Source organism: Grampus griseus, assembly GCF_964374135.1.
Source record: "Grampus griseus genome assembly, chromosome: 4".
NCBI classification, from domain to species: Eukaryota; Metazoa; Chordata; class Mammalia; order Artiodactyla; family Delphinidae; genus Grampus; species Grampus griseus.
In genome coordinates this window covers 56456783-56600961 of record NC_138997.1, presented here as the reverse complement: position 1 = coordinate 56600961, position 144179 = coordinate 56456783, and positions in this window count along the sequence as shown.

The following is a 144179-nucleotide window of genomic DNA, read 5'->3' as shown; positions in this document are numbered from 1 at the left end:
ATGGGTCTCAACTCTCCAGGTTTAAGGGATTCTTCCTTCAGCTAAAACATGCAGGTGGAACCCAGAGTATGATCCACCGTGTGATCGGGAAACGTGTTCAAAGGTGTCTCAGTTTTCGTCCCCTGGTACTCGGGTGCAACATTCCAGACGCTTTACTAACACTCTCTCCACTTGCAGAGTCAGTGCCTTTAACCCCCTGTTTGCCCCAGTTTGCAATTTCTGCGGAAAATGAACAGGAATAGGGAGAAACAATGAGAGACTAGCTGGAGGTGTCTGGACGGGCAAATTTAACTCTCATTTCCCACCAGGAAGAGGAATTAACCAAAGGCTCAGCGTGCCATGCCGGAACCACAGTAGGGCCTGAAGCAATCCTGTGGTGTTGCGGCCAGCTCACAAGAAAACGAGTTGAAGAAAGGAGCTCAGGGGCACTGTCATTCACAAACGTGCAGAGTTATAAATGACAGCTATCATCCAAAATTATACTGAAGTAAGGCTGCGAAGAGGACTTGAATGCGGGGCACAATTGCTGGAAACCCATTTCAGAAGGTACACGGGAGTCGCTCTTAAAGCATAGGAAAAGAGACAGAACTTGGAAAATAATGCACTTGGCAAAGAAGGGCATATGTGTTTTATCCAGAGCTCTCATAACCGAGGGGAGGAGATTCCCAGCAGGCTCCAACTGCCACCTGAGGCCTCACGTTGCCAAGGCAACGTGAGCAAGCCAGGCAGGAGTTACCTCACAGCAGAGGTCCCACCTCACAGAAGGGTGAGAAACCCAGCCAATATCAGACTCTCACCAGAGGGCCCACATCACCAAGAGGATGGGAACCAGGCAGGAGTGTCTTCACACCAGTGGGGCCACATCATCGAAAGGTGAGCTACTCAGCACATGTGTCCTCAAACCAGAGGACCCACATCACCAAGGGCCTCGGAGTGAGGCAGGCAGGAGTAGCCTCACAACACAGTGTCCATAGAATATAAAAGTTGAGGAATCCAGCAGTTGGAACCTCCCAGCAAGCGGCCCAGAGCACCGAGGCTATGGGATCTAGGCCGCAGTGAACTCACAGCAGAGGGCCCACATCATGAACCTGTGAGCAGCCCAGCCGTTGGGACCTCAGAACAGAAGGCCCACATCCCCATTGGGATGGGAACCTGGCAGGAGTGGCTTCGCACCACTTAGCACATATCAGAAAATGTTAGGAACCCAGGAGTTAGGGCCTGACGCCAGGGGGCCCTCATAACTGAGGGGAGGAAACTCCCAGCAGGTTCCAACTGCCAACAGAGGGCCCACGTCTACAAGGTGGCATGCGCCAGCCAGGCAGTAGCGACCTCACAGCAGAGGGCCTATCTCACAGAAGGGTGAGGAACCGAGGTAGGATGAGACTCTTGCCAGAGGGCCCACAACACCAAGGGGATGGGAACCAGTCAGGACTGTCCTCCCACCAGTGGGGCCACATCATCGAAAGGTGAGGAACCCAGCACATGCGGCCTCATATCAGAGGACATACATCACAAAGGGGATGGGAGTGAGGCAGGTAGGAGTAGCCTAAAAACAGAGGGCCCAAAGAATATAAAAGGTGAGGAATCCAGCATTTGGAACCTCCCAGCAGGCGGCCGAGAGCACAGAAGCTATGGGATGCAGGCAGGAGTGAACTAACAGCAGAGAGCCCACATCATGAAACTGTGAGCAACCCAGGCGTTGGGACCTCAGAGCAGAAAGCCCACATCCCCATGGGGATGGGAACCTGACAGGAGTGTCCTGGCATCACTGGGCTCACATCAGAAAACGTGGGGAGCCCAGCAGTTAGGGCCTGATGCTAGAGGGCCATCATCACCGAGGGCAGGAGGCTCCCAGCAGGTTCCATGTGCCAACAGAGGGCCCACGTCGCCAAGGTGATGTGTGCAAGTCAGGCAGGATTGACCTCACAGCAGAGGGCCTACCTCACAGAAGAGTGAGGAACCCAGCCAGGATAAGACTGTCACCAGAAGGCCCACATCACCAAGGGGATGGGAACCAGGCAGGAGTGTCCTCACACCAGTGGGGCCACATCATTGAAAGTTGCGGAACCCAGCACATGTGGCCTCAAACCAGAGGACCCACATCACGAAGGGGTTGCGAGTGAGGCAGGCAGGAGGAGCATCGCAACACAGGACCCATAGAATACAAAAGTTGAGGAATCGTGCAGTTGGAACCTTACAGCAGGAGGCCCAGAGCACAGAGGCTATGGCATCCAGGCCAGAGTGAACTAACAGCAGAGAGCCCACATCATGAAACTGTGAACAACCCAGCCGTTGGGACCTCAGAGCAGAAGGCCCACATCCCAATGGGGATGTGAACCTGGATGGAGTGTCTTCGAACCACTGGGCGCATATCACAAAATGTGGGGAGCCCAGCCGTTAGGGCCTGATGCCAGAGGGCCCTCATCACCGAGGGGAGGAGGCTCCCAGCAGGCTCCAAGTGCCACCAGAGGGCTCATGTCCACAAGGCGAGGTGAGCAAGCCAGGCAGGAGTGACCTCACAGCAGACGGCCCACCTCACAGAAGAGTGAGGAACCCAGCCAGGATCAGACTCTCAACAGAGGGCCCACATCACCAAGGGGATGTGAACCAGGCAGGAGTCTCCTAAGACCATTGGTCCCACATCATCGAAAGGTGAGGAACCCAGCACATGTGGCCTCAAACCAGAGGACACACACCACGAAGGGGCTGGGAGTGAGGCAGGCAGGAGGATCCTCACAACAGAGGGCCTAAAAAATTAAAAAAGTGAGGAATCCAGCCGTTGGAACCTCCCAGCAGGCGGCCAAGAGCACAGAGGCTATGGGATCCAGGCCACAGTGAACTAACACCAGTGAGCCCACATCATGAAACTGTGATCAACCCAGCCGTTGGAACCTCAGAGCAGAAGGCCCACATCCCCATGGAGATGGGAACCTAAGAGGAGTGCCTGAGCGTCACTGGGCTCACTAAGAAAAGTTGGGGAGCCCAGCAGTTAGGGCCTGACGTCAGAGGGCCCGCATCACAGAGGTGAGGAGGCTCCCAGCAGGGTCCAAGTGCCACCAGAGGGCTCATGTCAACAAGGCGAGGTGAGCAAGCCAGGCAAGAGTGACCTGGTAATAGAGGGCCCACCTCACAGATGGGTGAGGAACCCAGCCAGGATCAGACTCTCACCAGAGGGCCCACATCACAAAGGGGATGGGAACCAGTCAGGATTATCCTCACACCAGTGGGGCCTCATCATCTTAAGGTGAGGAAGCCAGCACATGTGTCCTCAAACCAGAGGACCCACATCACCAAGGGCCTTGGAGTGAGGCAGGCAGGAGTAGCCTCACAACACAGGGCACATAATATAAAAAACGTGAGGATTCCAGCATTTAGACCTTCCAGCAGGTGGCTCAGAACACCGAGGCTATGGGATCCAGGCCACAGTGAACTCACAGCAGAGGGCCCACATCATAAAACTGTGAGCAACACAGGCGTTGGGACCTCAGCGCAGAAGGCCCACATCCCCATGGGAATGGGAACCTGGCTGGAGTGTCCTCGCACCACTGGGCGCACATCAGAAAATGTGGGGAGCCCACCATTTAGGGCCTGACGCCAGAGGGCCGTCATCACCGAGAGGAGGAGGCACCCTGCATACTCCAACTGCCACCAGAGGGCTCACGTCTCCAAGGTGACGTGTGCCAGCCAGGCAGGAGTGACCTCACAGAAGAGGGCCTACCTCACAGAACGTTGAGGAACCCAGCCAGGATTAGACTCTTGCCAGAGGGCCCACCTCACCAAGGGGATGGGAACCAGGCAGGAGTGTCCTCACACGAGAGGGGCCACATCATCGAAAGGTGAGGAACGCAGCACATGTGGCCTCAAGCCATAGGACAGTCATCACCAAGGGGCTGGCAGTGAGGCAGGCAGGAGGAGCCTCACAACAGAGGGCACATAGAATAAAAAAGTTGAGGAATCCAGCAGTTGGAACCTCCCAGCAGGCGGCTCAGAGCACCGATGATAAGGGATCCTTGCCGGAGTGAACTCACAGCAGTGGGCCCACATCATGGTACTGTGAGCAAGCCAGCCGTTTTGACCTCAGAGCAGAAGGCCCATATCCCCATGGGGATGGGAACCTGGCAAGAGTGTCCTCACTCACTTGGCGCACATCAGAAAATGTGGGGAGCCCAGCAGTTATGGCCTAAGGCAAGAGGGCCCTCATCACTGAGGGGAGGAGGATCCCAGCACACTCCAACTGCCACCAGAGGGCCCACATCGCCAAGGTGACGTGTGCCAGACAGGCATGATTGACCTCACAGCAGAGGGCCCACCTCACAGAAGGGTGAGGAACCCAGCCAGGATCAGACTCTCACCTGAGGGCCCACATCAGCAAGGGGATGGGAACCAGTCCGGACTGTCTTCCCTCCAGTGGGGCCACATCATCGAAAGGTGCAGAACCCAGCACATGTGGCCTCAAACCAGAGGACACACATCACGAAGGGGCTGGGAGTGAGGCAGGCAGGAAGATACTCACAACAGAGGGCCCAAAAAATTAAAAAAGTGAGGAATCCAGCCGTTGGAACCTCCCAGCAGGCGGCCAAGAGCACAGAGGCTATGGGATCCAGGCCTCTGTGAACTAACACCAGAGAGCCCACATCATGAAAATGTGAACAACCCAGCCGTTGGGACCTCAGAGCAGAAGGCCCACATCCCCATGGAGATGGGATCCTAAGAGGAGTGCCCAAGCATCATTGGGCTCACTAAGAAAAGTTGGTGAGCCCAGCAGTTAGGGCCTGACGCAAGAGGGCCCTCATCACCGGGGGGAGGAGATTCCCAGCACGCTCCAACTGCCACCACACAGCTGACTTCACCAAGGCAATGTGTGCCAGCCATGCAGGAGTGACCTATCAGCAGAGGGTCTCCCTCACAGAAGGGTGAGGAGCACAGCCAGGAACAGACTCTCACCAGGGGGTCCACATAACCACGTGGATGAGAACCAGGCAGGAGTGTCCTCACACTAGTGGGGCCACATCATCGAAAGGTGAGGAACCCAGCAAAGGTGGCCACAAACCAGAGGACCCATATCACCAAGGGGTTGAGAGTGAGGTAGGTGTCTGGACGGGCATATTTAACACTCATTTCCCACCAGGAAGAGGAATTAACCAAAGGCTCAGCGTGCCCTGCCAGAAGCAGATTAGGGCCTGAAGCAGTCTTGCGGGTTTGCGGCCAGCTCACAAGAAAGTGAGTTGAAGAAAGGAGCTCAGGGGCCCTGTAATTCACAAACCTGCAGAGTTATAAATGACAGATAACGTCCAAAAATATATTGAAGTAAGGCTGCGAAGAGGACTTGAAAGCGGGGCAGAATTTCAGGAAACCGATTTCAGGAGGTAGACTGGATTTACATTTAAAGCATAGGAAAAGAGGCAGAACATCGACAATGATGCACGTGACATAAAAGGGCATATGAGTTTGTTCCTGAATATATTCAGGAAAAAACACATACGCCCTTTTTGGCAAACCAAGCAAGCTTGCAGTGGAAATCTGAACTACTATGAAGTGTCACTTCCCCCTGGTCTAAAGGGCCATCTGAAAAATGTGTAAAATCCAGAAAGGCAAGACAGGCCATGGGGAAAAAGGAGCCTTGTTATGCTGATGGGCGGGATGTAAATTACCAACAGCCACTCTGGAGAAGTGTATGGTGTTTCCTGATACATCTGAAAAACAAAGCAACAGAGTCTAGGGCATTTCCACTTATGGTCCTATAGCTTAGGGAAATTAAAATCAAAAAGACACAGCCACCCCAAAATTTGGGATGGCTCTGTTTACAGGAACCTCTTCTACGGTACAAGTTAAATATCCCAGAGAACAAATAATTGATAAAGAAGTTGCGGTACTTACGTACAACAGAATACCACTCAGCAATGAAACCTGTGTCACCAGGCCTGTACCAGCATAATGAGTGGATTGAGGCACGATGATTCTAAGTGAAATAAGTCACACAGAAAAAGAAACATCATAAGGTATCACTAATGCACGGAATGTAAACTTGGCTACACAGGAACTGAATTACAAAACAGAACAGGGTCTCAAGTTTAGAAAACCAACTTATGCTTGCTTACGGGGAAAGGTGAGTTGGGGTTCTGCATAAAACCAGAGTTTGAAATTAGCACAGATACCGTTCCATAAGCCAAATATGTAATAGACAAGACCTACCCCTTGCTCAATGAAATGGACTCAACTATGAGGTGTCACCTCACACCTGTTAGAATGGGCATCATCTGAAAATCTACAAACAACAAATGCTGGAAAGGGTGTGGAGAAAAGGAAGCCTCTTCCACTATTGTTGGGAATATAAATTGATACAGTCACTATGGAGAACAATATGGAGTTTCTTAAGAAACTAATAATAGAATTACCATATGATACAGCAATCCCAGTACTGGACATATACCCAGACAAAACCATAAATCAAAAAGAGACATTCACCTCAATGTTCATTGCATCACTATTTACAATATCGAGGTAATGGAAGCAACCTAAATGCCCACAGACAGACGAATGCATAAAGATGTGGTACATATATAAAATGGAATATTACTAAGCCATGAAAGGAATGAAATTGGGTCATTTGTAGAGACGTCGATGGATCTAGAGACTGTCATACAGAGTGAAGTAAGTCAGAAAGAGAAAAACAAATCTTGTATATTCATGCATATATGTGGAACCTAGAAAAACTGTACAGATTAACTGTTTTGCAAGGCATAAATAGAGCAACAGATGTAGACAACAATCGTATGGACAACAAGGGGGGAAAGCTCTTGGGGGGGTGGTGGTGGGAGGAGTTGAGAGATTGGGATTGGCATGTAAACATTTATATGTATAAAATAGATAACCAAGAAGAACCTGTTGTATAAAAATATAAAATAAAATTCAAAATTAAAAAGAAATAAAATTTAAAAAACAAAACAGAAAAAACAATTATTCCCTTCACATACATGTATTTATATGAATAAATTATTTCCATGCTTATATCTGTAAATACAAAAAAGAGGAATAAATTCTACCTTGAACCAAAAACGAAAAAGAGAAAAAAAAAAAAAACAGAACCCACCAGTTACTCAGAGGAAAACCGTATCAGGGCACTTGCTCCAGTTGTAAACAATTCTGAAGTTGGTCAGTGGTGGGGAATCGTCTCCCATTCAGCCAGCAGCCCCCACACAACAAGCGTCCTCATTGCAAAGCTGGGGCACCGTGCCGAGGCATCTGTGAGTGAACGTGAGCTGAGCCCCAGGCCAGTTGCTGCTGAACTGTTCCCACCCTTCCCAGGTAAAACACCTGAATATATACAAGGACTTGAAAGCCTAGAGGAAGGGCCATGGAGCCACATGAGTGACAGCATGCCAGCTGACTTGGTGCCTGCAGGCCAGCCAGGATGGCCCTGGCCCTGGGTGCTCTTCTGGAAGATTTCCATTTCCCTGCCTGAGATACCCGTCCTGTCCCTGCCCCCACTGCTTTTTTCCTTCCTCACCTCTGCCCAGGGAGAAATTCCAGCAGCAGGTATGGGTGACACATCCTCTTCTTTAGCAGGTGGCAGCCTGGCAACTGCTGCAGAAAGTCCAGCAGAGCCCCACTCACACTGGGCCACCCACAAAGCCGTGGCCTCTCACTCCCTCCCACCAGCCCAGCCCCGAGACTGCTGACAGGGCAGAGAAAATGGCGTCAGGCACAGCTGCAGGGGCTCTTGCTGCCTGGAGTGGTATTTATATTGATCTCAACCCAGGCACACCTGGCGAGGGCTGGCCGGCACGGTAAGGCTGCCCAGGTCAGCCAATCATCACCCCTCAGGGGCTCACAGTTGCAGAAAATGGAACTTGCTGAACCGGCCAGGTCCAAGGAACAGGTGTGGGCTCCTGAGAGTCAGGATAGACAAGGGGCTGCAGCTTTGGCTTGTTTTCTAATCATTTTATCTGGCCCATGAGTGGGAGACAACTTCAAGAAAAGCCTCTCCTAATGAGAGGAACCCAGGAGTCAGGGAGAGGAGGGGTGGGTGGTGGTTGGAGACAGAGGCCTGGTGCCCCAGGTGCAGTGGAAGTCTCTGGAAGACCAGGTGGAGGGAGGCCACACAGAGTGATGCCCAGGGTCACAGACCTGTCGGAGCTGCTGTTTGTTAGTTCAAGTCCTGCTCTGAGGTGCTCTGTGTCAGCTCTGAGCGACAGGTGAGATGGGGGTGCTCTTCAGTGAGAGCTATGTGCACGGTTCCTGTGTGCCCAGCCCTGCCACGGTACCTGCAAGGGTAGCTCTGTATCCTGGGAGAGGCCTGACCACGAGAGCCCCGTGGGCTGGGTTGGGGGTGGGGTACCTGCCCAGGAGAGCTCCATATCCTGGGATTGGCCTGACCACGAGAGCCCCATGGGCTGCTGGGGACCTGGTAAAGGATGTCAGGACAGTCAGTGAAGCCACCGAGGATATACCTCCAGTTGCTCCTAATTCCTACACCCTGCTGGTCATTCTACCAACCACCAGGACATGGTATTCTGTATTAGTCTCAATGATGCCTTCTTTTGTATTCCATTAGTCCCAGAGTCACAAGAAATTTTGGCTTGTGAGTGGCAGGACTCAACATACAACTAAAACAATACTTCCGGGCCGTCTTGCCCCAAGGGTTCAAAAATTCCCACACCATCTTTGGGGAAAGCTTAGCTAAAGACCGAAAAGTTCTACCTCTGGAAAAGGAAACCCTCCTTCAATATGCAGACGACATTCTGATCGCCAGCCCTACTAAGGAGGCCTCTGAACTACCAAGCCAATAAAGGATAGAAGTTGTCCAAGAAAAGCTCAAATATCACAGACTGCGGTGACCTGCCTGGGCTTCATTCTCACAGAAGGTCGGAGAAGTCCATCCCAGGAAAGGGAAGAAACCATTTGCAGCCTTACCCCTTTCTAAAACTAGAAGACAGCTTAGGGGTTCCTGGGGAGGCCAGGGTTTGCTGCTTCTGGATCCCTAACTACAGTCTACTAGCTGGGCCTCTATATGAAACACTGAAAGGAAAAGATGATGATCCTTTTGAACAGAATCCAGAAGTGGCCTTTCAAGAATGGAAAGAGCAGTCAATTCAGACCCTTGCCCTGGAACTCCCTAATTGAGCTAAACCCTTTGACCTTGCCATTCCCGGTGAAAGGTGAGTCGCCATTGGAGAATTAGTGCAAAAACTGGGACCACTTGAAATGGAACAACACAAGAATGCCATCCAGGTAGGATAAACTACAGTCACCAAGGGGCTTGGCCCACTGCCACATCTGGCCAAGATACTGGCGGTATCTAAAAACCTGGAAATCAGCAGCCCAAAAGGCCACCTCCCTCCTAAGGGAAAAGGACCCCACGTGGTGATCCTAATCACCAACCATGCCCTGAAGTTGCAGGGTTCGCTCCGTGGGCACACCGACCTCAAATGAGGAGGCCCTCCAACTCCAACATCCAGAGAGATAACCGGGGGCAACAGGGCACCATGACGACTCGTGTGAACATCACTTGACCTGGAGTTTCTCTCATAAAACAACAATAGTGTGTCCCGAAGGAGTAGACTACTGCTTGCAGGACTTACTGCACCTGGAGGGGAGCTAATAATCTTGGCGGGGGAAACGTATATCACACTGTCACCATAGAAAAGCCTACAGACACCGTGATGATGGTGGCCAATAAGACCGGCTGGACTCCTGTTTACTTCAAAAGGCTGTTGACTCAGTGGCCATCATGGTCCTTGATCACCATTGACCCTGGACTGTCTGGGGGTTGAGCAGGCAGGGCTCTGACACCTGGTGCTGTTTTTACGTTAATTCAGGGGCCTAATTGAAGAAAGAGCAGACTACTGGTCAGAGCATCTAGGCTGGCAGAAACGGTCAGCCTAAGGTGGCCGAACAAATGTGGGGCAGGGTGAAACCGGCCCCCACAGCGTCTCTGCACATCTCTTTCCTGGACCCTTAAAGGTCATTAGAATCTATAACACTTCCAATGCTGGTGCTCAGGCAGACGAGCAGGGAGGCAGGGGTCCTGGGGCCAATCAACGTCACCTGGAGGCTGCTGGGGAGAAGTTCTGACCCTCGTCCCCTGGTATGAGGGCTCCCAACTCAGCACTCAGCAGTTACAGAAGAAGGGTCTGCACCCCCAGCACTCCAAGAATGAGGAACGGGACAAAAGGCAGAGGAGGGGTTTGTCCCCAGCAAAGCCCATTAAAAATCCCTGGGAGATAAAAATAGAATCTGGGCAATAAAGTCAAGTCTGACCTTTTTTATCCTTTGTGCTTTGTCTAATTTCACGTGCTCCTAGGGTCCCGCATGCAGAGGTTCCACACCCGGCACTTCAGACCAGATTTCCTAGTGCAGAATGGCTGGGTCGACACCTCAGCTCCTGGGGCCCAGTGCAGACTCCGAGATATAGAGCCTGAGCTGCAGCCAACCCGGCCCTCGAGTGCTCCGCCCCCTCCCTCCCACTGACTCTGACAGGATCTCTACACAGCAGCCCAGCCCACAGCCCACGGGGTAGTGCATGCTCTCACCTCTCCATTCTCTGTTTAAAATATAAAGTTTCCTTTGCTTGTGAACCAAACTCAGTCTCGATCTGTTGGCCCCAATGACACTGGGCAGGGGGACACTTGTTGGGGTCCACTCTGGAGGATCAGTAACAGAAATTGAGACTATTGTAACTTCAATGAACAGATGTGTGAGCCAAACTGTAGTTAACATAAAACAGTTTATAAGGCTCGGGTAAAATAAGATGTTTCTAACACTTCCATTTGATATTTCCATCACTTTATTATAAGCAAGTTCAGTGAAAAGGTTTGTCTTATTTGTCAGGTCAATATTAGAGAAATGAAGTGATTTCTTTCCAAGGATGTACATCTAATAATCTTGGTTAAAGCTTCAATCTTGTTTTAAATGCTTTTCCATTGAAAATGATACCTCTCTTTCAGCTCCCCCATTTCTGAGAAGTATAAAATCTTATAATTTATTATTACCAAAGGGGAAAGGTGGGAGGAGGGATAAATTAACAGTTTGGAATTAACACATACACACTGCTATGTATAAAATAGATCATCAACAAGGAACTACTGTATAGCAGAGGGAACTACACTCAATATTTTGCAATAACCTATAAGGGGAAATAATCGGAAAAAGAATAGATATTTTTATTGACATCATCTATCAATGACAGTTAAAGTGTAACCTAAGGGAAGCCGGTGGTGAGTGCTTCTGACCCTGAAGACTTCAATCATCTAAAGTTTGGACTCTGCCTACTTCCCAAGGCCCTTAATGAACATATGTGTAGCCGTAGCTTAAAAAATTCCCCAGTTTGGGTTTCGGGGAGACACTGATTTTGAAAAAGCCCTGGTGTTCTCCTTACATGAATGGGACTCTTCCTACTGCTAAAACATGTCTGTCACACACAGAGGATGGTATACCGTCTGATTGGGAAGAGTTTGGAAAAGGCATCTCATCTCCTCATCTCCTGGTGCTCGGGTTCACCCCTCCAGCGTCTTTACTAACAGTCTCCCCACTTGGAGATGTCAGCACTGTCAACATCCTGTTGCGTACAGTTTGGAATTTGTCCAGAGGATGAAGCGGAAGGATGAGGAACAATGAGAGACAAGTCCTAGGTGTTCAGACAGGCACATGTCACTCTAATTTCCAATCAGGAAGACGAATTGACCAAAGGCTAGGGTTGCCCATGGAAACAGTATAGGGCTTGAGGAAATCCCACTGCTTTGTGGCCAGTTCCCATAAACACAAGTTGAACAATGGAACTCAGGGACAGTAAAATTCACGAAACTGCAGAGTTGAAAATATCTATCACTGAAAAATGTCTTGAGGAAAGTCAGAGAAAAGGATTGGTAAGCAAGGGAGAATGGCAGGAAAGGGATTTGAGGAGGTAGAAAGGACTCGCCATTAAGCACAAGAAAAGGGGCTGAACATTGCCAACATTGCAGTTGGCCAAAAAGGCTGTATGCGTTTTTTTCTGTATGTATTCAAGAAAAGGGCATACACTTTTTTAGCCAACCAAACAGGTGGGCACTGGAAATCAATACTACAAAAGATATCACTTCGCATCAGTCAGAAGAGCCATCCTCATAAAGTGTAAACACCAGAAATGCAGGACAGGGCAAGGAGAAGAGGGAGCCCTGTGAGGCTTATAGTGGAAATGTATATTGCCAACGGCCATTCTGGAGAAGTGTATTGTGTTTACTAAAGCATCTAAGAAATGAGCTACAGAGCATAGGGCACTTGCACTCATGGGCGTATGTCTTGGGAAAAACAAAAATCGAGAGGACACAGGCACCCCAATGTTTACTGCCTCTCTGTTTAAAAGATCCTCGACTAGGATATAACTTAAATGTCTCTGGAGGGAAAAAATGGATAGAGATGTGGTACTTATGTAGAGTGGAATATTACTCAGCCTGGAAATCAATGAAATATGGCCAGTTGTAACAACTCCGGAGGAGTTACGTATGATCATTCTAAGTGACATAATTCAAAAAGAAAAAGACACATATCATAAGATATCACTTAAAGGTGGAATCCAAAATGGCTACACATGAAATTAATTACAAAACGAAAACATAGTCAAATATGTAGAAAACACGCGTAAGGCTGCTAAACGGGAAAGGTGGGGAGGGGTGAGGCATCATCCAGGAGGTTGAAATTAGCAAAGATACCATTCCAAATACCAAACTGATAATCAACAAGGCCTACACGGTAGCTAAAAGAACTGCACTCAGCACACTCAAGTCACCGGAAAAGAATATCTATGACTGGTAAGAATCTGAAAAAGAATTTATTGATGTCTCTCTGTATGTGAATCAAGTGGATGTACAGCAGCAAGAAACAGAGCTTTGAAAATCAGCTGTAACCAATATAGTAATAAATTGAAAAAAATAAACGACAGAGAGAAAGAGAAAACCTCTTACAACTTTTCCTCAGGGACGGTGATGCAACATGGATTGAACACATCTAGACCCACAGCAGGATGAGACATAAGGCTGGAAACTGTTCGTGCTAAGAGAAATGTGAGGTTGGGTGAGGAAATGCACACCCTTTAAAGTAATACTACCTGGTACCCATTCAATGGGTCCCAAATCTGCAGGTTCAAGGGATCTTCCTACAGCTAAAACATGCATGGAAAACACAGAGGACTGTACACCATGTGATCGGGAGATGTGTCTAAAATGCACCTCATTTATCCTCTCCTGGTGCTCCTGTTCATCATTCCAGCCACGTTACTTAGAATCTCCCCACTTAGAGAATCAGCACATTTAAACTTCTGTTTCACACATTTTGCAAATTGTGAGGAGGATGAACGGGAAGAGGGGGAACCAATGAGAGAATAGTTGTAGGGGTTTGGACGGGCACATGTCACTCTAATTTCCCATTAAGAATAAGAATTAAAAGAAGGCTCAGCCCGCCTCGCCGGAGCCAAAATAGGGCCTGAAGCAATCCTGCGGCTTTGAGTCCAGCTCACAAAAGAGCAACTTAAAAAATGGAGCTCAGGGGCTTCCCTGGTGGCGCAGTGGTTGTGAGTTCACCTGGCGATGCAGGGGACGCAGGTTCGTGCCCCGGTCCGGGAAGATCCCACATGCCGCGGAACGGCTGGGCCCGTAAGCCATGGCTGCTGAGCCTGCGCGTCCGGAGCCTGTGTTCCGCAACAGGAGAAGCCACAACAGAGAAGCCCGCGTACCACAAAAAACAAAACAAACAAACAAAAAAAATGGAGCTCAGGGTCACTGCAATTCACAAACCTGCAGAGTTATAAATGAAAACTAACGTCCAAAAATATGTTGAGGTAAGGCAAAGAAGAGGATCTGAATGCAAGACAGAATTGCAAGAAACAGATTTCAAGAGATAGATTGGACTCGTCTTTAAAGCACATGAAAAGCGGCAGAATTTCGACAATGATGCAGTTGGCCCAAAAGGGAGTATGCATTTTTTCCTGAATATATCCAGGAAAAAACGCATACACACTTTATGGGCAACCAAGCAAGTAAGCAATGCAAATGTGCACAACAAAGAAGTCTCATTTCCCACCGGTCAAAAGGGCCATCCGAAAAAATTGTAAAAACCAGAAATGCAGGACAGGCCATGGAGAACAGGGAGCCTTTATACGCTGATGGACAGTGTGTGAACTGCCGAGAGCCACTCTGGAGAAGTGTATGGTGGTTCCTAAATCATCTAAAAAACAGAGCTACAGAGCATAGGGCACTTCCAATCATAGAAGTATATCTAGGGAAGTCTAAAAATCAACAAGACACAAGCACACCACAGTTTAGGGCTACTCTGTTTACAAGAACCTCAACTTCAGTACACCTTAAATATCCCAGGAAAGAGAACAATGGATAAAGAAAATGTGGTACTTATGTACAATGGAATATCTCTTCACCATGAAATCAATGTAATAAGGCTAGTAGAAGGATAAAGAGTGGATTTAGGTCCGATAATACTACTTGAAATAAGTCAAACAGAAAAAGAAACATATCATAAGATATCACTTATAGAGGGAGGATAAATATGGCTGCACAAAAAATGAATTACAAAACAGAACAGTGTCTCACATTTAGAAAACACACTTATGTCAGCTTAAGGGGAAAGGAGAGGTGGGGTGATGCATAAAACCAGAGTTTGAAATTAGCACAGATACCGTTCAATAAACCAAATAGGTATTAGACAAGATCTACACCTTGCTCAATGAACTGGCCTCAACACACCCTATACACCGCAGAGAAATATATCTGAGTAATAAGAATCTTAAAACCCATGTATTGATATATCTCCATAAGGGAATCAAGTGTGTGCAGAGCGGCCAAACACAGCAGTGAAAATGAGCTAAACCCCATTATAGAAATAAATTTTAAAACCAAAACGCAGAAACAATGAAAGAGAGAAAAATTCTTACAAAATTCGCTCAGGGGCTGTGATGCAACCTGGAATGACCACATATAAACCCACAGCTGGATAAGACATAAGGCTGGACACTTGGGGCTGAGAGGATTGGTGAGCTTTGGTGAGCAACTGCCGAAAGTTTAATGCAATACTTCATGCTACTCATTCCAAGGGTCCCAACACTCCAGGTTGAAGGGAATCTTCCTACAGCTAAACCATGCATGGGAAATCCAGCGGATGGTATACCATATGATCGGGAAAGGTTTCTAAAACGCACCTCATTTTGCTCTCCTGGGGCTCCGGATCAACATTCCAGCCACTTTACTAACAACATCCCCACATGGAGAGTCAATGCCTTTAAGTTCCGGTATCGCACAGTCTGCAGTTAGTGCGGAGGATGAATGGGAATAGGGGGAACCAGTGAGAAAATAGCTGTAGCGGTTGCAATGGGCACATGTCACTCTAATTTCACATCAGGAAGAAGAATTAACCAAAGGCAGAGCAAGGCGCCCCAGAAGAAGAATAGGGCATGAAAAAATCCTGTGGATATGAGGCAAGATCACAAAAATAAGAGCTGAAAAATGGAGCTAAGGGCCACTGCAATTCAAAAACCTGCAGAGTTATAAAGGCCAACTATTTTCCAAAAGTATATTGAGGTAAGGCTATGAAGAGGCACTGACAGTAAGCCAGAATTGCAGGAAACCGATTTCAGGAGGTAGACTGGAATTGCATGTAAAGCATAGGAAAAGAGGCAGAACGTCCACAATGATGCACTTGGCCAAAAAGGGCGTATGCGTTTTTTCCTGAATATATTCAGGAAAAAACGCATACGCCCTTTTTGGCCAACCAAGCAAGCTTGCAAAGGAAATCTGCACTACAATGAAGTCTCACTGCCCCCCGGTCAAAAGGGCCATTTGAAAAAAGTGTAAAATCCAGAAAGGCAGGACAGGCCATGGAGAACTGGGAGCCTTGTTATGCTGATGGGCGGGATGTAAATTGCCAACAGCCACTCTGGAGAAGTGTATGGTGTTTCCTGAAACATCTAAAAAACAAAGCAACAGAGCCTAGGGCACTTCCACTTATGGTCCTATAGCTTAGGGAAATTAAAATCAAAAAGACACAGCCACCCCAAAGTTTGGGACGGCTCTGTTTACAAGAACTTCCTTTACGGTACAAGTTTAATATCACAGAAAGGGAAAAATGGATAAAGAAGTTGTGGTACTTATGTACAATGCAATATCACTCAGCAATGAAATCTATGTCATCAGGCCCGTAGCAGCATAACGAGTGGATTCAGGTACGATGATTCTAAGTGAAATAAGTCACAGAGAAAAAGAAACATCATAATATATCACTACTACACGGAATGTAAACTTGGCTACACAGGAACTGAATTACAAAACAGAACAGGGTCTCAAATGGAGAAAACCAACTTATGCTTGCTTAAGGGGAAAGGTGAGTTGGGGTGCTGCATAAAACCAGAGATTGAAATTAGCACAGATACCGTTCCATAAGCCAAATATGTAATAGACATGAGCTACTCCTTGCTCAACGAAGTGGACTCAACGCCCCATATTAAACGCCTATGAATATACCTGACAAGTAAGAATCTTAAAACCTATGGATTTATATGTCTCCGAAAGAGAATCAAGCGTGTGTACAGTGGCATAAACGCAGCAGTGATAGGATTGGTGAGGATCGGTGAGCAAATGCAGACTCTTTGAAGTCATATTGCATGGTACCCATTCCATGGGTCTCAACTCTCCAGGTTTAAGGGATTCTTCCTTCAGCTAAAACATGCATGTGGAACCCAGAGTATGATCCACCGTGTGATCGGGAAACGTGTTCAAATGTGTCAGTTTTCGTCCCCTGGTACTCGGGTGCAACATTCCAGACGCTTTACTAACTCTCTCCCCACTTGGAGAGTCAGTGCCTTTAACCTCCTGTTTGGCCCAGTTTTCAATTTCTGCGGAAAATGAACAGGAATAGGGAGAACCAATGAGAGACTAGCTGGAGGTGTCTGGACGGGCAAATTTAACTCTCATTTCCCACCAGGAAGAGGAATTAACCAAAGGCTCAGCGTGCCGTGTCGGAATGACACTAGGGCCTGACGCAATCCTGCGGTGTTGTGGCCAGCTCACAAAAAAGCGAGTTGAAGAAAGGAGCTCAGGGGCACTGTCATTCACAGACCTGCAGAGTTATAAATGACAGCTATCGTCCAAAAATATATTGAAGTAAGGCTGCCAAGAGGACTTGAAAGCGGGGCAGAATTGCAGGAACCCGATTTCAGGAGGTAGACTGGAATTGCATGTAAAGCATAGGAAAAGAGGCAGAACGTCCAAAATGATGCACTTGGCAAAAAGGGCGTATGCGTTTTTTCCTGAATATATTCAGGAAAAAACGCATACGCCCTTTTTGGCCAACCAAGCAAGCTTGCAAAGGAAATCTGCCCTACAATGAAGTCTCACTGCCCCCCGGTCAAAAGGGCCATCTGAAAAAAGTGTAAAATCCAGAAAGGCAGGACAGGCCATGGAGAACTGGGAGCCTTGTTATGCTGATGGGTGGGATGTAAATTGCCAACAGCCACTCTGGAGAAGTGTATGGTGTTTCCTGAAACATCTAAAAAACAAAGCAACAGAGCCTAGGGCACTTCCACTTATGGTCCTATAGCTTAGGGAAATTAAATTCAAAAAGACACAGCCACCCCAAAGTTTGGGACGGCTCTGTTTACAAGAACCTAGTTTACGGTACAAATTCAATATCACAGAAACTGAAAAATGGATAAAGAAGTTGTGGTACTTACATACAATGCAATATCACTCAGCAATGAAATCTATGTCATCAGGCCCGTAGCAGCATAATGAGTGGATTCAGGTACGGTGATTCTAAGTGAAATAAGTCACACAGAAAAAGAAGCATCATAAGATATCAGTACTACACGGAATGCAAACTTGGCTACACAGGAACTGAATTACAAAACAGAACAGGGTCTCAAATGTAGAAAACCAACTTATGCTTGCTTAAGGGGAAAGTTGAGTTGGGGTGCTGCATAAAACAAGAGATTGAAATTAGCACAGATACCGTTCCATAAGCCAAATATGTAATAGACAAGAGCTACTCCTTGCGCAACCAAGTGGACTCTACACCCCATATTAAACGCCTAAAAATATAGCTGACTAGGAAGTATCTTAAAACCTATGGATTTATATGTCTCCGAAAGAGAATCAAGCGTGTGTACAGCGGAATAAACGCAGCAGTGATAGGATTTGTGAGGTTCGGTGAGCAAATGCAGACCCTTTGAAGTCACATTGCATGGTACCCATTCCATGGGTCTCAACTCTCCAGGTTTAAGGGATTCTTCCTTCAGCTAAAACATGCATGTGGAACCCAGAGTATGATCCACCGTGTGATCGGGAAACGTGTTCAAATGTGTCTCAGGTTTCGTCCCCTGGTACTCGGGTGCAACATTCCAGACGCTTTACTAACACTCTCCCCACTTGGAGAGTCAGTGCCTTTAACCTCCTGTTTGGCCCAGTTTTCAAATTCTGCGGAAAATGAACAGGAATAGGTAGAACCAATGAGAGACTAGCTGGAGGTGTCTGGAGGGGCAAATTTAACTCTCATTTCCCACCAGGAAGAGGAATTAACCAAAGGCTCAGCGTGCCATGCCGGAACCACACTAGGGCCTGAAGCAAGGCTGCGGTGTTACGGCCAGCTCACAAGAAAGCGAGTTGAAGAAAGGAGCTCAGGGGCACTGTAATTCACAAACCTGCAGAGTTATAAATGACAGCTATCGTCCAAAAATATATAGAAGTAAGGCTGCCAAGAGGACTTGAAAGCGGGGCAGAATTGCAGGAAACCGATTTCAGGAGGTAGACTGGAATTGCATGTAAAGCATAGGAAAAGAGGCAGAACGTCCACAATGATGCACTTGGCCAAAAAGGGCGTATGCGTTTTTTCCTCAGGAAAAAACGCATACGCCCTTTTTGGCCAACCAAGCAAGCTTGCAAAGGAAATCTGCACTACAATGAAGTCTCACTGCCCCCCGGTCAAAAGGGCCATCTGAAAAAAGTGTAAAATCCAGAAAGGCAGGACAGGCCATGGAAAACTGGAAGCCTTGTTATGCTGATGGGCGGGATGTAAATTGCCAACAGCCACTCTGGAGAAGTGTATGGTGTTTCCTGAAACATCTAAAAATCAAAGCAACACAGCCTAGGGCACTTCCACTTATGGTCCTATAGCTTAGGGAAATTAAAATCAAAATGACACAGCCACCCCAAAGTTTGGGACGGCTCTGTTTACAAGAACCTCGTTTACAGTACGAATTCAATATCGCAGAATGTGAAAAATGAATAAAGAAGTTGTGGTACGTACATACAATGCAATATCACTCAGCAATGAAATCTATGTCATCAGGCCCATAGCAGCATAATGAGTGGATTCAGGTACGATGATTCTAAGTGAAATAAGTCACACAGAAAAGGAAACATCATAATATATCACTACTACACGGAATGTAAACTTGGCTACACAGGAACTGAATTACAAAACAGAACAGGATCTCAAATGTAGAAAACCAACTTATGCTTGCTTAAGTGGAAAGGTGAGTTGGGGTGCTGCATAAAACCAGAGATTGAAATTAACACAGATACCGTTCCATAAGCCAAATATGTAATAGACAAGAGCTACTCCTTGCTCAACCAAGTGGACTCTACACCCCATATTAAACGCCTAAGAATATAGCTGACTAGTAATTATCTTAAAACCTATGGATTTATATGTCTCCGAAAGAGAATCAAGCATGTGTACAGCGGCATAAACGCAGCAGTGATAGGATTGGTGAGGTTCGGTGAGCAAATGCAGACCCTTTGAAGTCATATTGCATGGTACCCATTCCATGGGTCTCAACTCTCCAGGTTTAAAGGATTCTTCCTTCAGCTAAAACATGCATGTGGAACCCAGAGTATGATCCACCGTGTGATCGGGAAACGTATTCAAATGTGTCTCAGGTTTCGTCCCCTGGTACTCGGGTGCAACATTCCAGAGGCTTTACTAACACTCTCCCCACTTGGAGAGTCAGTGCCTTTAACCTCCTGTTTGGCCCAGTTTGCAGTTTCTGCGGAAGATGAACAGGAATAGGGAGAACCAATGAGAGACTAGCTGGAGGTATCTGGATGGGCAAATTTAACTCTCATTTCCCACCAGGAAGAGGAATTAACCAACGGCTCAGCGTGCCATGCCGGAACCACACTAGGGCCTGAAGCAATCATGCGGTGTTGCGGCCAGCTCACAAGAAAGCGAGTTGAAGAAAGGAGCTCAGGGGCACTGTCATTCACAAACCTGCAGAGTTATAAATGACAGCTATCATCCAAAAATATATTGAAGTAAGGCTGCCAAGAGGACTTGAAAGCGGGGCAGAATTGCAGGAAACCGATTTCAGGAGGAAGACAGGAATTGCATGTAAAGCATAGGAAAAGAGGCAGAACGTCCACAATGATGCACTTGGCCAAAAAGGGCGTATGCGTTTTTTCCTGAATATATTCAGGAAAAAACGCATACGCCCTTTTTGGCCAACCAAGCAAGCTTGCAAAGGAAATCTGCACTACAATGAAGTCTCACTGCCCCCAGGTCAAAAGGGCCATCTGAAAAAAGTGTAAAATCCAGAAAGGCAGGACAGGCCATGGAGAACTGGGAGCCTTGTTATGCTGATGGGCGGGATGTAAATTGCCAACAGCCACTCTGGAGAAGTGTATGGTGTTTCCTGAAACATCTAAAAAACAAAGCAAGAGAGCCTAGGGCACTTCCACTTATGGTCCTATAGCTTAGGGAAATTAAAATCAAAAAGACACAGTCACCCAAAAGTTTGGGACAGCTCTGTTTACAAGAACCTCATTTACAATACAAATTCAATATCACAGAAACTGAAAAATGGATAAAGAAGTTGTGGTACTTATGTACAATGCAATATCACTCAGCAATGAAATCTATGTCATCAGGCCCATAGCAGCATAATGAGTGGATTCAGGTACGATGATTCTAAGTGAAATAAGTCACACAGAAAAAGAAACATCATAAGATATCACTACTACACTGAATGTAAACTTGGCTACACAGGAACTGAATTACAAAACAGAACAGGGTCTCAAATGTAGAAAACCAACTTATGCTTGCTTAAGGGGAAAGGTGAGCTGGGGTGCTGCATAAAACCAGAGATTGAAATTAGCACAGATACCGTTCCATAAGCCAAATATGTAATAGACATGAGCTACTCCTTGCTCAACCAAGTGGACTCTACACCCCATATTAAACGCCTAAGAATATACCTGATAAGTAAGAATCTTAAAACCTATGGATTTATATGTCTCCGAAAGAGAATCAAGCGTGTGTACAGCGGCATAAACGCAGCAGTGATAGGATTGGTGAGGTTCGGTGAGCAAATGCAGACCCTTTGAAGTCATATTGCATGGTACCCATTCCATGGGTCTCAACTCTCCAGGTTTAAGGGATTCTTCCTTCAGCTAAAACATGCATGTGGAACCCAGAGTATGATCCACCGTGTGATCGGGAAACGTATTCAAATGTGTCTCAGGTTTGGTCCCGTGGTACTCGGGTGCAACATTCCAGAGGCTTTACTAACACTCTCCCCACTTGGAGAGTCTGTGCCTTTAAACTCCTGTTTGGCCCAGTTTGCAATTTCTGCGGAAGATGAACAGGAATAGGGAGAACCAATGAGTGACTAGCTGGAGGTGTCTGGACTGGCAAATTTAACTCTCATTTCCCACCAGGAAGAGGAATTAACCAAAGGCTCAGCGTGCCATGCCGGAACCACACTAGGGCCTGAAGCAAGGCTGCGGTGTTGCGGCCAGCTCACAAGAAAGCGAGTTGAAGAAAGGAGCTCAGGGACACTGTAATTCACAAACCTGCAGAGTTATAAATGACAGCTATCGTCCAAAAATATATTGAAGTAAGGCTGCCAAGAGGACTTGAAAGCGGGGCAGAATTGCAGGAAACCGATTTCAGGAGGTAGACTGGAATTCCATGGAAAGCATAGGAAAAGAGGCAGAACGTCCACAATGATGCACTTGGCCAAAAAGGGCGTATGCGTTTTTTCCTGAATATATTCATGAAAAAACGCATACGCCCTTTTTGGCCAAACAAGCAAGCTTGCAAAGGAAATCTGCACTACAAAGAAGTCTCACTGCCCCCCGGTCAAAAGGGCCATCTGAAAAAAGTGTAAAATCCAGAAAGGCAGGACAGGCCATGGAGAACTGGGAGGCTTGTTATGCTGATGGGCGGGATGTAAATTGCCAACAGCCACTCTGGAGAAGTGTATGGTGTTTCCTGAAACATCTAAAAAACAAAGCAACAGAGCCTAGGGCACTTCCACTTATGGTCCTATAGCTTAGGGAAATTAAAATCAAAAAGACACAGCCACCCCAATGTTTGGAACGGCTCTGTTTACAAGAACTTCGTTTACGGTACAAGTTCAATATCACAGAAAGTGAAAAATGGATAAAGAAGTTGTGGTACTTACGTACAATGCAATATCACTCAGCAATTAAATCTATGTCATCAGGCCCATAGCAGCATAATGAGTGGATTCAGGTACGATGATTCTAAGTGAAATAAGTCACACAGAAAAAGAAACATCATAAGATATCACTACTACACGGAATGTAAACTTGTCTACACAGGAACTGAATTACAAAACAGAACAGGGTCTCAAATGGAGAAAACCAACTTATGCTTGCTTAAGGGGAAAGGTGAGTTGGGGTTCTGCATAAAACCAGAGATTGAAATTAGCACAGATACCGTTCCATAAGCCAAATATGTAATAGACATGAGTACTCCTTGCTCAACAAAGTGGACTCAACGCCCCATATTAAACGCCTTATAATATACCTGACAAGTAAGAATCTTAAAACCTATGGATTTATATGTCTCTGAAAGAGAATCAAGCGTGTGTACAGCGGCATAAACGCAGCAGTGATAGGATTGGTGAGGTTCGGTGAGCAAATGCAGACCCTTTGAAGTCATATTGCATGGTACCCATTCCATGGGTCTCAACTCTCCAGGTTTAAGGGATTCTTCCTTCAGCTAAAACATGCATGTGGAACCCAGAGTATGATCCACCGTGTGATCGGGAAACGTGTTCAAATGTGTCTCAGGTTTCGTCCCCTGGTACTCGGGTGCAACATTCCAGACGCTTTACTAACACTCTCCCCACTTGGAGAGTCAGTGCCTTTAACCTCCTGTTGATCCAGTTTGCAATTTCTGTGAAAAATGAACAGGAATAGGGAGAACCTATGAGAGACTAGCTGGAGGTGTCTGGACGTGCAAATTTAACTCTCATTTCCCACCAGGAAGAGGAATTAACCAAAGGCTCAGTGTGCCGTGCCAGAACCACACTAGGGCCTGAAGCAATCCTGCGGTGTTGCGGCCAGCTCACAAGAAAGCGAGTTGAAGAAAGGAGCTCAGGGACACTGTAATTCAAAAACCTGCAGAGTTATAAATGACAGCGATCGTCCAAAAATATATTGAAGTAAGGCTGCCAAGAGGACTTGAAAGCGGGGCAGAATTGCAGGAAACCGATTTCAGGAGGTAGACTGGAATTGCATGTAAAGCATAGGAAAAGAGGCAGAACGTCCACAATGATGCACTTGGCCAAAAAGGCATATGCGTTTCTTCCTCAGAAAAAAAAGCATACTCCCTTTTTGGCCAACCAAGCAAGCTTGCAAAGGAAATCTGCACTACAATGAAGTCTCACTGCCCCCAGGTCAAAAGGGCTATCTGAAAAAAGTGTAAAATCCAGAAAGGCAGGACAGGCCATGGAGAACTGGGAGTCTTGTTATGCTGATGGGAGGGATGTAAATTGCCAACAGCCACTCTGGAGAAGTGTATGGTGTTTCCTGAAACATCTAAAAAAAAAAGCAACAGAGCCTAGGGCACTTCCACTTATGGTCCTATAGCTAAGGGAAATTAAAATCAAAAAGACACAGCCACCCCAAAGTTTGGGACGGCTGTGTTTACAAGAACCTCGTTTACGGTACAAATTCAATATCAGAGAAAGTGAAAAATGGATAAAGAAGTTTTGGTACTTACATACAATGCAATATCACTCAGCAATGAAATCTATGTCATCAGGCCCGTAACAGCATAATGAGTGGATTCAGGTACGATGATTCTAAGTGAAATAAGTCACACAAAAAAGAAACATCATAAGATATCACTACTACACGGAATGTAAACTTGGCCACTCAGGAACAGAATTACAAAACAGAACAGGGTCTCAAATGTAGAAAACCAACTTATGCTTGCTTAAGGGGAAAGGTGAGTTGGGGTGCTGCATAAAACCAGAGATTGAAATTAGCACAGATACCGTTCCATAAGCCAAATATGTAAGAGACAAGAGCTACTCCTTGCTCAACGAAGTGGACTCAACGCCCCATATTAAACACCTAAGAATATACCTGACTAGTAAGAATCTTAAAACCTATGGACTTATATGTCTCCGAAAGAGAATCAAATGTGTGTACAGCGGCATAAACGCAGCAGTGATAGGATTGATGAGGTTCGGTGAGCAAATGCAGACCCTTTGAAGTCATATTGCATGGTACCCATTCCATGGGTCTCAACTCTCCAGGTTTAAGGGATTCTTCCTTCAGCTAAAACATGCATGTGGAACCCAGAGTATGATCCACCGTGTGATCGGGAAACGTGTTCAAATGTGTCAGTTTTCGTCCCCTGGTATTCGGGTGCAACATTCCAGACGCTTTACTAACTCTCTCCCCACTTGGAGAGTCAGTGCCTTTAACCTCCTGTTTGGCCCAGTTTGCAATTTCTGTGGAAAATGAACAGGAATAGGGAGAACCAATGAGAGACTAGCTGGAGGTGTCTGGACGTGCAAATTTAACTCTCATTTCCCACCAGGAAGAGGAATTAACCAAAGGCTCAGTGTGCCGTGCCGGAACCACACTATGGCCTGAAGCAAGGCTGCGGTGTTGCGGCCAGCTCACAAGAAAGCGAGTTGAAGAAAGGAGCTCAGGGACACTGTAATTCAAAAACCTGCAGAGTTATAAATGACAGCGATCGTCCAAAAATATATTGAAGTAAGGCTGCCAAGAGGACTTGAAAGCGGGGCAGAATTGCAGGAAACCGATTTCAGGAGGTAGACTGGAATTGCATGTAAAGCATAGGAAAAGAGGCAGAACGTCCACAATGATGCACTTGGCCAAAAGGCATATGCGTTTCTTCCTCAGAAAAAAAAGCATACTCCCTTTTTGGCCAACCAAGCAAGCTTGCAAAGGAAATCTGCACTACAATGAAGTCTCACTGCCCCCAGGTCAAAAGGGCTATCTGAAAAAAGTGTAAAATCCAGAAAGGCAGGACAGGCCATGGAGAACTGGGAGTCTTGTTATGCTGATGGGAGGGATGTAAATTGCCAACAGCCACTCTGGAGAAGTGTATGGTGTTTCCTGAAACATCTAAAAAAAAAAGCAACAGAGCCTAGGGCACTTCCACTTATGGTCCTATAGCTAAGGGAAATTAAAATCAAAAAGACACAGCCACCCCAAAGTTTGGGACGGCTGTGTTTACAAGAACCTCGTTTACGGTACAAATTCAATATCAGAGAAAGTGAAAAATGGATAAAGAAGTTTTGGTACTTACATACAATGCAATATCACTCAGCAATGAAATCTATGTCATCAGGCCCGTAACAGCATAATGAGTGGATTCAGGTACGATGATTCTAAGTGAAATAAGTCACACAAAAAAGAAACATCATAAGATATCACTACTACACGGAATGTAAACTTGGCCACTCAGGAACAGAATTACAAAACAGAACAGGGTCTCAAATGTAGAAAACCAACTTATGCTTGCTTAAGGGGAAAGGTGAGTTGGGGTGCTGCATAAAACCAGAGATTGAAATTAGCACAGATACCGTTCCATAAGCCAAATATGTAATAGACAAGAGCTACTCCTTGCTCAACGAAGTGGACTCAACGCCCCATATTAAACACCTAAGAATATACCTGACTAGTAAGAATCTTAAAACCTATGGACTTATATGTCTCCGAAAGAGAATCAAATGTGTGAACAGCGGCATAAACGCAGCAGTGATAGGATTGGTGAGGTTCGGTGAGCAAATGCAGACCCTTTGAAGTCATATTGCATGGTACCCATTCCATGGGTCTCAACTCTCCAGGTTTAAGGGATTCTTCCTTCAGCTAAAACATGCATGTGGAACCCAGAGTATGATCCACCGTGTGATCGGGAAACGTGTTCAAATGTGTCAGTTTTCGTCCCCTGGTATTCGGGTGCAACATTCCAGACGCTTTACTAACTCTCTCCCCACTTGGAGAGTCAGTGCCTTTAACCTCCTGTTTGGCCCAGTTTGCAATTTCTGTGGAAAATGAACAGGAATAGGGAGAACCAATGAGAGACTAGCTGGAGGTGTCTGGACGGGCAAATTTAACTCTCATTTCCCACCAGGAAGAGGAATTAACCAAAGGCTCAGCGTGCCGTGCCGGAACGACACTAAGGCCTGAAGCAATCCTGCGGTGTTGCGGCCAGCTCACAAGAAAGCGAGTTGAAGAAAGGAGTTCAGGGGCACTGTCATTCACAGACCTGCAGAGTTATAAATGACAGCTATCGTCCAAAAATATATTGAAGTAAGGCTGCCAAGAGGACTTGAAAGCGGGGCAGAATTGCAGGAAACCGATTTCAGGAGGTAGACTGGAATTGCATGTAAAGCATAGGAAAAGAGGCAGAACGTCCACAATGATGCACTTGGCCAAAAAGGGCGTATGCGTTTTTTCCTGAATATATTCAGGAAAAAACGCATACGCCCTTTTTCGCCAACCAAGCAAACTTGCAAAGGAAATCTGCACTACAATGAAGTCTCACTGCCCCCCGGTCAAAAGGGCCATTTGAAAAAACTGTAAAATCCAGAAAGGCAGTACAGGCCATGGAGAACTGGGAGCCTTGTTATGCTCATGGGCGGAATGTAAATTCCCAACAGCCACTCTGCAGAAGAGTATGGTGTTTCCTGAAACATCTGAAAAACAAAGCAACAGAGCCTAGGGCACTTCCACTTATGGTCCTATAGCTTAGGGAAATTAAAATCAAAAAGACACAGCCACCCCAAATTTTGGGACGGCTCTGTTTACAAGAACCTAGTTTACGGTCCAAATTCAATATCACAGAAACTGAAAAATGGATAAAGAAGTTGTGGTACTTACATACAATGCAATATCACTCAGCAATGAAATCTATGTCATCAGGCCCGTAGCAGCATAATGAGTGGATTCAGGTACGATGATTCTAAGTGAAATAAGTCACACAGAAAAAGAAACATCATAAGATATCACTACTATACGGAATGTAAACTTGTCTACACAGGAACTGAATTACAAAACAGAACAGGGCCTCAAATGGAGAAAACCAACTTATGCTTGCTTAAGGGGAAAGGTGAGTTGGGGTGCTGCATAAAACCAGAGATTGAAATTAGCACAGATACCGTTCCATAAGCCAAATATGTAATAGACAAGAGCTACTCCTTGCTCAACCAAGTGGACTCTACACCCCATATTAAACGCCTAAGAATATAGCTGACTAGTAAGTATCTTAAAACCTATGGATTTATATGTCGCCGAAAGAGAATCAAGCGTGTGTACAGAGGCATAAACGCAGCAGTGATAGGATTGGTGAGGTTCGGTGAGCAAATGCAGACCCTTTGAAGTCATATTGCATGGTACCCATTCCATGGGTCTCAACTCTCCATGTTTAAGGGATTCTTCCTTCAGCTAAAACATGCATGTGGAACCCAGAGTATGATCCACCGTGTGATCGGGAAACGTGTTCAAATGTGTGTCAGGTTTCGTCCCCTGGTACTCGGGTGCAACATTCCAGACGCTTTACTAACACTCTCCCCACTTGGAGAGTCAGTGTCTTTAACCTCCTGTTTGGCCCAGTTTGCAATTTCTGCTGAAAATGAACAGGAATAGGGAGAACCCATGAGAGACTAGCTGGAGGTGTCTGGACGGGCAAATTTAACTCTCATTTCCCACCAGGAAGAGGAATTAACCAAAGGCTCAGCGTGCCGTGCCGGAATGACACAAGGGCCTGAAGGAATCGTGCGGTGTTGCGGCCAGCTCAGAAGGAAGTGAGTTGAAGAAAGGAGCTCAGGGGCACTGTCATTCACAGACCTGCAGAGTTATAAATGACAGCTATCGTCCAAAAATATATTGAAGTAAGGCTGCCAAGAGGACTTGAAAGCGGGGCAGAATTGCAGGAAACCGATTTCAGGAGGTAGACTGGAATTGCATGTAAAGCATAGGAAAATAGGCAGAACGTCCACAATGATGCACTTGGCCAAAAAGGGTGTATGCGTTTTTTCCTGAATATATTCAGGAAAAAACGCATACGCACTTTTTGGCCAACCAAGCAAGCTTGCAAAGGAAATCTGCACTACAATGAAGTCTCACTGCCCCCCGGTCAAAAGGGCCATCTGAAAAAAGTGTAAAATCCAGAAATGCAAGACAGGCCATGGAGAACACGGAGCCTTGTTATGCTGATGGGCGGGATGTAAATTGCCAACAGCCACTCTGGAGAAGTGTATGGTGTTTCCTGAAACATCTAAAAAACAAAGCAACAGAGCCTAGGGCAGTTCCACTTATGGTCCTATAGCTTAGGGAAATTAAAATCAAAAAGACACAGCCACCCCAAAGGTTGGGACGGCTCTGTTTACAAGAACCTCGTTTACGGTACAAGTTCAATATCACAGAAAGCGAAAAATGGATAAAAAAGTTGTGGTACTTACGTACAATGCAATATCACTGAGCAATGAAATCTATGTCATCAGGCCCGTAGCAGCATAACGACTGGATTCAGGTACGATGATTCTAAGTGAAATAAGTCACAGAGAAAAAGAAACATCATAAGATATCACTACTACACAGAATGTAAACTTAGCTACACAGGAACTGAATTACAAAACAGAACAGGGTCTCAAATGTAGAAAACCAACTTATGCTTCCTTAAGGGGAAAGGTGAGTTGGGATGCTGCATAAAACCAGAGATTGAAATTAGCACAGATACCGTTCCATAAGCCAAATATATAATAGAAAAGAGCTACTCCTTGCTCAACGAAGTGGACTAAACACCCCATATTAAAGGCCTAAGAATATACCTGACTAGTAAGAATCTTAAAACCTATGGATTTATATGTCTCCGAAAGAGAATCAAGCGTGTGTACAGCAGCATAAACGCTGCAGTGATAGGATTGGTGAGGTTCGGTGAGCAAATGCAGACCCTTTGAAGTCATATTGCATGGTACCCATTCCATGGGTCTCAACTCTCCAGGTTTAAGGGATTCTTCCTTCAGCTAAAACATGCATGTGGAACCCAGAGTATGATCCACCGTGTGATCGGGAAACGTGTTCAAATGTGTGTCACGTTTCGTCCCCTGGTACTCGGGTGCAACATTCCAGAAGCTTTACTAACACTCTCCCAACTTGGAGAGTCAGTGCCTTTAACCTCCTGTTTGGCCCAGTTTGCAATTTCTGCTGAAAATGAACAGGAATAGGGAGAACCAATGAGAGAGTAGCTGGAGGTGTCTGGACGGGCAAATTTAACTCTCATTTCCCACCAGGAAGAGGAATTAACCAAAGGCTCAGCGTGCCGTGCCGGAACGACTCAAGGGCCTGAAGGAATCGTGCGGTGTTGCGGCCAGCTCACAAGGAAGTGAGTTGAAGAAAGGAGCTCAGGGGCACTGTCATTCACAGACCTGCAGAGTTATAAATGACAGCTATCGTCCAAAAATATATTGAAGTAAGGCTGCCAAGAGGACTTGAAAGCGGGGCAGAATTGCAGGAAACCGATTTCAGGAGGTAGACTGGAATTGCATGTAAAGCATAGGAAAATAGGCAGAACGTCCACAATGATGCACTTGGCCAAAAAGGGCGTATGCGTTTTTTCCTGAATATATTCAGGAAAAAACGCATACGCCCTTTTTGGCCATCCAAGCAAGCTTGCAAAGGAAATCTGCACTACAATGAAGTCTCACTGCCCCCCGGTCAAAAGGGCCATCTGAAAAAAGTGTAAAATCCAGAAATGCAAGACAGGCCATGGAAAACAGGGAGCCTTGTTATGCTGATGGGCGGGATGTAAATTGCCAACAGCCACTCTGGAGAAGTGTATGGTGTTTCCTGAAACATCTAAAAAACAAAGCAACAGAGCCTAGGGCACTTCCACTTATGGTCCTATAGCTTAGGGAAATTAAAATCAAAAAGACACAGCCACCCCAAAGTTTGGGACGGCTCTGTTTACAAGAACCTCGTTTACGGTACAAGTTCAATATCACAGAAAGCGAAAAATGGATAAAAAAGTTGTGGTACTTACGTACAATGCAATATCACTGAGCAATGAAATCTATGTCATCAGGCCCGTAGCAGCATAACGACTGGATTCAGGTACGATGATTCTAAGTGAAATAAGTCACAGAGAAAAAGAAACATCATAAGATATCACTACTACACAGAATGTAAACTTAGCTACACAGGAACTGAATTACAAAACAGAACAGGGCCCCAAATGGAGAAAACCAACTTATGCTTGCTTAAGGGGAAAGGTGAGTTGGGGTGCTGCATAAAACCAGAGATTGAAATTAGCACAGATACAGTTCCATAAGCAAAATATGTAATAGACAAGAGCTACTCCTTGCTCAACCAAGTGGACTCAACGCCCCATATTAAACGCCTAAGAATATACCTGACGAGTAAGAATCTTAAAACCTATGGATTTATATGTCTCCGAAGGAGAATCAAACATGTGTACAGCGGCATAAACGCAGCAGTGTTAGAATTGGTGAGGATCAGTGAGCAAATGCAGACCCTTTGAATTCATATTGCATGGTACCCATTCCATGGGTCTCAACTCTCCAGGTTTAAGGGATTCTTCCTTCAGCTAAAACATGCATGTGGAACCCAGAGTATGATCCACCGTGTGATCGGGAAACGTGTTCAAATGTGTCAGTTTTCGTCCCCTGGTATTCGGGTGCAACATTCCAGACGCTTTACTAACTCTCTCCCCACTTGGAGAGTCAGTGCCTTTAACCTCCTGTTTGGCCCAGTTTGCAATTTCTGCTGAAAATGAACAGGAATAGGGAGAACCAGTGAGAGACTAGCTGGAGGTGTCTGGACGGGCAAATTTAACTCTCATTTCCCACCAGGAAGAGGAATTAACCAAAGGCTCAGCGTGCCATGCCGGAACGACACTAGGGCCTGAAGCAATGCTGTGGTGTTGTGGCCAGCTCACAAGAAAGCGAGTTGAAGAAAGGAGTTCAGGGACACTGTCATTCACAGACCTGCAGAGTTATAAATGACAGCTATCGTCCAAAAATATATTGAAGTAAGGCTGCCAAGAGGACTTGAAAGCGGGGCAGAATTGCAGGAAACCGATTTCAGGAGGTAGACTGGAATTGCATGTAAAGCATAGGAAAAGAGGCAGAACGTCCACAATGATGCACTTGGCCAAAAAGGGCGTATGCGTTTTTTCCTGAATATATTCAGGAAAAAACGCATACGCCCTTTTTGGCCAACCAAGCAAGCTTGCAAAGGAAATCTGCACTACAATGAAGTCTCACTGCCCCCAGGTCAAAAGGGCCATGTGAAAAAAGTGTAAAATCCAGAAAGGCAGGACAGGCCACAGAGAACTGGGAGCCTTGTTATGCTGATGGACGGGATCTAAATTGCCAAGAGCCACTCTGGAGAAGTGTATGGTGTTTCCTGAAACATCTAAAAAACAAAGCAACAGAGCCTAGGGCACTTCCACTTATGGTCCTATACCTTAGGGAAAATAAAATCAAATAGACACAGCCACCCCAAAGTGTGGGACGGCTCTGTTTACAAGAACCTCGTTTACAGTACAAATTCAATATCACTGAAAGTGAAAAATGGATAAAGAAGTTGTGGTACTTACATACAATGCAATATCACTCAGCAATGAAATCTAAGTCATCAGGCCCATAGCAGGATAATGAGTGGATTCAGGTACGATGTTTCTAAGTGAAATAAGTCACACAGAAAAAGAAACATCATAAGATATCACTATTACACGGAATGTAAACTTGTCTACATAGGAACTGAATTACAAAACAGAACAGGGTCTCAAATGGAGAAAACCAACTTATGCTTGCTTAAGGGGAAAGGTGAGTTGGGGTGCTGCATAAAACCAGAGATTGAAATTAGCACAGATACAGTTCCATAAGCCAAATATGTAATAGACAAGAGCTACTCCTTGCTCAACCAAGTGGACTCTACACCCCATATTAAACGCCTAAGAATATAGCTGACTAGTAAGTATCTTAAAACCTATGGATTTATATGTCTCCGAAAGAGAATCAAGCGTGTGTACAGCGGCATAAACGCAGCAGTGATAGGATTGGTGAGGTTCGGTGAGCAAATGCAGACCCTTTGAAGTCATATTGCATGGTACCCATTCCATGGGTCTCAACTCTCCATGTTTAAGGGATTCTTCCTTCAGCTAAAACATGCATGTGGAACCCAGAGTATGATCCACCATGTGATCGGGAAACGTGTTCAAATGTGTCTCAGGTTTCGTCCCCTGGTACTCGGGTGCAACATTCCAGACGCTTTACTAACAGTCTCCCCACTTGGAGAGTCAGTGCCTTTAACCTCCTGTTTGGCCCAGTTTGCAATTTCTGTGGAAAATGAACTGGAATAGGGAGAACCAATGAGAGACTAGCCGGAGGTGTCTGGACGGGCAAATTTAACTCTCATTTCCCACCAGGAAGAGGAATTACCAAAGGCTCAGCGTGCCGTGCCGGAACGACACTAGGGCCTGAAGCAATCCTGCGGTGTTGCGGCCAGCTCACAAGAAAGTGAGTTGAAGAAAGGAGCTCAGGGGCACTGTCATTCACAGACCTGCAGAGTTATAAATGACAGCTATCGTCCAAAAATATATTGAAGTAAGGCTGCCAAGAGGACTTGAAAGCGGGGCAGAATTGCAGGAAACCGATTTCAGGAGGTAGACTGGAATTGCAGGGAAAGCATAGGAAAAGAGGCAGAACGTCCACAATGATGCACTTCGCCAAAAAGGGCGTATGTGTTTTTTCCTGAATATATTCAGGAAAAAACGTATACGCCCTTTTTGGCCTACCAAGCAAGCTTGCAAAGGAAATCTGCACTACATTGAAGTCTCACTGCCCCCCGGGCAAAAGGGCCATCTGAAAAAAGAGTAAAATCCAGTAATGCAGTTCAGGCCATAGAGAACTTGGAGCCTTGTTATGCTCATGGGCAGGATGTAAATTTCCAACAGCCACTCTGGAGAAGTGTATGGTGTTTCCTGAAACATCTAAAAAACAAAGCAACAGAGCCTAGGTCACTTCCACTTATGGTCATATAGCTTAGGGAAATTAAAATAAAAAAGACACAGCCACCCCAAAGTTTGGGACGGCTCTGTTTACAAGAACCTCGTTTACAGTACAAATTCAATGTCACAGAAAGTGAAAAATAGATAAAGAAGTTGTGGTACTTACATACAATGCAATATCACTCAGCAATGAAATCTATGTCATCAGGCCCGTAGCAGCATAATGAGTGGATTCAGGTACGATGATTCTAAGTGAAATAAGTCACACAGAAAAAGAAACATCATAAGATATCACTATTATACGGAATGTAAACTTGTCTACACAGGAACTGAATTACAAAACAGAACAGGGCCCCAAATGGAGAAAACCAACTTATGCTTGCTTAAGGGGAAAGGTGAGTTGGGGTGCTGCATAAAACCAGAGATTGAAATTAGCACAGATACAGTTCCATAAGCAAAATATGTAATAGACAAGAGCTACTCCTTGCTCAACCAAGTGGACTCAACGCCCCATATTAAACGCCTAAGAATATACCTGACGAGTAAGAATCTTAAAACCTATGGATTTATATGTCTCCGAAGGAGAATCAAACATGTGTACAGCGGCATAAACGCAGCAGTGTTAGAATTGGTGAGGATCGGTGAGCAAATGCAGACCCTTTGAATTCATATTGCATGGTACCCATTCCATGGGTCTCAACTCTCCAGGTTTAAGGGATTCTTCCTTCAGCTAAAACATGCATGTGGAACCCAGAGTATGATCCACCGTGTGATCGGGAAACGTGTTCAAATGTGTCAGTTTTCGTCCCCTGGTATACGGGTGCAACATTCCAGACGCTTTACTAACTCTCTCCCCACTTGGAGAGTCAGTGCCTTTAACCTCCTGTTTGGCCCAGTTTGCAATTTCTGCTGAAAATGAACAGGAATAGGGAGAACCAGTGAGAGACTAGCTGGAGGTGTCTGGACGGGCAAATTTAACTCTCATTTCCCACCAGGAAGAGGAATTAACCAAAGGCTCAGCGTGCCATGCCGGAACGACACTAGGGCCTGAAGCAATGCTGTGGTGTTGTGGCCAGCTCACAAGAAAGCGAGTTGAAGAAAGGAGTTCAGGGACACTGTCATTCACAGACCTGCAGAGTTATAAATGACAGCTATCGTCCAAAAATATATTGAAGTAAGGCTGCCAAGAGGACTTGAAAGCGGGGCAGAATTGCAGGAAACCGATTTCAGGAGGTAGACTGGAATTGCATGTAAAGCATAGGAAAAGAGGCAGAACGTCCACAATGATGCACTTGGCCAAAAAGGGCGTATGCGTTTTTTCCTGAATATATTCAGGAAAAAACGCATACGCCCTTTTTGGCCAACCAAGCAAGCTTGCAAAGGAAATCTGCACTACAATGAAGTCTCACTGCCCCCAGGTCAAAAGGGCCATGTGAAAAAAGTGTAAAATCCAGAAAGGCAGGACAGGCCACAGAGAACTGGGAGCCTTGTTATGCTGATGGACGGGATCTAAATTGCCAAGAGCCACTCTGGAGAAGTGTATGGTGTTTCCTGAAACATCTAAAAAACAAAGCAACAGAGCCTAGGGCACTTCCACTTATGGTCCTATACCTTAGGGAAAATAAAATCAAATAGACACAGCCACCCCAAAGTGTGGGACGGCTCTGTTTACAAGAACCTCGTTTACAGTACAAATTCAATATCACTGAAAGTGAAAAATGGATAAAGAAGTTGTGGTACTTACATACAATGCAATATCACTCAGCAATGAAATCTAAGTCATCAGGCCCATAGCAGGATAATGAGTGGATTCAGGTACGATGTTTCTAAGTGAAATAAGTCACACAGAAAAAGAAACATCATAAGATATCACTATTACACGGAATGTAAACTTGTCTACATAGGAACTGAATTACAAAACAGAACAGGGTCTCAAATGGAGAAAACCAACTTATGCTTGCTTAAGGGGAAAGGTGAGTTGGGGTGCTGCATAAAACCAGAGATTGAAATTAGCACAGATACAGTTCCATAAGCCAAATATGTAATAGACAAGAGCTACTCCTTGCTCAACCAAGTGGACTCTACACCCCATATTAAACGCCTAAGAATATAGCTGACTAGTAAGTATCTTAAAACCTATGGATTTATATGTCTCCGAAAGAGAATCAAGCGTGTGTACAGCGGCATAAACGCAGCAGTGATAGGATTGGTGAGGTTCGGTGAGCAAATGCAGACCCTTTGAAGTCATATTGCATGGTACCCATTCCATGGGTCTCAACTCTCCATGTTTAAGGGATTCTTCCTTCAGCTAAAACATGCATGTGGAACCCAGAGTATGATCCACCATGTGATCGGGAAACGTGTTCAAATGTGTCTCAGGTTTCGTCCCCTGGTACTCGGGTGCAACATTCCAGACGCTTTACTAACAGTCTCCCCACTTGGAGAGTCAGTGCCTTTAACCTCCTGTTTGGCCCAGTTTGCAATTTCTGTGGAAAATGAACTGGAATAGGGAGAACCAATGAGAGACTAGCCGGAGGTGTCTGGACGGGCAAATTTAACTCTCATTTCCCACCAGGAAGAGGAATTACCAAAGGCTCAGCGTGCCGTGCCGGAACGACACTAGGGCCTGAAGCAATCCTGCGGTGTTGCGGCCAGCTCACAAGAAAGTGAGTTGAAGAAAGGAGCTCAGGGGCACTGTCATTCACAGACCTGCAGAGTTATAAATGACAGCTATCGTCCAAAAATATATTGAAGTAAGGCTGCCAAGAAGACTTGAAAGCGGGGCAGAATTGCAGGAAACCGATTTCAGGAGGTAGACTGGAATTGCAGGGAAAGCATAGGAAAAGAGGCAGAACGTCCACAATGATGCACTTCGCCAAAAAGGGCGTATGTGTTTTTTCCTGAATATATTCAGGAAAAAACGTATACGCCCTTTTTGGCCTACCAAGCAAGCTTGCAAAGGAAATCTGCACTACATTGAAGTCTCACTGCCCCCCGGGCAAAAGGGCCATCTGAAAAAAGAGTAAAATCCAGTAATGCAGTACAGGCCATAGAGAACTTGGAGCCTTGTTATGCTCATGGGCAGGATGTAAATTTCCAACAGCCACTCTGGAGAAGTGTATGGTGTTTCCTGAAACATCTAAAAAACAAAGCAACAGAGCCTAGGTCACTTCCACTTATGGTCATATAGCTTAGGGAAATTAAAATAAAAAAGACACAGCCACCCCAAAGTTTGGGACGGCTCTGTTTACAAGAACCTCGTTTACAGTACAAATTCAATGTCACAGAAAGTGAAAAATAGATAAAGAAGTTGTGGTACTTACATACAATGCAATATCACTCAGCAATGAAATCTATGTCATCAGGCCCGTAGCAGCATAATGAGTGGATTCAGGTACGATGATTCTAAGTGAAATAAGTCACACAGAAAAAGAAACATCATAAGATATCACTATTATACGGAATGTAAACTTGTCTACACAGGAACTGAATTACAAAACAGAACAGGGCCCCAAATGGAGAAAACCAACTTATGCTTGCTTAAGGGGAAAGGTGAGTTGGGGTGCTGCATAAAACCAGAGATTGAAATTAGCACAGATACAGTTCCATAAGCAAAATATGTAATAGACAAGAGCTACTCCTTGCTCAACCAAGTGGACTCAACGCCCCATATTAAACGCCTAAGAATATACCTGACGAGTAAGAATCTTAAAACCTATGGATTTATATGTCTCCGAAGGAGAATCAAACATGTGTACAGCGGCATAAACGCAGCAGTGTTAGAATTGGTGAGGATCGGTGAGCAAATGCAGACCCTTTGAATTCATATTGCATGGTACCCATTCCATGGGTCTCAACTCTCCAGGTTTAAGGGATTCTTCCTTCAGCTAAAACATGCATGTGGAACCCAGAGTATGATCCACCGTGTGATCGGGAAACGTGTTCAAATGTGTCAGTTTTCGTCCCCTGGTATACGGGTGCAACATTCCAGACGCTTTACTAACTCTCTCCCCACTTGGAGAGTCAGTGCCTTTAACCTCCTGTTTGGCCCAGTTTGCAATTTCTGCTGAAAATGAACAGGAATAGGGAGAACCAGTGAGAGACTAGCTGGAGGTGTCTGGACGGGCAAATTTAACTCTCATTTCCCACCAGGAAGAGGAATTAACCAAAGGCTCAGCGTGCCATGCCGGAACCACACTAGGGCCTGAAGCAATCCTGTGGTGTTGTGGCCAGCTCACAAGAAAGCGAGTTGAAGAAAGGAGTTCAGGGGCACTGTCATTCACAGACCTGCAGAGTTATAAATGACAGCTATCGTCCAAAAATATATTGAAGTAAGGCTGCCAAGAGGACTGGAAAGCGGGGCAGAATTGCAGGAAACCGATTTCAGGAGGTAGACTGGAATTGCATGTAAAGCATAGGAAAAGAGGCAGAACGTCCACAATGATGCACTTGGCCAAAAAGGGCGTATGCGTTTTTTCCTGAATATATTCAGGAAAAACCGCATACGCCCTTTTTGGCCAAACAAGCAAGCTTGCAAAGGAAATCTGCACTACAATGAAGTCTCACTGCCCCCCTGTCAAAAGGGCCATTTGAAAAAAGTGTAAAATCCAGAAAGGCAGTAGAGGCCATGGAGAACTGGGAGCCTTGTTATGCTCAAGGGCGGAATGTAAATTGCCAACAGCCACTCTGGAGAAGTGTATGGTGTTTCCTGAAACATCTAAAAAACAAAGCAACAGAGCCTAGGGCACTTCCACTTATGGTCCTATAGCTTAGGGAAATTAAAATCAAAAAGACACAGCCACCCCAAAGTGTGGGACGGCTCTGTTTACAAGAACCTCGTTTACAGTACAAATTCAATATCACTGAAAGTGAAAAATGGATAAAGAAGTTGTGGTACTTACATACAATGCAATATCACTCAGCAATGAAATCTAAGTCATCAGGCCCATAGCAGGATAATGAGTGGATTCAGGTACGATGATTCTAAGTGAAATAAGTCACACAGAAAAAGAAACATCATAAGATATCACTATTATACGGAATGTAAACTTGTCTACACAGGAACTGAATTACAAAACAGAACAGGGCCCCAAATGGAGAAAACCAACTTATGCTTGCTTAAGGGGAAAGGTGAGTTGGGGTGCTGCATAAAACCAGAGATTGAATTTAGCACAGATACAGTTCCATAAGCAAAATATGTAATAGACAAGAGCTACTCCTTGCTCAACCAAGTGGACTCAACGCCCCATATTAAACGCCTAAGAATATACCTGACGAGTAAGAATCTTAAAACCTATGGATTTATATGTCTCCGAAGGAGAATCAAACATGTGTACAGCGGCATAAACGCAGCAGTGTTAGAATTGGTGAGGATCGGTGAGCAAATGCAGACCCTTTGAATTCATATTGCATGGTACCCATTCCATGGGTCTCAACTCTCCAGGTTTAAGGGATTCTTCCTTCAGCTAAAACATGCATGTGGAACCCAGAGTATGATCCACCGTGTGATCGGGAAACGTGTTCAAATGTGTCAGTTTTCGTCCCCTGGTATACGGGTGCAACATTCCAGACGCTTTACTAACTCTCTCCCCACTTGGAGAGTCAGTGCCTTTAACCTCCTGTTTGGCCCAGTTTGCAATTTCTGCTGAAAATGAACAGGAATAGGGAGAACCAGTGAGAGACTAGCTGGAGGTGTCTGGACGGGCAAATTTAACTCTCATTTCCCACCAGGAAGAGGAATTAACCAAAGGCTCAGCGTGCCATGCCGGAACCACACTAGGGCCTGAAGCAATCCTGTGGTGTTGTGGCCAGCTCACAAGAAAGCGAGTTGAAGAAAGGAGTTCAGGGGCACTGTCATTCACAGACCTGCAGAGTTATAAATGACAGCTATCGTCCAAAAATATATTGAAGTAAGGCTGCCAAGAGGACTGGAAAGCGGGGCAGAATTGCAGGAAACCGATTTCAGGAGGTAGACTGGAATTGCATGTAAAGCATAGGAAAAGAGGCAGAACGTCCACAATGATGCACTTGGCCAAAAAGGGCGTATGCGTTTTTTCCTGAATATATTCAGGAAAAAACGCATACGCCCTTTTTGGCCAAACAAGCAAGCTTGCAAAGGAAATCTGCACTACAATGAAGTCTCACTGCCCCCCTGTCAAAAGGGCCATTTGAAAAAAGTGTAAAATCCAGAAAGGCAGTAGAGGCCATGGAGAACTGGGAGCCTTGTTATGCTCAAGGGCGGAATGTAAATTGCCAACAGCCACTCTGGAGAAGTGTATGGTGTTTCCTGAAACATCTAAAAAACAAAGCAACAGAGCCTAGGGCACTTCCACTTATGGTCCTATAGCTTAGGGAAATTAAAATCAAAAAGACACAGCCACCCCAAAGTGTGGGACGGCTCTGTTTACAAGAACCTCGTTTACAGTACAAATTCAATATCACTGAAAGTGAAAAATGGATAAAGAAGTTGTGGTACTTACATACAATGCAATATCACTCAGCAATGAAATCTAAGTCATCAGGCCCATAGCAGGATAATGAGTGGATTCAGGTACGATGTTTCTAAGTGAAATAAGTCACACAGAAAAAGAAACATCATAAGATATCACTACTACACGGAATGTAATCTTGTCTACACAGGAAATGAATTACAAAACAGAACAGGGTCTCAAATGGAGAAAACCAACTTATGCTTGCTTAAGGGGAAAGGTGAGTTGGGGTGCTGCATAAAACCAGAGATTGAAATTAGCACAGATACCGTTCCATAAGCCAAATATGTAATAGACAAGAGCTACTCCTTGCTCAACCAAGTGGACTCTACACCCCATATTAAACGCCTAAGAATATAGCTGACTAGTAAGTATCTTAAAACCTATGGATTTATATGTCTCCGAAAGAGAATCAAGCGTGTGTACAGCGGCATAAACGCAGCAGTGATAGGATTGGTGAGGTTCGGTGAGCAAATGCAGACCCTTTGAAGTCATATTGCATGGTACCCATTCCATGGGTCTCAACTCTCCAGGTTTAAGGGATTCTTCCTTCAGCTAAAACATGCATGTGCAACCCAGAGTAGGATCCACCATGTGATAGGGAAAAGTGTTCAAATGCGTCTCAGGTTTCGTCCCCTGGTACTCGGGTGCAACATTCCAGACGCTTTATTAACACTGTCCCCACTTGGAGAGTCAGTGCCTTTAACCTCCTGTTTGGCCCAGTTTGCAATTTCTGTGGAAAATGAACAGGAATAGGGAGAACCAATGAGAGACTAGCTGGAGGTGTCTGGACGGGCAAATTTAACTCTCATTTCCCACCAGGAAGAGGAATTAACCAAAGGCTCAGCGTGCCATGCCGGAACCACACTAGGGCCTGAAGCAATCCTGCGGTGTTGCGGCCAGCTCACAAGAAAGCGAGTTGAAGAAAGGAGCTCAGGGGCACTGTCATTCACAAACCTGCAGAGTTATAAATGACAGCTATCGTCCAAAAATATATTGAAGTAAGGCTGCCAAGAGAACTTGAAAGCGGGGCAGAATTGCAGGAAACCGATTTCAGGAGGTAGACTGGAATTGCATGTAAAGCATAGGAAAATAGGCAGAACGTCCACAATGATGCACTTGGCCAAAAAGGGCGTATGCATTTTTTCCTCAGGAAAAACCGCATACGCCCTTTTTGGCCAACCAAGCAAGCTTGCAAAGGAAATCTGCACTACAATGAAGTCTCACTGCCCCCGGTCAAAAGGGCCATCTGAAAAAAGTGTAAAATCCAGAAAGGCAGGACAGGCCATGGAGAACTGGGAGCCTTGTTATGCTCATGGGCGGGATGTAAATTGCCAACAGCCACTCTGGAGAAGTGTATGGTGTTTCCTGAAACATCTAAAAAACAAAGCAACAGAGCCTAGGGCACTTCCACTTATGGTCCTATAGCTAAAGGAAATTAAAATCAAAAAGACACAGCCACCCCAAAGTTTGGGACGGCTCTGTTTACAAGAACCTCATTTACGGTACAAATTCAATATCACAGAAAGTGAAAAATGGATAAAGAAGTTTTGGTACTTACATACAATGCAATATCACTCAGCAATGAAATCTATGTCATCAGGCCCGTAGCAGCTTAATGAGTGGATTCAGGTACGATGATTCTAAGTGAAATAAGTCACACAGAAAAAGAAACATCATAAGATATCACTACTACACGGAATGTAAACTTGGCTACACAGGAACTGAATTACAAAACAGAACAGGGTCTCAAATGGAGAAAACCAACTTATGCTTGCTTAAGGGGAAAGGTGAGTTGGGGTGCTGCATAAAACCAGAGATTGAAATTAGCACAGATACCGTTCCATAAGCCAAATATGTAATAGACATGAGCTACTCCTTGCTCAACAAAGTGGACTCAACGCCCCATATTAAACGCCTAAGAATATACCTGACAAGTAAGAATCTTAAAACCTATGGATTTATATGTCTCCGAAAGAGAATCAAGCGTGTGTACAGTGGCATAAACGCAGCAGTGATAGGATTGGTGAGGTTCGGTGAGCAAATGCAGACCCTTTGAAGTCATATTGCATGGTACCCATTCCATGGGTCTCAACTCTCCAGGTTTAAGGGATTCTTCCTTCAGCTAAAACATGCATGTGGAACCCAGAGTAGGATCCACCGTGTGCTCGGGAAACGTGTTCAAATGTGTCTCAGGTTTCGTCCCCTGGTACTCGGGTGCAACATTCCACAAGCTTTACTAACACTCTCCCCACTTTGAGAGTCAGTGCCTTTAACCTCCTGTTTGGCCCAGTTTGCAATTTCTGCTGAAAATGAACAGGAATAGGGAGAACCCATGAGAGACTAGCTGGAGGTGTCTGGACGGGCAAATTTAACTCTCATTTCCCACCAGGAAGAGGAATTAACCAAAGGCTCAGCGTGCCGTGCCGGAACGACACTAGGGCCTGAAGCAATCCTGCGGTGTTGCGGCCAGCTCACAAGAAAGCGAGTTGAAGAAAGGAGCTCAGGAGCACTGTAATTCACAAACATGCAGAGTTATAAATGACAGCGATCGTCCAAAAATATATTGAAGTAAGGCTGCCAAGAGGACTTGAAAGCGGGGCAGAACTGCAGGAAACCGATTTCAGGAGGTAGACTGGAATTGCATGTAAAGCATAGCAAAAGAGGCAGAACGTCCACAATGATGCACTTGGCCAAAAAGGGCGTATGCGTTTTTTCCTCAGGAAAAAACGCATACGCCCTTTTTGGCCAACCAAGCAAGCTTGCAAAGGAAATCTGCACTACAATGAAGTCTCACTGCCCCCCGGTCAAAAGGGCTATCTGAAAAAAGTGTAAAATCCAGAAAGGCAGGACAGGCCATGGAGAACTGGGAGTCTTGTTATGCTGATGGGAGGGATGTAAATTGCCAACAGCCACTCTGGAGAAGTGTATGGTGTTTCCTGAAACATCTAAAAAACAAAGCAACAGAGCCTAGGGCACTTCCACTTATGGTCCTATAGCTAAGGGAAATTAAAATCAAAAAGACACAGCCACCCCAAAGTTTGGGACGGCTCTGTTTACAAGAACCTCGTTTACGGTACAAGTTCAATATCACAGAAAGCGAAAAATGGATAAAGAAGTTTTGGTACTTACATACAATGCAATATCACTCAGCAATGAAATCTATGTCATCAGGCCCATAGCAGCATAATGAGTGGATTCAGGTACGATGATTCTAAGTGAAATAAGTCACACAGAAAAAGAAACATCATAAGATATCACTACTACACGGAATGTAAACTTGGCCACACAGGAACTGAATTACAAAACAGAACAGGGTCTCAAATGTAGAAAACCAACTTATGCTTGCTTAAGGGGAAAGGTGAGTTGGGGTGCTGCATAAAACCAGAGATTGAAATTAGCACAGATACCGTTCCATAAGCCAAATATAAAATAGAAAAGAGCTACCCTTGCTCAACGAAGTGGATTCAACACCCCATATTAAACGCCTAAGAATATACCTGACTAGTAAGAATCTTAAAACCTATGGATTTATATGTCTCCGAAAGAGAATCAAGCATGTGTACAGCGGCATAAACGCTGCAGTGATAGGATTGGTGAGGTTCGGTGAGCAAATGCAGACCCTTTGAAGTCATATTGCATGGTACCCATTCCATGGGTCTCAACTCTCCAGGTTTAAGGGATTCTTCCTTCAGCTAAAACATGCATGTGGAACCCAGAGTATGATCCACCGTGTGATCGGGAAACGTGTTCAAATGTGTCAGTTTTCGTCCCCTGGTATTCGGGTGCAACATTCCAGACGCTTTACTAACTCTCTCCCCACTTGGAGAGTCAGTGCCTTTAACCTCCTGTTTGGCCCAGTTTGCAATTTCTGCTGAAAATGAACAGGAATAGGGAGAACCAGTGAGAGACTAGCTGGAGGTGTCTGGACGGGCAAATTTAACTCTCATTTCCCACCAGGAAGAGGAATTAACCAAAGGCTCAGCGTGCCATGCCGGAACGACACTAGGGCCTGAAGCAATGCTGTGGTGTTGTGGCCAGCTCACAAGAAAGCGAGTTGAAGAAAGGAGTTCAGGGACACTGTCATTCACAGACCTGCAGAGTTATAAATGACAGCTATCGTCCAAAAATATATTGAAGTAAGGCTGCCAAGAGGACTTGAAAGCGGGGCAGAATTGCAGGAAACCGATTTCAGGAGGTAGACTGGAATTGCATGTAAAGCATAGGAAAAGAGGCAGAACGTCCACAATGATGCACTTGGCCAAAAAGGGCGTATGCGTTTTTTCCTGAATATATTCAGGAAAAAACGCATACGCCCTTTTTGGCCAACCAAGCAAGCTTGCAAAGGAAATCTGCACTACAATGAAGTCTCACTGCCCCCAGGTCAAAAGGGCCATGTGAAAAAAGTGTAAAATCCAGAAAGGCAGGACAGGCCACAGAGAACTGGGAGCCTTGTTATGCTGATGGACGGGATCTAAATTGCCAAGAGCCACTCTGGAGAAGTGTATGGTGTTTCCTGAAACATCTAAAAAACAAAGCAACAGAGCCTAGGGCACTTCCACTTATGGTCCTATACCTTAGGGAAAATAAAATCAAATAGACACAGCCACCCCAAAGTGTGGGACGGCTCTGTTTACAAGAACCTCGTTTACAGTACAAATTCAATATCACTGAAAGTGAAAAATGGATAAAGAAGTTGTGGTACTTACATACAATGCAATATCACTCAGCAATGAAATCTAAGTCATCAGGCCCATAGCAGGATAATGAGTGGATTCAGGTACGATGTTTCTAAGTGAAATAAGTCACACAGAAAAAGAAACATCATAAGATATCACTATTACACGGAATGTAAACTTGTCTACATAGGAACTGAATTACAAAACAGAACAGGGTCTCAAATGGAGAAAACCAACTTATGCTTGCTTAAGGGGAAAGGTGAGTTGGGGTGCTGCATAAAACCAGAGATTGAAATTAGCACAGATACAGTTCCATAAGCCAAATATGTAATAGACAAGAGCTACTCCTTGCTCAACCAAGTGGACTCTACACCCCATATTAAACGCCTAAGAATATAGCTGACTAGTAAGTATCTTAAAACCTATGGATTTATATGTCTCCGAAAGAGAATCAAGCGTGTGTACAGCGGCATAAACGCAGCAGTGATAGGATTGGTGAGGTTCGGTGAGCAAATGCAGACCCTTTGAAGTCATATTGCATGGTACCCATTCCATGGGTCTCAACTCTCCATGTTTAAGGGATTCTTCCTTCAGCTAAAACATGCATGTGGAACCCAGAGTATGATCCACCATGTGATCGGGAAACGTGTTCAAATGTGTCTCAGGTTTCGTCCCCTGGTACTCGGGTGCAACATTCCAGACGCTTTACTAACAGTCTCCCCACTTGGAGAGTCAGTGCCTTTAACCTCCTGTTTGGCCCAGTTTGCAATTTCTGTGGAAAATGAACTGGAATAGGGAGAACCAATGAGAGACTAGCCGGAGGTGTCTGGACGGGCAAATTTAACTCTCATTTCCCACCAGGAAGAGGAATTACCAAAGGCTCAGCGTGCCGTGCCGGAACGACACTAGGGCCTGAAGCAATCCTGCGGTGTTGCGGCCAGCTCACAAGAAAGTGAGTTGAAGAAAGGAGCTCAGGGGCACTGTCATTCACAGACCTGCAGAGTTATAAATGACAGCTATCGTCCAAAAATATATTGAAGTAAGGCTGCCAAGAGGACTTGAAAGCGGGGCAGAATTGCAGGAAACCGATTTCAGGAGGTAGACTGGAATTGCAGGGAAAGCATAGGAAAAGAGGCAGAACGTCCACAATGATGCACTTCGCCAAAAAGGGCGTATGTGTTTTTTCCTGAATATATTCAGGAAAAAACGTATACGCCCTTTTTGGCCTACCAAGCAAGCTTGCAAAGGAAATCTGCACTACATTGAAGTCTCACTGCCCCCCGGGCAAAAGGGCCATCTGAAAAAAGAGTAAAATCCAGTAATGCAGTTCAGGCCATAGAGAACTTGGAGCCTTGTTATGCTCATGGGCAGGATGTAAATTTCCAACAGCCACTCTGGAGAAGTGTATGGTGTTTCCTGAAACATCTAAAAAACAAAGCAACAGAGCCTAGGTCACTTCCACTTATGGTCATATAGCTTAGGGAAATTAAAATAAAAAAGACACAGCCACCCCAAAGTTTGGGACGGCTCTGTTTACAAGAACCTCGTTTACAGTACAAATTCAATGTCACAGAAAGTGAAAAATAGATAAAGAAGTTGTGGTACTTACATACAATGCAATATCACTCAGCAATGAAATCTATGTCATCAGGCCCGTAGCAGCATAATGAGTGGATTCAGGTACGATGATTCTAAGTGAAATAAGTCACACAGAAAAAGAAACATCATAAGATATCACTATTATACGGAATGTAAACTTGTCTACACAGGAACTGAATTACAAAACAGAACAGGGCCCCAAATGGAGAAAACCAACTTATGCTTGCTTAAGGGGAAAGGTGAGTTGGGGTGCTGCATAAAACCAGAGATTGAAATTAGCACAGATACAGTTCCATAAGCAAAATATGTAATAGACAAGAGCTACTCCTTGCTCAACCAAGTGGACTCAACGCCCCATATTAAACGCCTAAGAATATACCTGACGAGTAAGAATCTTAAAACCTATGGATTTATATGTCTCCGAAGGAGAATCAAACATGTGTACAGCGGCATAAACGCAGCAGTGTTAGAATTGGTGAGGATCGGTGAGCAAATGCAGACCCTTTGAATTCATATTGCATGGTACCCATTCCATGGGTCTCAACTCTCCAGGTTTAAGGGATTCTTCCTTCAGCTAAAACATGCATGTGGAACCCAGAGTATGATCCACCGTGTGATCGGGAAACGTGTTCAAATGTGTCAGTTTTCGTCCCCTGGTATACGGGTGCAACATTCCAGACGCTTTACTAACTCTCTCCCCACTTGGAGAGTCAGTGCCTTTAACCTCCTGTTTGGCCCAGTTTGCAATTTCTGCTGAAAATGAACAGGAATAGGGAGAACCAGTGAGAGACTAGCTGGAGGTGTCTGGACGGGCAAATTTAACTCTCATTTCCCACCAGGAAGAGGAATTAACCAAAGGCTCAGCGTGCCATGCCGGAACCACACTAGGGCCTGAAGCAATCCTGTGGTGTTGTGGCCAGCTCACAAGAAAGCGAGTTGAAGAAAGGAGTTCAGGGGCACTGTCATTCACAGACCTGCAGAGTTATAAATGACAGCTATCGTCCAAAAATATATTGAAGTAAGGCTGCCAAGAGGACTGGAAAGCGGGGCAGAATTGCAGGAAACCGATTTCAGGAGGTAGACTGGAATTGCATGTAAAGCATAGGAAAAGAGGCAGAACGTCCACAATGATGCACTTGGCCAAAAAGGGCGTATGCGTTTTTTCCTGAATATATTCAGGAAAAACCGCATACGCCCTTTTTGGCCAAACAAGCAAGCTTGCAAAGGAAATCTGCACTACAATGAAGTCTCACTGCCCCCCTGTCAAAAGGGCCATTTGAAAAAAGTGTAAAATCCAGAAAGGCAGTAGAGGCCATGGAGAACTGGGAGCCTTGTTATGCTCAAGGGCGGAATGTAAATTGCCAACAGCCACTCTGGAGAAGTGTATGGTGTTTCCTGAAACATCTAAAAAACAAAGCAACAGAGCCTAGGGCACTTCCACTTATGGTCCTATAGCTTAGGGAAATTAAAATCAAAAAGACACAGCCACCCCAAAGTGTGGGACGGCTCTGTTTACAAGAACCTCGTTTACAGTACAAATTCAATATCACTGAAAGTGAAAAATGGATAAAGAAGTTGTGGTACTTACATACAATGCAATATCACTCAGCAATGAAATCTAAGTCATCAGGCCCATAGCAGGATAATGAGTGGATTCAGGTACGATGATTCTAAGTGAAATAAGTCACACAGAAAAAGAAACATCATAAGATATCACTATTATACGGAATGTAAACTTGTCTACACAGGAACTGAATTACAAAACAGAACAGGGCCCCAAATGGAGAAAACCAACTTATGCTTGCTTAAGGGGAAAGGTGAGTTGGGGTGCTGCATAAAACCAGAGATTGAAATTAGCACAGATACAGTTCCATAAGCAAAATATGTAATAGACAAGAGCTACTCCTTGCTCAACCAAGTGGACTCAACGCCCCATATTAAACGCCTAAGAATATACCTGACGAGTAAGAATCTTAAAACCTATGGATTTATATGTCTCCGAAGGAGAATCAAACATGTGTACAGCGGCATAAACGCAGCAGTGTTAGAATTGGTGAGGATCGGTGAGCAAATGCAGACCCTTTGAATTCATATTGCATGGTACCCATTCCATGGGTCTCAACTCTCCAGGTTTAAGGGATTCTTCCTTCAGCTAAAACATGCATGTGGAACCCAGAGTATGATCCACCGTGTGATCGGGAAACGTGTTCAAATGTGTCAGTTTTCGTCCCCTGGTATACGGGTGCAACATTCCAGACGCTTTACTAACTCTCTCCCCACTTGGAGAGTCAGTGCCTTTAACCTCCTGTTTGGCCCAGTTTGCAATTTCTGCTGAAAATGAACAGGAATAGGGAGAACCAGTGAGAGACTAGCTGGAGGTGTCTGGACGGGCAAATTTAACTCTCATTTCCCACCAGGAAGAGGAATTAACCAAAGGCTCAGCGTGCCATGCCGGAACCACACTAGGGCCTGAAGCAATCCTGTGGTGTTGTGGCCAGCTCACAAGAAAGCGAGTTGAAGAAAGGAGTTCAGGGGCACTGTCATTCACAGACCTGCAGAGTTATAAATGACAGCTATCGTCCAAAAATATATTGAAGTAAGGCTGCCAAGAGGACTGGAAAGCGGGGCAGAATTGCAGGAAACCGATTTCAGGAGGTAGACTGGAATTGCAGGGAAAGCATAGGAAAAGAGGCAGAACGTCCACAATGATGCACTTGGCCAAAAAGGGCGTATGCGTTTTTTCCTGAATATATTCAGGAAAAAACGCATACGCCCTTTTTGGCCAAACAAGCAAGCTTGCAAAGGAAATCTGCACTACAATGAAGTCTCACTGCCCCCCTGTCAAAAGGGCCATTTGAAAAAAGTGTAAAATCCAGAAAGGCAGTAGAGGCCATGGAGAACTGGGAGCCTTGTTATGCTCAAGGGCGGAATGTAAATTGCCAACAGCCACTCTGGAGAAGTGTATGGTGTTTCCTGAAACATCTAAAAAACAAAGCAACAGAGCCTAGGGCACTTCCACTTATGGTCCTATAGCTTAGGGAAATTAAAATCAAAAAGACACAGCCACCCCAAAGTGTGGGACGGCTCTGTTTACAAGAACCTCGTTTACAGTACAAATTCAATATCACTGAAAGTGAAAAATGGATAAAGAAGTTGTGGTACTTACATACAATGCAATATCACTCAGCAATGAAATCTAAGTCATCAGGCCCATAGCAGGATAATGAGTGGATTCAGGTACGATGTTTCTAAGTGAAATAAGTCACACAGAAAAAGAAACATCATAAGATATCACTACTACACGGAATGTAATCTTGTCTACACAGGAAATGAATTACAAAACAGAACAGGGTCTCAAATGGAGAAAACCAACTTATGCTTGCTTAAGGGGAAAGGTGAGTTGGGGTGCTGCATAAAACCAGAGATTGAAATTAGCACAGATACCGTTCCATAAGCCAAATATGTAATAGACAAGAGCTACTCCTTGCTCAACCAAGTGGACTCTACACCCCATATTAAACGCCTAAGAATATAGCTGACTAGTAAGTATCTTAAAACCTATGGATTTATATGTCTCCGAAAGAGAATCAAGCGTGTGTACAGCGGCATAAACGCAGCAGTGATAGGATTGGTGAGGTTCGGTGAGCAAATGCAGACCCTTTGAAGTCATATTGCATGGTACCCATTCCATGGGTCTCAACTCTCCAGGTTTAAGGGATTCTTCCTTCAGCTAAAACATGCATGTGCAACCCAGAGTAGGATCCACCATGTGATAGGGAAAAGTGTTCAAATGCGTCTCAGGTTTCGTCCCCTGGTACTCGGGTGCAACATTCCAGACGCTTTATTAACACTGTCCCCACTTGGAGAGTCAGTGCCTTTAACCTCCTGTTTGGCCCAGTTTGCAATTTCTGTGGAAAATGAACAGGAATAGGGAGAACCAATGAGAGACTAGCTGGAGGTGTCTGGACGGGCAAATTTAACTCTCATTTCCCACCAGGAAGAGGAATTAACCAAAGGCTCAGCGTGCCATGCCGGAACCACACTAGGGCCTGAAGCAATCCTGCGGTGTTGCGGCCAGCTCACAAGAAAGCGAGTTGAAGAAAGGAGCTCAGGGGCACTGTCATTCACAAACCTGCAGAGTTATAAATGACAGCTATCGTCCAAAAATATATTGAAGTAAGGCTGCCAAGAGAACTTGAAAGCGGGGCAGAATTGCAGGAAACCGATTTCAGGAGGTAGACTGGAATTGCATGTAAAGCATAGGAAAATAGGCAGAACGTCCACAATGATGCACTTGGCCAAAAAGGGCGTATGCATTTTTTCCTCAGGAAAAACCGCATACGCCCTTTTTGGCCAACCAAGCAAGCTTGCAAAGGAAATCTGCACTACAATGAAGTCTCACTGCCCCCGGTCAAAAGGGCCATCTGAAAAAAGTGTAAAATCCAGAAAGGCAGGACAGGCCATGGAGAACTGGGAGCCTTGTTATGCTCATGGGCGGGATGTAAATTGCCAACAGCCACTCTGGAGAAGTGTATGGTGTTTCCTGAAACATCTAAAAAACAAAGCAACAGAGCCTAGGGCACTTCCACTTATGGTCCTATAGCTAAAGGAAATTAAAATCAAAAAGACACAGCCACCCCAAAGTTTGGGACGGCTCTGTTTACAAGAACCTCATTTACGGTACAAATTCAATATCACAGAAAGTGAAAAATGGATAAAGAAGTTTTGGTACTTACATACAATGCAATATCACTCAGCAATGAAATCTATGTCATCAGGCCCGTAGCAGCTTAATGAGTGGATTCAGGTACGATGATTCTAAGTGAAATAAGTCACACAGAAAAAGAAACATCATAAGATATCACTACTACACGGAATGTAAACTTGGCTACACAGGAACTGAATTACAAAACAGAACAGGGTCTCAAATGGAGAAAACCAACTTATGCTTGCTTAAGGGGAAAGGTGAGTTGGGGTGCTGCATAAAACCAGAGATTGAAATTAGCACAGATACCGTTCCATAAGCCAAATATGTAATAGACATGAGCTACTCCTTGCTCAACAAAGTGGACTCAACGCCCCATATTAAACGCCTAAGAATATACCTGACAAGTAAGAATCTTAAAACCTATGGATTTATATGTCTCCGAAAGAGAATCAAGCGTGTGTACAGTGGCATAAACGCAGCAGTGATAGGATTGGTGAGGTTCGGTGAGCAAATGCAGACCCTTTGAAGTCATATTGCATGGTACCCATTCCATGGGTCTCAACTCTCCAGGTTTAAGGGATTCTTCCTTCAGCTAAAACATGCATGTGGAACCCAGAGTAGGATCCACCGTGTGCTCGGGAAACGTGTTCAAATGTGTCTCAGGTTTCGTCCCCTGGTACTCGGGTGCAACATTCCACAAGCTTTACTAACACTCTCCCCACTTTGAGAGTCAGTGCCTTTAACCTCCTGTTTGGCCCAGTTTGCAATTTCTGCTGAAAATGAACAGGAATAGGGAGAACCCATGAGAGACTAGCTGGAGGTGTCTGGACGGGCAAATTTAACTCTCATTTCCCACCAGGAAGAGGAATTAACCAAAGGCTCAGCGTGCCGTGCCGGAACGACACTAGGGCCTGAAGCAATCCTGCGGTGTTGCGGCCAGCTCACAAGAAAGCGAGTTGAAGAAAGGAGCTCAGGAGCACTGTAATTCACAAACATGCAGAGTTATAAATGACAGCGATCGTCCAAAAATATATTGAAGTAAGGCTGCCAAGAGGACTTGAAAGCGGGGCAGAACTGCAGGAAACCGATTTCAGGAGGTAGACTGGAATTGCATGTAAAGCATAGCAAAAGAGGCAGAACGTCCACAATGATGCACTTGGCCAAAAAGGGCGTATGCGTTTTTTCCTCAGGAAAAAACGCATACGCCCTTTTTGGCCAACCAAGCAAGCTTGCAAAGGAAATCTGCACTACAATGAAGTCTCACTGCCCCCCGGTCAAAAGGGCTATCTGAAAAAAGTGTAAAATCCAGAAAGGCAGGACAGGCCATGGAGAACTGGGAGTCTTGTTATGCTGATGGGAGGGATGTAAATTGCCAACAGCCACTCTGGAGAAGTGTATGGTGTTTCCTGAAACATCTAAAAAACAAAGCAACAGAGCCTAGGGCACTTCCACTTATGGTCCTATAGCTAAGGGAAATTAAAATCAAAAAGACACAGCCACCCCAAAGTTTGGGACGGCTCTGTTTACAAGAACCTCGTTTACGGTACAAGTTCAATATCACAGAAAGCGAAAAATGGATAAAGAAGTTTTGGTACTTACATACAATGCAATATCACTCAGCAATGAAATCTATGTCATCAGGCCCATAGCAGCATAATGAGTGGATTCAGGTACGATGATTCTAAGTGAAATAAGTCACACAGAAAAAGAAACATCATAAGATATCACTACTACACGGAATGTAAACTTGGCCACACAGGAACTGAATTACAAAACAGAACAGGGTCTCAAATGTAGAAAACCAACTTATGCTTGCTTAAGGGGAAAGGTGAGTTGGGGTGCTGCATAAAACCAGAGATTGAAATTAGCACAGATACCGTTCCATAAGCCAAATATAAAATAGAAAAGAGCTACCCTTGCTCAACGAAGTGGATTCAACACCCCATATTAAACGCCTAAGAATATACCTGACTAGTAAGAATCTTAAAACCTATGGATTTATATGTCTCCGAAAGAGAATCAAGCATGTGTACAGCGGCATAAACGCTGCAGTGATAGGATTGGTGAGGTTCGGTGAGCAAATGCAGACCCTTTGAAGTCATATTGCATGGTACCCATTCAATGGGTCTCAACTCTCCAGGTTTAAGGGATTCTTCCTTCAGCTAAAACATGCATGTGGAACCCAGAGTATGATCCACCGTGAGATTGGGAAACGTGTTCAAAGGTGTCTCAGTTTTCGTCCCCTGGTACTCGGGTGCAACATTCCAGACGCTTTACTAACACTCTCCCCACTTGGAGAGTCAGTGCCTTTAACCTCCTGTTGATCCAGTTTGCAATTTCTGTGAAAAATGAACAGGAATAGGGAGAACCTATGAGAGACTAGCTGGAGGTGTCTGGACGGGCAAATTTAACTCTCATTTCCCACCAGGAAGAGGAATTAACCAAAGGCTCAGTGTGCCATGCCGGAACCACACTAGGGCCTGAAGCAATGCTGTGGTGTTGCGGCCAGCTCACAAGAAAGCGAGTTGAAGAAAGGAGCTCAGGGGCACTGTCATTCACAAACCTGCAGAGTTATAAATGACAGCTATCGTCCAAAAATATATTGAAGTAAGGCTGCCAAGAGGACTTGAAAGCGGGGCAGAATTGCAGGAAACCGATTTCAGGAGGTAGACTGGAATTGCATGTAAAGCATAGGAAAAGAGGCAGAACGTCCACAATGATGCACTTGGCCCAAAAGGGCATATGCGTTTTTTCCTCAGGAAAAAACGCATACGCCCTTTTTGGCCAACCAAGCAAGCTTGCAAAGGAAATCTGCCCTACAATGAAGTCTCACTGCCCCCCGGTCAAAAGGGCCATCTGAGAAAAGTGAAAAATCCAGAAAGGCAGGACAGGCCATGGAGAACTGGGAGCCTTGTTATGCTGATGGGCAGGATGTAAATTGCCAACAGCCACTCTGGAGAAGTCTATGGTGTTTCCTGAAACATCTAAAAAACAAAGCAACAGAGCCTAGGGCACTTCCACTTATGGTCCTATAGCTTAGGGAAATTAACATCAAAAAGACACAGCCACCCCAAAGTTTGGGACAGCTCTGTTTACAAGAACCTCGTTTACGGTACAAGTTCAATATCACAGAAAGTGAAAAATGGATAAAGAATTTGTGGTACTTACGTACAATGCAATATCACTCAGCAATGAAATCTATGTCATCAGGCTCATAGCAGCATAATGAGTGGATTCAGGTACGATGATTCTAAGTGAAATAAGTCACACAGAAAAAGAAACATCATAAGATATCACTACTACACGGAATGTAAACTTGGCTACACAGGAACTGAATTACAAAACAGAACAGGGTCTCAAATGTAGAAAACCAACTTATGCTTGCTTAAGGGGAAAGGTGAGTTGGGGTGCTGTATAAAACCAGGGATTGAAATTAGCACAGATACTGTTCCATAATCCAAATATGTAATAGACAAGAGCTACTCCTTGCTCAACGAAGTGGACACTACACACCTAATTAAACGCCTAAGAATATACCGGACTAGTAAGAATCTTAAAACCTATGGATTTATATGTCTCCGAAAGAGAATCAAGCGTGTGTACAGTGGCATAAACGCAGCAGTGATAGGATTGGTGAGGTTCGGTGAACACATGCAGACCCTTTGAAGTCATATTGCATGGTACCCATTCCATGGGTCTCAACTCTCCAGGTTTAAGGGATTCTTCCTTCAGCTAAAACATGCATGTGGAACCCAGAGTAGGATGCACCATGTGATAGGGAAAAGTGTTCAAATGTGTCTCACGTTTCGTCCCCTGGTACTCGGGTGCAACATTCCAGACGCTTTACTAACACTCTCCCCACTTGGAGAGTCAGTGCCTTTAACCTCCTGTTTGACCCAGTTTGCAATTTCTGTGGAAAATAAACAGGAATAGGGAGAACCAATGAGAGACTAGCCGGAGGTGTCTGGACGGGCAAATTTAACTCTCATTTCCCACCAGGAAGAGGAATGAACCAAAGGCTCAGCATGCCATGCCGGAACCACACTAGGGCGCGAAGCAATCCTGCGGTGTTGCGGCCAGCTCACAAGAAAGCGAGTTGAAGAAAGGAGTTCAGGGGCACTGTCATTCACAAACCTGCAGAGTTATAAATGACAGCTATCGTCCAAAAATATATTGAAGTAAGGCTGCCAAGAGGACTTGAAAGGGGGGCAGAATTGCAGGAAACCGATTTCAGGAGGTAGACTGGAATTGCATGTAAAGCATAGGAAAAGAGGCAGAACGTCCACAATGATGCACTTGGCCAAAAAGGGCGTATGCGTTTTTTCCTGAATATATTCAGGAAAAAACGCAATACGCCCTTTTTGGCCAACAAAGCAAGCTTGCAAAGGAAATCTGCACTACAATGAAGTCTCACTGCCCCCCGGTCAAAAGGGCCATCTGAAAAAAGTGTAAAATCCAGAAAGGCAGGACAGGCCATGGAGAACTGGGAGCCTTGTTATGCTGATGGGCGGGATGTAAATTGCCAACAGCCACTCTGGAGAAGTGTATGGTGTTTCCTGAAACATCTAAAAAACAAAGCAACAGAGCCTAGGGCACTTCCACTTATGGTCCTATAGCTTAGGGAAATTAAACTCAAAAAGACACAGCCACCCCAATGTTTAGGATGGCTCTGTTTACAAGAACCTCGTTTACGGTACAAGTTCAATATCACAGAAAGTGAAAAATGGATAAAGAAGTTGTGGTACTTACGTACAATGCAATATCACTCAGCAATGAAATCTATGTCATCAGGCCCATAGCAGCATAATGAGTGGATTCAGGTACGATGATTCTAAGTGAAATAAGTCACACAGAAAAAGAAACATGATAAGATATCACTACAACACGGAATGTAAACTTGGCTACACAGGAACTGAATTACAAAACAGAACAGGGTCTCAAATGTAGAAAACCAACTTATGCTTGCTTAAGGGGAAAGGTGAGTTGGGGTGCTGCATAAAACCAGAGATTGAAATTAGCACAGATACCGTTCCATAAGCCAAATATGTAATAGACAAGAGCTACTCCTTGCTCAACGAAGTGGACTCAACGCCCCATATTAAACGCCTAAGAATATAGCTGACTTGTAAGAATCTTAAAACCTATGGATTTATATGTCTCTGAAAGAGAATCAAACGTGTGAACAGCGGCATAAACGCAGCAGTGATAGGATTGGTGAGATTCGGTGAGCAAATGCAGACCCTTTGAAGTCATGTTGCATGGTACCCATTCCATGGGTCTCAACTCTCCAGGTTTAAGAGATTCTTCCTTCAGCTAAAACATGCATGTGGAACCAAAAGTATGATCCACCGTGTGATCGGGAAACGTGTTCAAATGTGTCAGTTTTCGTCCCCTGGTATTCAGGTGCAACATTTTAGACGCTTTTCTAACTCTCTCCCCACTTGGAAAGTCAGTGCCTTTAACCTCCTGTTTGGCCCAGTTTGCAATTTCTGCGGAAAATGAACAGAATAGGGAGAACCAATGAGAGACTAGCTGGAGGTGTCTGGACGGGCCAATTTAACTCTCATTTCCCACCAGGAAGCGGAATTAACCAAAGGCTCAGCGTGCCGTGCCGGAACCACACTAGGGCCTGAAGCAATCCTGCGGTGTTGCGGCCAGCTCACAAGAAAGCGAGTTGAAGAAAGGAGTTCAGGGGCACTGTCATTCACAGACATGCAGAGTTATAAATGACAGCTATCGTCCAAAAATATATTGAAGTAAGGCTGCCAAGAGGACTTGAAAGGGGGGCAGAATTGCAGGAAACCGATTTCAGGAGGTAGACTGGAATTGCATGTAAAGCATAGGAAAAGAGGCAGAACGTCCACAATGATGCACTTGGCCAAAAAGGGCGTATGCGTTTTTTCCTGAATATATTCAGGAAAAAACGCATACGCCCTTTTTGGCCAACCAAGCAAGCTTGCAAAGGAAATCTGCACTACAATGAAGTCTCACTGCCCCCCGGTCAAAAGGGACATCTGAAAAAAGTGTAAAATCCAGAAAGGCAGGACAGGCCATGGAGAACTGGGAGCCTTGTTATGCTGATGGGGGGGATGTAAATTGCCAACAGCCACTCTGGAGAAGTGTATGGTGTTTCCTGAAACATCTAAAAAACAAAGCAACAGAGCCTAGGGCACTTCCACTTATGGTCCTATAGCTTAGGGAAATTAAAATCAAAAAGACACAGCCACCCCAAAGTTTGGGACGGCTCTCTTTACAAGAACTTCGTTTACGGTAAAAGTTCAATATCACACAAAGTGAAAAATGGATAAAGAAGTTGTGGTACTTACGTACAATGCAATATCACTCAGCAATGAAATCTATGTCATCAGGCCCATAGCAGCATAATGAGTGGATTCAGGTACGATGATTCTAAGTGAAATAAGTCACACAGAAAAAGAAACATCATAAGATATCACTACTACACGGAATGTAAACTTGGCTACACAGGAACTGAATTACAAAACAGAACAGGGTCTCAAATGTAGAAAACCAACTTATGCTTGCTTAAGGGGAAAGGTGAGTTGGGGTGCTGCATAAAACCAGAGATTGAAATTAGCACAGATACCGTTCCATAAGCCAAATACGTAATAGACAAGAGCTACTCCTTGCTCAACGAAGTGGACTCAACGCCCCATATTAAACGCCTAAGAATATAGCTGACTAGTTAGAATCTTAAAACCTATGGATTTATATGTCTCTGAAAGAGAATCAAACGTGTGTACAGCGGCATAAACGCAGCAGTGATAGGATTGGTGAGGTTCGGTGAGCAAATGCAGACCCTTTGAAGTCATGTTGCATGGTACCCATTCCATGGGTCTCAACTCTCCAGGTTTAAGAGATTCTTCCTTCAGCTAAAACATGCATGTGGAACCCAGAGTATGATCCACCATGTGATCGGGAAACGTGTTCAAATGTGTCAGTTTTCGTCCCCTGGTATTCAGGTGCAACATTCCAGACGCTTTACTAACTCTCTCCCCACTTGGAAAGTCAGTGCCTTTAACCTCCTGTTTGGCCCAGTTTGCAATTTCTGCGGAAAATGAACAGGAATAGGGAGAACCAATGAGAGACTAGCTGGAGGTGTCTGGACGGGCAAATTTAACTCTCATTTCCCACCAGGAAGAGGAATTAACCAAAGGCTCAGCGTGCCATGCCGGAACCACACTAGGGCCTGAAGCAATCCTGCGGTGTTGTGGCCAGCTCACAAGAAAGCGAGTTGAAGAAAGGAGTTCAGGGGCACTGTCATTCACAGACCTGCAGAGTTATAAATGACAGCTATCGTCCAAAAATATATTGAAGTAAGGCTGCCAAGAGGACTTGAAAGGGGGGCAGAATTGCAGGAAACCGATTTCAGGAGGTAGACTGGAATTGCATGTAAAGCATAGGAAAAGAGGCAGAACGTCCACAATGATGCACTTGGCCAAAAAGGGCGTATGCGTTTTTTCCTGAATATATTCAGGAAAAAATGCATACGCCCTTTTTGGCCAACCAAGCAAGCTTGCAAAGGAAATCTGCACTACAATGAAGTCTCACTGCCCCCCGGTCAAAAGGGCCATCTGAAAAAAGTGTAAAATCCAGAAAGGCAGGACAGGCCATGGAGAACTGGGAGCCTTGTTATGCTGATGGGCGGGATGTTAATTGCCAACAGCCACTCTGGAGAAGTGTATGGTGTTTCCTGAAACATCTAAAAAACAAAGCAACAGAGCCTAGGGCACTTCCACTTATGGTCCTATAGCTTAGGGAAATTAAAATCAAACAGACACAGCCACCCCAATGTTTCAGATGGCTCTGTTTACAAGAACTTTGTTTACGGTACAAGTTCAATATCACACAAAGTGAAAAATGGATAAAGAAGATGTGGTACTTACGTACAATGCAATATCACTCAGCAAAGAAATCTATGTCATCAGGCCCATAGCAGCATAATGAGTGGATTCAGGTACGATGATTCTAAGTGAAATAAGTCACACAGAAAAAGAAACATCATAAGATATCACTACTACACGGAATGTAAACTTGGCTACACAGGAACTGAATTACAAAACAGAACAGGGTCTCAAATGGAGAAAACCAACTTATGCTTGCTTAAGGGGAAAGGTGAGTTGGGGTGCTGAATAAAACCAGAGATTGAAATTAGCACAGATACCGTTCCATAAGCCAAATATGTAATAGACAAGAGCTACTCCTTGCTCAACGAAGTGGACTCAATGCCCCATATTAAACGCCTAAGAATATAGCTGACTAGTAAGAATGTTAAAACCTATGCATTTATATGTCTCCGAAAGAGAATCAAGCGTGTGTACAGAGGCATAAACGCAGCAGTGATAGGATTGGTGAGGTTCGGTGAGCAAATGCAGACCCTTTGAAGTCATATTGCATGGTACCCATTCCATGGGTCTCAACTCTCCAGGTTTAAGGGATTCTTCCTTCAGCTAAAACATGAATGTGGAACACAGAGTATGATCCACCGTGTGATCGGGAAACGTGTTCAAATGTGTCTCATGTTTCGTCCCCTGGTACTCGGGTGCAACATTCCAGACGCTTTACTAACACTCTCCCCACTAGGAGAGTCAGTGCCTTTAACCTCCTGTTTGGCCCAGTTTGCAATTTCTGCGGAAAATGAACAGGAATAGGGAGAACCAATGAGAGACTAGCTGGAGGTGTCTGGACGGGCAAATTTAACTCTCATTTCCCACCAGGAAGAGGAATTAACCAAAGGCTCAGCGTGCCATGCCGGAACCACACTAGGGCCTGAAGCAATCCTGCGGTGTTGTGGCCAGCTCACAAGAAAGCGAGTTGAAGAAAGGAGTTCAGGGGCACTGTCATTCACAGACCTGCAGAGTTATAAATGACAGCTATCGTCCAAAAATATATTGAAGTAAGGCTGCCAAGAGGACTTGAAAGGGGGGCAGAATTGCAGGAAACTGATATCAGGAGGTAGACTGGAATTGCATGTAAAGCATAGGAAAAGAGGCAGAACGTCCACAATGATGCACTTGGCCAAAAAGGGCGTATGCGTTTTTTCCTGAATATATTTCCTGAATATATTCAGGAAAAAACGCATACGCCCTTTTTGGCCAACCAAGCAAGCTTGCAAAGGAAATCTGCACTACAATGAAGTCTCACTGCCCCCCGGTCAAAAGGGCCATCTGACAAATGTGTAAAATCCAGAAAGGCAGGACAGGCCATGGAGAACTGGGAGCCTTGTTATGCTGATGGGTGGGATGTAAATTGCCAACAGCCACTCTGGAGAAGTGTATGGTGTTTCCTGAAACATCTACAAAACAAAGCAACAGAGCCTAGGGCACTTCCACTTATGGTCCTATAGCTTACGGAAATTAAAATCAAAAAGACACAGCCACCACAAAGTTTGGGATGGCTCTGTTTACAAGAACTTCGTTTACGGTCCAAGTTCAATATCACAGAAAGTGAAAAATGGATAAAGAAGTTGTTGTACTTAAGTACAATGCAATATCACTCAGCAATGAAATCTATGTCATCAGGCACATAGCAGCATAATGAGTGGATTCAGGTACGATGATTCTAAGTGAAATAAGTCACACAGAAAAAGAAACATCATAAGTTATCACTACTACACGGAATGTAAACTTGGCTACCCAGGAACTGAATTACAAAACAGAACAGGGTCTCAAATGTAGAAAACCAACTTATGCTTGCTTAAGGGGAAAGGTGAGTTGGGGTGCTGCATAAAACCAGAGATTGAAATTAGCACATATACCGTTACATACGCCAAATATGTAATAGACTAGAGCTACTCCTTGCTCAACGAAGTGGACTCAACACCCCATATTAAACACATAAGAATATACCTGACTAGTAAGAATCTTAAAACCTATGGATTTATATGTCTCCGAAAGAGAATCAAGTGTGTGTACAGCAGCATACACGCAGCAGTGATAGGATTGGTGAGGATCGGTGAGCAAATACAGACCCTTTAAGTCATAATGCATGGTACCCATTCCATGCGTCTCAACTCTCCAGTTTTAAGGGATTCTTCCTTCAGCTAAAACATGCATGTGGAACCCAGAGTATTATCCACCATGTGATCGGGAAACGTGTTCAAATGTGTCTCAGTTTTCGTCCCCTGGTACTCGGGTGCAACATTCCAGACGCTTTACTAACACTCTCTCCACTTGGAGAGTCAGTGCTTTTAACCTCCTGTTTGGCCCGGTTTGCAACTTCTGCGTAAGATGAACAGGAATAGGGAGAACCAATGAGAGACTAGATGGAGGTGTCTGGATGGGCAAATTTAACTCTCATTTCCCACCAGGAAGAGGAATTAACCAAGGGCTCAGCGTGCCGTGCCGGAACAACACTAGGTCCTGAAGCAATCTTGCGGTGTTGCGGCCAGCTCACAAGAAAGCGAGTTGAAGAAAGGAGCTCAGGGGCACTGTCATTCACGAACCTGCAGAGTTATAAATGACAGCTATCATCCAAAATTATACTGAAGTAAGGCTGCGAAGAGGACTTGAATGCGGGGCACAATTGCTGGAAACCCATTTCAGAAGGTACACGGGAGTCGCTCTTAAAGCATAGGAAAAGAGACAGAACTTGGAAAATAATGCACTTGGCAAAAAAGGGCATATGTGTTTTATCCAGAGCTCTCATAACCGAGGGGAGGAGATTCCCAGCAGGCTCCAACTGCCACCTGAGGCGTCACGTTGCCGAGGCAACGTGAGCAAGCCAGGCAGGAGTTACCTCACAGCAGAGGTCCCACCTCACAGAAGGGTGAGAAACCCAGCCAATATCAGACTCTCACCAGAGGGCCCACATCACCAAGAGGATGGGAACCAGGCAGGAGTGTCTTCACACCAGTGGGGCCACATCATCGAAAGGTGAGCTACTCAGCACATGTGTCCTCAAACCAGAGGACCCACATCACCAAGGGCCTCGGAGTGAGGCAGGCAGGAGTAGCCTCACAACACTGGGCCCATAGAATAAAAAAGTGAGGAATCCAGAAGTTGGAACCTCCCAGCAGGCGGCCCAGAGCACCGAGGCTATGGGATCTAGGCCGCAGTGAACTCACAGAAGAGGGCCCATGTCATGAAACTGAGCAACCCAGCCATTGGGACCTCAGAGCAGGAGGCCCACATCCCCATGGGGATATAAATCTGGTAGGAGTGTCCTCGCACCACTGAGAACGTATCAGAAAATTTTGGGAGACCAGCAGTTAGGGCCTGACGACAGAGGACCCTCATCACCAAGGGAAGGAGGCTCCCAGCAGGCTCCAACTGCCACCAGAGGGCTGACGTCGCCAAGGCGATGTGTGCCAACCAGGCACGAATGACCTCACAGCAGAGGGCCCACCTCAGAGAAGTGTGACGAACCCAGTTAGGATCAGACTCACACCAGAGGGCCCACATCACCAAATGGATTGGAACCAGACAGGAGTGTCCTCACATGAGTAGGACCACATCATCTAAAGGTGAGGAACCCAGAACATGTGGCTTCAAACCATAGGACACCCATCACCAAGGGGCTGAGAGTGAGGCAGGCAGGAGGAGCCTCACAACAGAGGGCCCCAAAATAAGAAAGGTGAGGAATCCAGCAGTTGGAACCTCCCAGCAGGCGGCCCAGAGCACAGAGGCTAGGGGATCCAAGCCAGAGTGAACTAACACCAGACAGCCCACATCATGAAACTGTGAGCAACCCAGACATTGGGACCTCAGAGCAGAAGGCCCACATCCCCATGGTGATGGGAACATGACAGGAGTGTCCTGGCATCACTGGGCTCACATCAGAAAACGTGGGGTGCTCAGAAGTTAGGGCCTGACGCTAGAGGGCACTCATCACCGAGGGGAGGAGGCTCCCAGCAGGCTCCAGCTGCCACCAGAGGGCCAACGTCACCAAGGCGATGTGTGCCAGCCCGGCAGGAGTGACCTCACAGCAGAGGGCCCACCTCACAGAAGGGTGAGGAACACATCCAGGATCAGACTCTCACCAGAGGGCCCACATCACCAAGGGGATGGGAACCAGGCAGGCGTGTCCCCACACCAGTTGGACAACATCATCGAAAGGTGAGGATCCCAGCACATGTAGCCTCAAACCAGAGGAACCACAACACCAAGGGGTTCGGAATGAGTCTGGCAGGACCGGCCTCACAACACAGGGTCCATAGAATATAAAAGTTGAGGAATCCAGCAGTTGGAACCTCCCAGCAAGCAGCCCAGAGCACCGAGGCTATGGGATCTAGGCCGCAGTGAACTCACAGCAGAGGGCCCACATCATGAACCTGTGAGCAGCCCAGCCGTTGGGACCTCAGAACAGAAGGCCCACATCCCCATTGGGATGGGAACCTGGCAGGAGTGGCTTCGCACCACTTAGCACATATCAGAAAATGTTAGGAGCCCAGCAGTTAGGGCCTGACGCCAGGGGGCCCTCATAACTGAGGGGAGGAGACTCTCAGCAGGTTCCAACTGCCAACAGAGGGCCCACGTCTACAAGGTGGCATGCGCCAGCCAGGCAGTAGCGACCTCACAGCAGAGGGCCTATCTCACAGAAGGGTGAGGAACCGAGGTAGGATGAGACTCTTGCCAGAGGGCCCACAACACCAAGGGGATGGGAACCAGTCAGGACTGTCCTCCCACCAGTGGGGCCACATCATCGAAAGGTGAGGAACCCAGCACATGCGGCCTCATATCAGAGGACATACATCACAAAGGGGATGGGAGTGAGGCAGGTAGGAGTAGCCTAAAAACAGAGGGCCCAAAGAATAAAAAAGGTGAGGAATCCAGCATTTGGAACCTCCCAGCAGGCGGCCGAGAGCACAGAAGCTATGGGATGCAGGCAGGAGTGAACTAACAGCAGAGAGCCCACATCATGAAACTGTGAGCAACCCAGGCGTTGGGACCTCAGAGCAGAAAGCCCACATCCCCATGGGGATGGGAACCTGACAGGAGTGTCCTGGCATCACTGGGCTCACATCAGAAAACGTGGGGAGCCCAGCAGTTAGGGCCTGATGCTAGAGGGCCGTCATCACCGAGGGCAGGAGGCTCCCAGCAGGTTGCATGTGCCAACAGAGGGCCCACGTCGCCAAGGTGATGTGTGCAAGTCAGGCAGGATTGACCTCACAGCAGAGGGCCTACCTCACAGAAGAGTGAGGAACCCAGCCAGGATAAGACTGTCACCAGAAGGCCCACATCACCAAGGGGAGGGGAACCAGGCAGGAGTGTCCTCACACCAGTGGGGCCACATCATTGAAAGTTGCGGAACCCAGCACATGTGGCCTCAAACCAGAGGACCCACATCACAAAGGGGTTGCGAGTGAGGCAGGCAGGAGGAGCATCGCAACACAGGACCCATAGAATACAAAAGTTGAGGAATCGTGCAGTTGGAACCTTACAGCAGGAGGCCCAGAGCACAGAGGCTATGGCATCCAGGCCAGAGTGAACTAACAACAGAGAGCCCACATCATGAAACTGTGAACAACCCAGCCGTTGGGACCTCAGAGCAGAAGGCCCACATCCCAATGGGGATGTGAACCTGGATGGAGTGTCTTCGAACCACTGGGCGCATATCACAAAATGTGGGGAGCCCAGCCGTTAGGGCCTGATGCCAGAGGGCCCTCATCACTGAGGGGAGGAGGCTCCCAGCAGGCTCCAAGTGCCACCAGAGGGCTCATGTCCACAAGGCGAGGTGAGCAAGCCAGGCAGGAGTGACCTCACAGCAGACGGCCCACCTCACAGAAGGGTGAGGAACCCAGCCAGGATCAGACTCTCAACAGAGGGCTCACATCACCAAGGGGATGTGAACCAGGCAGGAGTCTCCTAAGACCATTGGTCCCACATCATCGAAAGGTGAGGAACCCAGCACATGTGGCCTCAAACCAGAGGACACACATCACGAAGGGGCTGGGAGTGAGGCAGGCAGGAGGATCCTCACAACAGAGGGCCTAAAAAATTAAAAAAGTGAGGAATCCAGCCGTTGGAACCTCCCAGCAGGCGGCCAAGAGCACAGAGGCTATGGGATCCAGGCCACAGTGAACTAACACCAGTGAGCCCACATCATGAAACTGTGATCAACCCAGCCGTTGGAACCTCAGAGCAGAAGGCCCACATCCCCATGGAGATGGGAACCTAAGAGGAGTGCCTGAGCATCACTGGGCTCACTAAGAAAAGTTGGTGAGCCCAGCAGTTAGGTCCTGACGTCAGAGGGCCCTCATCACAGAGGTGAGGAGGCTCCCAGCAGGGTCCAAGTGCCACCAGAGGGCTCATGTCAACAAGGCGAGGTGAGCAAGCCAGGCAAGAGTGACCTGATAATAGAGGGCCCACCTCACAGATGGGTGAGGAACCCAGCCAGGATCAGACTCTCACCAGAGGGCCCACATCACAAAGGGGATGGGAACCAGTCAGGATTATCCTCACACCAGTGGGGCCTCATCATCTTAAGGTGAGGAAGCCAGCACATGTGTCCTCAAACCAGAGGACCCACATCACCAAGGGCCTTGGAGTTAGGCAGGCAGGAGTAGCCTCACAACACAGGGCACATAATATAAAAAACGTGAGGATTCCAGCATTTAGACCTTCCAGCAGGTGGCTCAGAACACCGAGGCTATGGGATCCAGGCCACAGTGAACTCACAGCAGAGGGCCCACATCATAAAACTGTGAGCAACACAGGCGTTGGGACCTCAGCGCAGAAGGCCCACATCCCCATGGGAATGGGAACCTGGCTGGAGTGTCCTCGCACCACTGGGCGCACATCAGAAAATGTGGGGAGCCCACCATTTAGGGCCTGACGCCAGAGGGCCGTCATCACCGAGAGGAGGAGGCACCCTGCATACTCCAACTGCCACCAGAGGGCTCACGTCTCCAAGGTGACGTGTGCCAGCCAGGCAGGAGTGACCTCACAGAAGAGGGCCTACCTCACAGAACGTTGAGGAACCCAGCCAGGATTAGACTCTTGCCAGAGGGCCCACCTCACCAAGGGGATGGGAACCAGGCAGGAGTGTCCTCACACGAGAGGGGCCACATCATCGAAAGGTGAGGAACGCAGCACATGTGGCCTCAAGCCATAGGACAGTCATCACCAAGGGGCTGGCAGTGAGGCAGGCAGGAGGAGCCTCACAACAGAGGGCACATAGAATAAAAAAGTTGAGGAATCCAGCAGTTGGAACCTCCCAGCAGGCGGCTCAGAGCACCGATGATAAGGGATCCTTGCCGGAGTGAACTCACAGCAGAGGGCCCACATCATGGTACTGTGAGCAAGCCAGCCGTTTTGACCTCAGAGCAGAAGGCCCATATCCCCATGGGGATGGGAACCTGGCAAGAGTGTCCTCACTCACTTGGCGCACATCAGAAAATGTGGGGAGCCCAGCAGTTATGGCCTAAGGCAAGAGGGCCCTCATCACTGAGGGGAGGAGGATCCCAGCACACTCCAACTGCCACCAGAGGTCCCACGTCACCAAGGTGACGTGTGCCAGACAGGCATGATTGACCTCACAGCAGAGGGCCCACCTCACAGAAGGGTGAGGAACCCAGCCAGGATCAGACTCTCACCTGAGGGCCCACATCAGCAAGGGGATGGGAACCAGTCCCGACTGTCTTCCCTCCAGTGGGGCCACATCATCGAAAGGTGCGGAACCCAGCACATGTGGCCTCAAACCAGAGGACACACATCACGAAGGGGCTGGGAGTGAGGCAGGCAGGAGGATACTCACAACAGAGGGCCCAAAAAATTAAAAAAGTGAGGAATCCAGCCGTTGGAACCTCCCAGCAGGCGGCCAAGAGCACAGAGGCTATGGGATCCAGGCCTCTGTGAACTAACACCAGAGAGCCCACATCATGAAAATGTGAACAACCCAGCCGTTGGGACCTCAGAGCAGAAGGCCCACATCCCCATGGAGATGGGATCCTAAGAGGAGTGCCCAAGCATCATTGGGCTCACTAAGAAAAGTTGGTGAGCCCAGCAGTTAGGGCCTGACGCAAGAGGGCCCTCATCACCGGGGGGAGGAGATTCCCAGCACGCTCCAACTGCCACCACACAGCTGACTTCACCAAGGCAATGTGTGCCAGCCATGCAGGAGTGACCTATCAGCAGAGGGTCTCCCTCACAGAAGGGTGAGGAGCACAGCCAGGAACAGACTCTCACCAGGGGGTCCACATAACCACGTGGATGAGAACCAGGCAGGAGTGTCCTCACACTAGTGGGGCCAAATCATCGAAAGGTGAGGAACCCAGCAAAGGTGGCCACAAACCAGAGGACCCATATCACCAAGGGGTTGAGAGTGAGGTAGGTGTCTGGACGGGCATATTTAACACTCATTTCCCACCAGGAAGAGGAATTAACCAAAGGCTCAGCGTGCCCTGCCAGAAGCAGATTAGGGCCTGAAGCAGTCTTGCGGGTTTGCGGCCAGCTCACAAGAAAGTGAGTTGAAGAAAGGAGCTCAGGGGCCCTGTAATTCACAAACCTGCAGAGTTATAAATGACAGATAACGTCCAAAAATATATTGAAGTAAGGCTGCGAAGAGGACTTGAAAGCGGGGCAGAATTTCAGGAAACCGATTTCAGGAGGTAGACTGGATTTACATTTAAAGCATAGGAAAAGAGGCAGAACATCGACAATGATGCACGTGACATAAAAGGGCATATGAGTTTGTTCCTGAATATATTCAGGAAAAAACACATACGCCCTTTTTGGCAAACCAAGCAAGCTTGCAATGGAAATCTGAACTACTATGAAGTGTCACTTCCCCCTGGTCTAAAGGGCCATCTGAAAAATGTGTAAAATCAAGAAAGGCAAGACAGGCCATGGGGAAAAAGGAGCCTTGTTATGCTGATGGGCGGGATGTAAATTACCAACAGCCACTCTGGAGAAGTGTATGGTGTTTCCTGATACATCTGAAAAACAAAGCAACAGAGTCTAGGGCATTTCCACTTATGGTCCTATAGCTTAGGGAAATTAAAATCAAAAAGACACAGCCACCCCAAAATTTGGGATGGCTCTGTTTACAGGAACCTCTTCTACGGTACAAGTTAAATATCCCAGAGAACAAATAATTGATAAAGAAGTTGCGGTACTTACGTACAACAGAATACCACTCAGCAATGAAATCTGTGTCACCAGGCCTGTACCAGAATAATGAGTGGATTGAGGCACGATGATTCTAAGTGAAATAAGTCACACAGAAAAAGAAACATCATAAGGTATCACTAATGCACGGAATGTAAACTTGGCTACACAGGAACTGAATTACAAAACAGAACAGGGTCTCAAGTTTAGAAAACCAACTTATGCTTGCTTACGGGGAAAGGTGAGTTGGGGTTCTGCATAAAACCAGAGTTTGAAATTAGCACAGATACCGTTCCATAAGCCAAATATGTAATAGACTAGACCTACCCCTTGCTCAACGAAATGGACTCAACTATGAGGTATCACCTCACACCTGTTAGAATGGGCATCATCTGAAAATCTACAAACAACAAATGCTGGAAAGGGTGTGGAGAAAAGGAAGCCTCTTCCACTATTGTTGGGAATATAAATTGATACAGTCACTATGGAGAACAATATGGAGTTTCTTAAGAAACTAATAATAGAATTACCATATGATACAGCAATCCCAGTACTGGACATATACCCAGACAAAACCATAAATCAAAAAGAGACATTCACCGCAATGTTCATTGCATCACTATTTACAATATCGAGGTAATGGAAGCAACCTAAATGCCCACAGACAGACGAATGCATAAAGATGTGGTACATATATAAAATGGAATATTACTAAGCCATGAAAGGAATGAAATTGGGTCATTTGTAGAGACGTCGATGGATCTAGAGACTGTCATACAGAGTGAAGTAAGTCAGAAAGAGAAAAACAAATCTTGTATATTCATGCATATATGTGGAACCTAGAAAAACTGTACAGATTAACTGTTTTGCAAGGCATAAATAGAGCAACAGATGTAGACAACAATCGTATGGACAACAAGGGGGGAAAGCTCTTGGGGGGGTGGTGGTGGGAGGAGTTGAGAGATTGGGATTGGCATGTAAACATTTATATGTATAAAATAGATAACCAAGAAGAACCTGCTGTATAAAAATATAAAATAAAATTCAAAATTAAAAAGAAATAAAATTTAAAAAACAAAACAGAAAAAACAATTATTCCCTTCACATACATGTATTTATATGAATAAATTATTTCCATGCTTATATCTGTAAATACAAAAAAGAGGAATAAATTCTACCTTGAACCAAAAACGAAAAAGAGAAAAAAAATACAGAACCCACCAGTTACTCAGAGGAAAACCGTATCAGGGCATTTGCTCCAGTTGTAAACAATTCTGAAGTTGGTCAGTGGTGGGGAATCGTCTCCCATTCAGCCAGCAGCCCCCACACAACAAGCGTCCTCATTGCAAAGCTGGGGCACCGTGCCGAGGCATCTGTGAGTGAACGTGAGCTGAGCCCCAGGCCAGTTGCTGCTGAACTGTTCCCACCCTTCCCAGGTAAAACACCTGAATATATACAAGGACTTGAAAGCCTAGAGGAAGGGCCATGGAGCCACATGAGTGACAGCATGCCAGCTGACTTGGTGCCTGCAGGCCAGCCAGGATGGCCCTGGCCCTGGGTGCTCTTCTAGAAGATTTCCATTTCCCTGCCTGAGATACCCGTCCTGTCCCTGCCCCCACTGCTTTTGCCTTCCTCACCTCTGCCCAGGGAGAAATTCCAGCAGCAGGTATGGGTGACACATCCTCTTCTTTAGCAGGTGGCAGCCTGGCAACTGCTGCAGAAAGTCTAGCAGAGCCCCACTAATACTGGGCCACCCACAAAGCCGTGGCCTCTCACTCCCTCCCACCAGCTCAGCCCCGAGACTTCTGACAGGGCAGAGAAAATGGCGTCAGGCACAGCTGCAGGGGCTCTTGCTGCCTGGAGTGGTATTTATATTGATCTCAACCCAGGCACACCTGGCGAGGGCTGGCCGGCACGGTAAGGCTGCCTAGGTCAGCCAATCATCACCCCTCAGGGGCTCACAGTTGCAGAAAATGGAACTTGCTGAACCGGCCAGGTCCAAGGAACAGGTGTGGGCTCCTGAGAGTCAGGATACACAAGGGGCTGCAGCTTTGGCTTGTTTTTTAATCATTTTATCTGGCCCATGAGTGGGAGACAACTTCAAGAAAAGCCTCTCCTAATGAGAGGAACCCAGGAGTCAGGGAGAGGAGGGGTGGGTGGTGGTTGGAGACAGAGGCCTGGTGCCCCGGGTGCAGTGGAAGTCTCTGGAAGACCAGGTGGAGGGAGGCCACACAGAGTGATGCCCAGGGTCACAGACCTGTCAGAGCTGCTGTTTGTTAGTTCAAGCCCTGCTCTGAGGTGCTCTGTGTCAGCTCTGAGCGACAGGTGAGATGGGGGTGTTCTTCAGTGAGAGCTATGTGCACGGTTCCTGTGTGCCCAGCCCTGCCACGGTACCTGCAAGGGTAGCTCTGTATCCTGGGAGAGGCCTGACCACGAGAGCCCCGTGGGCTGGGTTGGGGGTGGGGTACCTGCCCAGGAGAGCTCCATATCCTGGGATTGGCCTGACCACGAGAGCCCCATGGGCTGCTGGGGACCTGGTAAAGGATGTCAGGACAGTCAGTGAAGCCACTGAGGATATACCTCCAGTTGCTCCTAATTCCTACACCCTGCTGGTCATTCTACCAACCACCAGGACATGGTATTCTGTATTAGTCTCAATGATGCCTTCTTTTGTATTCCATTAGTCCCAGAGTCACAAGAAATTTTGGCTTGTGAGTGGCAGGACTCAACATACAACTAAAACAATACTTCCGGGCCGTCTTGCCCCAAGGGTTCAAAAATTCCCACACCATCTTTGGGGAAAGCTTAGCTAAAGACCGAAAAGTTCTACCTCTGGAAAAGGAAACCCTCCTTCAATATGCAGACGACATTCTGATCGCCAGCCCTACTAAGGAGGCCTCTGAACTACCAAGCCAATAAAGGATAGAAGTTGTCCAAGAAAAAGCTCAAATATCACAGACTGCGGTGACCTGCCTGGGCTTCATTCTCACAGAAGGTCGGAGAAGTCCATCCCAGGAAAGGGAAGAAACCATTTGCAGCCTTACCCCTTTCTAAAACTAGAAGACAGCTTAGGGGTTCCTGGGGAGGCCAGGGTTTGCTGCTTCTGGATCCCTAACTACAGTCTACTAGCTGGGCCTCTATATGAAACACTGAAAGGAAAAGATGATGATCCTTTTGAACAGAATCCAGAAGTGGCCTTTCAAGAATGGAAAGAGCAGTCAATTCAGACCCTTGCCCTGGAACTCCCTAATTGAGCTAAACCCTTTGACCTTTCCATTCCCGGTGAAAGGTGAGTCGCCATTGGAGAATTAGTGCAAAAACTGGGACCACTTGAAATGGAACAACACAAGAATGCCATCCAGGTAGGATAAACTACAGTCACCAAGGGGCTTGGCCCACTGCCACATCTGGCCAAGATACTGGCGGTATCTAAAAACCTGGAAATCAGCAGCCCAAAAGGCCACCTCCCTCCTAAGGGAAAAGGACCCCACGTGGTGATCCTAATCACCAACCATGCCCTGAAGTTGCAGGGTTCGCTCCGTGGGCACACCGACCTCGAGTGAGGAGGCCCTCTAACTCCAACATCCAGAGAGATAACCGGGGGCAACAGGGCACCATGACGACTCGTGTGAACATCACTTGACCTGGAGTTTCTCTCATAAAACAACAATAGTGTGTCCCGAAGGAGTAGACTACTGCTTGCAGGACTTACTGCACCCAGAGGGGAGCTAATAATCTTGGCGGGGAAAACGTATATCACACTGTCACCATAGAATAGCCTACAGACACCGTGATGATGGTGGCCAATAAGACCGGCTGGACTCCTGTTTACTTCAAAAGGCTGTTGACTCAGTGGCCATCATGGTCCTTGATCACCATTGACCCTGGACTGTCTGGGAGTTGAGCGGGCAGGACTCTGACACCTGGTGCTGTTTTTATGTTAATTCAGGGGCCTAATTGAAGAAAGAGCAGACTACTGGTCAGAGCATCTAGGCTGGCAGAAACGGTCAGCCTAAGGTGGCCGAACAAATGTGGGGCGGGGTGAAACCGGCCCCCACAGCGTCTCTGCACATCTCTTTCCTGGACCCTTAAAGGTCATTAGAATCTATAACACTTCCAATGCTGGTGCTCAGGCGGACGAGCAGGGAGGCAGGGGTCCTGGGGCCAATCAACGTCACCTGGAGGCTGCTGGGGAGAAGTTCTGACCCTCGTCCCCTGGTATGAGGGCTCCCAACTCAGCACTCAGCAGTTACAGAAGAAGGGTCTGCACCCTCAGCACTCCAAGAATGAGGAACGGGACAAAAGGCAGAGGAGGGGTTTGTCCCCAGCAAAGCCCATTAAAAATCCCTGGGAGATAAAAATAGAATCTGGGCAATAAAGTCAAGTCTGACCTTTTTTATCCTTTGTGCTTTGTCTAATTTCACGTGCTCCTAGGGTCCCGCATGCAGAGGTTCCACACCCGGCACTTCAGACCAGATTTCCTAGTGCAGAATGGCTGGGTCGACACCTCAGCTCCTGGGGCCCAGTGCAGACTCCGAGATATAGAGCCTGAGCTGCAGCCAACCCGGCCCTCGAGTGCTCCGCCCCCTCCCTCCCACTGACTCTGACAGGATCTCTACACAGCAGCCCAGCCCACAGCCCACAGGGTAGTGCATGCTCTCACCTCTCCATTCTCTGTTTAAAATATAAAGTTTCCTTTGCTTGTGAACCAAACTCAGTCTCGATCTGTTGGCCCCAATGACACTGGGCAGGGGGACACTTGTTGGGGTCCACTCTGGAGGATCAGTAACAGAAATTGAGACTATTGTAACTTCAATGAACAGATGTGTGAGCCAAACTGTAGTTAACATAGAACAGTTTATAAGGCTCGGGTAAAGTAAGATGTTTCTAACACTTCCATTTGATATTTCCATCACTTTATTATAAGCAAGTTCAGTGAAAAGGTTTGTCTTATTTGTCAGGTCAATATTAGAGAAATGAAGTGATTTCTTTCCAAGGATGTACACCTAATAATCTTGGTTAAAGCTTCAATCTTGTTTTAAATGCTTTTCCATTGAAAATGATACCTCTCTTTCAGCTCCCCCATTTCTGAGAAGTATAAAATCTTATAATTTATTATTACCAAAGGGGAAAGGTGGGAGGAGGGATAAATTAACAGTTTGGAATTAACACACACACACTGCTATGTATAAAATAGATCATCAACAAGGAACTACTGTATAGCAGAGGGAACTACACTCAATATTTTGCAATAACCTATAAGGGGAAATAATCGGAAAAAGAATAGATATTTTTATTGACATCATCTATCAATGACAGTTAAAGTGTAACCTAAGGGAAGCCGGTGGTGAGTGCTTCTGACCCTGAAGACTTCAATCATCTAAAGTTTGGACTCTGCCTACTTCCCAAGGCCCTTAATGAACATATGTGTAGCCGTAGCTTAAAAAATTCCCCAGTTTGGGTTTTGGGGAGACACTGATTTTGAAAAAGCCCTGGTGTTCTCCTTACATGAATGGGACTCTTCCTACTGCTAAAACATGTCTGTCACACACAGAGGATGGTATACAGTCTGATTGGGAAGAGTTTGGAAAAGGCATCTCATCTCCTCATCTCCTGGTGCTCGGGTTCACCCCTCCAGCGTCTTTACTAACAGTCTCCCCACTTGGAGATGTCAGCACTGTCAACATCCTGTTGCGTACAGTTTGGAATTTGTCCAGAGGATGAAGCGGAAGGATGAGGAACAATGAGAGACAAGTCCTAGGTGTTCAGACAGGCACATGTCACTCTAATTTCCAATCAGGAAGACGAATTGACCAAAGGCTAGGGTTGCCCATGGAAACAGTATAGGGCTTGAGGAAATCCCACTGCTTTGTGGCCAGTTCCCATAAACACAAGTTGAACAATGGAACTCAGGGACAGTAAAATTCACAAAACTGCAGAGTTGAAAATATCTATCACTGAAAAATGTCTTGAGGAAAGTCAGAGAAAAGGATTGGTAAGCAAGGGAGAATGGCAGGAAAGGGATTTGAGGAGGTAGAAAGGACTCGCCATTAAGCACAAGAAAAGGGGCTGAACATTGCCAACATTGCAGTTGGCCAAAAAGGCTGTATGCATTTTTTTCTGTATATATTCAAGAAAAGGGCATACACTTTTTTAGCCAACCAAACAGGTGGGCACTGGAAATCAATACTACAAAAGATATCACTTCGCATCAGTCAGAAGAGCCATCCTCATAAAGTGTAAACACCAGAAATGCAGGACAGGGCAAGGAGAAGAGGGAGCCCTGTGAGGCTTATAGTGGAAATGTATATTGCCAACGGCCATTCTGGAGAAGTGTATTGTGTTTACTAAAGCATCTAAAAAATGAGCTACAGAGCATAGGGCACTTGCACTCATGGGCGTATGTCTTGGGAGAAACAAAAATCGAGAGGACACAGGCACCGCAATGTTTACTGCCTCTCTGTTTAAAAGATCCTCGACTAGGATATAACTTAAATGTCTCTGGAGGGAAAAAATGGATAGAGATGTGGTACTTATGTAGAGTGGAATATTACTCAGCCTGGAAATCAATGAAATATGGCCAGTTGTAACAACTCCGGAGGAGTTACGTATGATCATTCTAAGTGACATAATTCAAAAAGAAAAAGACACATATCATAAGATATCACTTAAAGGTGGAATCCAAAATGGCTACACATGAAATAAATTACAAAACAAAAACATAGTCAAATATGTAGAAAACACGCGTAAGGCTGCTAAACGGGAAAGGTGGGGAGGGGTGAGGCATCATCCAGGAGGTTGAAATTAGCAAAGATACCATTCCAAATACCAAACTGATAATCAACAAGGCCTACACGGTAGCTAAAAGAACTGCACTCAGCACACTCAAGTCACCGGAAAAGAATATCTATGACTGGTAAGAATCTGAAAAAGAATTTATTGATGTCTCTCTGTATGTGAATCAAGTGGATGTACAGCAGCAAGAAACAGAGCTTTGAAAATCAGCTGTAACCAATATAGTAATAAATTGAAAAAAATAAACGACAGAGAGAAAGAGAAAACCTCTTACAACTTTTCCTCAGGGACGGTGATGCAACATGGATTGAACACATCTAGACCCACAGCAGGATGAGACATAAGGCTGGAAACTGTTCGTGCTAAGAGAAATGTGAGGTTGGGTGAGGAAATGCACACCCTTTAAAGTAATACTACCTGGTACCCATTCAATGGGTCCCAAATCTGCAGGTTCAAGGGATCTTCCTACAGCTAAAACATGCATGGAAAACCCAGAGAACTGTACACCATGCGATCGGGAGATGTGTCTAAAATGCACCTCATTTATCCTCTCCTGGTGCTCCTGTTCATCATTCCAGCCACGTTACTTAGAATCTCCCCACTTAGAGAATCAGCACATTTAAACTTCTGTTTCACACATTTTGCAAATTGTGAGGAGGATGAACGGGAAGAGGGGGAACCAATGAGAGAATAGTTGTAGGGGTTTGGACGGGCAAATGTCACTCTAATTTCCCATTAAGAATAAGAATTAAAAAAAGGCTCAGCCCGCCTCGCCGGAGCCAAAATAGGGCCTGAAGCAATCCTGCGGCTTTGAGTCCAGCTCACAAAAGAGCAACGTAAAAAATGGAGCTCAGGGTCACTGCAATTCACAAACCTGCAGAGTTATAAATGAAAACTAACGTCCAAAAATATGTTGAGGTAAGGCAAAGAAGAGGATCTGAATGCAAGACAGAATTGCAAGAAACAGATTTCAAGAGATAGATTGGACTCGTCTTTAAAGCACATGAAAAGCGGCAGAATTTCGACAATGATGCAGTTGGCCCAAAAGGGAGTATGCATTTTTTCCTGAATATATCCAGGAAAAAACGCATACGCACTTTATGGGCAACCAAGCAAGCAAGCAATGCAAATGTGCACAACAAAGAAGTCTCATTTCCCACCGGTCAAAAGGGCCATCCGAAAAAATTGTAAAAACCAGAAATGCAGGACAGGCCATGGAGAACAGGGAGCCTTTATACGCTGATGGACAGTGTGTGAACTGCCGAGAGCCACTCTGGAGAAGTGTATGGTGGTTCCTAAATCATCTAAAAAACAGAGCTACAGAGCATAGGGCACTTCCAATCATGGAAGTATATCTAGGGAAGTCTAAAAATCAACAAGACACAAGCACACCACAGTTTAGGGCTACTCTGTTTACAAGAACCTCAACTTCAGTACACCTTAAATATCCCAGGAAAGAGAACAATGGATAAAGAAAATGTGGTACTTATGTACAATGGAATATCTCTTCACCATGAAATCAATGTAATAAGGCTAGTAGAAGGATAAAGAGTGGATTTAGGTCCGATAATACTACTTGAAATAAGTCAAACAAAAAAAAGAAACATATCATAAGATATCACTTATAGAGGGAGGATAAATATGGCTGCACAAAAAATGAATTACAAAACAGAACAGTGTCTCACATTTAGAAAACACACTTATGTCAGCTTAAGGGGAAAGGAGAGGTGGGGTGCTGCATAAAACCAGAGATTGAAATTAGCACAGATACCGTTCCATAAGCCAAATATGTAATAGACAAGAGCTACTCCTTGCTCAGCGAAGAGGACACAACACCCCATATTAAACGTCTAAGAATATAACTGACTAGTAAGAATCTTAATACCTATGGATTTATATGTCTCCGAAAGAGAATCAAGCGTTTGTACAGTGTCATAAGAGCAGCAGTGATAGGATTGGTCAGGTTCGGTGAGCAAATGCAGAACCTCTGAAGTCATATTGCATGGTACCCATTCCATGGGTCTCAACTTTCCAGGTTTAAGGGATTCTTCCTTCAGCTAAAACATGCATGTGGAACCCAGGGTATGATCCACCGTGTGATCGGGAAACGTGTTCAAATGGGTCAGTTTTCGTCCCCTGGTACTCGGGTTCAACATTCCAGACGCTTTACTAACACTCTCTCCACTAGCAGAGTCAGTGCCTTTAACCTCCTGTTTGGCCCAGTTTGCAATTTCTGCGGAAAATGAACAGGAATAGGGAGAACCAATGAGAGACTAGCTGGAGGTGTCTGGACGGGCAAATTTAACTCTCATTTCCCACCAGGAAGAAGAATTAACCAAAGGCTCAGCGTGCCGTGTTGGAACCACACTAGGGCCTGAAGCAATCCTGCGGTGTTGCGGCCAGCTCACAAGAAAGCGAGTTGAAGAAAGGAGCTCAGGGGCACTGTAATTCACAAGCCTGCAGAGTTATAAATGACAGCTATCGTCCAAAAATATATTGAAGTAAGGCTGCCAAGAGGACTTGAAAGCGTGGCAGAATTGCAGGAAACCGATTTCAGGAGGTAGACTGGAATTGCATGTAAAGCATAGCAAAACAGGCAGAACGTCCACAATGACGCACTTGGCCAAAAAGGGCGTATGCGTTTTTTTCTGAATATATTCAGGAAAAACCGCATACGCACTTTTTGGCCAACCAAGCAAGCTTGCAAAGGAAATCTGCACTACAATGAAGTCTCACTGCCCCCCCGGTCAAAAGGGCCATCTGAAAAAAGTGTAAAATCCAGAAAGGCAGGACAGGCCATGGAGAACTGGGAGCCTTGTTATGCTAATGGGCAGGATGTAAATTGCCAACAGCCACTCTGGAGAAGTGTATGATGTTTCCTGAAACATCTAAAAAACAAAGCAACAGAGCCTAGGGCACTTCCACTTATGGTCCTATAGCTTAGGGAAATTAAAATCAAAAAGACACAGCCACCCCAACGTTTGGGACGGTTCTGTTTACAAGAACCTCATTTACGGTACAAGTTCAATATCACAGAAAGCGAAAAATGGATAAAGAAGTTGTGGTACTTACGTACAATGCAATATCACTCAGCAATGAAATCTATGTCATCAGGCCCGTAGCAGCATAACGAGTGGATTCAGGTACGATGATTCTACGTGAAATAAGTCACACAGAAAAAGAAACATCATAAGATATCACTACTACACGGAATGTAAACTTGGCTACACAGGAACTGAATTACAAAACAGAACAGGGTCTCAAATGTAGAAAACCAACTTATGCTTGCTTAAAGGGAAAGGTGAGTTGGGGTGCTGCATAAAACCAGAGATTGAAATTAGCACAGATACCGTTCCATAAGCCAAATATGTAATAGACAAGAGCTACTCCTTGCTCAACGAAGTGGACTCAACACCCCATATTAAATGCCTAAGAATATACCTCACTAGTAAGAATCTTAAAACCTATGGATTTATATGTCTCTGAAAGAGAATCAAGCGTGTGTACAGTGGCATAAATGCAGCAGTGATAGGATTGGTGAGGTTCGGTGAGCAAATGCAGACCCTTTGAAGTCATATTGCATGGTACCCATTTCATGGGTCTCAACTCTCCAGGTTTAAGGGATTCTTCCTTCAGCTAAAACAGCATGTGGAACCCAGAGTATGATCCACCGTGTGATCGGGAAACGTGTTCAAATGTGACTCAGTTTTCGTCCCCCGGTACTCGGGTGACACATTCCAGACGCTTTACTAACACTCTCCCCACTTGGAGAGTCAGTGCCTTTAACCTCCTGTTTGGCCCAGTTTGCAATTTCTGCGGAAAATGAACAGGAATAGGGAGAACCAATGAGAGACTAGCTGGAGGTGTCTGGACGGGCAAATTTATCTCTCATTTCCCACCAGGAAGAGGAATTAACCAAAGGCTCAGCGTGCAGTGCCGGAACGACACTAGGGCCTGAAGCAATCCTGCGGTATTGCGGCCAGCTCACAAGAAAGCAAGTTGAAGAAAGGAGCTCAGGGGCACTGTCATTCACAGACCTGCAGAGTTATAAATGACAGCTATCGTCCAAAAATATATTGAAGTAAGGCTGCCAAGAGGACTTGAAAGCGGGGCAGAATTGCAGGAAACCGATTTCAGGAGGTAGACTGGAATTGCATGTAAAGCATAGGAAAAGAGGCAGAACGTCCACAATGATGCACTTGGCCAAAAAGGGCGTATGCGTTTTTTCCTGAATATATTCAGGAAAAAACGCATACGGTCTTCTTGGCTAACCAAGCAAGCTAGCAAAGGAAATCTGCACTACAATGTAGTCTCACTGCCCCCCGGTCAAAAGGGACACCTGAAAAAAGTGTAAAATCCAGAAAGGCAGGACAGGCCATGGAGAACTGGGAGCCTTGTTATGCTGACGGGCGGGATGTAAATTGCCAACAGCCACTCTGGAGAAGTGTATGGTGTTTCCTGAAACATCTAAAAAACAAAGCAACAGAGCCTAGGGCACTTCCACTTATGGTCCTATAGCTTAGGGAAATTAAAATCAAAAAGACACAGCCACCCCAAAGTTTGGGACGGCTCTGTTTACAAGAACCTCGTTTACAGTACAAATTCAATATCACAGAAAGAGAAAAATGGATAATGAAGTTTTGGTACTTACATACAATGCAATATCACTCAGCAATGAAATCTATGTCATCAGGCCCGTAGCAGCATAATGAGTGGATTCAGGTACGATGATTCTAAGTGAAATAAGTCACACAGAAAAAGAAACATCATAAGATATCACTACTACACGGAATGTAAACTTGGCTACACAGGAACTGAATTACAAAACAGAGCAGGGTCTCAAATGTAGAAAACCAACTTATGCTTGCTTAAGGGGAAAGGTGAGTTGGGGTGCTGCATAAAACCAGAGATTGAAATTAGCACAGATACCGTTCCATAAGCCAAATATGTAATAGACAAGAGCTAGTCCTTGCTCAACGAAGTGGACTCAACGCCCCATATTAAACGCCTAAGAATATAGCTGACTAGTTAGAATCTTAAACCCTATGGATTTATATGTCTCCGAAAGAGAAGCAAGCGTGTGTACAGTGGCATAAATGGAGCAGTGAAAGGATTGGTGAGGTTCGGTGAGCAAATGCAGACCCTTTGAAGTCATATTGCATGGTACCCATTCCATGGGTCTCAACTCTCCAGGTTTAAGGGATTCTTCCTTCAGCTAAAACATGCATGTGGAACCCAGAGTATGATACACCGTGTGATCGGGAAACGTGTTCAAATGTGTCAGTTTTCGTCCCCTGGTACTCGGGTGCAACATTCCAGACGCTTTACTAACACTCTCCCCACTTGGAGAGTCAATGCCTTTAAACTCCTGTTTGGCCCAGTTTGCAATTTCTGCGGAAAATGAACAGGAATAGGGAGAACCAATGAGAGACTAGCTGGAGGTGTCTGGACGGGCAAATTTAACTCTCATTTCCCACGAGGAAGAGGAATTAACCAAAGGCTCAGCGTGCCGTGCCAGAACTACACTAGGGCCTGAAGCAATCCTGCGGTGTTGCGGCCAGCTCACAAGAAAGCGAGTTGAAGAAAGGAGCTGAGGGACACAGTAATTCACAAACCTGCAGAGTTATAAATGACAGCTATCGTCCAAAAATATATTGAAGTAAGGCTGCCAAGAGGACTTGAAGGCGGAGCAGAATTACAGGAAACCGATTTCAGGAGGTAGACTGGAATTGCATGTAAAGCATAGGAAAAGAGGCAGAACGTCCACAATGATGCACTTGGCCAAAACGGGCATATGCGTTTTTTCCTCAGGAAAAAAAGCATACGCACTTTTTGGCCAACCAAGCAAGCTTGCAAAGGAAATCTGCACTACAATGAAGTCTCACTGCCCCCGGTCAAAAGGGCCATCTGAAAAAAGTGTAAAATCCAGAAAGGCAGGACAGGCCATGGAGAAATGGGAGCCTTGTTATGCTGATGGGCAGGATATAAATTGCCAACAGCCACTCTGGAGAAGTGTATGGTGTTTCCTGAAACATCTAAAAAACAAAGCAATAGAGCCTAGGGCACTTCCACTTATGGTCCTATAGCTTAGGGAAATTAAAATCAAAAAGACACAGCCACCCCAAAGTTTGGGACGGCTCTGTTTACAAGAACCTCGTTTACGGTACAAATTCAATATCACAGAAAGTGAAAAATGGATAATGAAGTTTTGGTACTTACATACAATGCAATATCACTCAGCAATGAAATCTATGTCATCAGGCCCGTAGCAGCATAATGAGTGGATTCAGGTACGATGATTCTAAGTGAAATAAGTCACACAGAAAAAGAAACATCATAAGATATCACTACTACACGGAATGTAAACTTGGCTACACAGGAACTGAATTACAAAACAGAACAGGGTCTCAAATGGAGAAAACCAACTTATGCTTGCTTAAGGGGAAAGGTGAGTTGGGGTGCTGCATAAAACAAGAGATTGAAATTAGCACAGATACCGTTCCATAAGCCAAATATGTAATAGACAAGAGCTAGTCCTTGCTCAACGAAGTGGACTCAACGCCCCATATTAAACGACTAGGAATAAATCTGACAAGTAAGAATCTTAAACCCTATGGATTTATATGTCTCCGAAAGAGAATCAAGCGTGTGTACAGTGGCATAAATGGAGCAGTGAAAGGATTGGTGAGGTTCGGTGAGCAAATGCAGACCCTTTGAAGTCATATTGCATGGTACCCATTCCATGGGTCTCAACTCTCCAGGTTTAAGGGATTCTTCCTTCAGCTAAAACATGCATGTGGAACCCAGAGTATGATACACAGTGTGATCGGGAAACGTGTTCAAATGTGTCAGTTTTCGTCCCCTGGTACTCGGGTGCAACATTCCAGACGCTTTACTAACACTCTCCCCACTTGGAGAGTCAGTGCCTTTAACCTCCTGTTTGGCCCAGTTTGCAATTTCTGCGGAAAATGAACAGGAATAGGGAGAACCAATGAGAGACTAGCTGGAGGTGTCTGGACGGGCAAATTTAACTCTCATTTCCCACGAGGAAGAGGAATTAACCAAAGGCTCAGCGTGCCGTGCCAGAACCACACTAGGGCCTGAAGCAATCCTGCGGTGTTGCGGCCAGCTCACAAGAAAGCGAGTTGAAGAAAGGAGCTGAGGGGCACAGTAATTCACAAACCTGCAGAGTTATAAATGACAGCTATCGTCCAAAAATATATTGAAGTAAGGCTGCCAAGAGGACTTGAAGGCGGAGCAGAATTACAGGAAACCGATTTCAGGAGGTAGACTGGAATTGCATGTAAAGCATAGGAAAAGAGGCAGAACGTCCACAATGATGCACTTGGCCAAAACGGGCATATGCGTTTTTTCCTCAGGAAAAAAAGCATACGCACTTTTTGGCCAACCAAGCAAGCTTGCAAAGGAAATCTGCACTACAATGAAGTCTCACTGCCCCCGGTCAAAAGGGCCATCTGAAAAAAGTGTAAAATCCAGAAAGGCAGGACAGGCCATGGAGAACTGGGAGCCTTGTTATGCTGATGGGCAGGATATAAATTGCCAACAGCCACTCTGGAGAAGTGTATGGTGTTTCCTGAAACATCTAAAAAACAAAGCAATAGAGCCTAGGGCACTTCCACTTATGGTCCTATAGCTTAGGGAAATTAAAATCAAAAAGACACAGCCACCCCAAAGTTTGGGACGGCTCTGTTTACAAGAACCTCGTTTACGGTACAAATTCAATATCACAGAAAGTGAAAAATGGATAATGAAGTTTTGGTACTTACATACAATGCAATATCACTCAGCAATGAAATCTATGTCATCAGGCCCGTAGCAGCATAATGAGTGGATTCAGGTACGATGATTCTAAGTGAAATAAGTCACACAGAAAAAGAAACATCATAAGATATCACTACTACACGGAATGTAAACTTGGCTACACAGGAACTGAATTACAAAACAGAACAGGGTCTCAAATGGAGAAAACCAACTTATGCTTGCTTAAGGGGAAAGGTGAGTTGGGGTGCTGCATAAAACCAGAGATTGAAATTAGCACAGATACCGTTCCATAAGCCAAATATGTAATAGACAAGAGCTAGTCCTTGCTCAACGAAGTGGACTCAACGCCCCATATTAAACGACTAGGAATAAATCTGACAAGTAAGAATCTTAAACCCTATGGATTTATATGTCTCCGAAAGAGAATCAAGCGTGTGTACAGTGGCATAAATGGAGCAGTGAAAGGATTGGTGAGGTTCGGTGAGCAAATGCAGACCCTTTGAAGTCATATTGCATGGTACCCATTCCATGGGTCTCAACTCTCCAGGTTTAAGGGATTCTTCCTTCAGCTAAAACATGCATGTGGAACCCAGAGTATGATACACAGTGTGATCGGGAAACGTGTTCAAATGTGTCCGTTTTCGTCCCCTGGTACTCGGGTGCAACATTCCAGACGCTTTACTAACACTCTCCCCACTTGGAGAGTCAGTGCCTTTAACCTCCTGTTTGGCCCAGTTTGCAATTTCTGCGGAAAATGAACAGGAATAGGGAGAACCAAGAGAGACAACCTGGAGGTTTCTGGACGGGCAAATTTAACTCTCATTTCCCACCAGGAAGAGGAATTAACCAAAGGCTCAGCGTGCCGTGCCGGAACGACTCAAGGGCCTGAAGGAATCGTGCGGTGTTGCGGCCAGCTCACAAGGAAGTGAGTTGAAGAAAGGAGCTCAGGGGCACTGTCATTCACAGACCTGCAGAGTTATAAATGACAGCTATCATCCAAAAATATATTGAAGTAAGGCTGCCAAGAGGACTTGAAAGCGGGGCAGAATTGCAGGAAACCGATTTCAGGAGGTAGACTGGAATTGCATGTAAAGCATAGGAAAATAGGCAGAACGTCCACAATGATGCACTTGGCCAAAAAGGGCGTATGCGTTTTTTCCTGAATATATTCAGGAAAAAACGCATACGCCCTTTTTGGCCATCCAAGCAAGCTTGCAAAGGAAATCTGCACTACAATGAAGTCTCACTGCCCCCCCGGTCAAAAGGGCCATCTGAAAAAAGTGTAAAATCCAGAAATGCAAGACAGGCCATGGAAAACAGGGAGCCTTGTTATGCTGATGGGCGGGATGTAAATTGCCAACAGCCACTCTGGAGAAGTGTATGGTGTTTCCTGAAACATCTAAAAAACAAAGCAACAGAGCCTAGGGCACTTCCACTTATGGTCCTATAGCTTAGGGAAATTAAAATCAAAAAGACACAGCCACCCCAAAGTTTGGGACGGCTCTGTTTACAAGAACCTCGTTTACGGTACAAGTTCAATATCACAGAAAGCGAAAAATGGATAAAAAAGTTGTGGTACTTACGTACAATGCAATATCACTGAGCAATGAAATCTATGTCATCAGGCCCGTAGCAGCATAATGACTGGATTCAGGTACGATGATTCTAAGTGAAATAAGTCACAGAGAAAAAGAAACATCATAAGATATCACTATTACACGGAATGTAAACTTGTCTACATAGGAACTGAATTACAAAACAGAACAGGGTCTCAAATGGAGAAAACCAACTTATGCTTGCTTAAGGGGAAAGGTGAGTTGGGGTGCTGCATAAAACCAGAGATTGAAATTAGCACAGATACAGTTCCATAAGCCAAATATGTAATAGACAAGAGCTACTCCTTGCTCAACCAAGTGGACTCTACACCCCATATTAAACGCCTAAGAATATAGCTGACTAGTAAGTATCTTAAAACCTATGGATTTATATGTCTCCGAAAGAGAATCAAGCGTGTGTACAGCGGCATAAACGCAGCAGTGATAGGATTGGTGAGGTTCGGTGAGCAAATGCAGACCCTTTGAAGTCATATTGCATGGTACCCATTCCATGGGTCTCAACTCTCCATGTTTAAGGGATTCTTCCTTCAGCTAAAACATGCATGTGGAACCCAGAGTATGATCCACCATGTGATCGGGAAACGTGTTCAAATGTGTCTCAGGTTTCGTCCCCTGGTACTCGGGTGCAACATTCCAGACGCTTTACTAACAGTCTCCCCAGTTGGAGAGTCAGTGCCTTTAACCTCCTGTTTGGCCCAGTTTGCAATTTCTGTGGAAAATGAACTGGAATAGGGAGAACCAATGAGAGACTAGCCGGAGGTGTCTGGACGGGCAAATTTAACTCTCATTTCCCACCAGGAAGAGGAATTACCAAAGGCTCAGCGTGCCGTGCCGGAACGACACTAGGGCCTGAAGCAATCCTGCGGTGTTGCGGCCAGCTCACAAGAAAGTGAGTTGAAGAAAGGAGCTCAGGGGCACTGTCATTCACAGACCTGCAGAGTTATAAATGACAGCTATCGTCCAAAAATATATTGAAGTAAGGCTGCCAAGAGGACTTGAAAGCGGGGCAGAATTGCAGGAAACCGATTTCAGGAGGTAGACTGGAATTGCAGGGAAAGCATAGGAAAAGAGGCAGAACGTCCACAATGATGCACTTGGCCAAAAAGGGCGTATGTGTTTTTTCCTGAATATATTCAGGAAAAAACGTATACGCCCTTTTTGGCCTACCAAGCAAGCTTGCAAAGGAAATCTGCACTACATTGAAGTCTCACTGCCCCCCGGGCAAAAGGGCCATCTGAAAAAAGAGTAAAATCCAGTAATGCAGTACAGGCCATAGAGAACTTGGAGCCTTGTTATGCTCATGGGCAGGATGTAAATTTCCAACAGCCACTCTGGAGAAGTGTATGGTGTTTCCTGAAACATCTAAAAAACAAAGCAACAGAGCCTAGGTCACTTCCACTTATGGTCATATAGCTTAGGGAAATTAAAATAAAAAAGACACAGCCACCCCAAAGTTTGGGACGGCTCTGTTTACAAGAACCTCGTTTACAGTACAAATTCAATGTCACAGAAAGTGAAAAATAGATAAAGAAGTTGTGGTACTTACATACAATGCAATATCACTCAGCAATGAAATCTATGTCATCAGGCCCGTAGCAGCATAATGAGTGGATTCAGGTACGATGATTCTAAGTGAAATAAGTCACACAGAAAAAGAAACATCATAAGATATCACTATTATACGGAATGTAAACTTGTCTACACAGGAACTGAATTACAAAACAGAACAGGGCCCCAAATGGAGAAAACCAACTTATGCTTGCTTAAGGGGAAAGGTGAGTTGGGGTGCTGCATAAAACCAGAGATTGAAATTAGCACAGATACAGTTCCATAAGCAAAATATGTAATAGACAAGAGCTACTCCTTGCTCAACCAAGTGGACTCAACGCCCCATATTAAACGCCTAAGAATATACCTGACGAGTAAGAATCTTAAAACCTATGGATTTATATGTCTCCGAAGGAGAATCAAACATGTGTACAGCGGCATAAACGCAGCAGTGTTAGAATTGGTGAGGATCGGTGAGCAAATGCAGACCCTTTGAATTCATATTGCATGGTACCCATTCCATGGGTCTCAACTCTCCAGGTTTAAGGGATTCTTCCTTCAGCTAAAACATGCATGTGGAACCCAGAGTATGATCCACCGTGTGATCGGGAAACGTGTTCAAATGTGTCAGTTTTCGTCCCCTGGTATACGGGTGCAACATTCCAGACGCTTTACTAACTCTCTCCCCACTTGGAGAGTCAGTGCCTTTAACCTCCTGTTTGGCCCAGTTTGCAATTTCTGCTGAAAATGAACAGGAATAGGGAGAACCAGTGAGAGACTAGCTGGAGGTGTCTGGACGGGCAAATTTAACTCTCATTTCCCACCAGGAAGAGGAATTAACCAAAGGCTCAGCGTGCCATGCCGGAACCACACTAGGGCCTGAAGCAATCCTGTGGTGTTGTGGCCAGCTCACAAGAAAGCGAGTTGAAGAAAGGAGTTCAGGGGCACTGTCATTCACAGACCTGCAGAGTTATAAATGACAGCTATCGTCCAAAAATATATTGAAGTAAGGCTGCCAAGAGGACTGGAAAGCGGGGCAGAATTGCAGGAAACCGATTTCAGGAGGTAGACTGGAATTGCATGTAAAGCATAGGAAAAGAGGCAGAACGTCCACAATGATGCACTTGGCCAAAAAGGGCGTATGCGTTTTTTCCTGAATATATTCAGGAAAAAACGCATACGCCCTTTTTGGCCAAACAAGCAAGCTTGCAAAGGAAATCTGCACTACAATGAAGTCTCACTGCCCCCCTGTCAAAAGGGCCATTTGAAAAAAGTGTAAAATCCAGAAAGGCAGTAGAGGCCATGGAGAACTGGGAGCCTTGTTATGCTCAAGGGCGGAATGTAAATTGCCAACAGCCACTCTGGAGAAGTGTATGGTGTTTCCTGAAACATCTAAAAAACAAAGCAACAGAGCCTAGGGCACTTCCACTTATGGTCCTATAGCTTAGGGAAATTAAAATCAAAAAGACACAGCCACCCCAAAGTGTGGGACGGCTCTGTTTACAAGAACCTCGTTTACAGTACAAATTCAATATCACTGAAAGTGAAAAATGGATAAAGAAGTTGTGGTACTTACATACAATGCAATATCACTCAGCAATGAAATCTAAGTCATCAGGCCCATAGCAGGATAATGAGTGGATTCAGGTACGATGATTCTAAGTGAAATAAGTCACACAGAAAAAGAAACATCATAAGATATCACTATTATACGGAATGTAAACTTGTCTACACAGGAACTGAATTACAAAACAGAACAGGGCCCCAAATGGAGAAAACCAACTTATGCTTGCTTAAGGGGAAAGGTGAGTTGGGGTGCTGCATAAAACCAGAGATTGAAATTAGCACAGATACAGTTCCATAAGCAAAATATGTAATAGACAAGAGCTACTCCTTGCTCAACCAAGTGGACTCAACGCCCCATATTAAACGCCTAAGAATATACCTGACGAGTAAGAATCTTAAAACCTATGGATTTATATGTCTCCGAAGGAGAATCAAACATGTGTACAGCGGCATAAACGCAGCAGTGTTAGAATTGGTGAGGATCGGTGAGCAAATGCAGACCCTTTGAATTCATATTGCATGGTACCCATTCCATGGGTCTCAACTCTCCAGGTTTAAGGGATTCTTCCTTCAGCTAAAACATGCATGTGGAACCCAGAGTATGATCCACCGTGTGATCGGGAAACGTGTTCAAATGTGTCAGTTTTCGTCCCCTGGTATACGGGTGCAACATTCCAGACGCTTTACTAACTCTCTCCCCACTTGGAGAGTCAGTGCCTTTAACCTCCTGTTTGGCCCAGTTTGCAATTTCTGCTGAAAATGAACAGGAATAGGGAGAACCAGTGAGAGACTAGCTGGAGGTGTCTGGACGGGCAAATTTAACTCTCATTTCCCACCAGGAAGAGGAATTAACCAAAGGCTCAGCGTGCCATGCCGGAACCACACTAGGGCCTGAAGCAATCCTGTGGTGTTGTGGCCAGCTCACAAGAAAGCGAGTTGAAGAAAGGAGTTCAGGGGCACTGTCATTCACAGACCTGCAGAGTTATAAATGACAGCTATCGTCCAAAAATATATTGAAGTAAGGCTGCCAAGAGGACTGGAAAGCGGGGCAGAATTGCAGGAAACCGATTTCAGGAGGTAGACTGGAATTGCATGTAAAGCATAGGAAAAGAGGCAGAACGTCCACAATGATGCACTTGGCCAAAAAGGGCGTATGCGTTTTTTCCTGAATATATTCAGGAAAAAACGCATACGCCCTTTTTGGCCAAACAAGCAAGCTTGCAAAGGAAATCTGCACTACAATGAAGTCTCACTGCCCCCCTGTCAAAAGGGCCATTTGAAAAAAGTGTAAAATCCAGAAAGGCAGTAGAGGCCATGGAGAACTGGGAGCCTTGTTATGCTCAAGGGCGGAATGTAAATTGCCAACAGCCACTCTGGAGAAGTGTATGGTGTTTCCTGAAACATCTAAAAAACAAAGCAACAGAGCCTAGGGCACTTCCACTTATGGTCCTATAGCTTAGGGAAATTAAAATCAAAAAGACACAGCCACCCCAAAGTGTGGGACGGCTCTGTTTACAAGAACCTCGTTTACAGTACAAATTCAATATCACTGAAAGTGAAAAATGGATAAAGAAGTTGTGGTACTTACATACAATGCAATATCACTCAGCAATGAAATCTAAGTCATCAGGCCCATAGCAGGATAATGAGTGGATTCAGGTACGATGTTTCTAAGTGAAATAAGTCACACAGAAAAAGAAACATCATAAGATATCACTACTACACGGAATGTAATCTTGTCTACACAGGAAATGAATTACAAAACAGAACAGGGTCTCAAATGGAGAAAACCAACTTATGCTTGCTTAAGGGGAAAGGTGAGTTGGGGTGCTGCATAAAACCAGAGATTGAAATTAGCACAGATACCGTTCCATAAGCCAAATATGTAATAGACAAGAGCTACTCCTTGCTCAACCAAGTGGACTCTACACCCCATATTAAACGCCTAAGAATATAGCTGACTAGTAAGTATCTTAAAACCTATGGATTTATATGTCTCCCAAAGAGAATCAAGCGTGTGTACAGCGGCATAAACGCAGCAGTGATAGGATTGGTGAGGTTCGGTGAGCAAATGCAGACCCTTTGAAGTCATATTGCATGGTACCCATTCCATGGGTCTCAACTCTCCAGGTTTAAGGGATTCTTCCTTCAGCTAAAACATGCATGTGCAACCCAGAGTAGGATCCACCATGTGATAGGGAAAAGTGTTCAAATGCGTCTCAGGTTTCGTCCCCTGGTACTCGGGTGCAACATTCCAGACGCTTTATTAACACTGTCCCCACTTGGAGAGTCAGTGCCTTTAACCTCCTGTTTGGCCCAGTTTGCAATTTCTGTGGAAAATGAACAGGAATAGGGAGAACCAATGAGAGACTAGCTGGAGGTGTCTGGACGGGCAAATTTAACTCTCATTTCCCACCAGGAAGAGGAATTAACCAAAGGCTCAGCGTGCCATGCCGGAACCACACTAGGGCCTGAAGCAATCCTGCGGTGTTGCGGCCAGCTCACAAGAAAGCGAGTTGAAGAAAGGAGCTCAGGGGCACTGTCATTCACAAACCTGCAGAGTTATAAATGACAGCTATCGTCCAAAAATATATTGAAGTAAGGCTGCCAAGAGAACTTGAAAGCGGGGCAGAATTGCAGGAAACCGATTTCAGGAGGTAGACTGGAATTGCATGTAAAGCATAGGAAAATAGGCAGAACGTCCACAATGATGCACTTGGCCAAAAAGGGCGTATGCATTTTTTCCTCAGGAAAAACCTCATACGCCCTTTTTGGCCAACCAAGCAAGCTTGCAAAGGAAATCTGCACTACAATGAAGTCTCACTGCCCCCCGGTCAAAAGGGCCATCTGAAAAAAGTGTAAAATCCAGAAAGGCAGGACAGGCCATGGAGAACTGGGAGCCTTGTTATGCTCATGGGCGGGATGTAAATTGCCAACAGCCACTCTGGAGAAGTGTATGGTGTTTCCTGAAACATCTAAAAAACAAAGCAACAGAGCCTAGGGCACTTCCACTTATGGTCCTATAGCTAAAGGAAATTAAAATCAAAAAGACACAGCCACCCCAAAGTTTGGGACGGCTCTGTTTACAAGAACCTCATTTACGGTACAAATTCAATATCACAGAAAGTGAAAAATGGATAAAGAAGTTTTGGTACTTACATACAATGCAATATCACTCAGCAATGAAATCTATGTCATCAGGCCCGTAGCAGCTTAATGAGTGGATTCAGGTACGATGATTCTAAGTGAAATAAGTCACACAGAAAAAGAAACATCATAAGATATCACTACTACACGGAATGTAAACTTGGCTACACAGGAACTGAATTACAAAACAGAACAGGGTCTCAAATGGAGAAAACCAACTTATGCTTGCTTAAGGGGAAAGGTGAGTTGGGGTGCTGCATAAAACCAGAGATTGAAATTAGCACAGATACCGTTCCATAAGCCAAATATGTAATAGACATGAGCTACTCCTTGCTCAACAAAGTGGACTCAACGCCCCATATTAAACGCCTAAGAATATACCTGACAAGTAAGAATCTTAAAACCTATGGATTTATATGTCTCCGAAAGAGAATCAAGCGTGTGTACAGTGGCATAAACGCAGCAGTGATAGGATTGGTGAGGTTCGGTGAGCAAATGCAGACCCTTTGAAGTCATATTGCATGGTACCCATTCCATGGGTCTCAACTCTCCAGGTTTAAGGGATTCTTCCTTCAGCTAAAACATGCATGTGGAACCCAGAGTAGGATCCACCGTGTGCTCGGGAAACGTGTTCAAATGTGTCTCAGGTTTCGTCCCCTGGTACTCGGGTGCAACATTCCACAAGCTTTACTAACACTCTCCCCACTTTGAGAGTCAGTGCCTTTAACCTCCTGTTTGGCCCAGTTTGCAATTTCTGCTGAAAATGAACAGGAATAGGGAGAACCCATGAGAGACTAGCTGGAGGTGTCTGGACGGGCAAATTTAACTCTCATTTCCCACCAGGAAGAGGAATTAACCAAAGGCTCAGCGTGCCGTGCCGGAACGACACTAGGGCCTGAAGCAATCCTGCGGTGTTGCGGCCAGCTCACAAGAAAGCGAGTTGAAGAAAGGAGCTCAGGAGCACTGTAATTCACAAACATGCAGAGTTATAAATGACAGCGATCGTCCAAAAATATATTGAAGTAAGGCTGCCAAGAGGACTTGAAAGCGGGGCATAACTGCAGGAAACCGATTTCAGGAGGTAGACTGGAATTGCATGTAAAGCATAGCAAAAGAGGCAGAACGTCCACAATGATGCACTTGGCCAAAAAGGGCGTATGCGTTTTTTCCTCAGGAAAAAACGCATACGCCCTTTTTGGCCAACCAAGCAAGCTTGCAAAGGAAACCTGCACTACAATGAAGTCTCACTGCCCCCCGGTCAAAAGGGCTATCTGAAAAAAGTGTAAAATCCAGAAAGGCAGGACAGGCCATGGAGAACTGGGAGTCTTGTTATGCTGATGGGAGGGATGTAAATTGCCAACAGCCACTCTGGAGAAGTGTATGGTGTTTCCTGAAACATCTAAAAAACAAAGCAACAGAGCCTAGGGCACTTCCACTTATGGTCCTATAGCTAAGGGAAATTAAAATCAAAAAGACACAGCCACCCCAAAGTTTGGGACGGCTCTGTTTACAAGAACCTCGTTTACGGTACAAGTTCAATATCACAGAAAGCGAAAAATGGATAAAGAAGTTTTGGTACTTACATACAATGCAATATCACTCAGCAATGAAATCTATGTCATCAGGCCCATAGCAGCATAATGAGTGGATTCAGGTACGATGATTCTAAGTGAAATAAGTCACACAGAAAAAGAAACATCATAAGATATCACTACTACACGGAATGTAAACTTGGCCACACAGGAACTGAATTACAAAACAGAACAGGGTCTCAAATGTAGAAAACCAACTTATGCTTGCTTAAGGGGAAAGGTGAGTTGGGGTGCTGCATAAAACCAGAGATTGAAATTAGCACAGATACCGTTCCATAAGCCAAATATAAAATAGAAAAGAGCTACCCTTGCTCAACGAAGTGGATTCAACACCCCATATTAAACGCCTAAGAATATACCTGACTAGTAAGAATCTTAAAACCTATGGATTTATATGTCTCCGAAAGAGAATCAAGCATGTGTACAGCGGCATAAACGCTGCAGTGATAGGATTGGTGAGGTTCGGTGAGCAAATGCAGACCCTTTGAAGTCATATTGCATGGTACCCATTCAATGGGTCTCAACTCTCCAGGTTTAAGGCATTCTTCCTTCAGCTAAAACATGCATGTGGAACCCAGAGTATGATCCACCGTGAGATTGGGAAACGTGTTCAAAGGTGTCTCAGTTTTCGTCCCCTGGTACTCGGGTGCAACATTCCAGACGCTTTACTAACACTCTCCCCACTTGGAGAGTCAGTGCCTTTAACCTCCTGTTGATCCAGTTTGCAATTTCTGTGAAAAATGAACAGGAATAGGGAGAACCTATGAGAGACTAGCTGGAGGTGTCTGGACGGGCAAATTTAACTCTCATTTCCCACCAGGAAGAGGAATTAACCAAAGGCTCAGTGTGCCATGCCGGAACCACACTAGGGCCTGAAGCAATGCTGTGGTGTTGCGGCCAGCTCAGAAGAAAGCGAGTTGAAGAAAGGAGCTCAGGGGCACTGTCATTCACAAACCTGCAGAGTTATAAATGACAGCTATCGTCCAAAAATATATTGAAGTAAGGCTGCCAAGAGGACTTGAAAGCGGGGCAGAATTGCAGGAAACCGATTTCAGGAGGTAGACTGGAATTGCATGTAAAGCATAGGAAAAGAGGCAGAACGTCCACAATGATGCACTTGGCCAAAAAGGGCATATGCGTTTTTTCCTCAGGAAAAAACGCATACGCCCTTTTTGGCCAACCAAGCAAGCTTGCAAAGGAAATCTGCCCTACAATGAAGTCTCACTGCCCCCCGGTCAAAAGGGCCATCTGAGAAAAGTGAAAAATCCAGAAAGGCAGGACAGGCCATGGAGAACTGGGAGCCTTGTTATGCTGATGGGCAGGATGTAAATTGCCAACAGCCACTCTGGAGAAGTCTATGGTGTTTCCTGAAACATCTAAAAAACAAAGCAACAGAGCCTAGGGCACTTCCACTTATGGTCCTATAGCTTAGGGAAATTAACATCAAAAAGACACAGCCACCCCAAAGTTTGGGACAGCTCTGTTTACAAGAACCTCGTTTACGGTACAAGTTCAATATCACAGAAAGTGAAAAATGGATAAAGAATTTGTGGTACTTACGTACAATGCAATATCACTCAGCAATGAAATCTATGTCATCAGGCTCATAGCAGCATAATGAGTGGATTCAGGTACGATGATTCTAAGTGAAATAAGTCACACAGAAAAAGAAACATCATAAGATATCACTACTACACGGAATGTAAACTTGGCTACACAGGAACTGAATTACAAAACAGAACAGGGTCTCAAATGTAGAAAACCAACTTATGCTTGCTTAAGGGGAAAGGTGAGTTGGGGTGCTGTATAAAACCAGAGATTGAAATTAGCACAGATACTGTTCCATAATCCAAATATGTAATAGACAAGAGCTACTCCTTGCTCAACGAAGTGGACACTACACACCTAATTAAACGCCTAAGAATATACCGGACTAGTAAGAATCTTAAAACCTATGGATTTATATGTCTCCGAAAGAGAATCAAGCGTGTGTACAGTGGCATAAACGCAGCAGTGATAGGATTGGTGAGGTTCGGTGAACACATGCAGACCCTTTGAAGTCATATTGCATGGTACCCATTCCATGGGTCTCAACTCTCCAGGTTTAAGGGATTCTTCCTTCAGCTAAAACATGCATGTGGAACCCAGAGTAGGATGCACCATGTGATAGGGAAAAGTGTTCAAATGTGTCTCAGGTTTCGTCCCCTGGTACTCGGGTGCAACATTCCAGACGCTTTACTAACACTCTCCCCACTTGGAGAGTCAGTGCCTTTAACCTCCTGTTTGGCCCAGTTTGCAATTTCTGTGGAAAATAAACAGGAATAGGGAGAACCAATGAGAGACTAGCTGGAGGTGTCTGGACGGGCAAATTTAACTCTCATTTCCCACCAGGAAGAGGAATTAACCAAAGGCTCAGCATGCCATGCCGGAACCACACTAGGGCGCGAAGCAATCCTGTGGTGTTGCGGCCAGCTCACAAGAAAGCGAGTTGAAGAAAGGAGTTCAGGGGCACTGTCATTCACAAACATGCAGAGTTATAAATGACAGCTATCGTCCAAAAATATATTGAAGTAAGGCTGCCAAGAGGACTTGAAAGGGGGGCAGAATTGCAGGAAACCGATTTCAGGAGGTAGACTGGAATTGCATGTAAAGCATAGGAAAAGAGGCAGAACGTCCACAATGATGCACTTGGCCAAAAAGGGCGTATGCGTTTTTTCCTGAATATATTCAGGAAAAAACGCAATACGCCCTTTTTGGCCAACAAAGCAAGCTTGCAAAGGAAATCTGCACTACAATGAAGTCTCACTGCCCCCCGGTCAAAAGGGCCATCTGAAAAAAGTGTAAAATCCAGAAAGGCAGGACAGGCCATGGAGAACTGGGAGCCTTGTTATGCTGATGGGCGGGATGTAAATTGCCAACAGCCACTCTGGAGAAGTGTATGGTGTTTCCTGAAACATCTAAAAAACAAAGCAACAGAGCCTAGGGCACTTCCACTTATGGTCCTATAGCTTAGGGAAATTAAACTCAAAAAGACACAGCCACCCCAAAGTTTAGGATGGCTCTGTCTACAAGAACCTCGTTTACGGTACAAGTTCAATATCACAGAAAGTGAAAAATGGATAAAGAAGTTGTGGTACTTACGTACAATGCAATATCACTCAGCAATGAAATCTATGTCATCAGGCCCATAGCAGCATAATGAGTGGATTCAGGTACGATGATTCTAAGTGAAATAAGTCACACAGAAAAAGAAACATGATAAGATATCACTACAACACGGAATGTAAACTTGGCTACACAGGAACTGAATTACAAAACAGAACAGGGTCTCAAATGTAGAAAACCAACTTATGCTTGCTTAAGGGGAAAGGTGAGTTGGGGTGCTGCATAAAACCAGAGATTGAAATTAGCACAGATACCGTTCCATAAGCCAAATATGTAATAGACAAGAGCTACTCCTTGCTCAACGAAGTGGACTCAACGCCCCATATTAAACGCCTAAGAATATAGCTGACTTGTAAGAATCTTAAAACCTATGGATTTATATGTCTCTGAAAGAGAATCAAGCGTGTGAACAGCGGCATAAACGCAGCAGTGATAGGATTGGTGAGATTCGGTGAGCAAATGCAGACCCTTTGAAGTCATGTTGCATGGTACCCATTCCATGGGTCTCAACTCTCCAGGTTTAAGAGATTCTTCCTTCAGCTAAAACATGCATGTGGAACCAAAAGTATGATCCACCGTGTGATCGGGAAACGTGTTCAAATGTGTCAGTTTTCGTCCCCTGGTATTCAGGTGCAACATTTTAGACGCTTTTCTAACTCTCTCCCCACTTGGAAAGTCAGTGCCTTTAACCTCCTGTTTGGCCCAGTTTGCAATTTCTGCGGAAAATGAACAGAATAGGGAGAACCAATGAGAGACTAGCTGGAGGTGTCTGGACGGGCCAATTTAACTCTCATTTCCCACCAGGAAGCGGAATTAACCAAAGGCTCAGCGTGCCGTGCCGGAACCACACTAGGGCCTGAAGCAATCCTGCGGTGTTGCGGCCAGCTCACAAGAAAGCGAGTTGAAGAAAGGAGTTCAGGGGCACTGTCATTCACAGACCTGCAGAGTTATAAATGACAGCTATCGTCCAAAAATATATTGAAGTAAGGCTGCCAAGAGGACTTGAAAGGGGGGCAGAATTGCAGGAAACCGATTTCAGGAGGTAGACTGGAATTGCATGTAAAGCATAGGAAAAGAGGCAGAACGTCCACAATGATGCACTTGGCCAAAAAGGGCGTATGCGTTTTTTCCTGAATATATTCAGGAAAAAATGCATACGCCCTTTTTGGCCAACCAAGCAAGCTTGCAAAGGAAATCTGCACTACAATGAAGTCTCACTGCCCCCCGGTCAAAAGGGCCATCTGAAAAAAGTGTAAAATCCAGAAAGGCAGGACAGGCCATGGAGAACTGGGAGCCTTGTTATGCTGATGGGCGGGATGTTAATTGCCAACAGCCACTCTGGAGAAGTGTATGGTGTTTCCTGAAACATCTAAAAAACAAAGCAACAGAGCCTAGGGCACTTCCACTTATGGTCCTATAGCTTAGGGAAATTAAAATCAAACAGACACAGCCACCCCAATGTTTCGGATGGCTCTGTTTACAAGAACTTTGTTTACGGTACAAGTTCAATATCACACAAAGTGAAAAATGGATAAAGAAGATGTGGTACTTACGTACAATGGAATATCACTCAGCAAAGAAATCTATGTCATCAGGCCCATAGCAGCATAATGAGTGGATTCAGGTACGATGATTCTAAGTGAAATAAGTCACACAGAAAAAGAAACATCATAAGATATCACTACTACACGGAATGTAAACTTGGCTACACAGGAACTGAATTACAAAACAGAACAGGGTCTCAAATGGAGAAAACCAACTTATGCTTGCTTAAGGGGAAAGGTGAGTTGGGGTGCTGCATAAAACCAGAGATTGAAATTAGCACAGATACCGTTCCATAAGCCAAATATGTAATAGACAAGAGCTACTCCTTGCTCAACGAAGTGGACTCAATGCCCCATATTAAACGCCTAAGAATATAGCTGACTAGTAAGAATGTTAAAACCTATGCATTTATATGTCTCCGAAAGAGAATCAAGCGTGTGTACAGAGGCATAAACGCAGCAGTGATAGGATTGGTGAGGTTCGGTGAGCAAATGCAGACCCTTTGAAGTCATATTGCATGGTACCCATTCCATGGGTCTCAACTCTCCAGGTTTAAGGGATTCTTCCTTCAGCTAAAACATGCATGTGGAACACAGAGTATGATCCACCGTGTGATCGGGAAACGTGTTCAAATGTGTCTCATGTTTCGTCCCCTGGTACTCGGGTGCAACATTCCAGACGCTTTACTAACACTCTCCCCACTAGGAGAGTCAGTGCCTTTAACCTCCTGTTTGGCCCAGTTTGCAATTTCTGCGGAAAATGAACAGGAATAGGGAGAACCAATGAGAGACTAGCTGGAGGTGTCTGGACGGGCAAATTTAACTCTCATTTCCCACCAGGAAGAGGAATTAACCAAAGGCTCAGCGTGCCATGCCGGAACCACACTAGGGCCTGAAGCAATCCTGCGGTGTTGTGGCCAGCTCACAAGAAAGCGAGTTGAAGAAAGGAGTTCAGGGGCACTGTCATTCACAGACCTGCAGAGTTATAAATGACAGCTATCGTCCAAAAATATATTGAAGTAAGGCTGCCAAGAGGACTTGAAAGGGGGGCAGAATTGCAGGAAACTGATATCAGGAGGTAGACTGGAATTGCATGTAAAGCATAGCAAAAGAGGCAGAACGTCCACAATGATGCACTTGGCCAAAAAGGGCGTATGCGTTTTTTCCTGAATATATTTCCTGAATATATTCAGGAAAAAACGCATACGCCCTTTTTGGCCAACCAAGCAAGCTTGCAAAGGAAATCTGCACTACAATGAAGTCTCACTGCCCCCCGGTCAAAAGGGCCATCTGAAAAATGTGTAAAATCCAGAAAGGCAGGACAGGCCATGGAGAACTGGGAGCCTTGTTATGCTGATGGGTGGGATGTAAATTGCCAACAGCCACTCTGGAGAAGTGTATGGTGTTTCCTGAAACATCTACAAAACAAAGCAACAGAGCCTAGGGCACTTCCACTTATGGTCCTATAGCTTACGGAAATTAAAATCAAAAAGACACAGCCACCACAAAGTTTGGGATGGCTCTGTTTACAAGAACTTCGTTTACGGTCCAAGTTCAATATCACAGAAAGTGAAAAATGGATAAAGAAGTTGTTGTACTTAAGTACAATGCAATATCACTCAGCAATGAAATCTATGTCATCAGGCACATAGCAGCATAATGAGTGGATTCAGGTACGATGATTCTAAGTGAAATAAGTCACACAGAAAAAGAAACATCATAAGTTATCACTACTACACGGAATGTAAACTTGGCTACCCAGGAACTGAATTACAAAACAGAACAGGGTCTCAAATGTAGAAAACCAACTTATGCTTGCTTAAGGGGAAAGGTGAGTTGGGGTGCTGCATAAAACCAGAGATTGAAATTAGCACATATACCGTTACATACGCCAAATATGTAATAGACTAGAGCTACTCCTTGCTCAACGAAGTGGACTCAACACCCCATATTAAACACATAAGAATATACCTGACTAGTAAGAATCTTAAAACCTATGGATTTATATGTCTCCGAAAGAGAATCAAGTGTGTGTACAGCAGCATACACGCAGCAGTGATAGGATTGGTGAGGATCGGTGAGCAAATACAGACCCTTTAAGTCATAATGCATGGTACCCATTCCATGCGTCTCAACTCTCCAGTTTTAAGGGATTCTTCCTTCAGCTAAAACATGCATGTGGAACCCAGAGTATTATCCACCATGTGATCGGGAAACGTGTTCAAATGTGTCTCAGTTTTCGTCCCCTGGTACTCGGGTGCAACATTCCAGACGCTTTACTAACACTCTCTCCACTTGGAGAGTCAGTGCTTTTAACCTCCTGTTTGGCCCGGTTTGCAACTTCTGCGTAAGATGAACAGGAATAGGGAGAACCAATGAGAGACTAGATGGAGGTGTCTGGATGGGCAAATTTAACTCTCATTTCCCACCAGGAAGAGGAATTAACCAAGGGCTCAGCGTGCCGTGCCGGAACAACACTAGGTCCTGAAGCAATCTTGCGGTGTTGCGGCCAGCTCACAAGAAAGCGAGTTGAAGAAAGGAGCTCAGGGGCACTGTCATTCACGAACCTGCAGAGTTATAAATGACAGCTATCATCCAAAATTATACTGAAGTAAGGCTGCGAAGAGGACTTGAATGCGGGGCACAATTGCTGGAAACCCATTTCAGAAGGTACACGGGAGTCGCTCTTAAAGCATAGGAAAAGAGACAGAACTTGGAAAATAATGCACTTGGCAAAAAAGGGCATATGTGTTTTATCCAGAGCTCTCATAACCGAGGGGAGGAGATTCCCAGCAGGCTCCAACTGCCACCTGAGGCGTCACGTTGCCGAGGCAACGTGAGCAAGCCAGGCAGGAGTTACCTCACAGCAGAGGTCCCACCTCACAGAAGGGTGAGAAACCCAGCCAATATCAGACTCTCACCAGAGGGCCCACATCACCAAGAGGATGGGAACCAGGCAGGAGTGTCTTCACACCAGTGGGGCCACATCATCGAAAGGTGAGCTACTCAGCACATGTGTCCTCAAACCAGAGGACCCACATCACCAAGGGCCTCGGAGTGAGGCAGGCAGGAGTAGCCTCACAACACTGGGCCCATAGAATAAAAAAGTGAGGAATCCAGAAGTTGGAACCTCCCAGCAGGCGGCCCAGAGCACCGAGGCTATGGGATCTAGGCCGCAGTGAACTCACAGAAGAGGGCCCATGTCATGAAACTGAGCAACCCAGCCATTGGGACCTCAGAGCAGGAGGCCCCCATCCCCATGGGGATATAAATCTGGTAGGAGTGTCCTCGCACCACTGAGAACGTATCAGAAAATTTTGGGAGACCAGCAGTTAGGGCCTGACGCCAGAGGACCCTCATCACCAAGGGAAGGAGGCTCCCAGCAGGCTCCAACTGCCACCAGAGGGCTGACGTCGCCAAGGCGATGTGTGCCAACCAGGCACGAATGACCTCACAGCAGAGGGCCCACCTCAGAGAAGTGTGACGAACCCAGTTAGGATCAGACTCACACCAGAGGGCCCACATCACCAAATGGATTGGAACCAGACAGGAGTGTCCTCACATGAGTAGGACCACATCATCTAAAGGTGAGGAACCCAGAACATGTGGCTTCAAACCATAGGACACCCATCACCAAGGGGCTGAGAGTGAGGCAGGCAGGAGGAGCCTCACAACAGAGGGCCCCAAAATAAGAAAGGTGAGGAATCCAGCAGTTGGAACCTCCCAGCAGGCGGCCCAGAGCACAGAGGCTAGGGGATCCAAGCCAGAGTGAACTAACACCAGACAGCCCACATCATGAAACTGTGAGCAACCCAGACATTGGGACCTCAGAGCAGAAGGCCCACATCCCCATGGTGATGGGAACATGACAGGAGTGTCCTGGCATCACTGGGCTCACATCAGAAAACGTGGGGTGCTCAGAAGTTAGGGCCTGACGCTAGAGGGCACTCATCACCGAGGGGAGGAGGCTCCCAGCAGGCTCCAGCTGCCACCAGAGGGCCAACGTCACCAAGGCGATGTGTGCCAGCCCGGCAGGAGTGACCTCACAGCAGAGGGCCCACCTCACAGAAGGGTGAGGAACACATCCAGGATCAGACTCTCACCAGAGGGCCCACATCACCAAGGGGATGGGAACCAGGCAGGCGTGTCCCCACACCAGTTGGACAACATCATCGAAAGGTGAGGATCCCAGCACATGTAGCCTCAAACCAGAGGAACCACAACACCAAGGGGTTCGGAATGAGTCTGGCAGGACCGGCCTCACAACACAGGGTCCATAGAATATAAAAGTTGAGGAATCCAGCAGTTGGAACCTCCCAGCAAGCAGCCCAGAGCACCGAGGCTATGGGATCTAGGCCGCAGTGAACTCACAGCAGAGGGCCCACATCATGAACCTGTGAGCAGCCCAGCCGTTGGGACCTCAGAACAGAAGGCCCACATCCCCATTGGGATGGGAACCTGGCAGGAGTGGCTTCGCACCACTTAGCACATATCAGAAAATGTTAGGAGCCCAGCAGTTAGGGCCTGACGCCAGGGGGCCCTCATAACTGAGGGGAGGAGACTCTCAGCAGGTTCCAACTGCCAACAGAGGGCCCACGTCTACAAGGTGGCATGCGCCAGCCAGGCAGTAGCGACCTCACAGCAGAGGGCCTATCTCACAGAAGGGTGAGGAACCGAGGTAGGATGAGACTCTTGCCAGAGGGCCCACAACACCAAGGGGATGGGAACCAGTCAGGACTGTCCTCCCACCAGTGGGGCCACATCATCGAAAGGTGAGGAACCCAGCACATGCGGCCTCATATCAGAGGACATACATCACAAAGGGGATGGGAGTGAGGCAGGTAGGAGTAGCCTAAAAACAGAGGGCCCAAAGAATAAAAAAGGTGAGGAATCCAGCATTTGGAACCTCCCAGCAGGCGGCCGAGAGCACAGAAGCTATGGGATGCAGGCAGGAGTGAACTAACAGCAGAGAGCCCACATCATGAAACTGTGAGCAACCCAGGCGTTGGGACCTCAGAGCAGAAAGCCCACATCCCCATGGGGATGGGAACCTGACAGGAGTGTCCTGGCATCACTGGGCTCACATCAGAAAACGTGGGGAGCCCAGCAGTTAGGGCCTGATGCTAGAGGGCCGTCATCACCGAGGGCAGGAGGCTCCCAGCAGGTTGCATGTGCCAACAGAGGGCCCACGTCGCCAAGGTGATGTGTGCAAGTCAGGCAGGATTGACCTCACAGCAGAGGGCCTACCTCACAGAAGAGTGAGGAACCCAGCCAGGATAAGACTGTCACCAGAAGGCCCACATCACCAAGGGGAGGGGAACCAGGCAGGAGTGTCCTCACACCAGTGGGGCCACATCATTGAAAGTTGCGGAACCCAGCACATGTGGCCTCAAACCAGAGGACCCACATCACAAAGGGGTTGCGAGTGAGGCAGGCAGGAGGAGCATCGCAACACAGGACCCATAGAATACAAAAGTTGAGGAATCGTGCAGTTGGAACCTTACAGCAGGAGGCCCAGAGCACAGAGGCTATGGCATCCAGGCCAGAGTGAACTAACAACAGAGAGCCCACATCATGAAACTGTGAACAACCCAGCCGTTGGGACCTCAGAGCAGAAGGCCCACATCCCAATGGGGATGTGAACCTGGATGGAGTGTCTTCGAACCACTGGGCGCATATCACAAAATGTGGGGAGCCCAGCCGTTAGGGCCTGATGCCAGAGGGCCCTCATCACTGAGGGGAGGAGGCTCCCAGCAGGCTCCAAGTGCCACCAGAGGGCTCATGTCCACAAGGCGAGGTGAGCAAGCCAGGCAGGAGTGACCTCACAGCAGACGGCCCACCTCACAGAAGGGTGAGGAACCCAGCCAGGATCAGACTCTCAACAGAGGGCTCACATCACCAAGGGGATGTGAACCAGGCAGGAGTCTCCTAAGACCATTGGTCCCACATCATCGAAAGGTGAGGAACCCAGCACATGTGGCCTCAAACCAGAGGACACACATCACGAAGGGGCTGGGAGTGAGGCAGGCAGGAGGATCCTCACAACAGAGGGCCTAAAAAATTAAAAAAGTGAGGAATCCAGCCGTTGGAACCTCCCAGCAGGCGGCCAAGAGCACAGAGGCTATGGGATCCAGGCCACAGTGAACTAACACCAGTGAGCCCACATCATGAAACTGTGATCAACCCAGCCGTTGGAACCTCAGAGCAGAAGGCCCACATCCCCATGGAGATGGGAACCTAAGAGGAGTGCCTGAGCATCACTGGGCTCACTAAGAAAAGTTGGTGAGCCCAGCAGTTAGGTCCTGACGTCAGAGGGCCCTCATCACAGAGGTGAGGAGGCTCCCAGCAGGGTCCAAGTGCCACCAGAGGGCTCATGTCAACAAGGCGAGGTGAGCAAGCCAGGCAAGAGTGACCTGATAATAGAGGGCCCACCTCACAGATGGGTGAGGAACCCAGCCAGGATCAGACTCTCACCAGAGGGCCCACATCACAAAGGGGATGGGAACCAGTCAGGATTATCCTCACACCAGTGGGGCCTCATCATCTTAAGGTGAGGAAGCCAGCACATGTGTCCTCAAACCAGAGGACCCACATCACCAAGGGCCTTGGAGTTAGGCAGGCAGGAGTAGCCTCACAACACAGGGCACATAATATAAAAAACGTGAGGATTCCAGCATTTAGACCTTCCAGCAGGTGGCTCAGAACACCGAGGCTATGGGATCCAGGCCACAGTGAACTCACAGCAGAGGGCCCACATCATAAAACTGTGAGCAACACAGGCGTTGGGACCTCAGCGCAGAAGGCCCACATCCCCATGGGAATGGGAACCTGGCTGGAGTGTCCTCGCACCACTGGGCGCACATCAGAAAATGTGGGGAGCCCACCATTTAGGGCCTGACGCCAGAGGGCCGTCATCACCGAGAGGAGGAGGCACCCTGCATACTCCAACTGCCACCAGAGGGCTCACGTCTCCAAGGTGACGTGTGCCAGCCAGGCAGGAGTGACCTCACAGAAGAGGGCCTACCTCACAGAACGTTGAGGAACCCAGCCAGGATTAGACTCTTGCCAGAGGGCCCACCTCACCAAGGGGATGGGAACCAGGCAGGAGTGTCCTCACACGAGAGGGGCCACATCATCGAAAGGTGAGGAACGCAGCACATGTGGCCTCAAGCCATAGGACAGTCATCACCAAGGGGCTGGCAGTGAGGCAGGCAGGAGGAGCCTCACAACAGAGGGCACATAGAATAAAAAAGTTGAGGAATCCAGCAGTTGGAACCTCCCAGCAGGCGGCTCAGAGCACCGATGATAAGGGATCCTTGCCGGAGTGAACTCACAGCAGAGGGCCCACATCATGGTACTGTGAGCAAGCCAGCCGTTTTGACCTCAGAGCAGAAGGCCCATATCCCCATGGGGATGGGAACCTGGCAAGAGTGTCCTCACTCACTTGGCGCACATCAGAAAATGTGGGGAGCCCAGCAGTTATGGCCTAAGGCAAGAGGGCCCTCATCACTGAGGGGAGGAGGATCCCAGCACACTCCAACTGCCACCAGAGGTCCCACGTCACCAAGGTGACGTGTGCCAGACAGGCATGATTGACCTCACAGCAGAGGGCCCACCTCACAGAAGGGTGAGGAACCCAGCCAGGATCAGACTCTCACCTGAGGGCCCACATCAGCAAGGGGATGGGAACCAGTCCCGACTGTCTTCCCTCCAGTGGGGCCACATCATCGAAAGGTGCGGAACCCAGCACATGTGGCCTCAAACCAGAGGACACACATCACGAAGGGGCTGGGAGTGAGGCAGGCAGGAGGATACTCACAACAGAGGGCCCAAAAAATTAAAAAAGTGAGGAATCCAGCCGTTGGAACCTCCCAGCAGGCGGCCAAGAGCACAGAGGCTATGGGATCCAGGCCTCTGTGAACTAACACCAGAGAGCCCACATCATGAAAATGTGAACAACCCAGCCGTTGGGACCTCAGAGCAGAAGGCCCACATCCCCATGGAGATGGGATCCTAAGAGGAGTGCCCAAGCATCATTGGGCTCACTAAGAAAAGTTGGTGAGCCCAGCAGTTAGGGCCTGACGCAAGAGGGCCCTCATCACCGGGGGGAGGAGATTCCCAGCACGCTCCAACTGCCACCACACAGCTGACTTCACCAAGGCAATGTGTGCCAGCCATGCAGGAGTGACCTATCAGCAGAGGGTCTCCCTCACAGAAGGGTGAGGAGCACAGCCAGGAACAGACTCTCACCAGGGGGTCCACATAACCACGTGGATGAGAACCAGGCAGGAGTGTCCTCACACTAGTGGGGCCAAATCATCGAAAGGTGAGGAACCCAGCAAAGGTGGCCACAAACCAGAGGACCCATATCACCAAGGGGTTGAGAGTGAGGTAGGTGTCTGGACGGGCATATTTAACACTCATTTCCCACCAGGAAGAGGAATTAACCAAAGGCTCAGCGTGCCCTGCCAGAAGCAGATTAGGGCCTGAAGCAGTCTTGCGGGTTTGCGGCCAGCTCACAAGAAAGTGAGTTGAAGAAAGGAGCTCAGGGGCCCTGTAATTCACAAACCTGCAGAGTTATAAATGACAGATAACGTCCAAAAATATATTGAAGTAAGGCTGTGAAGAGGACTTGAAAGCGGGGCAGAATTTCAGGAAACCGATTTCAGGAGGTAGACTGGATTTACATTTAAAGCATAGGAAAAGAGGCAGAACATCGACAATGATGCACGTGACATAAAAGGGCATATGAGTTTGTTCCTGAATATATTCAGGAAAAAACACATACGCCCTTTTTGGCAAACCAAGCAAGCTTGCAATGGAAATCTGAACTACTATGAAGTGTCACTTCCCCCTGGTCTAAAGGGCCATCTGAAAAATGTGTAAAATCAAGAAAGGCAAGACAGGCCATGGGGAAAAAGGAGCCTTGTTATGCTGATGGGCGGGATGTAAATTACCAACAGCCACTCTGGAGAAGTGTATGGTGTTTCCTGATACATCTGAAAAACAAAGCAACAGAGTCTAGGGCATTTCCACTTATGGTCCTATAGCTTAGGGAAATTAAAATCAAAAAGACACAGCCACCCCAAAATTTGGGATGGCTCTGTTTACAGGAACCTCTTCTACGGTACAAGTTAAATATCCCAGAGAACAAATAATTGATAAAGAAGTTGCGGTACTTACGTACAACAGAATACCACTCAGCAATGAAATCTGTGTCACCAGGCCTGTACCAGAATAATGAGTGGATTGAGGCACGATGATTCTAAGTGAAATAAGTCACACAGAAAAAGAAACATCATAAGGTATCACTAATGCACGGAATGTAAACTTGGCTACACAGGAACTGAATTACAAAACAGAACAGGGTCTCAAGTTTAGAAAACCAACTTATGCTTGCTTACGGGGAAAGGTGAGTTGGGGTTCTGCATAAAACCAGAGTTTGAAATTAGCACAGATACCGTTCCATAAGCCAAATATGTAATAGACTAGACCTACCCCTTGCTCAACGAAATGGACTCAACTATGAGGTATCACCTCACACCTGTTAGAATGGGCATCATCTGAAAATCTACAAACAACAAATGCTGGAAAGGGTGTGGAGAAAAGGAAGCCTCTTCCACTATTGTTGGGAATATAAATTGATACAGTCACTATGGAGAACAATATGGAGTTTCTTAAGAAACTAATAATAGAATTACCATATGATACAGCAATCCCAGTACTGGACATATACCCAGACAAAACCATAAATCAAAAAGAGACATTCACCGCAATGTTCATTGCATCACTATTTACAATATCGAGGTAATGGAAGCAACCTAAATGCCCACAGACAGACGAATGCATAAAGATGTGGTACATATATAAAATGGAATATTACTAAGCCATGAAAGGAATGAAATTGGGTCATTTGTAGAGACGTCGATGGATCTAGAGACTGTCATACAGAGTGAAGTAAGTCAGAAAGAGAAAAACAAATCTTGTATATTCATGCATATATGTGGAACCTAGAAAAACTGTACAGATTAACTGTTTTGCAAGGCATAAATAGAGCAACAGATGTAGACAACAATCGTATGGACAACAAGGGGGGAAAGCTCTTGGGGGGGTGGTGGTGGGAGGAGTTGAGAGATTGGGATTGGCATGTAAACATTTATATGTATAAAATAGATAACCAAGAAGAACCTGCTGTATAAAAATATAAAATAAAATTCAAAATTAAAAAGAAATAAAATTTAAAAAACAAAACAGAAAAAACAATTATTCCCTTCACATACATGTATTTATATGAATAAATTATTTCCATGCTTATATCTGTAAATACAAAAAAGAGGAATAAATTCTACCTTGAACCAAAAACGAAAAAGAGAAAAAAAATACAGAACCCACCAGTTACTCAGAGGAAAACCGTATCAGGGCATTTGCTCCAGTTGTAAACAATTCTGAAGTTGGTCAGTGGTGGGGAATCGTCTCCCATTCAGCCAGCAGCCCCCACACAACAAGCGTCCTCATTGCAAAGCTGGGGCACCGTGCCGAGGCATCTGTGAGTGAACGTGAGCTGAGCCCCAGGCCAGTTGCTGCTGAACTGTTCCCACCCTTCCCAGGTAAAACACCTGAATATATACAAGGACTTGAAAGCCTAGAGGAAGGGCCATGGAGCCACATGAGTGACAGCATGCCAGCTGACTTGGTGCCTGCAGGCCAGCCAGGATGGCCCTGGCCCTGGGTGCTCTTCTAGAAGATTTCCATTTCCCTGCCTGAGATACCCGTCCTGTCCCTGCCCCCACTGCTTTTGCCTTCCTCACCTCTGCCCAGGGAGAAATTCCAGCAGCAGGTATGGGTGACACATCCTCTTCTTTAGCAGGTGGCAGCCTGGCAACTGCTGCAGAAAGTCTAGCAGAGCCCCACTAATACTGGGCCACCCACAAAGCCGTGGCCTCTCACTCCCTCCCACCAGCTCAGCCCCGAGACTTCTGACAGGGCAGAGAAAATGGCGTCAGGCACAGCTGCAGGGGCTCTTGCTGCCTGGAGTGGTATTTATATTGATCTCAACCCAGGCACACCTGGCGAGGGCTGGCCGGCACGGTAAGGCTGCCTAGGTCAGCCAATCATCACCCCTCAGGGGCTCACAGTTGCAGAAAATGGAACTTGCTGAACCGGCCAGGTCCAAGGAACAGGTGTGGGCTCCTGAGAGTCAGGATACACAAGGGGCTGCAGCTTTGGCTTGTTTTTTAATCATTTTATCTGGCCCATGAGTGGGAGACAACTTCAAGAAAAGCCTCTCCTAATGAGAGGAACCCAGGAGTCAGGGAGAGGAGGGGTGGGTGGTGGTTGGAGACAGAGGCCTGGTGCCCCGGGTGCAGTGGAAGTCTCTGGAAGACCAGGTGGAGGGAGGCCACACAGAGTGATGCCCAGGGTCACAGACCTGTCAGAGCTGCTGTTTGTTAGTTCAAGCCCTGCTCTGAGGTGCTCTGTGTCAGCTCTGAGCGACAGGTGAGATGGGGGTGTTCTTCAGTGAGAGCTATGTGCACGGTTCCTGTGTGCCCAGCCCTGCCACGGTACCTGCAAGGGTAGCTCTGTATCCTGGGAGAGGCCTGACCACGAGAGCCCCGTGGGCTGGGTTGGGGGTGGGGTACCTGCCCAGGAGAGCTCCATATCCTGGGATTGGCCTGACCACGAGAGCCCCATGGGCTGCTGGGGACCTGGTAAAGGATGTCAGGACAGTCAGTGAAGCCACTGAGGATATACCTCCAGTTGCTCCTAATTCCTACACCCTGCTGGTCATTCTACCAACCACCAGGACATGGTATTCTGTATTAGTCTCAATGATGCCTTCTTTTGTATTCCATTAGTCCCAGAGTCACAAGAAATTTTGGCTTGTGAGTGGCAGGACTCAACATACAACTAAAACAATACTTCCGGGCCGTCTTGCCCCAAGGGTTCAAAAATTCCCACACCATCTTTGGGGAAAGCTTAGCTAAAGACCGAAAAGTTCTACCTCTGGAAAAGGAAACCCTCCTTCAATATGCAGACGACATTCTGATCGCCAGCCCTACTAAGGAGGCCTCTGAACTACCAAGCCAATAAAGGATAGAAGTTGTCCAAGAAAAAGCTCAAATATCACAGACTGCGGTGACCTGCCTGGGCTTCATTCTCACAGAAGGTCGGAGAAGTCCATCCCAGGAAAGGGAAGAAACCATTTGCAGCCTTACCCCTTTCTAAAACTAGAAGACAGCTTAGGGGTTCCTGGGGAGGCCAGGGTTTGCTGCTTCTGGATCCCTAACTACAGTCTACTAGCTGGGCCTCTATATGAAACACTGAAAGGAAAAGATGATGATCCTTTTGAACAGAATCCAGAAGTGGCCTTTCAAGAATGGAAAGAGCAGTCAATTCAGACCCTTGCCCTGGAACTCCCTAATTGAGCTAAACCCTTTGACCTTTCCATTCCCGGTGAAAGGTGAGTCGCCATTGGAGAATTAGTGCAAAAACTGGGACCACTTGAAATGGAACAACACAAGAATGCCATCCAGGTAGGATAAACTACAGTCACCAAGGGGCTTGGCCCACTGCCACATCTGGCCAAGATACTGGCGGTATCTAAAAACCTGGAAATCAGCAGCCCAAAAGGCCACCTCCCTCCTAAGGGAAAAGGACCCCACGTGGTGATCCTAATCACCAACCATGCCCTGAAGTTGCAGGGTTCGCTCCGTGGGCACACCGACCTCGAGTGAGGAGGCCCTCTAACTCCAACATCCAGAGAGATAACCGGGGGCAACAGGGCACCATGACGACTCGTGTGAACATCACTTGACCTGGAGTTTCTCTCATAAAACAACAATAGTGTGTCCCAAAGGAGTAGACTACTGCTTGCAGGACTTACTGCACCCAGAGGGGAGCTAATAATCTTGGCGGGGAAAACGTATATCACACTGTCACCATAGAATAGCCTACAGACACCGTGATGATGGTGGCCAATAAGACCGGCTGGACTCCTGTTTACTTCAAAAGGCTGTTGACTCAGTGGCCATCATGGTCCTTGATCACCATTGACCCTGGACTGTCTGGGAGTTGAGCGGGCAGGACTCTGACACCTGGTGCTGTTTTTATGTTAATTCAGGGGCCTAATTGAAGAAAGAGCAGACTACTGGTCAGAGCATCTAGGCTGGCAGAAACGGTCAGCCTAAGGTGGCCGAACAAATGTGGGGCGGGGTGAAACCGGCCCCCACAGCGTCTCTGCACATCTCTTTCCTGGACCCTTAAAGGTCATTAGAATCTATAACACTTCCAATGCTGGTGCTCAGGCGGACGAGCAGGGAGGCAGGGGTCCTGGGGCCAATCAACGTCACCTGGAGGCTGCTGGGGAGAAGTTCTGACCCTCGTCCCCTGGTATGAGGGCTCCCAACTCAGCACTCAGCAGTTACAGAAGAAGGGTCTGCACCCTCAGCACTCCAAGAATGAGGAACGGGACAAAAGGCAGAGGAGGGGTTTGTCCCCAGCAAAGCCCATTAAAAATCCCTGGGAGATAAAAATAGAATCTGGGCAATAAAGTCAAGTCTGACCTTTTTTATCCTTTGTGCTTTGTCTAATTTCACGTGCTCCTAGGGTCCCGCATGCAGAGGTTCCACACCCGGCACTTCAGACCAGATTTCCTAGTGCAGAATGGCTGGGTCGACACCTCAGCTCCTGGGGCCCAGTGCAGACTCCGAGATATAGAGCCTGAGCTGCAGCCAACCCGGCCCTCGAGTGCTCCGCCCCCTCCCTCCCACTGACTCTGACAGGATCTCTACACAGCAGCCCAGCCCACAGCCCACAGGGTAGTGCATGCTCTCACCTCTCCATTCTCTGTTTAAAATATAAAGTTTCCTTTGCTTGTGAACCAAACTCAGTCTCGATCTGTTGGCCCCAATGACACTGGGCAGGGGGACACTTGTTGGGGTCCACTCTGGAGGATCAGTAACAGAAATTGAGACTATTGTAACTTCAATGAACAGATGTGTGAGCCAAACTGTAGTTAACATAGAACAGTTTATAAGGCTCGGGTAAAGTAAGATGTTTCTAACACTTCCATTTGATATTTCCATCACTTTATTATAAGCAAGTTCAGTGAAAAGGTTTGTCTTATTTGTCAGGTCAATATTAGAGAAATGAAGTGATTTCTTTCCAAGGATGTACACCTAATAATCTTGGTTAAAGCTTCAATCTTGTTTTAAATGCTTTTCCATTGAAAATGATACCTCTCTTTCAGCTCCCCCATTTCTGAGAAGTATAAAATCTTATAATTTATTATTACCAAAGGGGAAAGGTGGGAGGAGGGATAAATTAACAGTTTGGAATTAACACACACACACTGCTATGTATAAAATAGATCATCAACAAGGAACTACTGTATAGCACAGGGAACTACACTCAATATTTTGCAATAACCTATAAGGGGAAATAATCGGAAAAAGAATAGATATTTTTATTGACATCATCTATCAATGACAGTTAAAGTGTAACCTAAGGGAAGCCGGTGGTGAGTGCTTCTGACCCTGAAGACTTCAATCATCTAAAGTTTGGACTCTGCCTACTTCCCAAGGCCCTTAATGAACATATGTGTAGCCGTAGCTTAAAAAATTCCCCAGTTTGGGTTTTGGGGAGACACTGATTTTGAAAAAGCCCTGGTGTTCTCCTTACATGAATGGGACTCTTCCTACTGCTAAAACATGTCTGTCACACACAGAGGATGGTATACAGTCTGATTGGGAAGAGTTTGGAAAAGGCATCTCATCTCCTCATCTCCTGGTGCTCGGGTTCACCCCTCCAGCGTCTTTACTAACAGTCTCCCCACTTGGAGATGTCAGCACTGTCAACATCCTGTTGCGTACAGTTTGGAATTTGTCCAGAGGATGAAGCGGAAGGATGAGGAACAATGAGAGACAAGTCCTAGGTGTTCAGACAGGCACATGTCACTCTAATTTCCAATCAGGAAGACGAATTGACCAAAGGCTAGGGTTGCCCATGGAAACAGTATAGGGCTTGAGGAAATCCCACTGCTTTGTGGCCAGTTCCCATAAACACAAGTTGAACAATGGAACTCAGGGACAGTAAAATTCACAAAACTGCAGAGTTGAAAATATCTATCACTGAAAAATGTCTTGAGGAAAGTCAGAGAAAAGGATTGGTAAGCAAGGGAGAATGGCAGGAAAGGGATTTGAGGAGGTAGAAAGGACTCGCCATTAAGCACAAGAAAAGGGGCTGAACATTGCCAACATTGCAGTTGGCCAAAAAGGCTGTATGCATTTTTTTCTGTATATATTCAAGAAAAGGGCATACACTTTTTTAGCCAACCAAACAGGTGGGCACTGGAAATCAATACTACAAAAGATATCACTTCGCATCAGTCAGAAGAGCCATCCTCATAAAGTGTAAACACCAGAAATGCAGGACAGGGCAAGGAGAAGAGGGAGCCCTGTGAGGCTTATAGTGGAAATGTATATTGCCAACGGCCATTCTGGAGAAGTGTATTGTGTTTACTAAAGCATCTAAAAAATGAGCTACAGAGCATAGGGCACTTGCACTCATGGGCGTATGTCTTGGGAGAAACAAAAATCGAGAGGACACAGGCACCGCAATGTTTACTGCCTCTCTGTTTAAAAGATCCTCGACTAGGATATAACTTAAATGTCTCTGGAGGGAAAAAATGGATAGAGATGTGGTACTTATGTAGAGTGGAATATTACTCAGCCTGGAAATCAATGAAATATGGCCAGTTGTAACAACTCCGGAGGAGTTACGTATGATCATTCTAAGTGACATAATTCAAAAAGAAAAAGACACATATCATAAGATATCACTTAAAGGTGGAATCCAAAATGGCTACACATGAAATAAATTACAAAACAAAAACATAGTCAAATATGTAGAAAACACGCGTAAGGCTGCTAAACGGGAAAGGTGGGGAGGGGTGAGGCATCATCCAGGAGGTTGAAATTAGCAAAGATACCATTCCAAATACCAAACTGATAATCAACAAGGCCTACACGGTAGCTAAAAGAACTGCACTCAGCACACTCAAGTCACCGGAAAAGAATATCTATGACTGGTAAGAATCTGAAAAAGAATTTATTGATGTCTCTCTGTATGTGAATCAAGTGGATGTACAGCAGCAAGAAACAGAGCTTTGAAAATCAGCTGTAACCAATATAGTAATAAATTGAAAAAAATAAACGACAGAGAGAAAGAGAAAACCTCTTACAACTTTTCCTCAGGGACGGTGATGCAACATGGATTGAACACATCTAGACCCACAGCAGGATGAGACATAAGGCTGGAAACTGTTCGTGCTAAGAGAAATGTGAGGTTGGGTGAGGAAATGCACACCCTTTAAAGTAATACTACCTGGTACCCATTCAATGGGTCCCAAATCTGCAGGTTCAAGGGATCTTCCTACAGCTAAAACATGCATGGAAAACCCAGAGAACTGTACACCATGCGATCGGGAGATGTGTCTAAAATGCACCTCATTTATCCTCTCCTGGTGCTCCTGTTCATCATTCCAGCCACGTTACTTAGAATCTCCCCACTTAGAGAATCAGCACATTTAAACTTCTGTTTCACACATTTTGCAAATTGTGAGGAGGATGAACGGGAAGAGGGGGAACCAATGAGAGAATAGTTGTAGGGGTTTGGACGGGCAAATGTCACTCTAATTTCCCATTAAGAATAAGAATTAAAAAAAGGCTCAGCCCACCTCGCCGGAGCCAAAATAGGGCCTGAAGCAATCCTGCGGCTTTGAGTCCAGCTCACAAAAGAGCAACGTAAAAAATGGAGCTCAGGGTCACTGCAATTCACAAACCTGCAGAGTTATAAATGAAAACTAACGTCCAAAAATATGTTGAGGTAAGGCAAAGAAGAGGATCTGAATGCAAGACAGAATTGCAAGAAACAGATTTCAAGAGATAGATTGGACTCGTCTTTAAAGCACATGAAAAGCGGCAGAATTTCGACAATGATGCAGTTGGCCCAAAAGGGAGTATGCATTTTTTCCTGAATATATCCAGGAAAAAACGCATACGCACTTTATGGGCAACCAAGCAAGCAAGCAATGCAAATGTGCACAACAAAGAAGTCTCATTTCCCACCGGTCAAAAGGGCCATCCGAAAAAATTGTAAAAACCAGAAATGCAGGACAGGCCATGGAGAACAGGGAGCCTTTATACGCTGATGGACAGTGTGTGAACTGCCGAGAGCCACTCTGGAGAAGTGTATGGTGGTTCCTAAATCATCTAAAAAACAGAGCTACAGAGCATAGGGCACTTCCAATCATGGAAGTATATCTAGGGAAGTCTAAAAATCAACAAGACACAAGCACACCACAGTTTAGGGCTACTCTGTTTACAAGAACCTCAACTTCAGTACACCTTAAATATCCCAGGAAAGAGAACAATGGATAAAGAAAATGTGGTACTTATGTACAATGGAATATCTCTTCACCATGAAATCAATGTAATAAGGCTAGTAGAAGGATAAAGAGTGGATTTAGGTCCGATAATACTACTTGAAATAAGTCAAACAAAAAAAAGAAACATATCATAAGATATCACTTATAGAGGGAGGATAAATATGGCTGCACAAAAAATGAATTACAAAACAGAACAGTGTCTCACATTTAGAAAACACACTTATGTCAGCTTAAGGGGAAAGGAGAGGTGGGGTGCTGCATAAAACCAGAGATTGAAATTAGCACAGATACCGTTCCATAAGCCAAATATGTAATAGACAAGAGCTACTCCTTGCTCAGCGAAGAGGACACAACACCCCATATTAAACGTCTAAGAATATAACTGACTAGTAAGAATCTTAATACCTATGGATTTATATGTCTCCGAAAGAGAATCAAGCGTTTGTACAGTGTCATAAGAGCAGCAGTGATAGGATTGGTCAGGTTCGGTGAGCAAATGCAGAACCTCTGAAGTCATATTGCATGGTACCCATTCCATGGGTCTCAACTTTCCAGGTTTAAGGGATTCTTCCTTCAGCTAAAACATGCATGTGGAACCCAGGGTATGATCCACCGTGTGATCGGGAAACGTGGTCAAATGGGTCAGTTTTCGTCCCCTGGTACTCGGGTTCAACATTCCAGACGCTTTACTAACACTCTCTCCACTAGCAGAGTCAGTGCCTTTAACCTCCTGTTTGGCCCAGTTTGCAATTTCTGCGGAAAATGAACAGGAATAGGGAGAACCAATGAGAGACTAGCTGGAGGTGTCTGGACGGGCAAATTTAACTCTCATTTCCCACCAGGAAGAAGAATTAACCAAAGGCTCAGCGTGCCGTGTTGGAACCACACTAGGGCCTGAAGCAATCCTGCGGTGTTGCGGCCAGCTCACAAGAAAGCGAGTTGAAGAAAGGAGCTCAGGGGCACTGTAATTCACAAGCCTGCAGAGTTATAAATGACAGCTATCGTCCAAAAATATATTGAAGTAAGGCTGCCAAGAGGACTTGAAAGCGTGGCAGAATTGCAGGAAACCGATTTCAGGAGGTAGACTGGAATTGCATGTAAAGCATAGCAAAACAGGCAGAACGTCCACAATGACGCACTTGGCCAAAAAGGGCGTATGCGTTTTTTTCTGAATATATTCAGGAAAAACCGCATACGCAATTTTTGGCCAACCAAGCAAGCTTGCAAAGGAAATCTGCACTACAATGAAGTCTCACTGCCCCCCCGGTCAAAAGGGCCATCTGAAAAAAGTGTAAAATCCAGAAAGGCAGGACAGGCCATGGAGAACTGGGAGCCTTGTTATGCTAATGGGCAGGATGTAAATTGCCAACAGCCACTCTGGAGAAGTGTATGGTGTTTCCTGAAACATCTAAAAAACAAAGCAACAGAGCCTAGGGCACTTCCACTTATGGTCCTATAGCTTAGGGAAATTAAAATCAAAAAGACACAGCCACCCCAACGTTTGGGACGGTTCTGTTTACAAGAACCTCATTTACGGTACAAGTTCAATATCACAGAAAGCGAAAAATGGATAAAGAAGTTGTGGTACTTACGTACAATGCAATATCACTCAGCAATGAAATCTATGTCATCAGGCCCGTAGCAGCATAACGAGTGGATTCAGGTACGATGATTCTACGTGAAATAAGTCACACAGAAAAAGAAACATCATAAGATATCACTACTACACGGAATGTAAACTTGGCTACACAGGAACTGAATTACAAAACAGAACAGGGTCTCAAATGTAGAAAACCAACTTATGCTTGCTTAAAGGGAAAGGTGAGTTGGGGTGCTGCATAAAACCAGAGATTGAAATTAGCACAGATACCGTTCCATAAGCCAAATATGTAATAGACAAGAGCTACTCCTTGCTCAACGAAGTGGACTCAACACCCCATATTAAATGCCTAAGAATATACCTCACTAGTAAGAATCTTAAAACCTATGGATTTATATGTCTCTGAAAGAGAATCAAGCGTGTGTACAGTGGCATAAATGCAGCAGTGATAGGATTGGTGAGGTTCGGTGAGCAAATGCAGACCCTTTGAAGTCATATTGCATGGTACCCATTTCATGGGTCTCAACTCTCCAGGTTTAAGGGATTCTTCCTTCAGCTAAAACAGCATGTGGAACCCAGAGTATGATCCACCGTGTGATCGGGAAACGTGTTCAAATGTGACTCAGTTTTCGTCCCCCGGTACTCGGGTGACACATTCCAGACGCTTTACTAACACTCTCCCCACTTGGAGAGTCAGTGCCTTTAACCTCCTGTTTGGCCCAGTTTGCAATTTCTGCGGAAAATGAACAGGAATAGGGAGAACCAATGAGAGACTAGCTGGAGGTGTCTGGACGGGCAAATTTATCTCTCATTTCCCACCAGGAAGAGGAATTAACCAAAGGCTCAGCGTGCAGTGCCGGAACGACACTAGGGCCTGAAGCAATCCTGCGGTATTGCGGCCAGCTCACAAGAAAGCAAGTTGAAGAAAGGAGCTCAGGGGCACTGTCATTCACAGACCTGCAGAGTTATAAATGACAGCTATCGTCCAAAAATATATTGAAGTAAGGCTGCCAAGAGGACTTGAAAGCGGGGCAGAATTGCAGGAAACCGATTTCAGGAGGTAGACTGGAATTGCATGTAAAGCATAGGAAAAGAGGCAGAACGTCCACAATGATGCACTTGGCCAAAACGGGCATATGCGTCTTTTCCTCAGGAAAAAAAGCATACGCACTTTTTGGCCAACCAAGCAAGCTTGCAAAGGAAATCTGCACTACAATGAAGTCTCACTGCCCCCCGGTTAAAAGGGCCATCTGAAAAAAGTGTAAAATCCAGAAAGGCAGGACAGGCCATGGAGAACTGAGAGCCTTGTTATGCTGATGGGCGGGATGTAAATTGCCAACAGCCACTCTGGAGAAGTGTATGGTGTTTCCTGAAACATCTAAAAAACAAAGCAACAGAGCCTAGGGCACTTCCACTTATGGTCCTATAGCTTAGGGAAATTAAAATCAAAAAGACACAGCCAACCCAAAGTTTGGGACGGCTCTGTTTACAAGAACTTCGTTTACGGTACAAGTTCAATATCACAGAAAGTGAAAAATGGATAAAGAAGTTGTGGTACTTACGTACAATGCAATATCACTCAGCAATGAAATCTATGTCATCAGGCCCATAGCAGCATAATGAGTGGATTCAGGTATGATGATTCTAAGTGAAATAAGTCACACAGAAAAAGAAACATCATAAGATATCACTACTACACGGAATGTAAACTTGGCTACACAGGAACTGAATTACAAAACAGAACAGGGTCTTAAATGTAGAAAACCAACTTATGCTTGCTTAAGGGGAAAGGTGAGTTGGGGTGCTGCATAAAACCAGAGATTGAAATTAGCACAGATACCGTTCCATAAGCCAAATATGTAATAGACATGAGCTACTCCTTGCTCAACGAAGTGGACTCAACGCCCCATATTAAACGCCTAAGAATATACCTGACAAGTAAGAATCTTAAAACCTATGGATTTATATGTCTCCGAAAGAGAATCAAGCGTGTGTAGAGCGACATAAACGCAGCAGTGATAGGATTGGTGAGGTTCGGTGAGCAAATGCAGACCCTTTGAAGTCATATTGCATGGTACCATTCCATGGTTCTCAACTCTCCAGGTTTAAGGGATTCTTCCTTCAGTTAAAACATGCATGTGGATCCCAGAGTATGATCCACCGTGTGATCGGGAAACGTGGTCAAATGTGTCTCAGTTTTCGTCCCCTGGTACTCGGGTGCAACATTCCAGACGCTTTACTAACACTCTCTCCACTAGCAGAGTCAGTGCCTTTAACCTCCTGTTTAGCCCAGTTTGCAATTTCTGCGGAAAATGAACAGGAATAGGGAGAACCAATGAGAGACTAGCTGGAGGTGTCTGGACGGGCAAATTTAACTCTCATTTCCCACCAGGAAGAAGAATTAACCAAAGGCTCAGCGTGCCGTGTTGGAACCACACTAGGGCCTGAAGCAATCCTGCGGTGTTGCGGCCAGCTCACAAGAAAGCGAGTTGAAGAAAGGAGCTCAGGGGCACTGTAATTCACAAGCCTGCAGAGTTATAAATGACAGCTATCGTCCAAAAATATATTGAAGTAAGGCTGCCAAGAGGACTTGAAAGCGTGGCAGAATTGCAGGAAACCGATTTCAGGAGGTAGACTGGAATTGCATGTAAAGCAGAGCAAAACAGGCAGAACGTCCACAATGACGCACTTGGCCAAAAAGGGCGTATGCGTTTTTTTCTGAATATATTCAGGAAAAACCGCATACGCACTTTTTGGCCAACCAAGCAAGCTTGCAAAGGAAATCTGCACTACAATGAAGTCTCACTGCCCCCCCCCGCCCCGGTCAAAAGGGCCATCTGAAAAAAGTGTAAAATCCAGAAAGGCAGGACAGGCCATGGAGAACTGGGAGCCTTGTTATGCTAATGGGCAGGATGTAAATTCCCAACAGCCACTCTGGAGAAGTGTATGGTGTTTCCTGAAACATCTAAAAAACAAAGCAACAGAGCCTAGGGCACTTCCACTTATGGTCCTATAGCTTAGGGAAATTAAAATCAAAAAGACACAGCCACCCCAACGTTTGGGACGGTTCTGTTTACAAGAACCTCATTTACGGTACAAGTTCAATATCACAGAAAGCGAAAAATGGATAAAGAAGTTGTGGTACTTACGTACAATGCAATATCACTCAGCAATGAAATCTATGTCATCAGGCCCGTAGCAGCATAACGAGTGGATTCAGGTACGATGATTCTACGTGAAATAAGTCACACAGAAAAAGAAACATCATAAGATATCACTACTACACGGAATGTAAACTTGGCTACACAGGAACTGAATTACAAAACAGAACAGGGTCTCAAATGTAGAAAACCAACTTATGCTTGCTTAAAGGGAAAGGTGAGTTGGGGTGCTGCATAAAACCAGAGATTGAAATTAGCACAGATACCGTTCCATAAGCCAAATATGTAATAGACAAGAGCTACTCCTTGCTCAACGAAGTGGACTCAACACCCCATATTAAATGCCTAAGAATATACCTCACTAGTAAGAATCTTAAAACCTATGGATTTATATGTCTCTGAAAGAGAATCAAGCGTGTGTACAGTGGCATAAATGCAGCAGTGATAGGATTGGTGAGGTTCGGTGAGCAAATGCAGACCCTTTGAAGTCATATTGCATGGTACCCATTTCATGGGTCTCAACTCTCCAGGTTTAAGGGATTCTTCCTTCAGCTAAAACAGCATGTGGAACCCAGAGTATGATCCACCGTGTGATCGGGAAACGTGTTCAAATGTGACTCAGTTTTCGTCCCCCGGTACTCGGGTGACACATTCCAGACGCTTTACTAACACTCTCCCCACTTGGAGAGTCAGTGCCTTTAACCTCCTGTTTGGCCCAGTTTGCAATTTCTGCGGAAAATGAACAGGAATAGGGAGAACCAATGAGAGACTAGCTGGAGGTGTCTGGACGGGCAAATTTATCTCTCATTTCCCACCAGGAAGAGGAATTAACCAAAGGCTCAGCGTGCAGTGCCGGAACGACACTAGGGCCTGAAGCAATCCTGCGGTATTGCGGCCAGCTCACAAGAAAGCAAGTTGAAGAAAGGAGCTCAGGGGCACTGTCATTCACAGACCTGCAGAGTTATAAATGACAGCTATCGTCCAAAAATATATTGAAGTAAGGCTGCCAAGAGGACTTGAAAGCGGGGCAGAATTGCAGGAAACCGATTTCAGGAGGTAGACTGGAATTGCATGTAAAGCATAGGAAAAGAGGCAGAACGTCCACAATGATGCACTTGGCCAAAAAGGGCGTATGCGTTTTTTCCTGAATATATTCAGGAAAAAAACGCATACGGTCTTCTTGGCTAACCAAGCAAGCTAGCAAAGGAAATCTGCACTACAATGTAGTCTCACTGCCCCCCGGTCAAAAGGGACACCTGAAAAAAGTGTAAAATCCAGAAAGGCAGGACAGGCCATGGAGAACTGGGAGCCTTGTTATGCTGACGGGCGGGATGTAAATTGCCAACAGCCACTCTGGAGAAGTGTATGGTGTTTCCTGAAACATCTAAAAAACAAAGCAACAGAGCCTAGGGCACCTCCACTTATGGTCCTATAGCTTAGGGAAATTAAAATCAAAAAGACACAGCCACCCCAAAGTTTGGGACGGCTCTGTTTACAAGAACCTCGTTTACAGTACAAATTCAATATCACAGAAAGAGAAAAATGGATAATGAAGTTTTGGTACTTATATACAATGCAATATCACTCAGCAATGAAATCTATGTCATCAGGCCCGTAGCAGCATAATGAGTGGATTCAGGTACGATGATTCTAAGTGAAATAAGTCACACAGAAAAAGAAACATCATAAGATATCACTACTACACGGAATGTAAACTTGGCTACACAGGAACTGAATTACAAAACAGAGCAGGGTCTCAAATGTAGAAAACCAACTTATGCTTGCTTAAGGGGAAAGGTGAGTTGGGGTGCTGCATAAAACCAGAGATTGAAATTAGCACAGATACCGTTCCATAAGCCAAATATGTAATAGACAAGAGCTAGTCCTTGCTCAACGAAGTGGACTCAACGCCCCATATTAAACGCCTAAGAATATAGCTGACTAGTTAGAATCTTAAACCCTATGGATTTATATGTCTCCGAAAGAGAATCAAGCGTGTGTACAGTGGCATAAATGGAGCAGTGAAAGGATTGGTGAGGTTCGGTGAGCAAATGCAGACCCTTTGAAGTCATATTGCATGGTACCCATTCCATGGGTCTCAACTCTCCAGGTTTAAGGGATTCTTCCTTCAGCTAAAACATGCATGTGGAACCCAGAGTATGATACACCGTGTGATCGGGAAACGTGTTCAAATGTGTCAGTTTTCGTCCCCTGGTACTCGGGTGCAACATTCCAGACGCTTTACTAACACTCTCCCCACTTGGAGAGTCAATGCCTTTAAACTCCTGTTTGGCCCAGTTTGCAATTTCTGCGGAAAATGAACAGGAATAGGGAGAACCAATGAGAGACTAGCTGGAGGTGTCTGGACGGGCAAATTTAACTCTCATTTCCCACGAGGAAGAGGAATTAACCAAAGGCTCAGCGTGCCGTGCCAGAACCACACTAGGGCCTGAAGCAATCCTGCGGTGTTGCGGCCAGCTCACAAGAAAGCGAGTTGAAGAAAGGAGCTGAGGGGCACAGTAATTCACAAACCTGCAGAGTTATAAATGACAGCTATCGTCCAAAAATATATTGAAGTAAGGCTGCCAAGAGGACTTGAAGGCGGAGCAGAATTACAGGAAACCGATTTCAGGAGGTAGACTGGAATTGCATGTAAAGCATAGGAAAAGAGGCAGAACGTCCACAATGATGCACTTGGCCAAAACGGGCATATGCGTTTTTTCCTCAGGAAAAAAAGCATACGCACTTTTTGGCCAACCAAGCAAGCTTGCAAAGGAAATCTGCACTACAATGAAGTCTCACTGCCCCCGGTCAAAAGGGCCATCTGAAAAAAGTGTAAAATCCAGAAAGGCAGGACAGGCCATGGAGAACTGGGAGCCTTGTTATGCTGATGGGCAGGATATAAATTGCCAACAGCCACTCTGGAGAAGTGTATGGTGTTTCCTGAAACATCTAAAAAACAAAGCAATAGAGCCTAGGGCACTTCCACTTATGGTCCTATAGCTTAGGGAAATTAAAATCAAAAAGACACAGCCACCCCAAAGTTTGGGACGGCTCTGTTTACAAGAACCTCGTTTACGGTACAAATTCAATATCACAGAAAGTGAAAAATGGATAATGAAGTTTTGGTACTTACATACAATGCAATATCACTCAGCAATGAAATCTATGTCATCAGGCCTGTAGCAGCATAATGAGTGGATTCAGGTACGATGATTCTAAGTGAAATAAGTCACACAGAAAAAGAAACATCATAAGATATCACTACTACACGGAATGTAAACTTGGCTACACAGGAACTGAATTACAAAACAGAACAGGGTCTCAAATGGAGAAAACCAACTTATGCTTGCTTAAGGGGAAAGGTGAGTTGGGGTGCTGCATAAAACCAGAGATTGAAATTAGCACAGATACCGTTCCATAAGCCAAATATGTAATAGACAAGAGCTAGTCCTTGCTCAACGAAGTGGACTCAACGCCCCATATTAAACGACTAGGAATAAATCTGACAAGTAAGAATCTTAAACCCTATGGATTTATATGTCTCCGAAAGAGAATCAAGCGTGTGTACAGTGGCATAAATGGAGCAGTGAAAGGATTGGTGAGGTTCGGTGAGCAAATGCAAACCCTTTGAAGTCATATTGCATGGTACCCATTCCATGGGTCTCAACTCTCCAGGTTTAAGGGATTCTTCCTTCAGCTAAAACATGCATGTGGAACCCAGAGTATGATACACTGTGTGATCGGGAAACGTGTTCAAATGTGTCAGTTTTCGTCCCCTGGTACTCGGGTGCAACATTCCAGACGCTTTACTAACACTCTCCCCACTTGGAGAGTCAGTGCCTTTAACCTCCTGTTTGGCCCAGTTTGCAATTTCTGCGGAAAATGAACAGGAATAGGGAGAACCAATGAGAGACTAGCTGGAGGTGTCTGGACGGGCAAATTTAACTCTCATTTCCCACGAGGAAGAGGAATTAACCAAAGGCTCAGCGTGCCGTGCCAGAACCACACTAGGGCCTGAAGCAATCCTGCGGTGTTGCGGCCAGCTCACAAGAAAGCGAGTTGAAGAAAGGAGCTGAGGGGCACAGTAATTCACAAACCTGCAGAGTTATAAATGACAGCTATCGTCCAAAAATATATTGAAGTAAGGTTGCCAAGAGGACTTGAAAGCGGGGCAGAATTGCAGGAAACCGATTTCAGGAGGTAGACTGGAATTGCATGTAAAGCATAGGAAAAGAGGCAGAACGTCCACAATGATGCACTTGGCCAAAACGGGCATATGCGTTTTTTCCTCAGGAAAAAAAGCATACGCACTTTTTGGCCAACCAAGCAAGCTTGCAAAGGAAATCTGCACTACAATGAAGTCTCACTGCCCCCCGGTCAAAAGGGCCATCTGAAAAAAGTGTAAAATCCAGAAAGGCAGGACAGGCCATGGAGAACTGAGAGCCTTGTTATGCTGATGGGCGGGATGTAAATTGCCAACAGCCACTCTGGAGAAGTGTATGGTGTTTCCTGAAACATCTAAAAAACAAAGCAACAGAGCCTAGGGCACTTCCACTTATGGTCCTATAGCTTAGGGAAATTAAAATCAAAAAGACACAGCCACCCCAAAGTTTGGGACAGCTCTGTTTACAAGAACTTCATTTACGGTACAAGTTCAATATCACAGAAAGTGAAAAATGGATAAAGAAGTTGTGGTACTTACGTACAATGCAATATCACTCAGCAATGAAATCTATGTCATCAGGCCCATAGCAGCATAATGAGTGGATTCAGGTATGATGATTCTAAGTGAAATAAGTCACACAGAAAAAGAAACATCATAAGATATCACTACTACACGGAATGTAAACTTGGCTACACAGGAACTGAATTACAAAACAGAACAGGGTCTCAAATGTAGAAAACCAACTTATGCTTTCTTAAGGGGAAAGGTGAGTTGGGGTGCTGCATAAAACCAGAGATTGAAATTAGCACAGATACCGTTCCATAAGCCAAATATGTAATAGACATGAGCTACTCCTTGCTCAACGAAGTGGACTCAACGCCCCATATTAAACGCCTAAGAATATACCTGACAAGTAAGAATCTTAAAACCTATGGATTTATATGTCTCCGAAAGAGAATCAAGCGTGTGTACAGCGACATAAACGCAGCAGTGATAGGATTGGTGAGGTTCGGTGAGCAAATGCAGACCCTTTGAAGTCATATTGCATGGTACCATTCCATGGTTCTCAACTCTCCAGGTTTAAGGGATTCTTCCTTCAGTTAAAACATGCATGTGGATCCCAGAGTATGATCCACCGTGTGATCGGGAAACGTGTTCAAATGTGTCTCAGTTTTCGTCCCCAGGTACTCGGGTGCAACATTCCAGACGCTTTACTAACACTCTCCCCACTTGGAGAGTCAGTGCCTTTAACCTCCTGTTTGGCCCAGTTTGCAATTTCTGCGGAAAATGAACAGGAATAGGGAGAACCAATGAGAGACTAGCTGGAGGTGTCTGGAGGGGCAAATTTAACTCTCATTTCCCACCAGGAAGAGGAATTAACCAAAGGCTCAGCGTGCCGTGCCGGAACGACACTAGGGCCTGAAGCAATCCTGCGGTGTTGCGGCCAGCTCACAAGAAAGCGAGTTGAAGAAAGGAGCTCAGGGGCACTGTCATTCACAGACCTGCAGAGTTATAAATGACAGCTATCGTCCAAAAACATATTGAAGTAAGGCTGCCAAGAGGACTTGAAAGCGGGGCAGAATTGCAGGAAACTGATTTCAGGAGGTAGACTGGAATTGCATGTAAAGCATAGGAAAAGAGGCAGAACGTCCACAATGATGCACTTGGCCAAAAAGGGCGTATGCGTTTTTTCCTGAATATATTTCCTGAATATATTCAGGAGAAAACGCATACGCCCTTTTTGGCCAACCAAGCAATCTTGCAAAGGAAATCTGCACTACAATGAAGTCTCACTGCCCCCCGGTCAAAAGGGCCATCTGAAAATAGTGTAAAATCCAGAAAGGCAGGACAGGCCATGGAGAACTGGGAGCCTTGTTATGCTCATGGGCGGGATGTAAATTGCCAACATCCACTCTGGAGAAGTGTATGGTGTTTCCTGAAACATCTAAAAAACAAAGCAACAGAGCCTAGGGCACTTCCACTTATGGTCCTATAGCTTAGGGAAATTAAAATCAAAAAGACACAGCCACCCCAAAGTTTGGGACGGCTCTGTTTACAAGAACCTCGTTTACGGTACAAATTCAATATCACAGAAAGTGAAAAATGGATAAAGAAATTGTGGTACTTACATACAATGCAATATCACTCAGCAATGAAATCTATGTCATCAGGCCCGTAGCAGCATAATGAGTGGATTCAGGTACGATGATTCTAAGTGAAATAAGTCACACAGAAAAAGAAACATCATAAGATATAACTACTATACGGAATGTAAACTTGTCTACACAGGAACTGAATTACAAAACAGAACAGGGCCTCAAATGGAGAAAACCAACTTATGCTTGCTTAAGGGGAAAGGTGAGTTGGGGTGCTGCATAAAACCAGAGATTGAAATTAGCACAGATACCGTTCCATAAGCCAAATATGTAATAGACAAGAGCTACTCCTTGCTCAACGAAGTGGACTCAATGCCCCATATTAAACGCCTAAGAATATACGTGACTAGTAAGAATCTTAAACAATATGGATTTATATGTCTCCGAAAGAGAATCAAGCGTGTGTACAGTGGCATAAATGGAGCAGTGAAAGGATTGGTGAGGTTCGGTGAGCAAATGCAGACCCTTTGAAGTCATATTGCATGGTACCCATTCCATGGGTCTCAACTCTCCAGGTTTAAGGGATTCTTCCTTCAGCTAAAACATGCATGTGGAACCCAGAGTATGATACACCGTGTGATCGGGAAACGTGTTCAAATGTGTCAGTTTTCGTACCCTGGTACTCGGGTGCAACATTCCAGACGCTTTACTAACACTCTCCCCACTTGGAGAGTCAATGCCTTTAACCTCCTGTTTGGCCCAGTTTGCAATTTCTGCGGAAAATGAACAGGAATAGGGAGAACCAATGAGAGACTAGCTGGAGGTGTCTGGACGGGCAAATTTAACTCTCATTTCCCACGAGGAAGAGGAATTAACCAAAGGCTCAGCATGCCGTGCCAGAACCACACTAGGGCCTGAAGCAATCCTGCGGTGTTGCGGCCAGCTCACAAGAAAGCGAGTTGAAGAAAGGAGCTGAGGGGCACAGTAATTCACAAACCTGCAGAGTAATAAATGACAGCTATCGTCCAAAAATATATTGAAGTAAGGCTGCCAAGAGGACTTGAAGGCGGAGCAGAATTACAGGAAACCGATTTCAGGAGGTAGACTGGAATTGCATGTAAAGCATAGGAAAAGAGGCAGAACGTCCACAATGATGCACTTGGCCAAAACGGGCATATGCGTTTTTTCCTCAGGAAAAAAAGCATACGCACTTTTTGGCCAACCAAGCAAGCTTGCAAAGGAAATCTGCACTACAATGAAGTCTCACTGCCCCCGGTCAAAAGGGCCATCTGAAAAAAGTGTAAAATCCAGAAAGGCAGGACAGGCCATGGAGAACTGGGAGCCTTGTTATGCTGATGGGCAGGATATAAATTGCCAACAGCCACTCTGGAGAAGTGTATGCTGTTTCCTGAAACATCTAAAGAACAAAGCAACAGAGCCTAGGGCACTTCCACTTATGGTCCTATTGCTTAGGGAAATTAAAATCAAAAAGACACAGCCACCCCAAAGTTTGGGACAGCTCTGTTTACAAGAACCTCTTTTATGGTACAAGTTCAATATCACAGAAAGCGAAAAATGGATAAAGATACTGTGGTACTTACGTACAATGCAATATCACTCAGCAATGAAATCTATGTCATCAGGCTCATAGCAGCATAATGAGTGGATTCAGGTACGATGATTCTAAGTGAAATAAGTCACACAGAAAAAGAAACATCATAAGATATCACTACTACACGGAATGTAAACTTGGCTTCACAGGAACTGAATTACAAAACAGAACAGGGTCTCAAATGTAGAAAACCAACTTATGCTTGCTTAAGGGGAAAGGTGAGTTGGGGTGCTGCATAAAACGAGAGATTGAAATTAGCACAGATACGGTTCCATAAGCGAAATATGTAATAGACAAGAGCTACTCCTTGCTCAACGAAGTGGACACTACACACCATATTAAACGCCTAAGAATATACCTGACTAGTAAGAATCTTAAAACCTATGGATTTATATGTCTCCGAAAGAGAATCAAGCGTGTGTACAGTGGAATAAACGCAGCAGTGATAGGATTGGTGAGGTTCGGTGAACACATGCAGACCCTTTGAAGTCATATTGCATGGTACCCATTCCATGGGTCTCAACTCTCCAGGTTTAAGGGATTCTTCCTTCAGCTAAAACATGCATGTGGAACCCAGAGTATGATCCACCGTGTGCTCGGGAAACGTGTTCAAATGTGTCTCAGGTTTCGTCCCCTGGTACTCGGGTGCAACATTCCAGACGCTTTACTAACACTGTCCCCACTTGCAGAGTCAGTGCCTTTAACCTCCTATTTGGCCCAGTTTTCAATTTCTGCGGAAAATGAACAGGAATAGGGAGAACCAAGAGAGACAACCTGGAGGTATCTGGACGGGCAAATTTAACTCTCATTTCCCACCAGGAAGAGGAATTAACCGAAGGCTCAGCGTGCCGTGCCGCGCCGCAATAAAACTAGGGCCTGAAGAAATCCTGCGGTGTTGCGGCCAGCTCACAAGAAAGCGAGTTGAAGAAAGGACCTCAGGGGCACTGTCTTTCACAGACCTGCAGAGTTATAAATGACAGCTATCGTCCAAAAATATATTGAAGTAAGGCTGCCAAGAGGGCTTGAAAGCGGGGCAGAATTGCAGGAAACCGATTTCAAGAGGTAGACTGGAATTGCATGTAAAGCATAGGAAAAGAGGCAGAACGTCCACAATGATGCACTTGGCCTAAAAGGGCATATGCGTTTTTTCCTGAATATATTCAGGAAAAAATGCATACGCCCTTTTTGGCCAACCAAGCAAGCTTGCAAAGAAATCTGCACCACAATGAAGTCTCACTGCCCCCCGGTCAAAAGGGCCATCTGAAAAAAGTGAAAAATCCAGAAAGGCGGGACAGGCCATGGAGAACTGGGAGCCTTGTTATGCTCATGGGCGGGATGTCAATTGCCAACAGCCACTCTGGAGAAGTGTATGGTGTTTCCTGAAACATCTAAAAAACAAAGCAACAGAGCCTAGGGCACTTCCACTTATGGTCCTATAGCTTAGGGAAATTAAAATCAAAAAGACACATCCACCCCAAAATTTGGGACTGCGCTGTTTACAAGAACCTCGTTTACGGTACAAGTTCAATATCGCAGAAAGCGAAAAATGGATAAAGAAGTTGTGGTACTTACGTACAATGCAATATCACTCAGCAATGAAATCTATGTCATCAGGCCCGTAGCAGCATAATGAGTGGATTCAGGTACAATGATTCAAAGTGAAATAAGTCACACAGAAAAAGAAACATCATAAGATATCACTACTACACGGAATGTAAACTTGGCTACACAGGAACTGAATTACAAAACAGAACAGAGTCTCAAATGTAGAAAACCAACTTATGCTTGCTTAAGGGGAAAGGTGAGTTGGGGTGCTGCATAAAACCAGAGATTGAAATTAGCACAGATACCGTTCCATAAGCCAAATATGTAATAGACAAGAGCTACTCCTTGCTCAACGAGGTGGACTCAACACCCCATATTAAACGCCTAAGAATATACCTGACTAGGAAGAATCTTAAAACCTATGGATTTATATGTCTCCGAAAGAGAATCAAGCGTGTGTACAGCGGCATAAACGCAGCAGTGATAGGATTGGTGAGGATCGGAGAGCAAATGCAGACCCTTTGATGTGATATTGCATGGTACCCATTCCATGGGGCTCAACTCTCCAGGTTTAAGGGATTCTTCCTTCAGCTAAAACATGCATGTGGAACCCAGAGTAGGATGCACCATGTGATCGGGAAATGTGTTCAAATGTGTCTCAGGTTTCGTCCCCTGGTACTCGGGTGCAACATTCCAGACGCTTTACTAACACTCTCCCCACTTGCAGAGTCAGTGCCTTTAACCTCCTGTTTGGCCCAGTTTGCAATTTCTGTGGAAAATGAACAGGAATAGGGAGAACCAATGAGAGACTAGCTGGAGGTGTCTGGACGGGCAAATTTAACTCTCATTTCCCACCAGGAAGAGGAATTAACCAAAGGCTCAGCGTGCCATGCCGGAACCAAACTAGGGCCCGAAGCAATCCTGCGGTGTTGCGGCCAGCTCAGAAGAAAGCGAGTTGAAGAAAGGAGCTCAGGGGCACTGTCATTCACAAAACTACAGAGTTATAAATGACAGCTATCGTCCAAAAATATATTGAAGTAAGGCTGCCAAGAGGACTTGAAAGCGGGGCAGAATTGCAGGAAACCGATTTCAGGAGGTAGACTGGAATTGCATGTAAAGCATAAGAAAAGAGGCAGAACGTCCACAATGATGCTCTTGGCCAAAAAGGGCGTATGCGTTTTTTCCTGAATATATTCAGGGAAAAACGCATACGCACTTTTTGGCCAACCAAGCAAGCTTGCAAAGGAAATCTGCACTACAATGAAGTCTCACTGCCCCCTGGTCAAAAGGGCCATCTGAAAAAAGTGTAAAATCCAGAAAGGCAGGACAGGCCATGGAGAACTGGGAGCCTTCTTATGCTGATGGGCGGGATGTAAATTGCCAACAGCCACTCTGGAGAAGTGTATGGTGTTTCCTGAAACATCTAAAAAACAAAGCAACAGAGCCTAGGGCACTTCCACTTATGGTCCTATAGCTTAGGGAAATTAAAATCAAAAAGACACAGCCACCCCAAAGTTTGGGACGGCTCTGTTTACAAGAACCTCGTTTACGGTCCAAATTCAATATCACAGAAAGTTAAAAATGGATAAAGAAGTTGTGGAACTTACATACAATGCAATATCACTCAGCAATGAAATCTATGTCATCAGGCCCGTAGCAGCATAATGAGTGGATTCAGGTACGATGATTCTAAGTGAAATAAGTCACACAGAAAAAGAAACATCATAAGATATAACTACTATACGGAATGTAAACTTGTCTACACAGGAACTGAATTACAAAACAGAACAGGGCCTCAAATGGAGAAAACCAACTTATGCTTGCTTAAGGGGAAAGGTGAGTTGGGGTGCTGCATAAAACCAGAGATTGAAATTAGCACAGATACCGTTCCATAAGCCAAATATGTAATAGACAAGAGCTACTCCTTGCTCAACGAAGTGGACTCAACACCCCATATTAAACGCCTAGGAATATACCGGACTAGTAAGAATCTTAAAACCTATGGATTTATATGTCTCCGAAAGAGAATCAAACGTGTGTACAGCGGCATAAACGCAGCAGTGATAGGATTGATGAGGTTCGGTGAGCAAATGCAGACCCTTTGAAGTCATATTGCATGGTACCCATTCCATGGGTCTCAACTCTCCAGGTTTAAGTGATTCTTCCTTCAGCTAAAACATGCATGTGGAACCCAGAGTATGATCCACCGTGTGATCGGGAAACGTGTTCAAATGTGTCAGTTTTCGTCCCCTGGTATTCGGGTGCAACATTCCAGACGCTTTACTAACTCTCTCCCCACTTGGAGAGTCAGTGCCTTTAACCTCCTGTTTGGCCCAGTTTGCAATTTCTGCGGAAAATGAACAGGAATAGGGAGAACCAATGAGAGACTAGCTGGAGGTGTCTGGACGGGCAAATTTAACTCTCATTGCCCACCAGGAAGAGGAATTAACCAAAGGCTCAGTGTGCCATGGCGGAACCACACTAGGGCCTGAAGCAATGCTGCGGTGTTGCGGCCAGCTCACAAGAAAGCGAGTTGAAGAAAGGAGCTCAGGGGCACTGTCATTCACAAACCTGCAGAGTTATAAATGACAGCTATCGTCCAAAAATATATTGAAGTAAGGCTGCCAAGAGGACTTGAAAGCGGGGCAGAATTGCAGGAAACCGATTTCAGGAGGTAGACTGGAATTGCATGTAAAGCATAGGAAAAGAGGCAGAACGTCCACAATGATGCACTTGGCCAAAAAGGGCGTATGCGTTTTTTCCTGAATATTCAGGAAAAAACGCATACGCCCTTTTTGGCCAACCAAGCAAGCTTGCAAAGGAAATCTGCCCTACAATGAAGTCTCACTGCCCCCCGGTCAAAAGGGCCATCTGAAAAAAGTGAAAAATCCAGAAAGGCAGGACAGGCCATGGAGAACTGGGAGCCTTGTTATGCTGATGGGCGGGATGTAAATTGCCAACAGCCACTCTGGAGAAGTGTATGGTGTTTCCTGAAACATCTAAAAAACAAAGCAACAGAGCCTAGGGCACTTCCACTTATGGTCCTATAGCTTAGGGAAATTAAAATCAAAAAGACACAGCCACCCCAAAGTTTGGGACAGCTCTGTTTACAAGAACCTCTTTTATGGTACAAGTTCAATATCACAGAAAGCGAAAAATGGATAAAGATATTGTGGTACTTACGTACAATGCAATATCACTCAGCAATGAAATCTATGTCATCAGGCCCATAGCAGCATAATGAGTGGATTCAGGTACGATGATTCTAAGTGAAATAAGTCACACAGAAAAAGAAACATCATAAGATATCTCTACTACACGGAATGTAAACTTGGCTACACAGGAACTGAAATACAAAACAGAACAGGGTCTCAAATGTAGAAAACCAACTTATGCTTGTTTAAGGGGAAAGGTGAGTTGGGGTGCTGCATAAAACGAGAGATTGAAATTAGCACAGATACCGTTCCATAAGCCAAATATGTAATAGACAAGAGCTACTCCTTGCTCAACGAAGTGGACACTACACACCATATTAAACGCCTAAGAATATACCTGACTAGTAAGAATCTTAAAACCTATGGATTTATATGTCTCCGAAAGAGAATCAAGCGTGTGTACAGTGGCATAAACGCAGCAGTGATAGGATTGGTGAGGTTCGGTGAACACATGCAGACCCTTTGAAGTCATATTGCATGGTACCCATTCCATGGGTCTCAACTCTCCAGGTTTAAGGGATTCTTCCTTCAGCTAAAACATGCATGTGGAACCCAGAGTATGATCCACCGTGTGCTCGGGAAACGTGTTCAAATGTGTCTCAGGTTTCGTCCCCTGGTACTCGGGTGCAACATTCCAGACGCTTTACTAACACTCTCCCCACTTGCAGAGTCAGTGCCTTTAACCTCCTATTTGGCCCAGTTTTCACTTTCTGCGGAAAATGAACAGGAATAGGGAGAACCAAGAGAGACAAGCTGGAGGTTTCTGGACGGGCAAATTTAACTCTCATTTCCCACCAGGAAGAGGAATTAAACAAAGGCTCAGCGTGCCATGCCGGAACCACAATAGGGCCTGAAGCAATCTTGCGGTGTTGCGGCCAGCTCACAAGAAAGAGAGTTGAAGAAAGGAGCTCAGGGGCACTGTAATTCACAAACCTGCAGAGTTATAAATGACAGCTATCGTCCAAAAATATATTGAAGTAAGGCTGCCAAGAGGACTTGAAAGCGGGGCAGAATTGTAGGAAACCGATTTCAGGAGGTAGACTGGAATTGCATGTAAAGCATAGGAACAGAGGCAGAACGTCCACAATGATGCACTTGGCCAAAAAGGGCGTATGCGTTTATTCCTGAATATATTCAGGAAAAAACGCATACGCACTTTTTGGCCAACCAAGCAAGCTTGCAAAGGAAATCTGCACTACAATGAAGTCTCACTGCCCCCCGGGCAAAAGGGCCATCTGAAAAAAGTGTAAAATCCAGAAAGGCAGGACAGGCCATGGAGAACTGGGAGCCTTGTTATGCTGATGGGCGGGATGTAAATTGCCAACAGCCACTCTGGAGAAGTGTATGGTGTTTCCTGAAACATCTAAAAAACAAAGCAACAGAGCCTAGGGCACTTCCACTTATGGTCCTATAGCTTAGGGAAATTAAAATCAAAAAGACACAGCCACCCCAGAGTTTGGGACGGCTCTGTTTACAAGAACTTCGTTTACGGTACAAGTTCAATACCACAGAAAGTGAAAAATGGATAAAGAATTTGTGGTACTTACGTACAATGCAATATCACTCAGCAATGAAATCTATGTCATCAGGCCCATAGCAGCATAATGAGTGGATTCAGGTACGATGATTCTAAGTGAAATAAGTCACACAGAAAAAGAAACATCATAAGATATAACTACTATACGGAATGTAAACTTGTCTACACAGGAACTGAATTACAAAACAGAACAGGGCCTCAAATGGAGAAAACCAACTTATGCTTGCTTAAGGGGAAAGGTGAGTTGGGGTGCTGCATAAAACCAGAGATTGAAATTAGCACAGATACCGTTCCATAAGCCAAATATGTAGTAGACATGAGCTAATCCTTGCTCAATGAAGTGGACTCAACGCCCCATATTAAACGCCTAAGAATATACCTGACAAGTAAGAATCTTAAAACCTATGGATTTATATGTCTCCGAAAGAGAATCAAACGTGTGTACAGTGGCATAAACGCAGCAGTGATAGGATTGGTGAGGTTCGGTGAGCAAATGCAGACCCTTTGAAGTCATATTGCATGGTACTCATTCCATGGGTCTCAACTCTCCAGTTTTAAGGGATTCTTTCTTCAGCTAAAACATGCATGTGGGACCCAGAGTATGATCCACCGTGTGATCGGGAAACGTGTTCAAATGTGTCAGTTTTCGTCCCCTGGTACTCGGGTGCAACATTCCAGATGCTTTACTAACACTCTCCCCACTTGGAGAGTCAGTGACTTTAACCTCCTGTTTGGCCCAGTTTGCAATTTCTATGGAAAATGAACAGGAATAGGGAGAACCAATGAGAGACTAGCTGGAGGTGTCTGGACGGGCAAATTTAACTCTCATTTCCCACCAGGAAGAGGAATTAACCAAAGGCTCAGCGTGCCATGCCGGAAACACACTAGGGCCTGAAGCAATCGTGCGGTGTTGCGGCCACCTCACAAGAAAGCGAGTTGAAGAAAGGAGCTCAGGGGCACTGTCATTCACACACCTGCAGAGTTATAAATGACAGCTATCGTCCAAAAATATATTGAAGTAAGGCTGCCAAGAGGACTTGAAAAGGGGGGAAGAATTGCAGGAATCCGATTTCAGGAGGTAGACTGGAATTGCATGTAAAGCATAGGAAAAGAGGCAGAACGTCCACAATGATGCACTTGGCAAAAAGGGCGTATGCGTTTTTTCCTGAATATATTCAGGAAAAAACGCATACGCCCTTTTTGGCCAACCAAGCAAGCTTGCAAAGGAAATCTGCACTACAATGAAGTCTCTCTGCCCCCCGGTCAAAAGGGCCATCTGAAAAAAGTGTAAAATCCAGAAAGGCAGGACAGGCCATGGAGAACTGGGAGCCTTGTTATGGTGATGGGCGGGATGTAAATTGCCAACAGCCACTCTGGAGAAGTGTATGGTGTTTCCTGAAACATCTAAAAAACAAAGCAACAGAGCCTAGCGCACTTCCACTTATGGTTCTATAGCTTAGGGAAATTAAAATAAAAAAGACACAGCCACCCCAAAGTTTGGGACGGCTCTGTTTACAAGAACCTCATTTACAGTACAAATTCAATATCACAGAAAGTGAAAAATGGATAAAGAAGTTGTGGTACTTACATACAATACAATATCACTCAGCAATGAAATCTATGTCATCAGGCCCATAGCAGCATAATGAGTGGATTCAGGTACGATGATTCTAAGTGAAATAAGTCACACAGAAAAAGAAGCATCATAAGATATCACTACTACAAGGAATGTAAACTTGGCTACACAGGAACTGAATTACAAAACAGAACAGGGTCTCAAATGTAGAAAACCAACTTATGCTTGCTTAAGGGGAAAGGTGAGTTGGGGTGCTGCATAAAACCAGAGATTGAAATTAGCACAGATACCGTTCCATAAGCCAAATATGTAATAGACAACAGCTACTCCTTCCTCAACCAAGTGGACTCAACGCCCCATATTAAACGCCTAAGAATATAGCTGACTAGTAAGTATCTTAAAACCTATGGATTTATATGTCTCCGAAAGAGAATCAAGCGTGTGTACAGCGGCATAAACGCAGCAGTGATAGGATTGGTGAGGTTCGGTGAGCAAATGCAGACCCTTTGAAGTCACATTGCATGGTACCCATTCCATGGGTCTGAACTCTCCAGGTTTAAGGGATTCTTCCTTCAGCTAAAACATGCATGTGGAACCCAGAGTATGATCCACCGTGTGATCGGGAAACGTGTTCAAATGTGTCTCAGTTTTCGTCCCCTGGTACTCGGGTGCAACATTCCAGACGCTTTACTAACACTCTCCCCACTAGGAGAGTCAGTGCCTTTAACCTCCTGTTTGGCCCAGTTTTCAATTTCTGCGGAAAATGAACAGGAATAGGGAGAACCAATGAGAGACTAGCTGGAGGTGTCTGGACGGGCAAATTTAACTCTCATTTCCCACCAGGAAGAGGAATTAACCAAAGGCTCAGCGTGCCATGCCGGAAACACACTAGGGCCTGAAGCAATCGTGCGGTGTTGCGGCCACCTCACAAGAAAGCGAGTTGAAGAAAGGAGCTCAGGGGCACTGTAATTCACAAACCTGCAGAGTTATAAATGACAGCTATCGTCCAAAAATATATTGAAGTAAGGCTGCCAAGAGGACTTGAAAGCGGGGCAGAATTGTAGGAAACCGATTTCAGGAGGTAGACTGGAATTGCATGTAAAGCATAGGAACAGAGGCAGAACGTCCACAATGATGCACTTGGCCAAAAAGGGCGTATGCGTTTTTTCCTGAATATATTCAGGAAAAAACGCATACGCACTTTTTGGCCAACCAAGCAAGCTTGCAAAGGAAATCTGCACTACAATGAAGTCTCACTTCCCCCCGGTCAAAAGGGCCATCTGAAAAAAGTGTAAAATCCAGAAAGGCAGGACAGGCCATGGAGAACTGGGAGCCTTGTTATGCTGATGGGCGGGATGTAAATTGCCAACAGCCACTCTGGAGAAGTGTATGGTGTTTCCTGAAACATCTAAAAAACAAAGCAACAGAGCCTAGGGCACTTCCACTTATGGTCCTATAGCTTAGGGAAATTAAAATCAAAAAGACACAGCCACCCCAAAGTTTGGGACAGCTCTGTTTACAAGAACTTCGTTTACGGTACAAGTTCAATACCACAGAAAGTGAAAAATGGATAAAGAATTTGTGGTACTTACGTACAATGCAATATCACTCAGCAATGAAATCTATGTCATCAGGCCCATAGCAGCATAATGAGTGGATTCAGGTACGATGATTCTAAGTGAAATAAGTCTCAAAGAAAAAGAAACATCATAAGATATAACTACTATACGGAATGTAAACTTGTCTACACAGGAACTGAATTACAAAACAGAACAGGGCCTCAAATGGAGAAAACCAACTTATGCTTGCTTAAGGGGAAAGGTGAGTTGGGGTGCTGCATAAAACCAGAGATTGAAATTAGTACAGATACCGTTCCATAAGCCAAATATGTAATAGACATGAGCTACTCCTTGCTCAACGAAGTGGACTCAACGCCACATATTAAACGCCTAAGAATATACCTGACAAGTAAGAATCTTAAAACCTATGGATTTATATGTCTCCGAAAGAGAATCAAGCGTGTGTACAGCGGCATAAACGCAGCAGTGATAGGATTGGTGAGGATCGGAGAGCAAATGCAGACCCTTTGATGTGATATGGCATGGTACCCATTCCTTGGGTCTCAACTCTCCAGGTTTAAGGGATTCTTCCTTCAGCTAAAACATGCATGTGGAACCCAGAGTATGATCCACCGTGTGATCAGGAAACGTGTTCAAATGTGTCAGTTTTCGTTCCCTGGTACTCGGGTGCAACATTCCAGACGCTTTACTAACACTCTCTCCACTTGGAGAGTCAGTGCCTTTAACCTCCTGTTTGGCCCAGTTTGCAATTTCTGCGGAAAATGAACAGGAATAGGGAGAACCAATGAGAGACTAGCTGGAGGTGTCTGGACGGGCAAATTTAACTCTCATTTCCCACCAGGAAGAGGAATTAACCAAAGGCTCGGCGTGCCGTGTCGGAATGACACTAGGGCCTGACGCAATCCTGCGGTGTTGCGGCCAGCTCACAAGAAAGCGAGTTGAAGAAAGGAGCTCAGGGGCACTGTCATTCACAGACCTGCAGAGTTATAAATGACAGCTATCGTCCAAAAATATATTGAAGTAAGGCTGCCAAGAGGACTTGAAATCGGGGCAGACTTGCAGGAACCCGATTTCAGGAGGTAGACTGGAATTGCATGTAAAGCATAGGAAAAGAGGCAGAACGTCCACAATGATGCACTTGGCAAAAAGGGCGTATGCGTTTTTTCCTGAATATATTCAGGAAAAAACGCATACGCCCTTTTTGGCCAAACAAGCAAGCTTGCAAAGGAAATCTGCACTACAATGAAGTCTCTCTGCCCCCCGGTCAAAAGGGCCATCTGAAAAAAGTGTAAAATCCAGAAAGGCAGGACAGGCCATGGAGAACTGGGAGCCTTGTTATGGTGATGGGCGGGATGTAAATTGCCAACAGCCACTCTGGAGAAGTGTATGGTGTTTCCTGAAACATCTAAAAAACAAAGCAACAGAGCCTAGCGCACTTCCACTTATGGTTCTATAGCTTAGGGAAATTAAAATAAAAAAGACACAGCCAACCCAAAGTTTGGGACGGCTCTGTTTACAAGAACCTCATTTACAGTACAAATTCAATATCACAGAAAGTGAAAAATGGATAAAGAAGTTGTGGTACTTACATACAATGCAATATCACTCAGCAATGAAATCTATGTCATCAGGCCCGTAGCAGCATAATGAGTGGATTCAGGTACGATGATTCTAAGTGAAATAAGTCACACAGAAAAAGAAGCATCATAAGATATCACTACTACAAGGAATGTAAACTTGGCTACACAGGAACTGAATTACAAAACAGAACAGGGTCTCAAATGTAGAAAACCAACTTATGCTTGCTTAAGGGGAAAGGTGAGTTGGGGTGCTGCATAAAACCAGAGATTGAAATTAGCACAGATACCGTTCCATAAGCCAAATATGTAATAGAGAAGAGCTACTCCTTCCTCAACCAAGTGGACTCTACACCCCATATTAAACGCCTAAGAATATAGCTGACTAGTAAGTATCTTAAAACCTATGGATTTATATGTCTCCGAAAGAGAATCAAGCGTGTGTACAGCGGCATAAACGCAGCAGTGATAGGATTGGTGAGGTTCGGTGAGCAAATGCAGACCCTTTGAAGTCACATTGCATGGTACCCATTCCATGGGTCTGAACTCTCCAGGTTTAAGGGATTCTTCCTTCAGCTAAAACATGCATGTGGAACCCAGAGTATGATCCACCGTGTGATCGGGAAACGTGTTCAAATGTGTCTCAGTTTTCGTCCCCTGGTACTCGGGTGCAACATTCCAGACGCATTACTAACACTCTCCCCACTTGGAGAGTCAGTGCCTTTAACCTCCTGTTTGGCCCAGTTTTCAATTTCTGCGGAAAATGAACAGGAATAGGGAGAACCAATGAGAGACTAGCTGGAGGTGTCTGGACGGGCAAATTTAACTCTCATTTCCCACCAGGAAGAGGAATTAACCGAAGGCTCAGCGTGCCATGCCGGAACCACACTAGGGCCTGAAGCAATCCTGCGGTGTTGCGGCCAGCTCACAAGAAAGCGAGTTGAAGAAAGGAGCTCAGGGGCACTGTAATTCACAAACCTGCAGAGTTATAAATGACAGCTATCGTCCAAAAATATATTGAAGTAAGGCTGCCAAGAGGACTTGAAAGCGGGGCAGAATTGTAGGAAACCGATTTCAGGAGGTAGACTGGAATTGCATGTAAAGCATAGGAACAGAGGCAGAACGTCCACAATGATGCACTTGGCCAAAAAGGGCGTATGCGTTTTTTCCTGAATATATTCAGGAAAAAACGCATACGCACTTTATGGCCAACCAAGCAAGCTTGCAAAGGAAATCTGCACTACAATGAAGTCTCACTGCCCCCCGGTCAAAAGGGCCATTTGAAAAAACTGTAAAATCCAGAAAGGCAGTACAGGCCATGGAGAACTGGGAGCCTTGTTATGCTGATGGGCAGAATGTAAATTGCCAAGAGCCACTTGGAGAAGTGTATGGTGTTTCCTGAAACATCTAAAAAACAAAGCAACAGAGCCTAGGGCACTTCCACTTATGGTCTTATAGCTTAGGGAAATTAAAATCAAAAAGACACAGCCACCCCAAAGTTTGGGACGGCTCTGTTTACAAGAACCTCATTTACAGTACAAATTCAATATCACAGAAACTGAAAAATGGATAAAGAAGTTGTGGTACTTACATACAATGCAATATCACTCAGCAATGAAATCTATGTCATCAGGCCCGTAGCAGCATAATGAGTGGATTCAGGTACGATGATTCTAAGTGAAATAAGTCACACAGAAAAAGAAACATCATAAGATATCACTACTACACGGAATGTAAACTTGTCTACACAGGAACTGAATTACAAAACAGAACAGGGTCTCAAATGGAGAAAACCAACTTATGCTTGCTTAAGGGGAAAGGTGAGTTGGGGTGCTGCATAAAACCAGAGATTGAAATTAGCACAGATACCGTTCCATAAGCCAAATATGTAATAGACATGAGCTACTCCTTGCTCAACAATGTGGACTCAACGCCCCATATTAAACGCCTAAGAATATACCTGACAAGTAAGAATCTTAAAACCTATGGATTTATATGTCTCCGAAAGAGAATCAAGCATGTGTACAGCGGCATAAACGCAGCAGTGATAGGATTGGTGAGGTTCGGTGAGCAAATGCAGACCCTTTGAAGTCATATTGCATGGTAACCATTCCATGGGTCTCAACTCTCCAGGTTTAAGGGATTCTTCCTTCAGCTAAAACATGCATGTGGAACCCAGAGTATGATCCACCGTGTGATCGGGAAACGTGTTCAAATGTGTCTCAGGTTTCGTCCCCTGATACTCGGGTGCAACATTCCAGACGCTTTACTAACACTCTCCCCACTTGGAGAGTCAGTGCCTTTAACCTCCTCTTTGGCCCAGTTTGCAATTTCTGCTGAAAATGAACAGGAATAGGGAGAACCAATGAGAGACTAGCTGGAGGTGTCTGGACGGGCAAATTTAACTCTCATTTCCCACCAGGAAGAGGAATTAACCAAAGGCTCAGCGTGCCATGCCAGAACCACACTAGGTCCTGAAGCAATCCTGCGGTGTTGCAGCCAGCTCACAAGAAAGCGAGTTGAAGAAAGGAGCTCAGGGGCACTGTTATTCACAAACCTGCAGAGTTATAAATGACAGCTATCGTCCAAAAATATATTGAAGTAAGGCTGCCAAGAGGATTTGAAAGGGGGGCAGAATTGCAGGAAACCGATTTCAGGAGGTAGACTGGAATTGCATGTAAAGCATAGGAAAAGAGGCAGAACGTCCACAATGATGCACTTGGCCAAAAAGGGCGTATGCGTTTTTTCCTGAATATATTCAGGAAAAAACGCATACGCCCTTTTTGGCCAACCAAGCAAGCTTGCAAAGGAAATCTGCACTACATTGAAGACTCACTGCCCCCCGGTCAAAAGGGCCATGTGAAAAAAGTGTAAAATCCAGAAAGGCAGAACAGGCCATGGAGAACTGGGAGCCTTGTTATGCTCATGGGCGGGATGTAAATTACCAACAGCCACTCTGGAGAAGTGTATGGTGTTTCCTGAAACATCTAAAAAACAAAGCAACAGAGCCTAGGGCACTTCCACTTATGGTCCTATAGCTTAGGGAAATTAAAATCAAAAAGACACAGCCACCCCAAAGTTTGGGACGGCTCTGTTTACAAGAACCTCGTTTACAGTACAAATTCAATATCACAGAAAGTGAAAAATGGATAAAGAAGTTGTACTTACATACAATGCAATATCACTCAGCAATGAAATCTATGTCATCAGGCCCGTAGCAGCATAATGAGTGGATTCAGGTACGATGATTCTAAGTGAAATAAGTCACACAGAAAAAGAAACATCATAAGATATAACTACTGTACGGAATGTAAACTTGTCTACACAGGAACTGAATTACAAAACAGAACAGGGTCTCAAATGGAGAAAACCAACTTATGCTTGCTTAAGGGGAAAGGTGAGTTGGTGTGCTGCATAAAACCAGAGATTGAAATTAGCACAGATACCGTTCCATAAGCAAAATATGTAATAGACAAGAGCTACTCCTTGCTCAACCAAGTGGACTCTACAACCCATATTAAACGCCTAAGAATATAGCTGACTAGTAAGTATCTTAAAACCTATGGATTTATATGTCGCCGAAAGAGAATCAAGCGTGTGTACAGCGGCATAAACGCAGCAGTGATAGGATTGGTGAGGTTCGGTGAGCAAATGCAGACCCTTTGAAGTCATATTGCATGGTACCCATTCCATGGGTCTCAACTCTCCATGTTTAAGGGATTCTTCCTTCAGCTAAAACATGCATGTGGAACCCAGAGTATGATCCACCGTGTCATCGGGAAACGTGTTCAAATGTGTCTCAGGTTTCGTCCCCTGGTACTCTGGTGCAACATTCCAGACGCTTTACTAACACTCTCCCCACTTGGAGAGTCAGTGCCTTTAACCTCCTGTTTGGCCCAGTTTGCAATTTCCGCTGAAAATGAACAGGAATAGGGAGAACAAATGAGAGACTAGCTGGAGGTGTCTGGACGGGCAAATTTAACTCTCATTTCCCACCAGGAAGAGGAATTAACCAAAGGCTCAGCGTGCCATGCCGGAACCACACTAGAGCCTGAAGCAATCCTGCGGTGTTGCGGCCAGCTCACAAGAAAGCGAGTTGAAGAAAGGAGCTCAGGGGCACTGTAATTCACAGACCTGCAGAGTTATAAATGACAGATATCGTCTAAAAATATATTGAAGTAAGGCTACCAAGAGGACTTGAAAGGGGGGCAGAATTGCAGGAAACCGATTTCAGGAGGTAGACTGGAATTGCATGTAAAGCATAGGAAAATAGGCAGAACGTCCACAATGATGCACTTGGCCAAAAAGGGCGTATGCGTTTTTTCCTGAATATATTCAGGAAAAAACGCATACGCCCTTTTTGGCCAACCAAGCAAGCTTGCAAAGGAAATCTGCACTACAATGAAGTCTCACTGCCCCCCGGTCAAAAGGGCCATCTGTAAAAAGTGTAAAATCCAGAAAGGCAGGACAGGCCATGGAGAACTGGGAGCCTTTTTATGCTGATGGGCGGGATGTAAATTGCCAACAGCCACTCTGGAGAAGTGTATGGTGTTTCCTGAAACATCTAAAAAACAAAGCAACAGAGCCTAGGTCACTTCCACTTATGGTCCTATAGCTTAGGGAAATTAAAATCAAAAAGACACAGTCACCCCAAAGTTTGGGACAGCTCTGTTTACAAGAACCTCGTTTACGGTACAAATTCAATATCACAGAAAGTGAAAAATGGATAAAGAAGTTGTGGTACTTACATACAATGCAATATCACTCAGCAATGAAATCTATGTCATCAGGCCCATAGCAGCATAATGAGTGGATTCAGGTACGATGATTCTAAGTGAAATAAGTCAAACAGAAAAAGAAACATCATAAGATATCACTACTACACGGAATGTAAACTTGGCTACACAGGAACTGAATTACAAAACAGAACAGGGTCTCAAATGTAGAAAACCAACTTATGCTTGCTTAAGGGGAAAGGTGAGCTGGGGTGCTGCATAAAACCAGAGATTGAAATTAGCACAGATACCGTTCCATAAGCCAAATATGTAATAGACAAGAGCTACTCCTTGCTCAACAAAGTGGACTCAAGGCCCCATATTAAACGCCTAAGAATATACCTGACTAGTAAGAATCTTAAAACCTATGGATTTATATGTCTCCGAAAGAGAATCAAATGTGTGTACAGCGGCATAAACGCAGCAGTGATAGGATTGGTGAGGTTCGGTGAGCAAATGCAGACCCTTTGAAGTCATATTGCATGGTACCCATTCCATGGGTCTCAACTCTCCAGGTTTAAGGGATTCTTTCTTCAGCTAAAACATGCAGGTGGAACCCAGAGTATGATCCACCGTGTGATCGGGAAACGTGTTCAAATGTGTCAGTTTTCGTCCCCTGGTATTCGGGTGCAACATTCCGGACGCTTTACTAACTCTCTCCCCACTTGGAGAGTCAGTGCCTTTAACCTCCTGTTTGGCCCAGTTTGCAATTTCTGCGGAAAATGAACAGGAATAGGGAGAATCAATGAGAGACTAGCTGGAGGTGTCTGGACGGGCAAATTTAACTCTCATTTCCCACCAGGAAGAGGAATTAACCAAAGGCTCAGCGTGCCGTGCCGGAACGACCCTAGGGCCTGAAGCAATCCTGCGGTGTTGCGGCCAGCTCACAAGAAAGCGAGTTGAAGAAAGGAGTTCAGGGGCACTGTCATTCACAGACCTGCAGAGTTATAAATGACAGCTATCGTCCAAAAATATATTGAAGTAAGGCTGCCAAGAGGACTTGAAAGCGGGGCAGAATTGCAGGAAACCGATTTCAGGAGGTAGACTGGAATTGCATGGAAAGCATAGGAAAAGAGGCAGAACGTCCACAATGATGCACTTGGCAAAAAGGGCGTATGCGTTTTTTCCTGAATATATTCAGGAAAAAACGCATACGCCCTTTTTGGCCAACCAAGCAAGCTTGCAAAGGAAATCTGCACTACATTGAAGTCTCACTGCCCCCCGGTCAAAAGGGCCATCTGAAAAAAGAGTAAAATCCAGTAATGCAGTACAGGCCATGGAGAACTGGGAGCCTTGTTATGCTCATGGGCGGGATGTAAATTGCCAACAGCCACTCTGGAGAAGTGTATGGTGTTTCCTGAAACATCTAAAAAACAAAGCAACAGAGCCTAGGTCACTTCCACTTATGGTCATATAGCTTAGGGAAATTAAAATCAAAAAGACACAGCCACCCCAAAGTTTGGGACGGCTCTGTTTACAAGAACCTCGTTTACAGTACAAATTCAATGTCACAGAAAGTGAAAAATGGATAAAGAAGTTGTGGTACTTACATACAATGCAATATCACTCAGCAATGAAATCTATGTCATCAGGCCCGTAGCAGCATAATGAGTGGATTCAGGTACGATGATTCTAAGTGAAATAAGTCACACAGAAAAAGAAACATCATAAGATATCACTACTATACGAAATATAA